The sequence below is a fragment of the Oncorhynchus gorbuscha genome, linkage group LG08 (genome assembly GCF_021184085.1).
Source record: "Oncorhynchus gorbuscha isolate QuinsamMale2020 ecotype Even-year linkage group LG08, OgorEven_v1.0, whole genome shotgun sequence".
Taxonomy (NCBI): Eukaryota; Metazoa; Chordata; class Actinopteri; order Salmoniformes; family Salmonidae; genus Oncorhynchus; species Oncorhynchus gorbuscha.
In genome coordinates this window covers 45,458,133-45,561,089 of record NC_060180.1, presented here as the reverse complement: position 1 = coordinate 45,561,089, position 102,957 = coordinate 45,458,133, and the positions used below count along the sequence as shown (strand labels likewise).

Sequence of the window (102,957 nt, the reverse complement as noted above, 5' to 3'; positions counted from 1 at the left end):
GTGTGTGCGTGCGTGCGTGCGTGCGTGCGTGTGTTATTATTGTTTTGGTCACATCAGTCTGCCCTTAAGCAAGGCAGTTAACCCCCAACAACAGCGCCAATGACATCGATTAAGGCAGCCCCCTGCACCTCTCTGATTCAAATATGTTTGGTTAAATGCGGAAGACACATTTTGGTTGAATGCATTCAGTTGTGCAACTGACTAGGTATCCCCTTTCCCTTTCAGTCTTCATCATATTATGTTGGAGCAGGGGAGAATGACTGCCCCCTCTCATTGAGGATTTCAGTTCAAGGCTAACTGGAGTTCTGCAATCTAAATCAATAATGGTACCAATCCTTGATTCTATTTCACCAGATGTATGTCCTTAAACCGATTATTTTAGAATCGCACACAGGAGAAGATATACGGATAATTTAGTGGCTACCGGCAGCCTGCAGTATCCCGGTCTGCCTTCAACTTGAGATTCTCAATGAGAGGGGGCAGCACTGACCTTGCCTGCAACATCACATCCGAGAGTAGCTCAAACTGCGCATGCAATGTTTCCAAAAACTCCTCCATGAAGCAAGATGGTGGCACGCTAAAATGAAATCTGTCTCTGTGTTTGCCAAGATGAGTGGAAAATATGTAGACAGAGTGTGTGCATTGTGCAAGTGTGTGCTCTAATTAGTAAGGAACCCCCCACCTGGTTGTCTAGGGCTTAATTGAAAGGGAAAAAAACAAAAACCTGCAGACACTAGGCCCTCCAAGGAATGAGTTTGGCCCTCCGTGGAATGAATGACACTAGGCCCTCCATGGAATGAGTTTGACACACCTGCTGTAAGCAGTCTATGGACAAGGTATGACAGCAATCCATGCTTTGGTTTAGTTTCCTTGGCACTATTTCCACATGCTAACGTTTTAGCATTTGTGCCACAAATCAATCCAGTTCAAGTCATGGGACCGATATTATCATTTTTCATGCATCATGTTCAAAATATGTAGAAGTGACTTTGTTGGGTTTCACAATCACTTTGAGATACTTTCGGATGATTTGGTCATGTATCGCGAAAAATGCTAATATTGGTCCCATGACTTGAATGGGTTTTGTGCCACATGCTAAACCATAAATGTACCACAATTCATAAACTTCATCTCCCCTGGAAAAAAAGCTTCTAGACAATATTTCCGTAATAGCATTTGGTTTGCAACAGTTGTTGTTTGTCTAAACCTTGCTGCCTGCCTCTCCAACCTGTGCAACAATGTTTCTGTGTCTTTTTTTGAAATCTCCAATGTGCCATGTGAGAAAGAACTTGACGAGACTGACAGCTTCTCTGAACCAGGCAAATTCATTTATCTGTGATTTTGCAACTACCAGCTTTTGTGTCTCTGTTTTGAGTTTAGAGTTTTATTTGACATATCTTTTTTCTTCAGCTCTCAATTGTCTGGGATTTCACTGTATTGCACTGTAGCCTTGTCTCACACCCAGACTTTTAATATTCTGCTATGTATTTTTCTGTATACATTTTGTTTTAGAAGCACTAAATATATTATTTTCTAGGAAATACAGTTGTCTCACTATTGTGCCATTACCATCACACTGAACAAAGTCATCAATTATAGTTGCTTTTTCAACATTAAATCATTGTATGGTGTGTATACCCTACTCCCTAGATATGAAAGATTAAAGAGGCATTGTTACATTTGTTTGATAGAATACACCTCTCTCTCTCAGCCAGGTAACATAATGTCTCATGGGCATGTCTCCCCTTTTCATGATGAAATTGGATTGATTATTATTATAACGGGTGGGTCTAATTCTGAATGCTGATTGGTTAAAATCGCATTCCAACCAGTGTCTATTCCACAAGTTACCACCGGTTAAAGGTTAAAATGCCTATTCACTCTGTTCAATCTGACTGCGCAATCCACTGTCTCATCAGCTCAGTCAAGCAATTTATAAACTTGATCTCCACAACGGCTATGAAAAGCATCTAGACATTATCTCACATTTCTTTTAGACTAACATTTCATTTTCAACAGCAAAGATTTGTATTAACCATGCTGTCTGTCTCTCTGACATTTTCAACATTGTTTCAATATTCAAATTCGATCTCCATATTAATGAACGTGCCATACGTAGAATGTATGCACACATGACTGTAAGTCGCTTTGGATAAAAGCGTCTGCTAAATGGCATATATTATTATTATTATAGGTGTCGGGACGAGAGAGACAGGCAGTGTTTCTCAGCCAGTCGAAATCATGAATCAGCTGGCATTTTTATGGATATATACAAAGAAATGTAATTTGAAAAAAGGTCAAACAAAACGAAGTGCAGCTAGTTTGCAGTTGTTCCAGCTTTAATTTGAAGTTATTGTGTTAGCTGTGTGTGTTGGCTAGATTCTCTGAACAACAGTGTCCTGACAAGTGAGCACATGTTCTATGCCAGGCAAAATCGTGCCTCATTAGCTCATTGTTATTGTCACAACTTCCACCGAAGTCGGTTCCTCTCCTTGTTCTGGCGGCGTACAGCGGTCGGCGTACGGCGGTCGGCGTCACCGGTCTTCTAGCCATCGTCGATCCAATTTTCATTTTCCATTTGTTTTGTCTTGTTTTCCTACACACCTGGTTCTCATTTCCCTCATTAAGTGTTGTGTATTTAACCCTCTGTTCCCCCCATGTCTTTGTGTGGAATTGTTTGTTGTAAGTGCTTGTGCACATGTTGACTGGTGCGCGTCGGGTTTTGCACCCATGTTGATTATTTCTTTATGCCGTTGGTTTTGAAATGAAACTGCTCCGGCTATTACCTAGTTCTGCTCTCCTGCATCTGACTTCACTGCCACTAGTTTCGCAACACTTACAGTTATGGATGTATCCAAATAAATGTAACTAGAAAACAACTTAAACAAATGCAAATGCAGCTACTTTGCTTTTCATTCTGACTGCACTCTTTGATGTGACTGTGAGCTAGCCGTAGTTGGCTAGCTACTGTAGCAGGCAAGGGATAAGAACATTTAGAACAAACAACTGGGTCGCGTCCATAGATACAGAACAAAAAGACAGAACGACTGGGTCTCGTTGCTGGCAACTGAACCGATAGAACGAACGACCAGCCGGCTTGGGTAGCAACCCAAGATTTGCGTCTCTATCTTGTGGAAGGATGAAATAGTATGAATAAATTCATCAAGCCAGCTGGTCATCAAGCCGGCTGACTTTGTCTCGTGCCAATATATCCTCCAAACACCGGCTTCTCAGGCATTATAACTTAAATGTACTGTACAATGCACACTCTGTACAATACTTTCCTTAAGGCTTAAAACAGGACAGGATGACTCGTCTGCCACTTGTGGAAAGATTCCTAATGGATTAAAGTAACCAGGTTCATTCATATATTCTGAGTGTTTACTGCATTACCCAATGGGCTGCTATGGAGACCACGTGTTCTGACAAGAACTGTATTGGCCAGGGGAGATTGTTGGGAAACGTTAAAACCATCACCATGCAATGAGAGAAGTTATGTTTCACTGTGTCAGCACAAAAATGTATGTATGTGTGTGTGTGTGTGTGTGTGTGTGTGTGTGTGTGTGTGTGTGTGTGTGTGTGTGTGTGTGTGTGTGTGTGTGTGTGTGTGTGTGTGTGTGTGTGTGTGTGTGTGTGTGTGTGTGTGTGTGTGTGTGTGTGTGTGTGTGTGTACATGCATGCGTTTGTGGATATGAGTTTCACTGTTTATACAGTACATATGCTATCTCATCCATCACAAAACAATGTTGTTGACATTAACAGTAGGGGAATCGACCAGTGAAAATATTGTCCATCTTGTGAAGTCCCCATTGCGCATTCAAATATTAGCTAGTTTTAGCTGTGTGAACAGAGTGAAAACTGCCTGGAGGAAAGCAGACGCTTTACAGATATCAGGTGGTGTTCTGTAATCTCTGCAGCTCTGCTAATTAACTCTTAATTAATTGGTGTTAGGCTGTTTGTTCACAGTGGCTGGAGCTTTCTTATATCACTGAACCGTTGACATAGCCTGGTTAATGCAGACTGAATGATGTGAACAAACCATTTCCAGGCTACCATTGACAATAGGATTCAGTTATCCCTTTCAACATTTCAAGTCTGATGTGTGTGTTCTCCACATTTTAGTGTTATCCTACAGTTCTGAAAGGGGGCCAAGTCTGTTGACCAGAACTAACAACTGTACTGAAAAACTGCTGGAGCAACAAAGCCTATAGGTAGGAACAAGAACTGCCATCTTCCTATAAAATGCTGATATACCAATGCAAAGCCATAACAGCACCTCTAATGGAGTGATGGGTCTCTCTGGCAGATGGTATATAGCCTCAAACTGACACAGGATCCTCCTATATGATATGCCATATGGTGTTTACAGTACTGTACAGTACCTCCCTCTCCTCCTCTGTGTGCCTGTCTCCACCCACCTCCAAGATACTTCTCTCTCTGAGGAGTATTGGGGAGGGGTCTCTCTGTGTATCATTTGGTTTCAAGTTTTTTCTTCTTCCTACGTTCAATTAATAACTTAGTTAAATGAGAGGACCCTGGTCCAGCTGGTGCCTCTCATGCAGATCAAACCAGAGCAGAGCCCTGAGACCTGGAGGGCACCTCCCTCACACCACAGTCACGGTAGCATCCCCCATCTCTCTGCTTCAATTAACCACTTAATTGGTTTGACTGCTTTGTCCAGTTGTTGTTGAATAATGATGGACATGTAGCCATCATAGTTGGGTTTCTTTTCTTTTAGTTACTATAGATGCTCCTAACACCTTCTTTGGTCAACTGTGAGTAGACTATACACCTGCTTCCTACCAATATTTTCCATCTTTGTATGAAGAGCGTGTTTTCTCCTATAATAGGTCTTTCCCTGAGGAACAGGTCTTAAATACACTAGGAGGGGCTAAATTGAAAGGTGATGAGGGAACGAAAGGAGGGATGACCAACCACTACATTCATTCAGCCACCACTCTCCCTTTTCAGAGGAATCCCCAGTAGGCTAGTTGGTCATTATGTTGTGTTTGTTTAGAGTTTCTGCTTGGCTGACAGCTGTGGTATGGGGCTGGGGCTCTGAGTAGGTTAGGGTCTACACAAACAGCCTGAGGGAGGGAGAGAGCAGTGGAGAGTACCAGATAGTCATGGCTGGTGCGTGCTCTGATACAGGGTTAAAGGGGAGTTATGAGGACAGGTTGATTAGCAGGGTGTGTCACAACAACATGTTTTTAATATGGCCATTCATTTATATTTGGGTCAACATCCTCATGGACCAAAACATGTCATTTCCTTTTCTTGTGTAAATGCAGATCTGAAATGCCATGCTGTTCTCTTGTTTTCAGAAGTGTTGTAAACCTTGAAGCAATAAGGCATGAGAACCTGGGATTTATTGTCTGAATAACTCCTGACTAAGGGCTGTTCTTAGGCCCTACGCGAAGCTAAGGGCCGGGAAACAGCCCTTAGGAGGTTGTTATTCACAATAATTCCTGGGTTCTCATGCCTTATTGCTTTTATAAAACTGTTGCCAACGTATTAAAAAAAGATTAACGACATGTTTTCACTAAAAACATTATTTGAATGAGTACATTTATTTTATTCCATCCTTCCACCATTCAATATGGTCCGGGAAAAAGACAGTTGTTAGTGCTGAGATTCTGAAGTTGTTAGCCAAAATGGGCTGGTCATCTATACCTATATATATATTATAGATATATATATATATCTATAATATATATTGGGCCTCTGTACTCTGTATTGAGCAGCTACTGAAAAATGAGCTCCTGTATATATTGAGGTGAATGCACCAATTTGTAAGTCGCTCTGGATAAGAGCGTCTGCTAAATGACTTAAATGTAAATGTAATTGAGATTTAAATGTTGGGTGCTGAGTGAAGTACATCAAAAAAATCAAGAGAAAACTGCAAGACTCAATAGAAGACAAAACAAGGAACAAACCAAAAAAGACAGGCTTTTGAAAAATTAACTATTTTTCATAAAATTGTACAGTTATCTTAACTAGCTGAATTGCTAGCAGAATTGTTTACTTGTTGCTAAGCAGTTGCTAGGGACTCTCCTGGAAGAAGCTAGCTAGCTTACAAAGAATAACAACAAAAAATATCTAGTTAACAGAAGAAAGGAAGACAAAATAAGGACAAAAGAAGGACAGAAGAAAAAGGAAAAGAAAGAGGACAACAAAGTGAAACAGTCAGCACTTCTATTGCAACTTCGTATTTCGTCGTCCTAACGTAGTCTACACTGCTATCTGCCCAGCAGCTAGCCAGCTAGCATACGTCCACCGTCTACCGAATAGCAGCACTGTAGAAACTATTACACTCAACTGAACGACTTGATTAGTGTAGTGTTAGCTAGCTACATAGTTGTCTTTGCTGTCTTCGTATCCAAGATAATTGTGTAGTTTAGAGCGTGTAGTCTTAGAGTGATTATCTTAATTTACCGAGGTTAGCTAGCCAGCTATTTGTCGTCCTTAACGTAGGAGACACTGCTAGCTAGCCAACAGCTAGCCAACGTCTACTGAATAGAACTTCCACACTCAACAACCCGGTCGCATTCCGCTTCGCTCCACAGGTAGTATCACATTTTTCATTTCATTTCATTACAGCACAACGGTTTGATTTGTTTGATCGTAGCTAGCTACATAGCTAGCTACATAGCCGTCTGTGTATCAAAGATAATTGTGTAGTCTAGAGCGATTTTCTAGGTTAGCTAGCCAGCTATTGTCGTTCTTTTAACGCAACGTAACGTAATCAACACTGCTAGCTAGCCAGCTAGCCCCCGAATAGCAGCACTGTAGAAACTATTACACTCAACGGAACGACTTGATTAGTGTAGTGTCAACAACGCAGCCACTGCCAGCTAGCCTACAAAGTCAACAACGCAGCCATTGCCAGCTAGCCTACTTCAGCAGTACTGTATCATTTTAATCATTTTAGTCAATAAGATTCTTGCTACGTAAGCTTAACTTTCTGAACATTTGAGACGTGTAGTCCACTTGTCATTCCAATCTCCTTGCATTAGCGTAGCCTCTTCTGTAGCCTGTCAACTATGTGTCTGTCTATCCCTGTTCTCTCCTCTCTGCACAGACCATACAAACGCTCCACACCGCGTGGCCGCTGCCACCCTAATCTGGTGGTCCCAGCGCGCACGACCCACGTGGAGTTCCAGGTCTCCGGTAGCCTCTGGAACTGCCGATCTGCAGCCAACAAGGCAGAGTTCATCTCAGCCTATGCCTCCCTCCAGTCCCTCGACTTCTTGGCACTGACAGAAACATGGATCACCACAGATAACACTGCTACTCCTACTGCTCTCTCTTCGTCCGCCCACGTGTTCTCGCACACCCCGAGAGCTTCTGGTCAGCGGGGTGGTGGCATCGGTATCCTTATCTCTCCCAAGTGGTCATTCTCTCTTTCTCCCCTTACCCATCTGTCTATCGCCTCCTTTGAATTTCATGCTGTCACAGTTACCAGCCCTTTCAAGCTTAACATCCTCATCATTTATCGCCCTCCAGGTCCCCTCGGCGAGTTCATCAATGAGCTTGATGCCTTGATAAGCTCCTTTCCTGAGGACGTCTCACCTCTCACAGTTCTGGGCGACTTTAAACTCCCCACGTCTACCTTTGACTCATTCCTCTCTGCCTCCTTCTTTCCACTCCTCTCCTCTTTTGACCTCACCCTCTCACCTTCCCCCCCTACTCACAAGGCAGGCAATACGCTCGACCTCATCTTTACTAGATGCTGTTTTTCCACTAACCTCATTGCAACTCCCCTCCAAGTCTCCGACCACTACCTTGTATCCTTTTCCCTCTCGCTCTCATCCAACACTTCCCACACTGCCCCTACTCGGATGGTATCGCGCCGTCCCAACCTTCGCTCTCTCTCCCCCGCTACTCTCTCCTCTTCCATCCTATCATCTCTTCCCTCTGCTCAAACCTTCTCCAACCTATCTCCTGATTCTGCCTCCTCAACCCTCCTCTCCTCCCTTTCTGCATCCTTTGACTCTCTATGTCCCCTATCTTCCAGGCCGGCTCGGTCCTCCCCTCCCGCTCCGTGGCTTGACGACTCATTGCGAGCTCACAGAACAGGGCTCCGGGCAGCCGAGCGGAAATGGAGGAAAACTCACCTCCCTGCAGACCTGGCATCCTTTCACTCCCTCCTCTCTACATTTTCCTCCTCTGTCTCTGCTGCTAAAGCCACTTTCTACCACTCTAAATTCCAAGCATCTGCCTCTAACCCTAGGAAGCTCTTTGCCACCTTCTCCTCCCTCCTGAATCCTCCTCCCCTCCCTCCCCCTCCTCCCTCTCTGCAGATGACTTCGTCAACCATTTTGAAAAGAAGGTCGACGACATCTGATCCTCGTTTGCTAAGTCAAACGACACCGCTGGTTCTGCTCACACTGCCCTACCCTGTGCTCTGACCTCTTTCTCCCCTCTCTCTCCAGATGAAATCTCGCGTCTTGTGACGGCCGGCCGCCCAACAACCTGCCCGCTCGACCCTATCCCCTTCTCTCTTCTCCAGACCATTTCCGGAGACCTTCTCCCTTACCTCACCTCGCTCATCAACTTATCCCTGACCGCTGGCTACGTCCCTTCCGTCTTCAAGAGAGCGAGAGTTGCACCCCTTCTGAAAAAACCTACACTCGATCCCTCCGATGTCAACAACTACAGACCAGTATCCCTTCTTTCTTTTCTCTCCAAAACTCTTGAACGTGCCGTCCTTGGTCAGCTCTCCCGCTATCTCTCTCAGAATGACCTTCTTGATCCAAATCAGTCAGGTTTCAAGACTAGTCATTCAACTGAGACTGCTCTTCTCTGTATCACGGAGGCGCTCCGCACCGCTAAAGCTAACTCTCTCCTCTGCTCTCATCCTTCTAGACCTATCGGCTGCCTTCGATACTGTGAACCATCAGATCCTCCTCTCCACCCTCTCCGAGTTGGGCATCTCCGGCGCGGCCCACGCTTGGATTGCGTCCTACCTGACAGGTCGCTCCTACCAGGTGGCGTGGCGAGAATCTGTCTCCTCACCACGCGCTCTCACCACTGGTGTCCCCCAGGGCTCTGTTCTAGGCCCTCTCCTATTCTCGCTATACACCAAGTCACTTGGCTCTGTCATAACCTCACATGGTCTCTCCTATCATTGCTATGCAGACGACACACAATTAATCTTCTCCTTTCCCCCTTCTGATGACCAGGTGGCGAATCGCATCTCTGCATGTCTGGCAGACATATCAGTGTGGATGACGGATCACCACCTCAAGCTGAACTTCGGCAAGACGGAGCTGCTCTTCCTCCCGGGGAAGGACTGCCCGTTCCATGATCTCGCCATCACGGTTGACAACTCCATTGTGTCCTCCTCCCAGAGCGCTAAGAACCTTGGCGTGATCCTGGACAACACCCTGTCGTTCTCAACTAACATCAAGGCGGTGGCCCGTTCCTGTAGGTTCATGCTCTACAACATCCGTAGAGTACGACCCTGCCTCACACAGGAAGCGGCGCAGGTCCTAATCCAGGCACTTGTCATCTCCCGTCTGGATTACTGCAACTCGCTGTTGGCTGGGCTCCCTGCCTGTGCCATTAAACCCCTACAACTCATCCAGAACGCCGCAGCCCGTCTAGTGTTCAACCTTCCCAAGTTCTCTCATGTCACCCCGCTCCTCCGCTCTCTCCACTGGCTTCCAGTTGAAGCTCGCATCCGCTACAAGACCATGGTGCTTGCCTACGGAGCTGTGAGGGGAACGGCACCTCAGTACCTCCAGGCTCTGATCAGGCCCTACACCCAAATAAGGGCACTGCGTTCATCCACCTCTGGCCTGCTCGCCTCCCTACCACTGAGGAAGTACAGTTCCCGCTCAGCCCAGTCAAAACTGTTCGCTGCTCTGGCTCCCCAATGGTGGAACAAACTCCCTCACGACGCCAGGACAGCGGAGTCAATCACCACCTTCCGGAGACACCTGAAACCCCACCTCTTTAAGGAATACCTAGGATAGGATAAAGTAATCCTTCTCACCCCCTCCCCCCTTAAAATATTTAGATGCACTATTGTAAAGTGGCTGTTCCACTGGATGTCATAAGGTGAATGCACCAATTTGTAAGTCGCTCTGGATAAGAGCGTCTGCTAAATGACTTAAATGTAAAATGTAAATAAAAATCTATTCTATTGGCATGGACTGATTAAGTAAATAAGGTTGCCATGGAGGCTAGCTAACACAATCACATCAATCACCAAATCTGCATTTTCCTTTGTTAAACCTTTGTTTCTATTGCCATTTCTTTACATATATCCATTAACTACGATGGATATACTACGGCATGTCCTATTTTGGAAAAAATACGTTTCTTGAAAAATACTTTCATCAACATAAATACTTTTCTCATTTTATCAGGAATAATAAACTGGTATTGGCTGTGACCATTTTATTGAATAAAAAATGTCCCCAATACATCTTGTCCCGCACATTACTTTCACATCATAAACATTACATTTTTGTTTAAAATTGAATAACAAACACAATGAGGTTTGGGATTTTGGGCTTTATCTGTCTGTAGGATTTGGTACTACCTCATTTATAAGTAATCATTTTTATTCCTTATTGCATAAATATGCAATTACGTGTTGAAATTGTTATGTATTTAGAATTTCTAAGTAGCTATATTGAGAACAAGTAGGTGCTTTACAGCTGAAGAAGACAGGAGTATGATATTTAATGTGTACTTATATTCTTTCTTAATTAACAAATATGTGTAGATTGTGGTGGTAATTACTGTGTGGCGGTAATGACTAGGGCAATCTCTCAAGAACGGGAAGTGACAACTTTTTTGAGAATATGACTTCTGGGTAACCAAGATTATGACTAGAGTAACGGTAAAATGCATTACTTGTTAAAAATAACTTGGTGGAAAAGTATATTGAAAATAGGAGTGATTGTTATAAAGACAGTGAAAGATGAAGTAATAAGCAGTATTGAGCAGGGGTATACCCTTTTTTATGCAAATGTTCTACATTTTGTTCTACTTCGTGATGGTAATAGTCAGTGTTGGTAATGACAATTTGCTCGTTTTGGGATTTAACTGCCAGGCCACAAGGTTTACTTCGTTAATAGGATCAGCTATCATTTGATAAACTCCAACCACAACAGAATGAGATTTATTTTTTCAAATAGAGGACAATCCAGACGAGTTATACTATAGCCATTGCAGTAATAACGCAGAATAAAAATAATGCTATATTTTTATGCATTCTTGGAGATTGAGATATAATTTCAAACACTGTCATAGCCATGTTCTCCACTTCCCAGTTCTTGTGTGACTTGATGTCTAAAATATTGAAAATGATTGATTACTTTGTTCAGTGTGATGGTAATGGCGCAATACTGTGAGACAACTGTATTTCTTAGAAAATAATATATTTAGTGCATAAAAAATGTATATAGCAAAACAATATTATTTTTCTGTCACAATCGTCGTAGTGAGTAGACCAAAGCGCAGCGTGATGTGAATACATCCTTTTAATGATAGACGAAAAAACACGAAGTACACTAAACAAACAAACAAAATAACAAGACGACCGTGACCGTTATCAATACTGAGTGCAAACATGCAACATCACATAGACATCAGGCCAAAGCACAGAGAAATAGACAAACTAGACATACAACATAGAATGCCCACTCCTATCACACCCTGACCAAACAAAACATAGAAACAAACAACGCAAATCATGGTCAGAGTATGACATTTCCTAACCAGGTGCATTAAATATAAAGTGTAATACATAGCAGAATGTGACAAGTCTGGGTGTGAGACATTGCTAAAACAGGGCAAAACATATTGAAAGCTGAAAAAAAACATGTTAGGTTATTTTAGTGTTTACTCAATATATGTCAAATAAAAATCACAATACATTTTTTTCTTAAAAATAGAACCCGAGACACAAAAAAGCTTGAAGTTGCAAAATTACGGAGAAATTAATTTGCCTGGCTCAGAGAAGCTGTCAGTCTCGTCACGTTGGTGATTTAAAAAAAGAAACAGCAACGTTGTTACACAGGTTGGAGGCAGGCAGCAAGGTTTAGACCAACAGCAACGTTGTTACACAGGTTGGAGGCAGGCAGCAAGGTTTAGACAAACAGCAACGTTGTTACACAGGTTGGAGGCAGGCAGCAAGGTTTAGACAAACAGCAACGTTGTTACACAGGTTGGAGGCAGGCAGCAAGGTTTAGACAAACAGCAACTGTTGTTACACAGGTTGGAGGCAGGCAGCAAGGTTTAGACAAACAGCAACTGTTGTTACACAGGTTGGAGGCAGGCAGCAAGGTTTAGACAAACAGCAACTGTTGCAAACCAAATGTTAGGCTAGTAGAAATATTGTGTAGATGCTTTTTTACCAGGGGAGATTACATTTATGAATTGTGGTACACTTGTGGGTTTTACCATGTGGCACAAATCCCATTCAAGCCATGGGACCGATATTAGCATTTTTCACGCATCGTGCCCAAATCATCCGAAAGTATCTTAAAGTGATTGTGAAACCCAACAAAGCCACTTCTACATATTTTGAACATGATGCATGAAAAATTATAATATCGGTCCCATGACTTGAACTGGATTTGTTGCACAAATGCTAAAACCTTAGCATGTGGAAATAGTGCCAAGGAAACTAAACCAAAGCATGGATTGCTGTCATACCTTGTCCATAAACTGCTTACAGCAGGTGTGTCAAACTCATTCCATGGAGGGCCTAGTGTCATTCATTCCACGGAGGGCCAAACTCATTCCATGGAGGGCCTAGTGTCTGCAGGTTTTTGTTTTTTCCCTTTCAATTAAGCCCAAGACAACCAGGTGTGGGGAGTTTCTTACTATTTGGTGCACACACTTGCACAATGCACACATATTTTCCCCTTACTTATTTTTGCAAACACCGAGACAGACATGCCCATTTTGGTAACAATTTACCTGACACTCAGTCATAACCAGGTCATAATATGTCATAACAGTTGACATAGCTTGTCATAACCTGTCATAATATAGTCATAACACTGTCATGACCCATCTATCTACACCTGTTGTGTTATTTTATGGTTGTTTATGACACCTACATAAGAGTGTCAAAACCAACATTTATTCATTTTTTTTCCCCTGCCAAGAAGTTTCCTTTCATTTGAAAGTTTGCTTTGTTGTTGTCATAATGAATTCATTACAGTCATGTTTTTTTTTTCTCATCCTATTTAAAATAACTTTCAGAAAATGCACTTTATGACACTGTCATGAAGCATTAGGACCATCCTGTGTCACTTTATTTGGACTACGAAAATACACTTTATGACATTGTCAAGAAGCATTATGACCATCCTAATCATGTAAGCCAGATAGGCCTATCAAGTACATGCCCTTATGTCAGTCATCAGTAAAAAAGAGGGTGTCTTGTCCTGCTCCTGAAATCTGCTCCTGCATTCATCCCGGTCATCAGCAACAGAGCATTGGGGTAGGTGCATGTCTGACATCAACTTGTGCGCAATTACAATTACAATGATAATTGAATATGGTAAATTTCAGAAAATGTCATGTAACATGAACATAATATTGACAAGTAGGCTATGGCGTAATGGAATGTGTTGCCTTGTGTGGTAGGTTTCGTGGGTTTTGACACTCTTATGAAGGTGTCATAACCAGCCATAAAATAGTACAATATGTCACAACGGGTCTAAATATATGTGTCAAGACAGTGTTATGACCACATTATGAAAGTTATGTCAGCTGTTAAGACATTATGATATGGTAATGACAGTGTCATAATGTGTTATTACACTGGGTGTCAAGTGTTACCTTAATCTTTTCTAAGACGGCAAACTAGTTGCAACACATGCACATGCTAAAAATAATTTGAAGATCAGAAAATGTCATTTTACTGTGTCACCATCTTGCTTCATGGAGGAGTTTATGGAAACATTGCAGGCGCAGTTTGAGCTACTCTAGGAAGTGACGTTGCAGGCAAGGTCAGTGCTGCCCCCTCTCACTGAGTAACTCAAGTTGAAATCTTTTTTTAAATATTCACGGATATTGACCACAAAGATCGCCATACTTTGATTGACTATAATGTGGTCTTCTGTTTTCTAAAAACATTGCCTGCAGTACTCCGGTCAGCCTTGAACGGAAATCCTCAATGAGAGGGGGCCGTCGTTCTCCCCTGCTCCAACATAATGTGATAACGACTGAAAGGGGAAGAGGATACATACAACGGAATGCATTCAAACGACATGTGTATTCTGCATTTCACCAAAACAATTTGAATTAGAGACATTTGTGGGGCTGTCTTAATCGATATCATCAGGGCCCGGGAGAAGTTGTTGTTGGGGGTTAACTGCCTTGTTCAAGGGCAGACTGATGTGACAAAAAAAACAATTATTTCAGTCCTGGCTGTCCCCATGTAGTCTGCTATGTGTACAGAAAAACAAAGAAACGCACACACATTTTTGTACTGACACAGTGAAACAGGACTTGTCTCATTGGTGATGGTTTACCGTTTCCCAATGATCTCCCCGGGGAAGTACAGTGCTTGTCAGAGCATGTGGTCTCCATAGCATCCCATTGGCTTATACAATAAACACGCAGAGTATATGAATGAACCTGGCTTTAATCCAAAAGGAATCTTTCCACAAGTGGCAGACTAGTCATCTTGTCCTATTTCAACCCTTAAGGAAAGTACAGTATCAGAATGTTCATTGTACAGTATATACAGTGACTTTTCCCACATTTTGTTACGTTACAGCCGTCATCTAAAATGTATTCAATTGTTTTTTCCCCACACATCAATCTACGAACAATAGCCCATAATGACAAAGCAAAAACAGGTTTTAGATTTTTTTGCAAAAAATAAGTAATTTAATATCACATTTACATAAGTATTCAGACCCTTTACTCAGTACTTTGTTGAAGCACCTTTGGCAGTGAATACAGCCTTGAATCTACAAGCTTGGGACACCTGTATTTGGGGAGTTTCTCCCATTCTTCACTGCAGATCCTCTCAAGCTCTGTCAGGTTGGAAGGGGAGTGATGCTGCACAGCTTTTTTCAGGTCTCTCCAGAGATGTTCGATCGGGTTCAAGTCCGGGCTCTGGCTGGGCCACTCAAGGCATTCAGAGACTTGCCCCGAAGCCACTCCTGCATTGTCTTGGCTGTGTGCTTAGGGTCAGTTTCCTTTTGGAAGGTCCTGACTAGTCTCCCAGTCCCACAGCATGATGCTGCGGGTGCCAGGTTTCCTCCAGACGTGATGCTTGGCATTCAGGCCAAATAGTTCAATTTTGGTTCTCCCCTCGATTGCTCAGTTTCGCCAGGTGGCGCGCTCTAGGAAGAGTCTTGGTGGTTCCAAACTTCTTCCATTAAAGAATGATGGAGACCACTGTGTTCTTGGGGACCTTCAATGCTGCAGAAATGTGTTGGTACCCTTCCCCCGATCTGTGCCTCGACACAATCCTGTCTCGGAGCTCTACGGAAAATTCCTTCAACCTCACGGCTTGGTTTTTGCTCTGACATGTGCTGTCAACTGTGGGACCTTATATAGACAGGTGTGTGCATTTCCAAATCATGTCCAATCAAATTTACCACAGGTGGACTCCAATCAAGTTGTAGAAACATCTCAAGATGATCGATGCACCAGAGTTAAATTTCAGGTCTCATAGCAAAGGGTCTGAATACTTATGTAAATAAGGTATTTAAATAAGGTATTGCTACAATTTCAAAAAGCCCGTTTTCGCTTCATCATTATGGGGTATTGTGCGTAGATTGATAAGGGGGAAAAAATATTACATTGATTTTTAGAAAAAAGGCTGTAACCACCAAACGTAGCGTTACAAAATGTGGGGAAAAGTCAAGGGGTCTGAATACTTTCCGAATGTACTGAGTAATCAATCATCATGAAAAGGTGAGACAGATCTGTGGCGATATTCCATGGAGTGTGTCGGTTTAAAATAGCCTCATTTTTGGCTCCCCCTGACTCCCTCCTACACTGCAGTGCACCCTAGGTCTGCTATCAAGAGCAAGACACTGAGAGACAGAGGCGTATTCTATCCAACAAATGCAACAATGTCTCTTTAATCTTTCATATCCATTGAGTAGGGTGTAGTGTACACCATATCATTATTTAATTCCGATCCATCTTGACCCCATTGAAGTAGTAGTAGGGAAACTGTTTCTCAACACAACACTGCCAGCTTGTGGTTCAAGTACAGTATCTGTGTCCTCGTGCAGATTCCTGACATTGGTACCCAGATGAGGTTTCTTGTCTCCATGCATTCATTCACCAATCACCATGAACCTGCTAATGGAGTATTTCCAAGAGTGGTGTTGGGATAGGCTTATCTGACTGAATGGTTATTGATATTAAAATGCTTGTCTTCACTGAATATCATATGTGTATCTTTGTACGTATCTCATCACGGAATAGGCCATATGATTAAAACTGTTAATATACCCTGTATTACATTACATTGTTATAACCGTGTAATAGTCTGTACTTGAATGATATCAGTGCATATTGAAGGATGATTGCTCCATCTGTCTCGGGCTATTTCTAATTCCCAGTATACATATTTCATACCAGGGTACATTACATTTGCCTGACGACTGAAAAGGAATTCTGCTCTATATTCACTGGGGAGAAGAAACTAGTTTACCCCCGCTGCAACCCCCAACCCTCCCTAAAAACGAAATATATCAAATAAAATGTAGGTTGGGGTCCACCCGGAGTTCGGGTCCACCAGATTGCATATATCACGTCATAAACCATGATATTATTTTTAAATTACAGGCAATTTGCTTTAAAACTGCAACATTTTCTCCCAGACTCGTGGAAAAATGTGTAGAATAGCAGGAAATTGGCTCAGGGATTAACATTGTGTTAATATTAAGATACATATTTTTGGGGAAAAAAAAGTTGAGATTGTCCTGTCTTTCAAGGATCCCTCTAAAACGGCGACATTTTGGCAAAATGTGTAAAATAGCATGAGATAAACTATAAAACCGCCGTGGGCGTACATCACGTTGCGTTTGGAAGCAAGGAGTTTGGGTAGCCAGGCAAACATTACATGACGCTGGTCTTTACGCCTTCATGGGGTGTGTTGCGCTGCTGGAAACATCAAAGCGCAGGCGTAGACTCTGGAGGTATGATTACTGTACATGGCCATCGATGCCGCTGGATAAACCAAACCAGCGATGTAAATAACAGCGACGGAGGCGGTGGATCTAACATGCCTAATTCTATCACAGCTTGACATGAGAAAATAATACATGGCATCTGGGTTTATCCCCTTGGCAAAACCACCGCGGCCGTCCTTTTATGCGCGTCTCCGAATTTGGCTTTGACAGCTCACCGGATGTTTTTCTTAATTTGACGCACGAACCTAATCACACGACGGGCGGTTTTATCTAATAACCCACTTGGGAAAAACGGGTCATTATGACCTTAGTATCCTCATCTAAAAGAAAACCATTGGATTGTTTTTCCGCAGCAGCGTTCTGCTTGCATTTCTTGCTGTGGATTGTATGCGCTGTGTCCAGAGAAGAGCATCATCAGTTCAGCGTTGAGGTAAGATAAATGGCCTGCTAGTGCTTCGCGGCTGCTCATCATAAATTACTGTGCACTCTCCTCTGCTCCGGTGGCAGCGCTTTGCGCGGAAAACAACATTAACTGTAGACGAGGGTTGTTATTTGTCTGCTACATCATCACTGAAGTCTGGTGGATGGCATGGCAAATGTATCTGATTCGGATGGATGTTTCAAGACGCGCGGAACATCGAAATTATTATGCGTTCTATTCTTTTTATTTTTACAATCACAAAAACAACATCGGATGCTGTTGGCATTGTTTTGAACGAGATGGTCCAGCGCCCTTCCGCTCAGTCAGCTCGTGAGCTGACACCGTCTGTAGTATTTGTTATCATACATCTGTAAATATATATGTAGTATACTGTATATACTAGTATTCTATAAATGACCTACGCAACTGGGTGGGTTTATGGTTGTGCAGATTAAGATGTGATCCAAGTTACGTAATAGGATAGATCGGGTTGAATATATTGTACCATATTAATTGCTTCTGTCATATTATCTGTATAGGCCTAGTCTACTGTAGGCTATTCTCTCTCATCCCTCAAGTCAAATGACACTGTTAAATGCCACGTTCTGGCATCGGATCCTCATTCATTCCTTTGTGCTGTGAACCAGAACCTGGGCCTTAGCTGTACACAGACAAAACAAACAAGCAAACAAACAAACAATTGGCTACATCTGATTGAGGGTTGGTGGAAAGATGGACAAACAACAACAAGGCATTTGGCTCAGTGAGCAGCGGAGAGCAAGCGATAGAGATACAGGGATAGAGGGAGGGATGAGGGAGAGACAGATGAAGGATTAGCGGGAGCGTCTCATAGGCTAGGTAATGATGGCGATTGCGCGGCGGCAGCAGTTGGTTGGCAGTGTGGACAGATGTGGCGGAGCGTGGCTGCCTGCCTAGCCGCCACCTCATGGCTCTTGGCTACGGTAAACGGGGGATTGGGTCTGACAATGACCCCTGGACGACACTGAATCTCTGCTTTACTCAGGAGTGCAGTGGTGGCAGTGTCACTCTGTGTGGGTGGCAGCTTTGACCAGTGGTGGTTAGAGGTAGAAACACCGAGTGAATGTTATTGGGAACTGATTCGGGTAACTGGGCATAGCCATGTGGGTTACAATGTTCAGCCTTGAATACTGGACTTCGGTCCATCCTAATATGCAGAAGATCTGAACCTGAACCAGGCATTTTCCCTGTCAGTGTCACTGTGTGTGGGGTGGAAGCTTTGAGCGGTGGTGGTGATAGACAGTCCTGAGTGTTCCTGTAACTCTGGAAGGCATGGAGGTATATTGTAGCCCGTAGGACGTGGCTTACAGGCTACACTTCCATCCCGAGTTATGAACCTGGACTGTTCGATCAGTTTGACTCACACTCGAGACGTTATGAACAAGGACAGACCTGCGTCCGTTTCACGCTGTCATTTATAACTCACGGAACAACAAAGTAATAGCAGCATTTGTCATGACTCTCTCTCCCTCTCTCTCTCTCTCCTGTAGGGATGGCTACAGAAGTACGGCTACCTGCCCCACACAGACCCCAGAATGGCTGTCCTGCGCTCAGCCCAGACCATGCAGCAAGCCATAGCAGCAATGCAGCGCGTCTACGGCCTCAATGTCACAGGGACACTGGATGAGAGGACCACATAGTGAGTAGATACACGCACACTTACACTCACTCACACACTCACACACTCACACACACACTCTCTCTCTCTCTCTCTCTCTCTCTCTCTCTCTCTCTCTCTCTCTCTCTCTCTCTCTCTCTCTCTCTCTCTCTCTCTCTCTCTCTCTCTCTCTCTCTCTCTCTCTCTCTCTCTCTCTCTCTCTCACACACACACACACACACACACACACACACACACACACACACACACACACACACACACACACACACACACACACACACACACACACACACACACACACACACACACACACACACACACACACACACACACACACACACACACACACACACATATACACATACACACACACACATACACATACACATACACACAGAGAATGGCACTGATGTATCAGTGAAAATAGGAACACAAAAAACAAAAATGTAATTATCACCAATGATAAATGTATGTAGCCTACATGGACTTATTATCTCCAGCATCTCTAACTAGCAGCCCATTGAGATCATAACACTTTTCATTCTTCTCTTTCTTGCTTAAATTGATGAAGTGATATCACACTAAGGTGAGTCTCTATCTTTTACATATTATCTCTGAGCACAGTATTCCATATGTGTTACATGGGTTTGAATGTAACTAGATCAGTCATTGAAGCTCTAACCTGGCCAACACAGTCTCACCACTTTTTCTCAGAATGGAAAGAACCATTTCAGTCAACTCGATGTCACATTTTTATGGTCATATATTTACTTTGTTTTGTACTATAATATTTGTTTCGCTCCCAGAAGCAATATACGGTGCTTTCGGAAAGTATTCAGACCCCTTGACTTTTTCCACGTTTTGTTACGTTACAGCCTTATTCTAAAATTGATATAAGAAAACATTTTCCTCAGCAATCTACACATAATACCCCATAATGTGTGAGAGCGAAATTACAAGATTATGTTATTATGCTGTTATTGCATCAAAATGTTGTTTTATGGAATAGGTTCTTAGAACACTGTCATCTGTGTGTGTTCTTCTGAGTTGGGCATTTGGGGCTTAATGCTGACAGTGGATTAACGATGCATTTGGAGATAAAATCTAAAGAAAGCATTCCATAGCATGAGTTAGTGTTTGTGTTCTGGGAGGTCCCAGGGTGGAGATGGCTCGGGTATGGATAATTATGAGAGGAACCTTGTTTTGGGGGTCAGACCCTGGTTTTCACACAATGAGAACAGTCTATACAGCAGATAATGTCTGCTGTGAATTATTAATTTATTTCATATAAAATCCTAACAAATCCTAACCCATTTCACACATCTGTTGTTTGTCATGAACATTCAGGAGGATGTACTTTGTTATAAAATGCTGTGGCTCAAATCTGCTCGTTGGGCTCTCAACGAATCATCTAAGGGTGGTTCGTCGACCAGCTTTATTATTGCAAAAATGAATCAATGTTATTAATACTTTTTGAATAAAGTAAAATCCTGATTGTTGATTGATATTGTCTATCCTCATTATTGATTCGAATTTCCACGACAAATGACAAGGTGAAAACTAAAAAAAAAACATTTTTGCAAAGGTATAAAAATACCTTATTTACATAAGTATTCAGACCCTGTCTGAACCACCAAGTCTCTTCCTAGAACTGGCCCCCCGGCCAAACTGAGCAATCGGCGGTGAAGGGCCTTGGTCAGGGAGGTGGCCAAGAACCCAATGGTCACTCTGACAGAGCTCTAGAGTTCCTCTGTGAAGATGGGAGAGCCTTCCAGACAACCATCTCTGCAGCACTCCACCAATCAGGCCTTTACGGTAGAGTGGCCAGACGGAAGCCACTCTTCAGTAAAAGGCACATGACAGCCAGCTTGGAGTTTGTCAAGAGGCACCATGAGAAACAAGATTCTCTGGTCTGATGAAACCAAGATTGAACTCTTTGGCCTGAATGCCAAGTGTCACGTCTGGAGGAAACCTGGCACCATCTCTACGGTGAAGCATGGTGGTGGCAAGATCATGCTGTGGGGATGTTTTTCAACAGTAGAGACTGGGAGACTAATCATGTTTGAGTGAAAGATGAACGGAAAGTACAGAGAGATCCTTGATGAAAACCTGCTCCAGAGTGCTCAGGACCTCAGACTGGGTTAAAGGTGCACCTTCCAACAGGACAATGACCCTAAGTACACAGCCAAGACGACGCAGGAGTGGCTTCAGGAGAAGTCTCTGAATGTCCTTGAATGGCCCAGCCAGAGCCTGGACTTGAACCGGATCGATACATCTCTGGAGAGACATGAAAATATCTGTGCAGCAACACTCCCCATCCAACCTGATAGAGCTTGAGAGGATCTGCAGAGAAGAATGGGAGAAACTCACCAACATTGTAATTGTTAATTTTTAAAAATGTAACCTTTATTTAGCTAGGCAAGTCAGTTAAGAACAAATTCTTATTTACAATGATGGCCTACCCCGGCCAAACCCGGACAAGGCTGGGCCAATTGTGTGCCGCCCTATGGAACTCCCCAATCACGGCTGGATGTGATACAGCCTGGATACAGGTGTGCCAAGCTTGTAGCACCATAACCAAGAAGACTCAAGGCTGTAATCGCCGCCAAAGGTGCTTCAACAAAGTACTGAATAAAGGGTGTGAATACTTGTGTAAATGTAATATTTCCTTTTAAAAATAAAATAAATGATCAAACATTTCTAAAAAACTGTTTTTGCTTTGTCATTATGGGGTATTGTGTGTAGATTGATGTAGGAAAAAAACAATTTCATACATTTTAGAATTAAGAATTAACAAAATGTGAGAAAAGTCAAGGGGTCTGAATACTTTCCGATTGACTGTATTTGAATAACTTTTTTTGTCACACCATCTCTGTGTAGTCTTGCAGTTACTGTTTTAAGGCTTATGATGATGTTTTTAGTTTGGGTTGATGTTTAAGGCCAGTGTTAGTAGGATTATTAGGGGATGTAAGAGGAAACTCTACAACGAGAGCACAAAACATTAGGAACTTTTCATGACACAGACTGACCAAGACTGACCAAGTGAATCCAGGTGAAAGTTATGAGCCCTTATTGATGTAACTTGTTCAATCCAGTTCAATCAGTGTAGATGAAGGGGAGGAGACAGGTTAAAGAAGGATTTTTATGCTTTGAGACAATTGAGACATGGATTGTGTATGTGTGCCATTCAGAAGGTGAATCGGCAAGAAAAATGTTTAAGTGCCTTTGAACAGGTATTGTAGTAGGTGTCAGGCACACCGGTTAGAGTGTGTGAAGAACTGCAACGCTGCTGGGTTTTTCACGCTCAACAGTTTCCCGTGTGTATCAAGAATGGTCCACCACCCATAGGACAATGCTTTCAACAACTTGTAGAGTCCATGCTCCGACGAATACAGGCTGTTCTGAGGGCAAAAGGGAGTGCAACTCAATATTAGGAAGGTGTTCCTAATGTTTTGTACACTCAGTGTATATTATAGTGGGAAGTACTAGTCCCATTGTCCACTTCACTGCAGTATGTAAGACCGTGTGTTTGGTATTCTAGTTCAGAGTAGTTCTTGATGTGGCATCAGATATAACCAGTCAAACATCCTGTAGGTTGACTACATGACTAAAAGTATGTGGTCACTTGCTCGTCGAAACATCTCATTCCAAAATCATGGGCATTAATATGGAGTTGGTCCCCCCTTTGTTGCTACAATGGCCTCCAATCTTACGGGAAGTATTTCCACTAGGGGACTTGCTTCCATTCAGCCACAAGAGCATTAGTGAGGTCGGGCACTGATGTTGGGCGATAAGACCTGGCTCGCCGTGGGCGTTCCAATTCATCCCAAAGGTTTTCGATGGGTTTGAGGTCAGGGCTCTGTGTAGGCCAGGCAAGTTCTTTCACAACGATCTCGACAAACCATTTCTGTATGGACCTCGCTTTGTGCATGGGGACATTGTCATGCTGAAACAGGAAAGGGCCTTCCACAAAAGTTGGAAGCACAGAATTGTCTAGAATGTCATTGTATTATTATTATTATTAGTGTTAAGATTTCCCTTCACTGGAACTAGCGGGCCTAGCCCGAATCATGCAAAACAACCCCAGACCATTATTCCTCCTCCACCAAACTTTACAGTTGGCACTAAGTATTGGGGCAATTAGTGTTCTCCTGGAATCCGCCAAACCCAAACTGTTGTCCTCCTCTTCCCTCCATTGTCCTCTTCTTCGACTTCCACTACTTCCTTTGTTCTTAGTTGGATGAAGAGACCAAGGTGTGGAAATCCAGACAAACTAAAGGGCATTTCAAGGTCGCGGAAGCGGAGGTACGCACTGACGGGGCAGAAGTGGCAGCGAACACACATCACTTACAGGTGAGAAATGTAGGCCGGCACATGCACGCACATACGCATCACCTACAGGTGAGAGACTCATTCCAGCAGCCTTGATGGTTACCATGACAACCAGCAGTTAGTCAATTTAGCTAAGGGTTATTATAGGGTTCTGTGTTTGTCAGTGTAGTTATTAATTTGTGCTCTCTCTACACACGCACACACACGCACACATGCACACACACAAACCCACACCCACCCACCCATACGCACACACACCCACACAGCCACCCACACGCGCACACACATGCACGCACACACACTCACTCACTCACACACACACACACACGCACGCACGCACGCACGCACGCACGCACGCACGCACGCACGCACGCACGCACGCACACACACACACACACACACACACACACACACACACACACACACACACACACACACACACACACACACACACACACACACACACACACACACATTGATATAAATAGAGGTAGAGTTGTTTGTGTGTGAAGTCAAGTCAGAGGACAGAATAAAGTGATGTAATGGTTTTCAACTTTCTTCTTCTTTGCATTCCATTGCATTCCTTTGCAGTTATCTTTCATTACTCCTTTTAAGAGTACCAGAAGACAAACTGCCAAATTTTAATAGCAAGGACTATCGAGGACGAGGACAACTTTTACTTCGTCCATTTCTCTCCAAATACCTCTATGTAAATCATCCAATAATCGCAACAAAAATATTCAAATTCCCCATCTTATCACGCGTGATTAAGTTTCCACTGTTAATGGGGTCTGAGAGAGCGGGATAAGGGGTGCTGCTCGGCGCTGTGGGAAATTGACAGGTTACAGCCGTAATAGACGATAACACTGTCAATTTATTTAAATCCTTCCTTCCTTCCTGCATGTGAATTGATGAGGCACCTCTTCTAATGGAATGTCAGTCAGCCTGGCTGTCGCTGCTGACTGCACTCTCTACATGAAAATGAGTTGGGGAGAGAAAACGGGGAAGAAAATTCCTCTCGTTCTCTCTCTCTCTCTCTCTCTCTCTCTCTCTCTCTCTCTCTCTCTCTCTCTCTCTCTCTCTCTCTCTCTCTCTCTCTCTCTCTCTCTCTCTCTCTCTCTCTCTCTCTCTCTCTCTCTCTCTCTGTGTCTGCAAGCGACTGATAACGACAGCTGTGTTAAAAGTGCAGTGAAAGCTGCCGGGTTTGTTGGAATAGTTTAACACTGAAACTTTTTCGAGCGTCTCGTCAACCATTTTAGAGAATATTCTCCCCAAGCAATAGTGGGAGGGGGGTTCAGATTTGGACTTACAGTATATGATATGTGGTGCTGTATGTGACGCTGTAGCTATCTGTTTCTTTCTTTATTTAAAATGCTCTGTTTGCGGGGCTGCCTTGTGTTAAAGCTTTGTTGTAGGCTCCCTTCCTGCAATTTAATGACCAAATCACCCTCTAGTGGCCTCATGGGTGGAATGTTATTCATATATTTTTGAATGTCATAATTAATCAACATTCTTTTTTTTAAATGCTGAAAATTCAGTGTTTCTATGTCAAATGGTTTGTTATGTTTTAGTGTTCTGTGATGTATATAAAGTGTAATATTGGGATGTAAACTCAACATTTAATACATATCTAACATGGTACAGGTGTCTTATTTTTTTAAAGCCCATAAGCATGTGTGTGAGGTGCATACTTTTGTTTCAAAGTAGATTTGTTTAAGACTGCGACCTTGATTTAGCCCACTGCAGTAACAATTATGAATGCATGTGTGTATAATAGTTCCGGTTAGATCAGAATAGGAGTTAGAAAGATTTAAGGAGTAAAATATTGTATTTATATTACTGTCAATGTCTTGTAAAAAAAATGGCTGGTAAAATGTTGCTCTCATCTAGCTGGTGGTACCATCCAACCTCCCAATAACCCCCCACCCAGGATGGATCACACAATCTGTTTTCCACTTTTATCATATCCCCTATCCCTTTCTCTCCTAACATCAGGTCTTTATTGTAAAACATGTTGTCATGTAAAGAAGAATATGTTCTTAATTGACTCACCCTCTCTTCCTCCCTCAGCATAAAGAACGTCACGCCCAAAGTGGGCTCCAGGGAGACCCACGATGCCATCCGGCGTGCGTTTGACGTGTGGCAGGGGGTGACGCCGCTTCACTTTGAGGCCGTCCCTTACAGCGCCCTGGAGAGCGGCAGGCGTGATGTGGACATCACCATCATCTTCGCCTCAGGTGAGAATTGTATTGAATGGTGCCTGGGAGAGGAAAACTGAAACTATGTCAATGTCGGCCTAATCCCGTTCTCCCCATGTAAACTTTGAAGTTAAATTAAATTGATCTCACCTCAGGTTTCCATGGCGACAGCTCACCCTTCGACGGTGAGGGCGGGTTCCTAGCTCACGCCTACTTTCCGGGCCCTGGGATCGGAGGGGACACCCACTTCGACTCAGACGAACCCTGGACCCTGGGGAACCCCAACCACGATGGTGAGAGATGGAAAGAGGGAGAGGGAGAGAAAGGGGGAAGGAGAAAGAGGGAGTGGAGAGGGGGTGGGGAGGTTCAGAGAGAAAGATTAAAGGAATATAGTTGTGAGAGAATCATATCAAAGACTAACAAGTCCAAAAATGGATACAGTCCAGTGATGTGCGGTGAGGTCGGTGGCTGGGTAGGCACTGGCTATTATCAATGCCAGATTTACTCACAAATAGACATCGATGAAGCCCAAATTCTCCATATAACAGATAGCTCCAAGAACCAGTGACATAAGCTATTAACCGAAATGAACAAAAAATATCACCAAATGTAAATACCAATGTAGCTAAGATACACAAGCGATAGCCTCCTATGGCAGCATATTTCATATAATCCAACAAAATGACACACTGTTCAACTCAGCCGTAGGCCGATGTAGCGTCCACAGTTACTGATGTCACTAAAATACCAATGTATGGACACATTTAATCCGAATAATTTGCAACACACACACACACACATAATACTATTATTAGGTGAAATATTATTACACACTAATACTGTATATAATAAATAAGGTGTTAACAAAATGTCCATATCAACAATCGAAATGACTGAAAAGTGTCTCATCAAAACGGAATTCTAGCTTGGTAAATCAAATGCATCAAAGGGATGTTGTCCGTTAATCAAAACCATAAACAAGCTAGACACCTTTAGGAAGTGAAATACATATTAAAGCCACTAAAGTATAGACAATGGTGAAAATGAGGAAGTAAGCTACAAAGGAAAATATTTTATATTAAAGGTATCTGAGGCTGTGGCCAGGATTCAGCACTGCTGAATGGACAGCGCCTTGTAGGCAACTAATGTGATAGCCTACAGGTGAACTCCTTTGTGCTGAATGGTAAGCAGCATTATTCTCATGTTCAGTCAACAGTAACCTAACTGGGGGGGGGGTGCATTTGACCTACCTTGGCTTGGAAATTAAGTCCATTCGTGTGTCCGTCAGGGTGAACCTCTCCATGGTAGTGTTGTGGAAGTCTTATTCATTCCTATTGAGTTTGAAAGTCAAAGTGAGTCCTTCCACTGTTTTGAAAATGATTTTACACTCTGGGCTGCATTTCACTGACTGTGAGATCACCAAGTTTAACAGTGAATAAATGGAACTTCGGGCACTTTTTCTCTCATCTTGGCCTGCACCCCATTAAGCTGGGATGCCATCACTGAGGACCCATTGTATGTTTGAGCTAACCAGCTTTTCAACTCAGTTGTACGTCCCCAACACTCCCAATACATAACCCGCCCGCCAAGGCCGCAGCTCGTTTTCCATCACTCACTAGTGCAGAATGATTAACCAAAATTTTGACCGATGCACCATTTCTCTGGAGAGAAATCAAATCATTCACGTGAGAAATAAAGTCAAGAACTATGTGGGACGCTGGGATGAATGGAATTGGAGTTTTCATGAAGCAAATATTCAACCTAGTTCAGCGCATAAACATGGTAATGAACTACAATGACCATAATCCATTGTGCCTGTTCTTTCTGGCTCAGACAGAGATAGATACACTTTTACACCTGCTACATTAGGTTAGATACACACAGACCACATAGACCACATGAAAGAGGAATGTACACAACAGTGACGAGAGGGATAGAGACAGTTTGTGAAAGTATGCCTTATCTACTTTGAAGAGCTAGTAAAATGATTTAGTCAAACAGCTCTGCAATCTACTTAGGCAGGTTAGCCTAGATAAATAGGATGACTGAAGACAGTACAGTATAAGGAGGACAGAGATAATGTTAGATGGTCTGGCTGGCTGGCTGCTATTGCTACTGAAATCATTTCTATGGGTGTTTACTAGAAGATACTGAACCTACCTTTACAGTTGTTTACACTGAGCTGCACTGGGGTCGGAACACAATCATGGTTACTTTAAGACACTGTGGAGCCAGCACGATATATGGGTCGGAAAATGTACCTCAATGTAGGGGTGTGATATGCCACTGTACTCCAAATTGTACCTTTATCCACACTGATACATTAAGAAGATTGAAATAATAATAATAACAAAGAAGCTAATTGGCTGAGAATGACATTCCAAAATGGCTGCTGTGGCTACTGCTAGCTAGCATAAGGACGAAAATGGTAGTTTTCCGAACTAATAATCGAGCTGAAACCGAAACGACCTCGAAAAAGCACTAATCGCTAGGCACTATCCCTCACATCATTCAATTCCCAAAACGCCTCCTTGATTTCGCTTTTAGCCACATAATGAAAAATCACAGAGGTCTGGGCTTTGTTTGTAACATCTGTGGTTTCATCTACTTCTACTGCAACAAATGGGGCTACATTAATCTCATCTTCAATGTCCTTTCGAATCATATCAAAAACTGCTTCAATCAAATCATTCTGTATTCTGTTTGATAACCGAAAACACAGTGGAAGTTTTTTTTAGCAAGCTTGTACTCAAATCAAATCAAATTTTACAACAGGTGTAGACCTTACAGTGAAATGCTTACTTACAAGCCCATATCCAACAATGCAGTTTTACGAAAAATATGTGTTAAGTATTACAAGAAATAAAAGTAACAAATAATCAAAGAGCAGCAATAAAATAACAATAGCGAGGCTATATACAGGGGGTACCGGTACAGAGTCAATGTGCGGGGGCACCGGTTAGTCGAGGTAATTGAGGTAATATGTACATACATGTATGTAGAGGTAAATTGACTATGCATAGATAATAAACAGAGAATAGCAGCAGTGTAAAAGAGGAGCCTTATGGCTTGGGGGTAGAAGCTGTTGAGAAGCCTTTTGGACCTAGACTTGGCGCTACGGTAATGCTTGTCGTGTGGTAACAGAGAGAACAGTCTATGACTAGGTTGGCTGGAGTCTTTGACAATTTTTCGAGCCTTCCTCTGACACCGCCTGGTATAGAGGTCATGGATGACAGGAAGCTTGGCCCCAGTGATGTACTTGGCCGTAAGCACTACCCTCTGTAGTGCCTTGCGGTCGGAGGCCGAGCAGTTGCCATACCAGGCAGTGATGCAACCAGTCAGGATGCTCTCGATGGTGCAGCTGTAGAACGTTTTGAGGATCTGAGGACCCATGCCAAATCTTTTCAGTCTCCCAAGGGGGAATAGGTTTTGTCATGCCCTCTTCACGACTGCCTCGGTGTGTTTGGACCATGATAGTTTGTTGGTGATGTGAACACCAAGGAACTTGAAGCTCTCCACGACAGCCACGTCGATGAGAATGGGGGTGTGCTCGGTCGTCCTTTTCCTGTAGTCCATAATCATCTCCTTTGTCTTGATCATATTGTGGGAGAGGTTGTCCTGGCACCACACGGCCAGGTCTTTGACCTCCTCCCTATATGTGATCAGGCACTGTTGTATCATCAGCAATCTTAATGATGGTGTTGGAGTCGTGCCTGGCCATGCAGTCATGAGTGAACAGGGAGTACAGGAGGGGACTGAGCATGCACATCTGAGGGGCCCCTGTGTTGAGGATCAGCGTGGCAAATGTGTTGTTACCTACCCTTACCACCTGGGGACGGCCCGTCAGGAAGTCCAGGATCCAGTTGCAGAGGGAGGTTTAAATCCCAGGTTCCTTAGCTTAGTGATGAGCTTTGAGGGCACTATGGTGTTGAACGCTGAGCTTTATTCAATGAAAAGCATTCTCACATAGGTATTCCTTTTGTACAGGTGGGAAAGGGCAGTGTGGAGTGCAATTTTGTTTTTTTGTTTTTGCTTGTCAGCCGGAATCAGGAGCATAGAATTATGGTCAGATTTGCCAAATGGAGGGCGAGGGAGAGGCTTTGTACGTGTGTCTGTGTGTGGAGTAAAGGTGGTCTATAGTTTTTTCCCCTCTGGTTGCACATTTAACATGCTGGTAGAAATGAGGTAAAACAGATTTAAGTTTCCCGGCCAATAGGAGCGCCGCCTCTGGATGAGCGGCTTATAGCCGTATACAGCTCATTGAGTGCGGTCTTAAAATATAATAATATATGCCATTTAGCAGACGCTTTCATCCAAAGCGACTTACAGTCATGTGTGCATACATTCTACGTATGGGTGGTCCCGGGGATCAAACCCACTACCCTGGCGTTACAAGCGCCATGCTCTACCAACTGAGCTACAGAAGGACCGGTCTTAGTGCCAGCATCGGTTTGTGGTGGTAAATAGACAGCTACGAAGAACATAGATGAAAACTCTCTTGGTAAATAGTGTGGTCTACAGCTTATCATGAGATACTCTACCTCAGGCGAGCAAAACCTTGAGACTTCCTTAGATATCGTGCACCAGCTGTTGTTTACAAATATACATAGACCGGCACCCCTTGTCTTTACCAGAGGCTACTGTTCTTTCCTGCTGATACAGTGTATAACCTGCCAGCTGTATGTTATTCATGTTGTCGTTCAGTCACGACTCGGTGAAACATAAGATATTACAGTTTTGAATGTCCCATTGGTAGGATATACATGCTTGTAGTTCGTCTATTTTATTACCCAATGATTGCATGTTGGCTAATAGGACCGAAGGTAAAGGCAAAATACACACTCGTGGTCGGACCTTCGTCCTCGATATCTCCGTCTCTTTCTCCTGGGAATGACGGAGATGAGGGCCTTCTCGGGTGTCTGGAGTAAATCCCTCTCTTCCAACTCATTGAAAAAAAAAAATCTTTCAATACAAGGTGAGTAAATGTTGTCCTGATTTCTTGAAGCTCTTTTCGGTCAGAAGAGATTGTGGTAGAAACATTATGTGCAAAATAAGTTACAAATAACGGGAGAAAACACACACAATAGCACAATTGGTTAGGAGACTGTAAAATGGCATCCATTCTCTCCGGCGCCATCATTACTGCAAAATGTTAACTCTTGTTTCCCTAGGTAGCATGTTGCTCTAATAAGGTCCTTCAAAATCTCACAGTTTTCCTTAACCTTAGCATTGTGGATTGTCACTTGTTGTTTTTGCCCATCATTTAACGCCAGATCGATCAAGTGTTCTCAAAAGTTTTTAGGGTGATCTGGTGTTGAATGTGCAGACTTTTCGTGTTTGTTGAGGGCATTGGCCAGGTTGTTGAGATTGCAGTAGCATGCCTTCCACCCAAATGTTGTCCCCGGTTGAGAAGAGCAGGCAGGAGAAAGAGTACAGGCAGCTTCTAGTAGCGCAGTCACACAGCCACTCTTTTATTTCACACCACTTTTGTTTAAACGGTCGTATGATTTTCTGTCCCTTCCTCTGATGAAATTCAGTAAGTGCAGGTGTTGGTCTCCCTCTCTGAATTTTATCAAGTTTTCTTTGGAAATATAAGTCTTTTCATAGTTCATAGAGACATTATTGCATGGAACTCCCTTCGATTTCATATTGCTCAAATGAACAGCAAACCTGGTTGAAAAAATGTTATAAACAACACACGGCACAACTCCTCTCCCCTTTTTCGCCTCAATATTTTGTGTGTACTGTATGTATTGATATATAGTTATGAGTGACATTTTTAAATGTATAGTATGTAGTTCTGTCCTTGAGTTGGTCTTGTCTGTATTAATGTTTGGCGTGGACGCCAGGAAGAGTAGCTGCTACTTTCGCAACAGCTAATGGGGATCCTAATAAAATACCTAGTACATACAGTAACTTTGATTTTTTTTAAAAAGTACAATAGTGTCCATTTCGTCATGTTGTTTTTGCTAGCAAGCTTCGTTCAGTTTAAGGGATGCACGCGTCAACATTATGTAGACATGCCCAAATGTGCAGAGCTTTCCCACAAAACATGTTTAGGCAACATGCAAAATATGAAATCCACTCAATGCAACACTCATCAACGTTTCTGCACATTTTGGGATTTTGAGCTTAAAAACCGCCAGAGTCACAGAGAAAAGACATTTGATAAAAATGAAATAAAAATAGAATGACCATTTTGTATATAATTGTATTTTTTATTAGGCTTTTCATAACAGCTTTAATTTTATTAGACTGCCTATCCTGACTGCACGTCACTGATACAGTCTGCATTTCAACAGGCTGCATTGTATTGCACCACACCCTGCTGTAATCAGATATAAACCCTCACATTTTTATTCTGTTATGCTCAGGGAGTGTATTGTACTGTAGCTGCAGGGCAGGGTGGAGTGGGGATCCAGCCTGCAGCCCTAGAGAGCTGCAGCTTGAAGAGGGTAATCAGATCCCTCTCTCAGCCCTGTCAGCCTCCATCCATCCACCGTCAGGCAGCACTTTACTTTAATTACCCTGCTGCCAGCCTGCTCTGCTCTGGCTGCCGTTAGTACTGCCTGCGGAACAGCACATCTAGAGGGCTGTCAGGCAGCATTAACTGGCACAACACTGCCACTTAGATAGGCAGTCCCCTCCTAGGCCGCCTGCCTGTCAGTGTGCAAAGGGCAATAGCAGCCAATGTTTTGTTTGTTTCTTGGTTCAGCTTTTTGTCCTGTAGCCCCCTATCACTTCTCCTCAGTTGCTTCTTGTTATTATCTCTGATTCAGATTTCTCTCTACATCTTGTTTAAAATCATGGCTACCCATACAGAATAAACTCTGGTTCAATCCTTTGCCTCAGCTTGTGTGTGTAAATCAATGACTGTAAAACAGAGCTGCCAACTAAGGGTTTAGCTGCATGTTAAGAATTGGTTAATGGGTTTTCACAGTGGTGTATGTAATCGTGAATGTTGTATGTTGATGTGTGCTAATGGTGGCCTGGTCTGTCCCTTGGGTATTATTATGGGCTGTAGTTAATGGAGGAGGATGAGGCCATGTCTTGTGGTGGCTAGTTCTGTAGGAGAGATGGAGTGGGTTGGGGGTGAAATGGGAGGAGGCAGAGTGTATGCCTGTAGGGTTGCTTATTTTACCCCCGAAAAATGCTTAATACAAATCATTTATCTTATTTCAATATATTTTTCTAGATATGTTATCTTAATCAGACGATTAGTGAAATATCTTGAAATAAGACTAATTACTTATATTAAGCCTTTTTTTGTTGTTGATTAAAATAAGCAAAATGATCTGTTTATGAAGTTACATAAATTAGCTTGGTAAAAAATATATAATTATCACTCAATATAAGATATTTAGTATTGCTTAAATTTCCGTTGTTGCCATGTTGTTCTGTAGCTATGATAGATGGAGTGTGTGGGGGGGGGTTAGGGTGGCTCGTTGTTTAGATAGGATAGATAGAGGGAGAGAGTGAGAGAGAACAGAACAGAACATTGTACAAATGGCAGCAACATGCTGAATTGTCTGTACAACTTACATTTTAATATTCAAATTGGCAATACAAACTAAAATACAATAAACAACAGTTATAGGCAAAAAAAGAATGTTCATCATCAACTGATCAGCAGGCGAATCATGGCTGGGATGGCGCTGCAACAGAAATGCTCAGTCCTGCAGTGGATCAGTTCCAGTTTAGCTGAGGAGCGGGTCTGGTATGACTACTTCTCCAGGTCAACCAGTTCTTCTGGTATCTAATAAATTAAGGTCATCCAAAAACTGCAGTTTGCCTGGGTGCACTGTTGATATATTCAATAACAATCAGCGGGCCTAGCAGAGTTCACTGAGGTACAGTAGGCCACAAGATATACTGACACTGTCCGACAGCACACCATGATACCTCACCACCTGGTGTCTATTCGAGAGGAAGTTGCCTATCCATCTGGCGGGTGATGGGCTAAGCCCAAGCTTACCCCTCCCTCAACGTCAACAAAACAATGGAGATGATTGTGGTTTTCAGGAAACAGCAGAGGGAGAACCCCCCTATCAACATCGACGGGACCGCAGTGGAGAAGTGGAACGTTTTAAGTTCCTCGGCGTACACATCACGGACAAACTGAAATGGTCCACTCACACAAACAGTACCGCAACAGCACCTCTTCAACCTCAGGAGGCTGAAGAAATTTGGCTTGTCACCTAAAACCCTCACAAACTTTTACAGATGCACAATTGAGAGCCACCTGTCGGGCTGCATCACCGCATGGTGCGACAACTGCACCACCCACAACCGCAAGGCTCTCCAGAGGGTGGTGCAGTCTGCACAACGCATCACAAGGGGGTAAACTACCTGCCCTCCAGGACCCCTACAGCACCCGATGTCACAGGAAGGAAAAAAAGATCATCAAGGACAATAACCATTCAAGCCACTGCCTGTTCACCCCACTACCATCCAGAAGTCGAGGTCAGTACAGCTGCATCAAAGAGACTGAATCAAAGAGACTGAAAAACAGCTTCTATCTCAAGGCACTCAGACTGTTAAATAGCCATCACTAACACAGAGAGGATGCTGCCTACATACAGACTTGAAATCATTGGCCACTTTAATAAATGGATCACTCGTCACTTTAATAATGGCACTTTAATAATGTTTACATATACTGCATTATTAATCTCATTTTACATTTTTTATTTTACCTATGTTTAACCAGGTAGGCAAGTTGAGAACAAGTTCTCATTTACAACTGCGACCTGGCCAAGATAAAGCAAAGCAGTTCGACACATACAACAACACAGAGTTACACATGGAGTAAAACAATCATACAGTCAAAAATACAGTACAGTCTATATACAATGTGAGCAATTGAGGTGAGATAAGGGAGGTAAAAGGCAATAAAAAAGGCCATGGTGGTGAAGTAAATACAATATAGCAATTAAAAGTAAAAGCACTGGAATTGTACATTTACAGTAGGTGAATGTGCAAAGTAGAAATAATGGGGTGCAAGGGAGCAAAATAAACAAATACAGTAGGGAATAAGGTAATTGTTTGGGCTATTTATAGATGAGCTATGTACAGGTGCAGTGATCTGTGAGCTGCTCTGACAGCTGGTGCTTAAAGCTGGTGAGGGAGATAAGTGTACACTACTGTTCAAAAGTTTGGGGTCACTTAGAAAAGCACGTTTTTTTGTCCATTAAAATAACATAAAATTGATCAGAAATAGAGTGTAGACATTGTTAATGTTGTAAATGACTATTGTAGCTGGAAAAAGCAGCTTTTTTATGGGATATCTACATAGGCGTACAGAGGCCCATTATCAGCAGCCATCACTCCTGTGTTTCAATGGCACGTTGTGTTAGCTAATCCAAGTTTATCATTTTAAAAGGCTAATTGATCATTAGAAAACCCTTTTGCAATGATGTTAGCACAGCTGAAAACTGTGAATTGAACATCCTTGGTGATCTCTACTGCCTCTGATCTGGTGTACTCACAAAACACAAATGCTTTATTTGTGTTGGAGTGTTGGAGGTAGCCCCTGGAAATGTGTTGGAGTGTTGGAGGTAGCCCCTGGAAATGGTGCCATCTGGTTTTCTTAATATGAGGAATTTGAAATGAGTTATACTTTTAGTTTTGATATTTAAGTATATTTTAGCAAATACATTTACTTTTGATACTTAAGTATATTTCAAACCAAATACTTTTAGACTTTTACACAAGTAGTATTTTACTGGGTAACTTTCACTTTAGTCATGTTCTATTAAGGTATCTTTACTTTGGGTACTTTTTCCAGCACTGGTTGGCAGTGCCCACTAATTGGTCACACCTGAGTGCGTGTTGATGCCGTGCCATAATAAAAAATAAAAAAATGTATCTATAGCATTAGTATAGCATTAGCATTAGTACCAGTCTCTTTAGCTAACATTCCACTCCTTGCCACTCCTTGTCATTGCCACAGAGACCGACCCTTTCGGTAATCTTCAAATATGAACATTCTATCATTAATGAGCTCGAGGAAATCAGAGGATTTGATCCTGATTCGATAACCGTCACAGCTATACTCCAATCACAATGTTTATGCAAATTAGATTGATAGGAAAACTTAATTCCTTGAATTTGATTGCAAACATTTTAGCATTGGGCATTCTGAGGTAATACATTTCATTGCAAACATAAACACAGGGCGTGGGGAGAACAGAGGATCTCCGTTTATTGCATTTTTACCACCAGCCAATGTGATCGTATCGCACCAGAGAAGCTCTAACCATTCAATCTTCCCCGCCAGTTTAGTGTGAACGCTGAAGCTTCTTTTATATCCATCATACAATAATAACCTTGCTTCCTGAATATACAGTTGAAGTCGGAAGTTTGCATACACATAGGTTGGAGACGACAACCACTCCACACATTTCTTGTTAACAAACTATAGTTTTGGCAAGTCGGTTAGGACATCTACTTTGTGCTTGACATAAGTAATTTTTCCAATAATTGGTTACAGACAGATTATTTCACTTATAGTTCATTGTATCACAATTCCAGTGTGTCAGAAGTTTACATACACTAAGTTGACTGTGCCTTTAAACAGCTTGGAAAATTCCAGAAAATTCTGTCATTAGAAGCTTCTGATAGGCTAATTGACATAATTTGAGTAAATTGGAGGAGTACCTGTGGATGTATTTCAAGTCCTACCTTCAAACTCAGTGCCTCTTTGCTTGACATCATGGAAAAATCAAAAGAAATCAGCCAAGACCTCAGAAAACAAATTGTAGACCTCCACAAGTCTGGTTCATCCTTGGGAGCAATTTCCAAATGCTTGAAGGTACCATGTTCATCTGTACAAACAATATACGCAAGTATAAACCCAATGGGACCATGGAGCCGTCATAACGCGTTCTGTCTCCTGGAGATGGACATACTTTGGTGTGAAAAGTTCAGTCAATCCCAGAACAACAGCAAAGGACCTTGTGAAGATGCTGAAGGAAACAGGTACAAAAGTATCTATATCCACAGTAAAATTAGTCCTATATCGATATAACCTGAAAGTCCGCTCAGCAAGGAAGAAGCCACTGCTCCAAAACCGCAATAAAAAAGCCAGACTACGGTTTGCAACTGCACATGGGGACAATGATCGTACTTTTTGGAGAAATGTCCTCTGGTCTGATGAAACAAAAATAGAACTGTTTGGCCATAATGACCATCATTATGTTTGGAGCCAAATCATTGCAAGCCGAAGAACACCATCCCAATCGTGAAGCACGGGGTTGGCAGCATCATGTTGTGGGGGTGCTTTGCTGCAGGAGGGACTGGTGCACTTCACAAAATAGATGGCAACATGAGGTAGGAAACTTATGTGGATCTATTGAAGCAATATCTCAAGACATCAGTCAAGAAGTTAAAGCTTGGTCGCAAATGGTTCTTCCAAATGGACATTGACCCCAAGAATAATTCCAAAGTTGTGGCAAAATGGCTTAAGGACAAAGAAGTCAAGGTATTGGAGTGGCCATCACATAGCTCTGACCTCAATCCCATAGAACATTTTTGGGCAGAACTGGAAAAGTGTTTAATGCATTTACCAGGTGTACCTTGTTATTTGAGCCAATCAGTTGTGTTGTGACAAGGTAGTGTCACGTTGGCATAAATGGTCAGGAGACAGGCGCAGAAATGCGTAATAGGTTTTTTTCTCCCCCAAATTACAGCATTCCGTGTAAAAACACGGGGACGAAGACCAAACAAACAAGTGTTAGAAAAGACAGTGTTGAAACCCAAACAGAAGAGTGAGGAGTACCTCTAATAAATAAACGGGACGAGACCCGAACATACACAAGCGCACAATGATTATTACACGGGACGAGACCCTTAATCATCTACGCAATACAAGTGGCATAAAAGCCAAAGCAACGCAGCACAGGTGCTCACACGACCAACGGACATTGTAACAATAATCGACAGGATAATGGTGAACAAAGCGCACAATTATACAATACTAATCACTGGAAATAGGGACCAGGTATGCGTCATGACAGTTCCGGAGGGATTCGTGACATGAAGGGGTGGTGTACAGAAGATAGCCCTATTTGGTAAAAGACCAAGTCCATATTATGGCAAGAACATCTCAAATAACCAAAGATAAATTACAGTCCATCATTACTTTAAGACATGAAGGTCAGTCAATCCGGAGAATTTCAAGAACTTTCTTCAAGTGCAGTCGCAAAAACCAACAAGCGCTATGATGAAACTGGCTCTCATGAGCTCACGAGGACCGCCACAGGAAAGGACGACCCAGTGTTACCTCTGCTGCAGAGGATAAGTTCATTAGAGTTACCAGCCTCAGAAACTGCAACCAAAATAAATGCTTCACAGAGTTCAAGTAACAGACACATCAACTGTTCAGATGAGACTGTGTGAATCAGGACTTCCTGGTTGAATTGCTGCAAAAAACCCATCGAAGAAGGAGAGTGGTGCCGCTCTAGCAGGTGGGGGAGGGGCCATACTGTGAACGAGTGAAACAGGGAGAAGGGAGGAAAGAGATGAGTGACAGCAACCAACCAACCAAGCCGACTCGCGCTATAGTAGATTAATAGCTTCCATAGTTAGGTTATTTATCCTCAAATGTGATAAATAACGGCAGGGTAGCCTAGTGGTTAGTGTTGGACTAGTAACCGAAAGGTTGCAAGTTCGAATCCCCGAGCTGACAAGGTACAAATCTGTCGTTCTGCCCCTGAACAAGGCAGTTAACCCACCGTTCCTAGGCCGTCATTGAAAATAAGAATTTGTTCTTAACTGACTTGCCTAGTTAAATAAAGGTTAAAAAATAAAAATAAAGTGGTACCTGTCTTGACTGCATCAAACCGGGAGAAGGCTAATTGACGCTGCTGTGCATGAGTTCTCATCCTACAGCTACAAATAACAACAACTCCGTTCAGAATATTAGCTAAATAGCAGGCTAGTTGTTGGCTTTTGGTGGTTGTAGCCTATCCTTCTCCTTAATTCCATCTTCCGTTGATTAAATATCCTAACTATTTCCACACGGAGGCAATTGCCTATTGTCACTTGTAATGACTTGTGATTGGCCAACAACAAGCTACACGCGTCACGCTCCACTCTTGTATAGAGCGAGTGCTACAGAATAAATTTGAGCATTTCTCTCTCTCTACTGCAGCAGTTGCGTTCGGATCTGTACGGGCCCTTCCGGACAAGTCAGTTAAAATTACACATACTCCAGATCCATGACGAGTAACGTGGACTCAAGCACCTGTGTGTGTGTGTGTGTGTGTGTGTGTGTGTGTGTGTGTGTGTGTGTGTGTGTGTGTGTGTGTGTGTGTGTGTGTGTGTGTGTGTGTGTGTGCGTGCGTGCGTGCGTGCGTGCGTGTGTGTGTGTGTGCGTGCGTGCGTGCACCAGTGTGTTGTGTAACAGGACATGAATGTTCCAATGCCTTGGGCAGGGACACTCTTTTCTCTGTAAGCTATGGCTCCCTATAGACACATAATATGCCCTTCACGTTTCCCAGCCTTAATAGCCTCATTCTAACCTTGCCGTTCATAATAGAGTTGAATCCCCAGGTGAAAAACACGAAACCGTATGAATTATAGCCCTATAGTAAATGTCAGCAGTGTGATTAACATGTTGATATACTTCTGTAGAATTCAACTGGATATGAGCCAGTTTTGTAGGTGTGTGTGTGTATCGTAGCTAGCACATAACGTTCTGAGAACCATATGTTTCAAAGAGCTTGGTGAGAATTTGGTTGTCCTATGGTTATTTTGCATGCAACTTTCCCACAAAGTTCTGAGAATGGTGCAGGATACCCAGCTTTTACATTTCTTTTTCAGTTTCTCAGGTGGGAATGTCAATATTTTCAACATAATGTTTTTGACAGGTTTCCTCACGGTTCAATTTAAAGTCATGCTCTCAGAACATTCAGAGAACGTTAAGAAACTACATTCTTCTGTGGGAATTTCAGTACTTCAGAAGAATGTTTTCTGCATAGTTCTATTTAATGTCATGTTCATTAAACTGTCTACTCCCCTTCAGTGCTCAGTTTGCACCGGGGCCTCCGTCTCCTCTTTCTATTCTGGTTAGAGGCAGTTTGCACTGTTCTGTGAAGGAAGTAGTACACAGCGTTGTACGAGATCTTCAGTTTCTTGGCAATGTCTTGCATGGAATAGCCTTCAATTCTCAGAACAGAAATAGACTTATGCGTTTCAGAAGAAAGTCTTTGTTTCTGGCCATTTTGAGCCTGTAATCGAACCCCAAAATGCTGATGCTCCAGATACTCAACTAGTCTAAAGAAGGACAATTGTATTGCTTCTTTAATCAGAACAACCGTTTTCAGCTGTGCTAACATAATTGCAAAATGGTTTTCTAATGATCAATTAGCCTTTCAAAATGATAAACTTGGATTAGCTAAAACAACGTGCCATTGGAACACAGGAGGGATGGTTGCTGATAATGGGCCTCTACATGCAGGTGAAAGAGGACTAAAACAGAGTCTTTAATCCAGTAAAGAAATACAATCAAAAAAAAACACAACTTTCACTCGAAATATCCCAGACAGACTCAGACACCTGCTCACCACGCAGCATTTAAAAAACACAAAGGAAGAAATCTAAATGATTGATTAGGGGAATAGGAACAGCTGGGAGCAGGAACGGAACGATAGAGAGAAGAGAGAGCGAGAGAGTGAGAGAGGGAGGGGGAGAGAGAGGGATAGAAAGAGGGAAAGAACCTAATAAGACCAGCAGAGGGAAACGAATAGAATGGGAAGCACAGGGACAAGACAAGATAATAAATGACAAAACATGACAGTAGATATCCCATTAAAAAAAATCTGCCGTTTCCAGCTACAATGGTCATTTACAACATTAACAATGTCTACACTGTATTTCTGATCAATTTGATGTTATTTTAATGGACAAAAAAAATGATTTTCTTTCAAAATCAAGGACATTTCTAAGTGACCCCAAACTTTTGAACGGTAGTGTACATTCCCACAACTTCTAAGGAACCAAATGTGCTAGCTGGGGTCTGTGTGTGTGCATGTGTGTGTGTAGTCACACTACGTGTGTGTTTCTGTGTGTGTGATTCTAATCCCTAGTCTCTCTTTCCCTTCCCAGGTAATGACCTGTTCCTGGTGGCAGTCCATGAGCTGGGCCACGCCCTGGGTCTGGAACACTCCAATGACCCCACAGCCATCATGGCTCCATTCTACCAGTACATGGACACAGAGAACTTCAAACTTCCTCACGACGACCTTCAGGGCATCCAGAAAATCTATGGTACTGTACCAACAGGTAACTGCCAAATTATAGGAAACACCAAAATAAAGTGTCTTAATAGGGAGTTGGGCCAACCACCACGAGCCACCAGAACAGCTTCAATGCACCTTGGCATAGATTCTACAAGTGTCTGAAACTCTACTGGAGGAATGCGACACGATTCTTCCACAACAAATTCCACAATTCAGTGTTTTGTTGATGGTGGTGGAAAACATAACGTTATGACTATAACTACTGTTCCCTGAATGAGGGCAACAAGGTACACCATATTATGGGGAGTCACACTCTTGCGACTTCAGTTGAAGGATCTACAATCACATCTTCCACAGGTGATAAGCATGCGGCTCGGATTCACTCCTTCAATTTAATACCACTCTTAACCGAGCCCAGGAATGGATGGTGCGTTTCCCTCCTTCAGGGAACTGTCATGTTTTGTCTTAGATTGTCTTGTCATTTTGCTTTTCCCTCTGTTAATTTTCCCCCTGCTGGTCTTTTTAGGTTCGTTCCCCTTTTTCTCTCTCCCTTCCTCTCTCTCTTCTCTCTATCGTTCCGTTCCTGCTCCCAGCTGTTCCTATTCCCCTAATCAATCATTTAGTCTTCCCACACCTGTTCCTTATCTTTTCCCCTGATTAGAGTCCCTATTTCTTCCCTTGTTTTCCGTTCCTGTCCTGTCGGATCCTTGTCTATTGTTCACCGTGCTGTGTCTGTGTATCGCCCTGTCGTGTCGTGTTTCCCTCAGATGCTGCGTGGAGAGCAGGTGTCTGAGTCTGCTAGGTTCAAGTGCCTTCCCGAGGCAACCTGCAGTTCTTGATCGAGTCTCCAGTCTGTTCTCGTCATTACGAGTGGAATTATGTCTTATGTTTGTAGAATTACTTTACTGGATTAAAGACTCTGTTTTCGCCAAGTCGCTTTTGGGTCCTCATTCACCTGCATGACAGGAACAGTAGTTATAGTCATAACGTTACATTCCCTTTCAGTCAGTCAACTTCGGTACAACATACAATGGGGAAATGTAATCACGCCCCAAGCTGACCCCAACGGATAGTAAATGAAACAGCCCATGGCAAACCACCCAGACCTGATCTCACCAGATGCGTCAGTCTGGGTATTGCACACACAACGTGTTGGCTAGTAACTTTCCCCTGTCCCAGCCATAAGTACTCTGTGTACTATACTGGGAGCAGTGACATCCAAGCAATAAAACCTCACAAAAGTGTGTGGTGATGCCCAACTCACCGCAGCACAAATATCTCCTATAGTCAACCCTTTAAACAACGCCCAAGAAGCCACCAGACTCCTGGTGGAGTGGACATGTACACCGCTAGGTGACCCTTGCCCCATACTGCTATATGCCAGGGAGAAAGCCTCCACAATCCAATGGGAGAAACGCTGCATAGAGAGCGCCCTGCCGCGAGCTGGATTAGCAAAACAGATAAAAAGTTGATCACATAACCAGATGTCTTGGGTACGTTTAATGTATGTGCGTATAGCCCGCACGGGGCACAGGGCATGTAACCTCTGTTTCTCTTCAGACGCAAAAAAAAGAGGACACAAAAAGGGAACTAGTTCAAAAGCTAAGCTAAGTACCTGTAGGACGTAGCCATGACTTTTGGAGCGAAGGCTGCATTTAGACACAATGTCACCTTAGAGCTGAATACAGGAAGGGTGTACGGATAACGCATGGAGGTCCCCAACATGTTTAGCTGAGGCCAAAGGGAGGTTTTGTAGGAGAGGATCTTCAGATTCACCGACTCCAGAGGCTCAGTGCCTCCAAAACCAGTGCCAATTTCCAACTCTCAATTCCTATCAATTCTGGGATTATGTCCTCCATTCTTTTGGTTATTAGTGATGCATACCATTTATGATCCATGTTAAGAATTGCGATATGTCTATAGGAACTGCATTCCTTCTTATCTTTACCCGCTTTTTGGAATTACAGATGTGATGGCTTCTCTCCATGGTGGTAGATCTCCCTCTCGTAGATTCCAGTTCAAAGAGGGCCGAAGTAGAGGTGTTAGTTGTTCTCTGAAGGCTTTGAACCACAACCAGATCTTTTTGCTTTTAGATTAAATATTGCATTATTCATTTCTTCAGTAGTTATTTCTGAAGTAAGTTTATCATTTTGCTCTGTTCCAATTGAAGGGAGATCAAGTGAGTAAAAAAAATGCCCTGTTGTCTGTGCATCTGCCTTCTCTGGTTGCTTGCACAGCTTTGTATAGTATGATTCAAACGCATTCTGTATTTCATCCAATTTGCATTTAATCTGCTTTGTTTTGCGGTCTTCATTTTTTAGAAAATTGTATTCTGTGCTTATTGTTTTCTGAGTCCCCATGCTAGTCATTTGAGTCTGCTTCGTTATATCGTTCTTTCAGGAACCTAAGCTTTTTTTCTCTACTTCTTCAATATAAATCTGGTCAATTTCCTGTCTTACCCTTTGAATCTCACGTAATATAAAAGGGTCTTTGAAATGACTATGAGATCGTTCTAAGCTTCCTAATGATTCCTGTAATTTCAGCAGTTTCTGTGCATTTATCTTTTTCTTGAGAGATGATGTGGCTAGGATCTTCCCTCTATTAACCAGCTTAGTGTATCCCACAATGTAGCTGGGGATACTTCCCCGTTATCATTATTCTCCAGATAGACGTTCAATTCTGTCTTTATTGACTCCTTAAATGCTGGATCATTCAGCATGCGTGTATTAAGCCTCCATAGAGTATTTCTTGGTTTGCTATCAAGATGTAGAGTTAGGTCAACTCCATTATGATCTAATAAGTCGTTCTGCCTAACCTTACAATCCTTAAGCCTGTGTCCATCTGCACTGTACATGAAAAAGTAGTCTAACCTGGAGTATTCAGTGTGGCGGGCTGAGTAAAAAGTGCATCCCCTATATGACCTATGGAAGTCGCGCCAAACATCAAACAGTCCTAAATCCTGTAAAATCCTATTGATCTTTTTAGCAACCGAGCTCATTTTCCTATTTTGATTTGTACTGTCCAATTGTGAGATTAAAATCATGTTAAAATCCCCTCCACTGATAAGCGTGCCAGAGGTTTCTGTGGCAGTTAAATTAAACACATTCTTAAAGAACACATTCCCTGGTGGAGCGGAAACATTAAATGGTGAAACTTCCTTGAGATCCAGTTTATGTTTAACAAAGATACATCTACCCTCCTTTCCTTTTATTTCCTTGTTCCCTCCTTTCCTTTTATTTCTGATATAAGCTCAAAATTGCAACGCCCCTTCTACCCATTTTATAAGAAGAGAAAATGGTATTCCTATATCCCATAATCTTGAGTTCTCGTGATCAGGATGGGATAAGTGAGTTTCCTGACAGAATAATATGTCAACTCTCTCCCGTTTCATCTTTGCTTTTACCTCACTTCTCTTGATGGCACTCCCCAATCTGTTTACATTGAGATTTATGACCTTAAATTCCCCATGATGCATCAATATAAACCAAAAAACCTGTGCACCATAACAGCCTGCTTAGCATCAACCTAAAAAGACAGAAAAAACAAGACCAATAAAAAAGTAAATTCAAGTGGGGAAAGAATTTGCAAGGCCAGAGGACTGAGGGGGATGCGCCTGACCGCTGGAGGGGCACCTCACTCAAATGTCAAAATGCGTGATGCAAACAAAACCTTTTTGTGACTTTCATTAATCTGATGACTGTTATTTATTTAATCCACTAACTATGTTTAATTGTTACCTGATTAAATTAATAATGTAACAATTAACTCATTAGGAATTTGGGGCACCACGGAAGAAGTTGTTTAACTTCTCTAGGATAGGGGGCAGCATTTGGAATTCTGGATGAAAAGCATGCCCAAATTCAACTGCCTGCTACTCATCCCGAGAAGATAAGATATGCATATTATTAGTAGATTTGGATAGACAACACTCTGAAGTTTCTAAAATGGTTTGAATCATAACTGTGTGTATAACAGAACTTATGTACCAGGCGAAACCCTGAGGACAAGCCATTCGGGCCCGAACATTCGTCACATTCAACCCGCGATGATTGTGTTTTCAGCCACCGTTAGCTTGTGGGTGCTTTACATTCACTACTGTCAATTATGATTGCATTTCTACTTACATTAAATATATAATTATTAATATACACCTACTGTATGATAGCTAGCGAATGAATTATCTAAATAACGTTAGCCTGCCTAGCTACTTCTGAAAAAGGAAAATGTTTTATTTCTGTCATTTCCAAAAGCTAACCTAACAAAAACATCATTCATTTTACGAGACGTGTTTGTGCCGTCATGTGCATTAGTAGCACCATTTCTAACTTATTTACATTCGTTTTTACTTATTTATGTTGACTCCATATTGATGTTGAGGTTTTAAGTTTTGGTGGACTTTTCTTAGTGGATGTACAATCATCGCGAATTGAATTATGAGGCGTTTCAGCCCCGAGGTGAACATAAATGTACACTCTCAAACTCGAAATCGAGGGTGGAGGTGCTTTCATTGCTAACTTCCCTTGCTTGGCTAATCATTTGGACCGATGACAAATATGGCTGTGGGGATTCTCCCAAGGGCATAAGGCAAGGGTAAGTGGACGAGTATGTGTCTTTTATGAGTTTGAAACGCAGCCAGTGATGTACCCCGATTGGCCATGCCACAATGAGCCTCACTCGGTTTTGGCGGTAAGACTGCGTGTGGGATAATAGCGTTGTCATGTCCAACCCTGCTGGTTCCCTCGACTCCGCTACCAACAATGAATTGCCTTTAGAGCCCATAACCTGTATCACTAGACACCTTAAAGGGACTAGTGAGCTTCAGGCAGGAATTAGCAATGGATCCCACCTATGGGGGAGGGACGCCCCCTTGCGGACAGTGACCCAACTTGTCACTCTCAACCTGGGGACACTGATATACCCCTTGAACCCTGTGAACAACGTGGAACGTGGGGTAACAGAAGGAGCAGCATTAAACATGGCCAAGCACAACATACGTTGTGCTTCCATGAGACTGTATAGCCTGCATGAAGCCCGGCCCCTTTACAGGCACTCTGGCAATGGCTGACGTAGTAACCGTTTTAGCTAAAGTAGGGGCACTGATTTCACAGACCCATGCCAAAGCCCCTCGCTCTGGGCGTTACCCCAGACAAGTGCCCAGGGGGCTGCTTCTTCATCAGCGGTGCACACAAAGTCCATTTCTTTCACTCCCTCCAAAACCAGGAACTGAAAATAGGAAGAGGGTTTCCATAACGCCAGGGGAAAGCTAGTCAGTTTTACTTGCCGGAGGTTAAGTATGCTAGCCAATGTTAACCGGGAGGCTTTTTAGCATAAGATAGTGTCGTGTCTCTATTATCCTTAATGTGATGACAGGCTATTTTCAAATCGATTACCTAACGTTTAATTTTTGAATAAATTAATCAGGCAATAACTAACTCATTAGGAAGAGGATGGCACCACGGAAGCATTAGTTTATATGGAGCGGCTATCTCCCAAATCCACTCTTAAAGATCTGAAGATCTTTTATATCAATAGCAGTCCATAATTAATGATTCTTTACCTTCTATTAGTCTCATCGGAACGTCTTACAAAATTCTGCACGAAACCTAGCATAAATTATGAATCAGCGTTATACAAATTGGCTTAATTATTTATTTATTAACTAATCAAATCACATAAATACATAACAAACAAACAGTAGATATTATATATTGGGTTGCTACATGATACAAAGAAAAGACTCCCTAGCTGGCAAAGCCGATATGATGGCTTGGTAGACAAAAGAAAGGGGGTGTGGACCGATAAAGAGCGGGAAACTCAGAGGATTACTACACTCATAGAAATTACTAGTACTTTACATGAATGACCACTCATTCAAAAATAAATTCCAATTCATATTTACGTATGTCGTTGTCTTCTCTGTTGGAATCTGGTCTGTCTGCTGGAGAGTTCATCAGAGTCTCTCTGGTTGCGTTTCCCCCAAAGATTAAAGTATTTTGATGTTGTTAGATGGATACTTCAGAATACCATTCGGAGATGTTGCCATAGAATAGGTGTTTCGGCGGTTGTCTGTATTCTTGTCCTAGGTTTTCGTAATTTCTAGCTGAAGACTAGTAATTTGTGTCGTTTAGAATTTGTCACTTATTCTGTGGAGATTGATAGTTTCAGAGTTTAACTCCAGCCATGTAGCCAATGCTCCATTAAATTCTGTAGTTTAATTTCCAGCCGTGTGGCCAATGCTCCACGTAGTATAGTATTGTCCTTTGGTAGAGTTGTAGTTTTAATCCACTTCACAGACCAGCGTCACACGTCATGTTTTGGTCTTAGAAATTCATCCATTTGCAACCTTAGTTTACACTGGGTTTTACGTGGTCTGGTGTGAATTTCATCAGTAGTGGGTTTTATACGTTTCAGACAGCTGGGAAACGTACACATTAAGAGATACCGTTCAGTGGAAAAGGGTCGTGACGTCTAATGTGATGTCTGGGCTCACGGGAGTGTGGCCACTGACTAGTTAATCTTTATATGAAAATCCATACTCTCATTTAGAAGGTTAATATCACGTTACATCATTTCACAAACAGCTGGGAAATGTCCACTTTAAGAGATAACATTATGTGTGTTTCCTGTCCTTCATGAGATCACCAAATGAAACACACTCATCATAACTGTCCCTTTAGTGTCCATGGACCATTCCCACATTCTCAAAAGTAGAAATGGTTTAATTCTCCCATTTTTGGGATTTAGGAGTTTGGCCCGGTGAAGCCCTTTGTTCTCTCTCTGTACTCTCTCCCTCTCTTTCTGCATGACCAGGGGGAGAGAGCCTCTGCCAATAATGTATGACCTGAGATAACAAAATGTGGGTTTAGGAGAGAGTGAGGAACGAGGAACAAGGGGGGGGGGACGATCCACACCCAGGAAGGGCCACGTCATGACACATGACACTTTGACCGCAGCCCGGTCCGTTTAGAATAACCAAGCGACTTAATGATACATATACTAAACAAGAGAGCTACTCCAGAAACTCCATCATGAGGAGGCGGGAATAGCTAGTAATACCTAGCTCGCATTAGTCAGTTAGCCAACCTGGCTAGCACGCTATGCAGCACTTGTTTAGCTAGCCCGGTCTCGAAAGTCCACATAGGAACGGATCACTGGGGTGGGACCGGACCCTTCATCAACAAGTCTGGGAAGAGAGGCAAGCAGTGCTTGCCCGAGGCAGCCTGTGAGGTACCTACCGAACCAGGATGCCCCTTCTCTTCGAGTAGCCTCCCTTAACCGATGACAGAGTGCACAGGAGCCGAGTTGGGCACAGGCAGCCATTACATACCCCACGCCCAGGCAGACCACCCAATCGATCTCCGCTTCCAGCATTCGGGAAAGGAAAGTCACCATCAGTAATTCCAAGCTTCCTCAAGAGTGCTACACGTCTTTCCAGGGACTCTGTACACAGTACGTGGAAATGCGTACCCAAACTGGTTTGATTGAGGGCCGCCTAAGCATGCTCCAAACCCGAGACAAACAATAATAGATTGTGAGTATATTTCAGAGAAATGCTATAACCTCATGACTGGGGGCATGATCTCGACCCCAAACCAAACGCACACTTATGCATCGTCGTCTCAGTCGTTTTGTTGACCATCAAACTCATTGCACCAGCAAATTGAAGAATAACTAATAACTTTGTTTGTGATTAGAAAACATATGATAACTAGTACAGCGTACAGGTGGTGAGCCCACTCTATCACAGTTTAGTTAGCGCAACGTAAGACAGTCTCCTTTTCTAATTGTTTGTGTTAGTAGCGTGAATCGTTCCTGTTTTGACATTTTAGTCATTTAGCAGACGCTCTTATCCAGAGCAACTTACAGTAGTGAGAGCATACATTTCCATACTGGTCCCCCGTGGGAATCATACCATGCTCTACCAACTGAGCCACACGGGACCACATGAGGTGAAGAGTGGAATAATTGAAAGAATCCGAGCCTCACACTGGGCTTCTAGTGAGGCGTGGATTTAATTTGCCTTGTCAGGCGTGATTGTAGATCCTTCAACTAGAGTGCGACTACCCATAGTAGGTTGTACTGAAGTTGACTGACTGAAAGGGAACGCTCCAGAATCTCCCACAAGTGTTCAATTGGGTTGTGATCTTATAACTGACACACACACACCCTTTAAACCCCATATGCTCATTTGAGGCCTCTCTTTCAAAGTCACTGAGATATTTTCTTCTTGCCATGGTAGCCAAAATAATGGGCAACTGGGCATTTTTATACATGACCCTAAGCATAATGGGATGTTAATTGCTTAATTAACTCAGGAACCACTCCTGTGTGGAGCACCTGCTTTCAATATACTTTGTATCCTTCATTTACTCAAGTGTTTCCTTTATTTGGGCATTTACCTGTATCTATTGTACTGCATTTAATTTCCCACATAATATTATATTATAGTAATGCCCTCAATCTGTTTAGTACACTAAATCTACGCAAAGTAGTATAGTAATAGTATTGTGTGTATAATTTTAAAAACATTTGTTTTATTGTTTTAATAAATACATGTTCAATGATAATGTTCAATGACAATATGTATATTTTTTATGCCCTTAGCTAGTTAGTTGGTTTGGCTAATGTTTCCCATTCATCTCCAGGTCCACCAGACAGGGCTCTCCAGCCCACCAGGGCCCCACCCACGGCCCCTCCCCCACGCTTCCACTCCCCCTCGGAGCCCCGCAAGCACGACCGCCAGGTACGGCCCCACCGCCCGCCTCAGGGCGCCAAACCCTCCAACCCCTACGCCACGCCCAACATCTGCGACGGAGGCTTCAACACTCTGGCCATCCTCAGACAGGAGCTGTTCGTATTCAAGGTAGGTCGGCATGCACAGATACTGTGTAATGTACACTTGTCTACCCTATAAAATCTACAAAGTGTTAAAAGGTAATAGATTTTTCCTTCCGGTTAAGGTGGCATTAATTGCAACATGTGGCTTTTCGCTGCTTTCTTTTGCAAATTACTATAAATTGATGGACTTATTTCCTCAAACCTGTCAATAATTAACACCATATTAAGGTGTGGAACATTCATTGTGTGACAAGGAACAACTAGTAGGTCTATTGCGCTCCAGCAGCTAGAATTTGTTTGTCCACAATTCGACTGTGGGAATATGGCGTCTCTCAATATCAGATTGTTCGTGAGGGAGGGAACATGAGTGGTTTTTCCTGTGGCTCCTGCTTTTTGTTTTACAGCCATGGGCTTATTAACACCAAATATAATAATTACATCTGTAATAAGGGGGGGTACAATGGCAACGCTAGCTATTCTCTCATGTGAGAGGCCTAAACTCACCAATCAAACGTTCCAACTGTCTTGATATTCTAGCAAGAAACCATATTGATATAGCAATGTCCCAAGGAGAACACCTGCTCCAAAAGGACACACACAGAATAGAGAACTACTTGTACAAACTGGCTGCTTTTTCACCAGCCCCAAACAAAACTAAAGGTGCACGCACACAAGCGAAAAATAATATTTAAATATCCTTAAATCATACTCCATTAACATATTTTAAGTATATGTATTTAAGTATATTTAAAATTATCTAAATTGGAACAATTTTAAATACATTTAATGTCAATTTATTTGTATTTTATAACCATTTAAGTGTATTAAATACATACAAAATGATCTAAATTGGGGCATGTTCTTAGTATATTAGATACTAATGTGTATTCTAATATACTTTGAATACACCTTAAATACATTTATATGTATTTCTCAAAAGTGGAATATTTTTCTTCTGTATATTTGTATTATTCTTTTCACTCTGTCATTTACATCATTATTGTGGAGTCACTGCAACGTTGTTGATCTATCCTCCGCTTTCTCCCATCACAGCCATTGAACTCTGTAATTGTTTTTACAATCAATCACCAATGGCCTCATGGTAACATCACTTAGCAGTTTCACTCCTGTCCTGCAGCTCAGTTCAGAAGAACGACTGTTACCTTTACTATGTCTGGGTGGTTTAATTCATAATCCACAGCATAATTATTAACTTGAACATGCTTAAAGAGATATTCGATGTCTGATTTTTGTATTGTTATCGATCTATCAATCATTGCCCTTTTTATGAGACTTTCTAAAGGCTCCCTCGTCTTTGTAGTTGAATCTGTGCTTGATATTCAATACCTGACTGAGGGACCTTATGTTGTATGGGGGACAGAGGAAGGGTTGGTCACAAAAAAAATATATGTCGACCCCTGTTACTTCATTCACACAGATCCATGAAACATATTCTGTGATTTGTTAAGCCAAATTCTACTCCTGAACTAATTTAGGCTTGCCTAAACAAAGGGGCTGAATATTTATGCAATGGCTATATTTGAGCTATTGCATTTGGCTATATTTGAGTGATCTTGTTATGCTGGTGAATGAGGACCCAAAAGCGACTTAACAGAAACAGAGTCTTTATTCCAGTCTTTAACAAAAATGATAATCCTGGAAATTATCTCAGGAAAATGCAAACAGGAAAACTGAAATCCTCTCGTCAGTAGAGAGGAACGACTGGAGACGCGACCACAGACTGCAGGTCGCTTCGGGAAGGCACAGGCCGTAGCTGACATAGACACCTGCTCACACGCAGCATCTGAAGAAGGCAAAAACACGACGGAACAAGAACACAGCACAGCAAACATCAAACAAGGATCCGACCAGGACAGAAGCGGAAACAGAGGGAGAAATAGGGACTCTAATCAGAGGGCAAAATAGGGGACAGGTGTGAAAGACTAAATGAGGTAGTTAAGAGAATGAGGAACAGCTGGGAGCAGGAACGGAACGATAGAGAGAGAGAGAGAGAGAGGGAGAGAGGGAGGGGGAGAGAGAGGGATAGAAAGAGGGAAAGAACCTAATAAGACCAGCAGGGGGAAACGAATAGAAGAGGAAGCACAGGGACAAGACATGACAATCAATGACAAAACATGACAGTACCCCCCCACTCACCGAGCGCCTCCTGGCGCACTCGAGGAGGAACCCTGGCGGCAACGGAGGAAATCATAGATCAACAAACGGTCCAGCACGTCCCGAGAAAGAACCCAACTCCTCTCCTCAGGACCGTAACGGGAGACGATGAAGAGGGAATCTAGGGCTATTACTCTTATAAAAATGAGACACGGGTAGAGAACTGTAAGCGTTCAAGCAATCAGGACCAAACAGGCCAGGAGAGTAACAACTAGGGACAGACTGAGACACAGCAAGGCTAAGACCAGGAACAGGAGAGAGGCGGTGGCTGTGGACAGACTGAGACACAGCAAGGGCAGGAGAGATGCGGTGGCTGGGGACAGACTGAGACCCAGCAAGACCAGGAGCAGAAGCAGAAAAAATTTTTACGGACTTATTCTGCGCGCAGTCCGAACAAGCAGCCACGAAACGGCGCGTGTCACGCTCCTGAGTAGGCCACCAAAACCGCTGGCGAATAGAAGCAAGCGTACCCCGAACGCCGGGGTGGCCAGCTAACTTAGCAGAGTGAGCCCACTGAAGAACAGCCAGAGGAGTAGAGACAGGAACTAAAAGAAGGTTACTAGGACAAGCGCGCGGCGACGGAGTGTGAGTGAGTGCTTGCTTGACCTGTCTCTCAATTCCCCAGATATTCAACCCAACAACACGCCCCTCAGGGAGAATCCCCTCGGGATCGGTAGACGCTACCGAAGAACTGAAGAGACGGGATAAAGCATGAGGCTTCGTGTTCTTAGTACCCGGGCGATAAGAAATCACGAACTCGAAACGAGCGAAAAACAACGCCCAACGAGCTTGACGCGCATTGAGTTGTTTGGCAGAACGGATGTACTCAAGGTTCTTTTGGTCAGTCCAAACGACAAAAGGGACGGTCGCCCCCTCCAACCACTGTCGCCATTCGCCTAAGGCTAAACGGATGGCGAGCAGTTCGCGGTTAGCCACATCATAGTTACGTTCCGACGGCGACTGGCGATGAGAAAAATACGCGCAAGGGTGGACCCCATCGTCAGTATGGGAGCGCTGGGACAGAATGGCTCCCACGCCCACCCCGACGCGTCTACCTCGACAATGAACTGTTTAGTGACGTCAGGTGCAACAAGGACAGGAGCGGATGCAAAACGCTTCTTGAGGAGATCAGTACAACAATCATACGACCGGTGAGGAGAAAGGGAGTTGGCTCTGGACCGACTGAAGACCGTGCGCAGATCATGATATTCCTCCGGCACTCCTGTCAAATCACCAGGTTCCTCCTGTGAAGAGGGAGCAGAAGAAACAGGAGGAATAGCAGACATTAAACATTTCACATGACAAGAAACATTCCAGGAAAGGATAGAATTACTAGACCAATCAAAAGAAGGATTATGACACACTAGCCAGGGATGACCCAAAACAACAGGTGTAAAAGATGAACAAAAAATCAAAAAAGAAATGGTCTCACTATGGTTACCAGATACTGTGAGGGTTAAAGGTAGTGTTTCACATAATATACTGGGGAGAGGACTACCATCCAAGGCGAACATGACCGTGGGCTCCCCTAACTGTCTGAGAGGAATGTCATGTTCCCGAGCCCAGGCTTCGTCCATAAAACAGCCCTCCGCCCCAGAGTCTATTAATGCACTGCAGGAAGCTGCCGATCCGGTCCAGCGTAGATGGACCGGCAAGGTAGTACAGGTACTTGACGGAGAGGACAGTGTAGTAGCGCTTATCAGTCGCCCTCCGCTTACTGATGAGCTCTGGCCTTTAACTGGACATGAAATGACAAAATGACCAGCGGAACCGCAATAGAGACAGAGGCGGTTGGTGATTCTCCGTTCTCTCTCCTTAGTCGAGATGCGAATACCCCCAGCTGCATGGGCTCAACACCTGAGTCAGTGGGGAAAGATGGTAGTGTCGGGGAGAGGGGGACACAGTTAACGCGAGCTCTCTTCTATGAGCTCGGTGACGAAGATCTACCCGTCGTTCAATGCGAATAGCGAGTTCAATAAAAGAATCCACGCTGGATGGAACCTCCCGGGAGAGAATCTCATCCTTAACCTTAGCGTGGAGTCCCTCCAGAAAACGAGCGAGCAACGCCTGCTCGTTCCAGTTACTGGAGGCAGCAAGAGTGCGAAACTCTATAGAGTAATCCGTTATGGATCGATTACCTTGACATAGGGAAGACAGGGACCAGGAAGCTTCTTTCCCAAAAACAGAACGATCAAAAACCTGTATCATCTCCTCTTTAAAGTTCAGATTATCGTTAGTACACTCAGCCCTTGCCTCCCAGATAGCTGGGCTGGAGAGAGAACACAATATCACACTGGGTGAGAAAGGAGCGGCACTCAGTGGGCTGCCCAGAGTAACATGGTGGGTTATTAACCCTAGGTTCCGGAGACTCGGAAGACCAGGAAGTAGCTGGTGGCACGAGACGAAGACTCTGAAACTGTCCTGAGAGGTCGGAGACCTGAGCGACCAGGGTCTCAACGGCATGACGAGCAGCAGACAATTCCTGCTCTTGTCTGCCGAGCATCGCTCCCTGGAACTCGACAGTAGAGTAGAGAGAATCCGTAGTCGCTGGGTCCATTCTTGGTCGGATCATTCTGTTATGCTGGTGAATGAGGACCCAAAAGCGACTTAACAGAAACAGAGTCTTTATTCCAGTCTTTAAGAAAAACGATAATCCTGGAAATTATCTCAGGAAAATACAAACAGGAAAACTGAAATCCTCTCGTCAGTAGAGAGGAACGACTGGAGACGCGACCACAGACTGCAGGTCGCTTCGGGAAGGCACAGGCCGTAGCTGACATAGACACCTGCTCACACGCAGCATCTGAAGAAGGCAAAAACACGACGGAACAAGAACACAGCACAGCAAACATCAAACAAGGATCCGACCAGGACAGAAGCGGAAACAGAGGGAGAAATAGGGACTTTAATCAGAGGGCAAAATAGGGGACAGGTGTGAAAGACTAAATGAGGTAGTTAAGAGAATGAGGAACAGCTGGGAGCAGGAACGGAACGATAGAGAGAGAGAGAGAGAGGGAGAGAGGGAGGGGGAGAGAGAGGGATAGAAAGAGGGAAAGAACCTAATAAGACCAGCAGGGGGAAACGAATAGAAGGGGAAGCACAGGGACAAGACATGACAGATCTAATTTGTAATATAACACAATCAAATGTGAATACAAGAGGTAAGAATACTTTTGCAAGGCACTGTATACTTATAGTGCACTTGATCACTCACAAGAGTTTTATTTTAAAAAATAAAGAATTATGCTTCAACTTATTAAAAACAACTCCTGTATTTTGAATGAATATACTAAATTGCAATTCAAGCGATTGAAATTGAAGTACAGTTTTCATGTGTTTAAGTTTAATGATAGTAAGCATATTTTTATTTTACCTTTATTTAACTAGGCAAGTCGGTTAAGAACAAATTCTTATTTTCAATGACAGCCTAGGAACAGTGGATAAACTGCCTTGTTCAGGGGCAGAATGACAGATGTGTACCTTGTCAGCTAGGGGATTTGATCTTGCAACCTTTTAGGTTACTAGTCCAACACAACACAACTAGGCTACGCTGCCGCCCCAATATAGTATACTTAAAGACTGAAAAATGATTCATTTAAAGTGTACTCTTAATAAGTGTATTGAAGGTTGATAGCATATGTATATTATACTACAAGACTGAATAACAATGAATATAATATATTATAGTCTACTTAATATATACTAGAAAAATACATCTCAAATTTGAAGTATATTATTTTATTATTTTGTATATTTCTGTATACTTGTAATATATTCAAATATACTTTTTTTTGTTTGGGTAATCATTGCGACACATAAGAAATAAAAAAAGTACCATCTTGGGTAAAGGCAAAGACCAAGAAGGCAGAATCACTTTCCTTAAATGTATCCATAATGGAAAGAAAATTGCCTTTATTAATGTGTATGCTCCAAATTCATATAATCCTATGTTTTTTGATTCTCTGAGCAGCATATTGTTAGAATTAAGTGAATTCCAACTGGTTATTGGGACAAACATGAATGCCATTTTGGACATGCGGGACAAAACTAATGAGACCAACTACAATCCAGAGGCAGTCAAGGCTCTCCAACATATACTCTCTGATTACAACCTTATTGATGCCTGACTAGCTCATAACCCTAAAGCAAAGAAGTACACTATCTATTAAAACAGGCACAAAACATTCTCCCATATTGATTTCGTGCCATTATCTACTCCTCTATTTTCTTTAATCATGAAAATAGAAATTCGGCATATGAGCATATCTGATCACCATGCTTATTATTGCCAGATACAAATGCCAGAACCTCCTAAAAGAACCACACGTTTTAATGATTCCTTACTACAAAATCATACTTTCTGTGAACAATTTCAAACTGAATTAAGTTAATTGATAATGATTAACAAAAATTAAGTCGATGATCATCCGATTTTATGGGATGTCAATGAAGGTTTTATTAAAAACAATGCAACTGCATTTGCATCTGGGCTGAATGAATCACAATGAATGAAGATATCAGAATTGGAAAAGTTGTTAACGACGTTAGAGCGGTTTCAACAAACACTTTTAACAGACTAGGTAGCGAGTACTCTTTTCAAAGTCAAGACAGATCTAAATCTATACGACAGAGAGCAGAATTTGACATCCATCAAGTTAGACTCAACCTTTACTTCCGTGGTAATCGATCCAGTCGTCTACTGTCTAACAGGCTTTGTAGTAATGATCGATTAGAGTATATTGCAACTATAGAATCTGAATCAGGTGAATTGCTAATGACTCCCCGTTTCTATAAAATAACTGTACACCTCTGATTATACATCCACACAAAGCCAGATTGAATCATTTTTAAAAGCTATAAGAACTCGTCTTTTTTCAACTGAAGAAGCCAGCTTCCAGGGAGCCCACATCTCCCTTCATGACCTCAAATGGACATTGGATAACATGAATAAAGACAAATCACCTGGTTGTGATGGTATTCCTCCTGAGGTCTATCATTTATTGGGGAACCAATAAGGTCCACTGCTACTTGAAATGATTAACAAAGCCGCTCACAAAGGTTTGTTTTGAAGGGATGTAAATACAGCGCTAATTTCACTTTTATTTTTAAAAAGATAAGGACTCCACCCAGTGCTCTCACTACCTTCTATCTTCGATAAACACAGATATTCAATTATTTTCCAAAAATGTAACATTTCTTTAAATGTAAAATTCTGTGAACTGTCTTGTGCAAGTTTTAAATTGACACAATACCTGTTAGCCATGCTAACTAGCATTTTCGAATTTGAGAGTAAATAAAACCTACTAATATTGATAAAAGTCACCTTGTCCGAAAGGTTATCAAAACATCACGCCAGGTAAGCCTACACGAAACGCAGCCCTTATTGTAAGTGCTTCTAACATTTCCTATGGGGAAAATGAATGGTGGGGAAATGATTGGAACCATGTCTGTTTGACCGCTAGATTTGATGGTTATTACTTCCACTGTTGACCATGTCCCCTGACTTTGGATGGAGAGATGTTAAAAGATATGTTTACATGTGGAGGTGTTCACTGAAGGCTTTCAGTGGAATCGATCACTGCTGCTTTTAGGGAATGCGACGGAGCAGGTTTCAGAGTTTGGGTTTATGCTACCACAGAGAAGGAGGTGAAGATCATGTGTTTTTGTCTGCACCGTGTGTAGGACCAGTGGTTCTGGAGGGTGAGGGACAACTCAGTGGTCCCTGGCTACCCCATGCAGATCAACTACTTCTGGAAAGGCCTGCCTGCCAAGATCGACGCCGTCTATGAAAACAGCGAAGGGAAGTTTGTCTTCTTCAAAGGTGAGAGAAAGAGAGGAATGAGAGATAGAGAGGAAAAAAGGACAGGATGGGAGAGAGATGGAGGAGATGAAATGGAGCTTACTTTACTCTTGTATCAGCAGAAGGTAGCATTACGTTTGAAGGGTAGTTTGAGGAGAGCAATTGAGGGAAAAAGACAGAGCAAAGCAGTTTGTGGTCATCATAATGTCATATTGATAAGTACAAGAGAATGCCAATGCAATTAGTAGAAATATGTTCTAAATAGCATCAATTTTGTACTGTATGATAACGGGTGAGAGTTCAGCCACTCCTCCATCCCTGCATCCCTCCATCAGGCAGATTAACATGACATCTGTCACCCAGCAGGATCACAGAGAGCATCATGCTTTATTTATTCCCTCGTGGAGGAGCTACTTACTGGACTGGACTCCCAACACGTTAGCAGCCCGTTATTGTCCTGCGTTCACAATAAAACAACACTTCAGTAGCGCCTTATTGTACTGCATTCACAATAAAAATAAACACTTTAATAGCCCCTTATTGTACTGTGTTCACAATAAACAACACGTCAGTAGCTCCTTATTGTACTGTGTTCACAATAAAACAACACGTCAGTAGCCCCTTATTGTACTGCATTCACAATAAAAATAAACACTTTAATAGCCCATTATTGTACTGCGTTCACAATAAAACAACACGTAAGTAGCCCCTTATTGTACTGCATTCACAATAAAACAACACGTCAGTAGCCCCTTATTGTACTGCATTCACAATAAAACAACACGTCAGTAGCCCCTTATTGTACTGCATTCACAGTAAAACAACACGTCAGTAGCCCCTTATTGTACTGCGTTCACAATAAACAACACTTCAGTAGCATCTTATTGTACTGCGTTCACAATAAAACAACACGTCAGTAGCCCCTTATTGTACTGCGTTCACAATAAAACAACACGTCAGTAGCCCCTTCTTGTACTGTGTTCACAATAAACAACACGTCAGTAGCTCCTTATTGTACTGCGTTCACAATAAAACAACACGTAAGTAGCCCCTTATTGTACTGCATTCACAATAAAACAACACGTCAGTAGCCCCTTATTGTACTGCGTTCACAATAAAACAACACGTCAGTGTCATGTTTGTCATTTATTGTCATGTCTTGTCCCTGTGCTCCCCATGCTATTCGTTTCCCTCTGCTGGTCTTGTTTGGTTCTTTCCCTCCTTCTATCCCTCTCTCTCCCCCTCCCTCTCTCACTCTCTCGCTCTCTCTTCTCTCTGTCGTTCCGTTCCTGCTCCCAGCTGTTCCTATTCCCCTAATCATCATTTAGTCTTCCCACACCTGTTCCCGATCCTTTCCCCTGATTAGAGTCCCTATTTATTCCTTTGTGATCCGTTCCTGTCCCGTCGGTTCCTTGTATTGTATTCACCATGCTGTGATTGCGTTTCGCCCTGTCCTGTCGTGTTTTTGCCGTGATTGTGTATCACCCTGTCCTGTCGTGTTTTGTGCCTTCATCAGATGCTGCGTGTGAGCAGGTGTCTCAGTCGACTACGGCCTGCGCCTACCCGGGCGACCTGCAGTCTGTGGCCGCTTCTCCAGTTGTTTCCCCTCTACAAGTCTAGAGGATTTCTGTTATTCCGTTTTGGACTTTAATAAACTCTGTTTCTGTTAAGTCGCTTTTGGGTCCTCTTTCACCTGCATGACAGAAGGAACCGACCAAGGAATGGACCCAGCGACTTCAGACGCTCGTTACACTGCCGTCGAGATCCAAGGAGCCATGCTCGGCAGACACGAGCAGGAATTGTCTGCTGCTCGCCATGCCGTGGAGAACCTGGCTGCTCAGGTTTCCGACCTCTCTGGACAGTTCCAGAGTCTACGTCTCGTGCCACCTGTTACTCCCTGGCCTGCCGAGCCTCCAGAACCTAGGGTTAATAACCCACCTTGCTACTCCGGGCAGCCCACTGAGTGCCGCTCCTTTCTCACGCAGTGTGAGATTGTGTTCTCTCTCCAACCCCACACATACTCTAGAGAGAGAGCTCGGGTTGCTTACGTCATTTCACTCCTTACTGGCCGGGCTCGAGAATGGGGCACAGCTATCTGGGAGGCAAGGGCTGATTGCTCTAACAGATTCCAGAACTTTAAAGAGGAGATGATTCGGGTTTTTGACCGTTCAGTTTTTGGTGGGAGGCTTCTAGGGCCCTGGCTTCCTTATGCCAAGGTGAACGGTCCATAACGGATTATTCCATTGAGTTTCGCACTCTTGCTGCCTCTAGTGAGTGGAACGAGCCGGCGCTGCTCGCTCGTTTTCTGGAGGGACTCCACGCAGTGGTTAAGGATGAGATTCTCTCCCGGGAGGTTCCTTCAGATGTGGACTCTTTGATTGCTCTCGCCATCCGCATAGAACGACGGGTAGATCTTCGTCACCGGGCTCGTGGAAGAGAGCTCGCATCAACGGTGTTTCCCTGCTCCGCATCGCAACCATCTCCCTCCTCTGGCTTTGAGACTGAGCCCATGCAGCTGGGAGGGATTCGCATCTCGAATAAGGAGAGGGAACGGAGGATCACCAACCGCCTGTGCCTCTATTGCGGAGTTGCTGGACATTTTGTTAATTCATGTCCAGTAAGAGGCCAGAGCCCATCAGTAAGCGGAGGGCTACTGGTGAGCGCTACTACTCAGGTCCCTTCATCTAGATCTTGTACTACTATGTCGGTCCATCTACGCTGGACCGGTTCGGTGCTACATGCAGTGCTTTGATTGACTCTGGGGCTGAGGGTTGTTTCATGGACGAAGCATGGGCTCGGAAACATAACATTCCTTTCGGACCGTTAGACAGGCCTACGCCCATGTTTGCCTTAGATGGTAGTCATCTTCCCAGTATCAAATTTGAGACACTACCTTTAACTCTCACAGTATCTGGTAACCACAGTGAGACTATTTCTTTTTTGATTTTCCGTTCACCGTTTACACCTGTTGTTTTGGGTCATCCCTGGCTTGTATGTCATAATCCTTCTATTAATTGGTCTAGTAATTCTATCCTATCCTGGAACGTTTCTTGTCATGTGAAGTGTTTAATGTCTGCCATCCCTCCCATTTCTTCTGTCCCTACTTCTCAGGAGGAACCTGGCGATTTGACAGGAGTGCCGGAGGAATATCATGATCTGCGCACGGTCTTCAGTCGGTCCCGAGCCAACTCCCTTCCTCCTCACCGGTCGTATGATTGTAGTATTGATCTCCTTCCGGGGACCACTCCTCCTCGAGGTAGACTATACTCTCTGTCGGCTCCCGAACGTAAGGCTCTCGAGGATTATTTGTCTGTGTCTCTTGACGCCGGTACCATAGTGCCTTCTTCTTCTCCGGCCGGGGCGGGGTTCTTTTTGTTAAAAAGAAGGACGGTACTCTGCGCCCCTGCGTGGATTATCGAGGCTGAATGACATAACGGTTAAGAATCGTTATCCGCTTCCCCCTTATGTCATCAGCCTTCGAGATTCTGCAGGGAGCCAGGTGCTTTACTAAGTTGGACCTTCGTAACGCTTACCATCTCGTGCGCATCAGAGAGGGGGACGAGTGGAAAACGGCGTTTAACACTCCGTTAGGGCATTTTGAGTACCGGGTTCTGCCGTTCGGTCTCGCCAATGCGCCAGCTGTTTTTCAGGCATTAGTTAATGATGTTCTGAGAGACATGCTGAACATTTTTGTTTTTGTCTATCTTGACGATATCCTGATTTTTTTCTCCGTCACTCGAGATTCATGTTCAGCACGTTCGACGTGTTCTACAGCGCCTTTTAGAGAATTGTCTCTACGTAAAGGCTGAGAAGTGCTCTTTTCATGTCTCCTCCGTTACTTTTCTCGGTTCCGTTATTTCCGCTGAAGGCATTCAGATGGATTCCGCTAAGGTCCAAGCTGTCAGTGATTGGCCCGTTCCAAGGTCACGTGTCGAGTTGCAGCGCTTTTTAGGTTTCGCTAATTTCTATCGGCGTTTCATTCGTAATTTCGGTCAAGTTGCTGCCCCTCTCACAGCTCTTACTTCTGTCAAGACGTGTTTTAAGTGGTCCGGTTCCGCCCAGGAGCTTTTGATCTTCTTAAAGAACGTTTTACGTCCGCTCCTATCCTCGTTACTCCTGACGTCACTAGACAATTCATTGTCGAGGTTGACGCTTCAGAGGTAGGCGTGGGAGCCATCCTATCCCAGCGCTTCCAGTCTGACGATAAGGTTCATCCTTGCGCTTATTTTTCTCATCGCCTGTCGCCATCTGAGCGCAACTATGATGTGGGTAACCGTGAACTGCTCGCCATCCGCTTAGCCCTAGGCGAATGGCGACAGTGGTTGGAGGGGGCGACCGTTCCTTTTGTCGTTTGGACAGACCATAAGAACCTTGAGTACATCCGTTCTGCCAAACGACTTAATGCCCGTCAAGCTCGTTGGGCGTTGTTTTTCGCTCGTTTCGAGTTTGTGATTTCTTACCGTCCGGGTAGCAAGAACACCAAGCCTGATGCCTTATCCCGTCTGTTTAGTTCTTCTGTGGCTTCTACTGATCCCGAGGGGATTCTTCCTTATGGGCGTGTTGTCGGGTTAACAGTCTGGGGAATTGAAAGACAGGTTAAGCAAGCACTCACGCACACTGCGTCGCCGCGCGCTTGTCCTAGTAACTTCCTTTTCGTTCCTGTTTCCACTCGTCTGGCTGTTCTTCAGTGGGCTCACTCTGCCAAGTTAGCTGGTCATCCCGGTGTTCGAGGCACTCTTGCGTCTATTCGCCAGCGCTTTTGGTGGCCGACTCAGGAGCGTGACACGCGCCGTTTCGTGGCTGCTTGTTCGGACTGCGCGCAGACTAAGTCGGGTAACTCTCCTCCTGCCGGTCGTCTCAGACCGCTCCCCATTCCTTCTCGACCATGGTCTCACATTGCCTTAGACTTCATTACCGGTCTGCCTTTGTCTGCGGGGAAGACTGTGATTCTGACGGTTGTCGATAGGTTCTCTAAGGCGGCACATTTCATTCCCCTCGCTAAACTTCCTTCCGCTAAGGAGACGGCACAAATCATTATTGAGAATGTATTCAGAATTCATGGCCTCCCGTTAGACGCCGTTTCAGACAGAGGCCCGCAATTCACGTCACAGTTTTGGAGGGAGTTCTGTCGTTTGATTGGTGCGTCCGTCAGTCTCTCTTCCGGGTTTCATCCCCAGTCTAACGGTCAAGCAGAGAGGGCCAATCAGACGATTGGTCGCATACTACGCAGCCTTTCTTTCAGAAACCCTGCGTCTTGGGCAGAACAGCTCCCCTGGGCAGAATACGCTCACAATTCGCTTCCTTCGTCTGCTACCGGGTTATCTCCGTTTCAGAGTAGTCTGGGTTACCAGCCTCCTCTGTTCTCATCCCAGCTTGCCGAGTCCAGCGTTCCCTCCGCTCAAGCGTTTGTCCAACGTTGTGAGCGCACCTGGAGGAGGGTGAGGTCTGCACTTTGCCGTTACAGGGCACAGACGGTGAGAGCCGCCAATAAACGCAGGATTAAGAGTCCAAGGTATTGTTGCGGCCAGAGAGTGTGGCTTTCCACTCGCAACCTTCCTCTTACGACAGCTTCTCGTAAGTTGACTCCGCGGTTCATTGGTCCGTTCCGTGTCTCCCAGGTCGTCAATCCTGTCGCTGTGCGACTGCTTCTTCCGCGACATCTTCGTCGCGTCCATCCTGTCTTCCATGTCTCCTGTGTTAAGCCCTTTCTTCGCACCCCGTTCGTCTTCCCTCCCCCTCCCGTCCTTGTCGAGAGCGCACCTATTTACAAGGTACATAAGATTATGGACATGCGTTCTCGGGGACGGGGTCACCAATACCTAGTGGATTGGGAGGGTTACGGTCCTGAGGAGAGGAGTTGGGTTCCGTCTCGGGACGTGCTGGACCGTTCGCTCATCGATGATTTCCTCCGTTGCCGCCAGGATTCCTCCTCGAGTGCGCCAGGAGGCGCTCGGTGAGTGGGGGTACTGTCATGTTTGTCATTTATTGTCATGTCTTGTCCCTGTGCTCCCCATGCTATTCGTTTCCCTCTGCTGGTCTTGTTTGGTTCTTTCCTCCTTCTATCCCTCTCTCTCCCCCTCCCTCTCTCACTCTCTCGCTCTCTCTTCTCTCTGTCGTTCCGTTCCTGCTCCCAGCTGTTCCTATTCCCCTAATCATCATTTAGTCTTCCCACACCTGTTCCCGATCCTTTCCCCTGATTAGAGTCCCTATTTATTCCTTTGTGATCCGTTCCTGTCCCGTCGGTTCCTTGTATTGTATTCACCATGCTGTGATTGCGTTTCGCCCTGTCCTGTCGTGTTTTTGCCGTGATTGTGTATCACCCTGTCCTGTCGTGTTTTGTGCCTTCATCAGATGCTGCGTGTGAGCAGGTGTCTCAGTCGACTACGGCCTGCGCCTACCCGAAGCGACCTGCAGTCTGTGGCCGCTTCTCCAGTTGTTTCCCCTCTACAAGTCTAGAGGATTTCTGTTATTCCGTTTTGGACTTTAATAAACTCTGTTTCTGTTAAGTCGCTTTTGGGTCCTCTTTCACCTGCATGACAGTCAGTAGCCCCTTATTGTACTGCATTCACAATAAAAATAAACACTTTAGTAGCCCCTTATTGTACTGCGTTCACAATAAACAACATGTCAGCAGCCCCTTATTGTACTGTATTCACAATAAAACAACACTTCAGTAGCCCCTTATTGTACTGCATTCACAATAAAAATAAACACTTTAGTAGCCCCTTATTGTACTGCGTTCACAATAAACAACACGTCAGCAGCCCCTTATTGTACTGCATTCACAATAAAAATAAACACTTTAGTAGCCCCTTATTGTACTGCATTCACAATAAAACAACACGTCAGTAGCTCCTTATTGTACTGCGTTCACAATAAAACAACACGTAAGTAGCCCCTTATTGTACTGCATTCACAATAAAACAACACGTCAGTAGCCCCTTATTGTACTGCGTTCACAATAAAACAACACGTCAGTAGCCCCTTATTGTACTGCATTCACAATAAAAATAAACACTTTAGTAGCCCCTTATTGTACTGCGTTCACAATAAACAACATGTCAGCAGCCCCTTATTGTACTGTATTCACAATAAAACAACACTTCAGTAGCCCCTTATTGTACTGCATTCACAATAAAAATAAACACTTTAGTAGCCCCTTATTGTACTGCGTTCACAATAAACAACACGTCAGCAGCCCCTTATTGTACTGCATTCACAATAAAAATAAACACTTTAGTAGCCCCTTATTGTACTGCATTCACAATAAAACAACACTTCAGTAGCCCCTTGTTGTACTGCATTCACAATAAAACAACAATTCAGTAGCCCCTTGTTGTACTGCATTCACAATAAAACAACAATTCAGTAGCCCCTTATTGTACTGCGTTCACAATAAAACAACAATTCAGTAGCCCCTTATTGTACTGCGTTCACAATAAAACAACAATTCAGTAGCCCCTTATTGTACTGCGTTCACAATAAAACAACAATTCAGTAGCCCCTTGTTGTCCTGCATTCACAATAAAACAACAATTCAGTAGCCCCTTGTTGTCCTGCATTCACAATAAAACAACAATTCAGTAGCCCCTTGTTGTCCTGCATTCACAATAAAACAACACTCCAGTAGCCCCTTATTGTACTGCGTTCACAATAAAACAACACTTCAGTTGCCCCTTATTGTACTCATTATAATTACACTCGTTTTCAAAAGCTCTTAAATAAACTCACAACACTATAGTAGCTCTTTACCTCTTCCTGAACTATGCAAATAAGTCACTGGTGTAATGCAGTGTCCCCCCCCTTCATGTCTGTGTGGCTGTTTATAGAACCGATGATGCCAGGGCATGTAGCCTGTAGCCTGTAGCTTTGCTTTAGCTAATGGTTTGGATAAATGTTTATTACTAGGCCTATTTGGTCGTCCTTTTCTCATGTTAATCCTAACATTTCACGAAGCTATGCACAGTGTCTGCTGGCTGGCAGCAATAATGTAATTACTTGTTCGGTAATTAAAGTAGGAGATTCAAACATTGCAGATTGTAAAATTAATTTTCGATGCAGCAGCATACTAATCAGCTCCCAATTGATTATTTTTTTGAATATACAGAGGTCCTGCGTAGCCTACCTGAACCTCCATGACATGAGCTCTCACTCTTTCTCCCAGCTTGGATAGAAAGTTGTTGTGCGTAAAACCAATCTATTAAATGCCATATTTATTGACTGTCCAGTATCTAGACGACCCTTCCCCAGAGCTTCCTATACAGTTCCTCTCTTTCCGTAACGTGTTGAGGCCAGCAAATAAGAAGAATGAGAGGTTTAATTAAATATGTTACAGAACTACTGTATTTAAAGCACCATTCCCTTCTTCCCAGTTTCCTTGATGTTGCTACGGCAATCAAGCTTCTTCTTCTTTTTTTAACCACCCCTGTAACTGTCGCTTCTGCGGAGAGATCGTTTTCTGAACAAAAACTCTCTCGGTCTGATAAGCTCCTCTCATTGCACTAGCGGCGTCGTAGCCTGGACCATGGCCTTTGTTCACTGATATCCCGTTTCTTTCAATCAGTTTCTTTTTTTCAAGGCATGAGGCACTTCTTCAGACACATTCCTGAAGCTCAAGAAACAAACACTTAACTTCCTAGTACGTATTGAAATGAAAAAAAGTTTTTTTTTAAATATATATATTTTTTAAATGACTTTTTGGAGGGTTTCTGTAAAAATGATTAAATAAGTAAATAAAATAGACATCGAGGACTTGCGGATGGGCCTCCAGAGGTGTGGGCCTTCCGCCTTCCGGGGGCTGCGTGGGTGCCCGGTACGCCAGTGTAATAAGCCCTCGTTATTGGAATCAATTAAAAGTCATAATACTGCTCACAGTGTTACATAGCAACAGTGTAAAACATCATGTTTGGACCCAGGCTCTGTTTGTGATTACTGGATAATTATGACCACTGATCCATTTGTATCTATTTTTTCTTTTTAGGGAACCGCTTCTGGGTGGTCAAGGACACTACTCTGCAGCCCACCTACCCTCAGGATATCTCTCTGTTTGGGAGCGGGATGCCCACCCAGAGTATAGAGACCGCCGTGTGGTGGGAGGATGTGGCCAAGACATACTTCTTCAAGGGAGACAGGTCTGTTTTACCTTTTCCTTTCTCCATGACACCACATTGGTTTGATTCATAGTGACGATAGATTGTAGCTGATGATAGAATTGACTGGCAGGCATTGATGACAATGGGGCCTGCATGTTATGGAGGCTTTGAGACCGTCTGTGCGTTACACTAGATTTGTTAGATTGTGAATTAGGTTATACCTTATATTGTATTAGTTTTTATCAATGACAATGATACAGGCTAGCTGATATAGAATTGACTGATATTGGCAAGAATGTTTTTATTATATTATTATAATTTATTTATTTTTACCTTTATTTAACTAGGCAAGTCAGTTAAGAACAAATTCTTATTTCCAATGACGGCCTAGGAACAGTGGGTTAACTACCTGTTCAGGGGCAGAACGACAGATTTGTACCTTGTCAGCTCAAGGATTTGAAACTTGCAACCTTTCGGTTACTAGTCCAACTCTCTAAACACTAGGCTACCCTGCCGCCCCATGTTGAGGGACTTGTCTCGTAAGGAGACCATCTATGTATGTGGACTATAAGAGAATAAGATGCTATACTTAGTACATGGTGTTTACCAATATGACTCAGATATTTTGTGAAGCTGTCATGATAGATTAAATCATATGAAGGCGCTGACCCGGGTGCGAGAGCAGATCAAATTACTTGTCATGGCGCTGTCATCATGCCGCAGCACCCTGTTCACTAGGAGGTTTTGTTTTTAAGACCACAACATCATCCCTCTATGTATGACAGCGTAACGTTATCCTGAGCCTTAAAGGTTGTGTGTGCGTGTAGAAGATCATGAGATTATAATGCTGGTGTGTGAGTGTGTGAGTGAGTGTGCAAGGAAATGCAAACTTGTAGTGTATTTGGGTTTTCAAAAAAGCTTCTAAAGTTTGGAATTTCCACTTTGAAATGTCCGACTTAAGTTGCCCTAACAATCTTTTTTTATCAACCCCTATAAAAACGTCATTAAATATAATCCACATAATAATTCTAATTAACTATTGCTGCAGGATGATTTCCCTCCTTTAGCAAACTGGCTCAAATGAAGATCCTACATCTGCATTTCTGGATATTGACCGTCCTGTTTCCTTCCTACCCGGCTTTAGATACTGGAGGTACAACGAAGACATGAGGAACATGGACCCTGGTTACCCCAAACCCATCACGGTTTGGAAGGGCATCCCTGACTCCCCTCAGGGGGCGTTTGTGGACAAGGCCAACGGTAGGCCATCCCATTCCTCCCTCTATATCATCCTCTATCTCTGCATCGCATCTCTTTCTAATGACTCAAATTGGCCTCTTTGCACTATATAGCCTATTTATGCCTTGCTTCTCAGTACAGGACGTTTTTGATTGTGTTCTAAAACAAATTTTAGGATCAACTTTTTTGGCACAAGTCATTTTATTAACTTGTATGAATGTTTAAATCTTGAGTTTTGTCCTCCTGTGAACAGGATTCACCTACTTCTACAAGGGGAAGGAGTACTGGAAGTTCAACAACCAGCGGTTGCGTGTGGAGCCGGGCTACCCCCGCTCCATCCTGAGGGACTTCATGGGCTGCGACGGCCCGCCGGCCGACCCCGACTGGGACTGGAGCCCCCCGGAGGTGGAGGAGCGCCACTCCGACAGCAGCAACGGTGATGTGGACGTCGTCATCAAGCTGGACAGCACAGGGGGCACAGAGAATGCCGTGGCTATCGCCATCCCCTGCGTCCTGGCGCTGTGCATGATGGTCCTGCTTTACACCGTGTTCCAGTTCAGGAGGAAGAGCACGCAGAGACACATACTGTACTGCAAGCGCTCCATGCAGGAGTGGGTCTGAGCCAAACCTGAGAGGGGACTGGAACTGTAGGGGAGGTGTATGGAACTTCCACTAGGGACTGTGGGAAGAGCTATCAAACTCCTATTGCTCTCTAGTTGTTAAACTAACTCCCTCTGTGGATGGACTGTATATGCAGTACAGTAGAGGAGTCCTCCTAACATGTTCCAAACTGTGCTTTGCCCTCTTTGTGACATGCAAGGTGGAGCGAAGCGAGACGTCTTCATTCAAGACTATAATGGACTGTGGCTGCCAATTCCAACGAAGATGTGTCTGATTTAACTCTTGACTATCATTGGGTGCACTCAGTAGTTATTGGAGAAAAAGGAAAGCTGTGTGGGACCCATGTCTTTCTCTGTCTCTGCACGCCCCTAACAAGCCCTTACTACCTACAGTACAGTGGACCATTTAGTAATAGGCTACTACTTTTTATTTTCATGTCCTAGTAAAGTTCAAGTTGCCCAGACTCTGTGCTTTTTGATTTAATTCTCTTTCAAATATTAGTACTTGTGAGGTGGACTGTCTGATACCCAAACCAAATATGACCTTTGACCTATCTTCCCTTCCTAGTGCGGATTACGACTCCGAGAGTCTTTGTTGGGATGTTTAATTCTAATCTATGGATCTAACATCATCATGACATGATATCACGCTTACGTTTTCTTTGGCCATGTCTTTTCCATATCTGCCCATGGTCATCCGTCTGGTCTGGTGTGCTCTCTGTCTGTCTGTGGTCTACGGGAAGCAGCAGCAGCTAGGAACAGAGCTGAGAACCGAATAAGACTGTTGTGGCAGTCTGTCTCTAACACAGGGGGCCAAAACCATCTCTGCAATATTTTGGAGACTGCCTTAATCATAGCTTACTTTTGTTATGTTTCTTTGTGTGTGTGTGTGTGTGTGTGTGTGTGTGTGTGTGTGTGTGTGTGTGTGTGTGTGTGTGTGTGTGTGTGTGTGTGTGTGTGTGTGTGTGTGTGTGTGTGTGTGTGTGTGTGTGTGTGTGTGTGTGTGTGTGTGTGTGTGTGTGTGTTAACATATCTACTGTATGTAGGCTCCACAGATCTGTATGAAGATAGTGGTAGTGGGGTTTACTGTGTCCATTTCTTATTAACATCTTTTGACATGTTGTTCTTCTGACTGGCAGTGACAGCAGTTGGTTTTTCATGTATTCTTTTACATGGTGTGATAAAAAAAAAGTGAAAGAAAAAAGTGGCAAAATCCTGGCTGTGATCTGAAGTCATATACAGTAGGTACAGTCAATGTGAATAAAATATACAGTAGGTCCCAAGAAACATGTTACAGTATATTGTCTCTGAATTGCCCATGGTTGCCCTCCATGATATTAAAATCAATGTGGTTGTGTAATGTCACGTTCCTCTCGACGTGTGTGAGATGACTCAGTATGTGAGATTCCCGGTGAACGTGAAGAAACATATTTTTACATTTTTAGGGATTTGAGTTGCCCACATTTGTGGTACTTCTTTTTTTGTTTTTACTTAAAAATATTTGATAGAATCAGGATAATGAACTCCATATCAACAGCTATATCAATACCATACAGTGCCTTGTGAAAGTCTACACACCCTTGTAAAAGTTTAACATTTCGTGTTAAAAAGAGGTTAAATTGGGATTTTTTTTTGTGTACACAATCTACTCCACAGCGAAATAACATGGCAAAGAAATACACTTTTTGGCCTCAATGAAAAAAAGAAGGTTTGGGGCAAATCCAACACATCACAGAGTGAAAAAGTGTTTTTCCAAGTATTGTGGGGGCAATATCATGTTGGGTATGCATGTCATCGGCAAGAACTGGGGAGTTGGTCCAGATCCCAAAAATATGAAAGGAACAAAGCCAATGTAAAAATGTTGAGGAAAATCTGCCTCAGTCCTCTGAAGACCTAACACTGCAATATAATTGTATTTTTCAGTGGGACAAATAAACACATTTTAAGGCGAAATACACTCCAGAATGGCTTTCGAAGACGTGTTTAGTATTCCTTAGTGGTCCAGTCTCAGTCCTGACTTAAATCTCCTTGAAAAACAGAGACACGGTTTGAATATTTCTACTAATCAATCATTTCGAACAAAATTCACTGAGTTTGAGCAGTTTTGACAAAAACAATGGATATACAGAACATTAAGGACACCTGCTCTCTCCATGACATAGACTGACCAGGTGAATCCAGGTGAAAGCTATAATCCTTCATTGATGTCACTTGTTGAATTCCCTTCAATCAGTGTAGATGAAGGGGAGAAGACAGGTTAAATAATGATTTTTAAGCCTTGAGACAATTGAGACATGGATTGTGTATGTGTGCCATTCAGAGGATGAATGGTTAAGACAAAAGAGCCTTTGAACGGGGCATGGTAGCAGGTGCCAGGCGCACTGATTTGTGTTAAGAACTGCAACGCGGCTGGGTTTTACACACTCAAAAGTTTCCCATGTGTATCAAGAATTGTCCACCACCCAAAGGACATCAAGCCAATTTGACACAACTGTGGGAAGCTTTGGAGTGAACATGGGCCGTCATCCCTGTCGAATGCTTTCGACACCTTGTAGAGTCCATTCCCCGGTGAATTGGAAGCTGTCCTTAATGTTTTGTACACTCAGTGTATGTTGCCCTAAAAAAGAGATTCCCAAATATTTTTGCCCCACGACACCATTTTTATATCTGACAATTAAAAGCCAATGTAAACGCTTTTATTTGGGGCTATGGCAGTCAATAGAAAAACATTCTAACATTATTTCTGATTGTCACATAATTTTAATGTGGGGCTATGACAATCAATTGCAAATTAGTCAGACATAATTGACCTAATCTCGTCACCACTAATGAGATGGGGGTGCTTGATTCATGTTGCGTCGGAGGATCTTAAATTCAGGGGGCGTGGTCGACAGTGCACACCTCATCTCTGCTGTCACTTCCAACCTCGATCGACATTTGGTTTTAATGCAGATGAGAGCACTGAAACCAGCTTCACACAGATATGATCTGGCGAAAGGTACCATGAGATTTATGGTGCTTTCAAGACAACTGTTCCCACGTTCAAAACATCTGGGAACTCGGAACTGGAAACTCAGAAATCTCAGACTTCCGACCTCAGTGCTTTCAAAACAAAAAATATGATTTAAATTCAAGGCGGAAAAATGTGAAAACTGTGCTAGGGGTATGTAGACTTTCACTAGACACTGTATCGTAACCCTTAGAAATCATATAACAAAAGGGTTCTCATCAAGCCATTCATTTCTCATTGTTGTTCATTTAATCTAGAGTCGATGTCCTTGCCCCCGTAGAAATCGAATGTCGCACTTCCGCATCTGCGCTGAAAGGTAACAGAGCTAGAGCGGTTTTTGGCATACCATGGACACATCCCGAAAATCGGTCCTCACAAAATCATCTGTAACATCGAACAGTTTGGCCTACAAAACTCTATGGAAATGTGAGACTCTCACAAACAGGTACATGTCGGTTGTTGCTCTAGGATGCCCACAGGCCTCACAAGACTCGTCTGAAGGTCCCCAGGTACCAGTTCGAAAAAAAATAATGGAAGTGTACCTGCCAAAAACAGGGGTTAAATACATAACAAAAAATAACAAATGTTATCTGATCTTTTTTATATCTCTCCAATATCAGACAGATGCTTCAGAACAAACTTCCTTTAGATTTTTTGGGGGGGGGACTTGGTTGTTCAATGTGAATCTGTTATTCATAGCAGTAAGACCAAATAAAAATGGTCATAAAATATATATATATTATTTATACAAGGGGTCTTAAAGTTCAAAATCAAATAGCAAAATGATGTTTCTTATAACAATTCCATATGGCTTAGTAGCTTAGTATTCCATGTCAATTCGTGAAGTATGCTGAAAGTCAAATTTTCCCTAACGAGGATTTGGAATTCAGTTGGTGTACTTCCTGAATTGACTGAATTGAATTGAAATGGAACCCAACTCTGAAGCAGAGCTAGTTCAGTTCAGTCAGTACTGTATTGCTGCATTTATTCCCCTGTGCTCATCAGCACCTCGGTCTCGTTGCACTGTTCTGAGGGCAAGATAAAGTCTGTCAATAAAGTGTATTTTAAAATGCAGTGCAGCTTTTTTGGGCATCCTGATGCTTTGTTTGTTGCTGATTGCTTTTTGTCATTGTACATTCGTGTAAATGTGATTTTCCTTTCAAGTGTTTAAATCTAAGAAATTCTATAAGTTATCATCAAATTAAATACAGTGGTAGTAGTATCGTCGCCATCAGAAGTGATGATTGAAGTTTGAAAGCAAAGAGATGGAAAGAGAAAATGAGAAAAGAGGCTACACACCAAAAGGATGAATACGCTTAAAAAAGACTTTACCATTTCGTCATTTTGGGTTGTATAGAGAATTCCACCTGTGTGTACAAAGGATCAGCATCAACGCCATAACAAGCCAAAACCCTATAATTCTATAGTCAACTAACATGAGATCTTCTCCACTAAGGGCAAAAGGGAACGTCATAAATACCAGGAGCATTAAATGTTCAAATTGTCTGGCATAGTAACCAGCTCTGTCTGTCCTCTGGAAGTAGATAAGTGTTGCCTTTACCAGGCTCTTGAGTGCCTCTCTCTCTGATGCTTTGACACATGCTGTTAAGCCATTAGAGATCATTTGGAGTGCTATTAATGGAAGTGGGAAGAGGCCATTACACAGCAGTCGATACGGGAGACGTGACATTTTTGGAGAGAGAGAGAGAGATAGAAAGAGAGAAAGAGAAGAAAGAGAAGGGGGGGGGCGCACACTCCCACAGCACAGACCCATATATTCATATCCATCTGTTTTGTCCTCGGCAATTAATGACATTCAACAAATCAAAAATACTAAAAACACACTGTGAAAGCAGTGTGTCGTGTGATGGGATGATTACAGAAACAACATATGCTAATGAAGATAAAGTCAAAGATGGTGAAGGTTTGAAATATGTACTTTCCAGGAGAGCTACAGCAGTACGGCAGCACCACGGTAGGTACTACATCTTTGATTAACAGTGACAGGGAGGAGATTAATCAAATCAAATGAAATTGTGTTTGTCACATGCGCCAAATACAACAAATGTAGACCTTACAGTGAAATGCTTGCTTACAAGCCCTTAGCCCTTAACCAACAATGTAGTTTTAAGAAAAAAACAAGTGTTAATAAAGTATTTACTAAATAAAGTAAACAATAAACAAATACAAAGAAAAAAGAAAAGAAAAGGAAAATAGAAAAATAACAAATAATTAAAGAGCAACAATAAAAAACAGTAACGAGGCTTTATACAGGGGGTACCGGTACAGAGTCAATGTGCAGGGGCACCGGTTAGTCGAGGTGATTCAGGTAGTATGTGCATGTAGGGTAGCCATTTAGTTAATTAGGCTTTTAAGAAGCCTTTTGGAACTAGACCTGGTGCTCCGGTACCGCTTGTGTAAAATGTAGACCAAGGTGCAGCGTGGTAGGCGTACATTTTCTTTCATTTGAAATGTTCCACCAAAAAACAATCAACTCAGCGAACGTAAAGCTAGGAGTGCAACACATGCAATACACAAAGACAAGATCCCACAACTGAAGGTGGGAAAAAGGGCTGCCTAAGTATGATCTTCAATCAGAGACAACGATGCCTCTGATTGGGAACCATACTCTGCCAACAAAGAAATATAAACATAGATTTCCCACCCTAACCCTGACCTAAAAAATAAAGAATTTAAAGGATATCTAAGGTCAGGGCGTGACAGCTTGCTGTGCGGTAGCAGAGAGAACAGTCTATGACTAAGGTCACTGGAGTCTTTGGCAATTTGTAGGGCCTTCCTCTGACACCGCCTGGTATATAGGTCCTGGATGGCAGGAACCTTGGCCCCAGTGATTTACTGGGCCGTATGCACTACCCTCTGTAGTGCCTTGCAGTCGGAGGGCGTGCAGTTGCCATACCAGTCAGTGATGCAACCAGTGCTCTCAATGGTGCAGCTGTAGAACTTTTTGATTTTGGGCCCATGCCAAATCTTCAGTCTTCTGAGGGTGAATAGTCATTGTCGTGCCCTCGTCACGACTGTCTTGGTGTGTTTGAACCATGACAGTTCGTTGGTGATGAGGACACCAAGGAACTTGAAGCTCTCATCCCGAGCTTCCCAGAACAGCTGGGGTAACTTGACATGCATCATGGGACAGAGACTTACAAGAGGATAATAACATTCTCACAGAAACAATTAATTATTGTTCTGCATGGGACACATTATTAATGTCACAGATGTTTCTTCCCTTGACCACACAACATAATGCATGATAATACTCCATGGAAATGGTCATACCAGGTGAGACATGCAGACTCCTCAATTGGCATATCATCCAATTTGTGAATGATTATTTACTTTATGTATGAATGGAGAATATCCTGACCACTTCAGAGAGGTGGATCAGTAAAATAAACTTTCTGTAGGGATCTACAGCTATCTAAGAGCCATCAGAGAATCATTCAGGATGAAACGGTCTGAGAAATCTACAGTATTTTCTGAAATAATTATAGACAATACATAGTAGGTTAATATAGCTTTCCTGATAAAAAATAATAAAAGTATTTTATGGTATTGCTTTGAGGAAAATGTTAAATATTTATTCAGAAAATATCCAAATTGCCCATCTCTCTTTCTCAACAGACAATTATCAGGTACATGTCAGCCCCACAATGTCATTGGTCAAACATTTACAGGTGACCAATGAGTATCCAAGACAGGACCAATCATTGGACCAATCAAGTGGCACATCGGTCTAAGGCACTGCATCTCAGTGCAAGAAGCGTCACTACAGTCCCTGGTTAAAATCCAGGCTGAATCACATCTGGCCATGATTGGGAGTCCCATATGGCGGTGCACAATTGGCCCAGCGTCACCAGGGTAAATCAAATCACATTTGTCACATACACATGGTTAGCAGATGTTAGTGCGAGTGTCACGAAATGCTTGTGCTTCTAGTTCCGATCATGCAGTAATATCTAACAAGTAATCTAACCTAACAATTTCACAACAACTACCTTATACACACACAAGTGTAAAGGAATGAATAAGAATATGTACGTAAAAATATATTAATGAGCGATGGCAGGATGCAGTAGATGGTATAGAGTACAGTATATACATATGAGACGAGTAATAATATATGCCATTTAGCAGACGCTTTTATCCAAAGCGACTTACAGTCATGTGTGCATACATTCTACGTATGGGTGGTCCCAGGAATCGAACCCACTACCCTGGCGTTACAAGCGCCATGCTCTACCAACTGAGCTACAGAAGGACCAATAATGTAGGGTATGTAAACATTATATAAAGTGGCATTGTTTAATGTGGCTAGTGATACATTTATTACATCAATATTTCATTTTTAAAGTGGCTAGAGATGAGTCAGTATGTTGGCAGCAGCCACTCAATGTTAGTGATGGCTGTTTAACAGTCTGATTGCCTTGAGATAGAAGATGTTTTTCAGTCTCTCGGTCCCCGCTTAGGCAGTCATTGTAAATAAGAATTTGTTCTTAACTGACTTGCCTAGTTAATTTATTATTTAAAAAGAAATCTCAACATACAGTAGTCTGGACAAAGAGGAGTCCACTTCATTAAAGACAGGAAACAGACATGAAAATAGTTAACCTGTTAAACTCTGATGCCCTCTGGTGGCATTTTCTAAGCGATACATAATATTGTATACTACCCTCTAAAGTACATTTAGGTTTCAAAACTCTAAGCCCGACAAACACATGCTACTCACCGTTAGAAAGGTAAGAAATGTGGATAAAAGTGTCAGAAACAATGTGACAATTACAGAGCCTGAGATACAGCAGGCCCCACAATGTTTAAATGTTGGGGGGGGGAAATGTCACCAATTACTGTTCCAAAAGGATTTTTACCTAATTGTGACGCTCCAAGCATGGACAAATTTCCATGGGAACACAGCCATTTTAAATGTGCAGGGATTGTGCAATGTAATTTCTGGTCTTACAGGAACATTCTTTGCCTGCAGTAAGATTTGAGTTTGATTTCCAAAAAGACAAGGGCTGTAGCCTTCAAATGATATGTCACTTTCTATTTTCTGACCCTAAAAATTGTGGGGGGAGGTACCTCCCAAACACGTCAGACCCGGTACCGGTTATAAGACTTAATGAGCAATAGCATGTAATAATAATGTAGAGAACTACTCTACAATAGAAAACTGGGCCTTACCCTGCAGCAGGTTGTAGAGGTTGCAGTAGTTGGTTCCATTGTCCAGAAGAGTGAACCAAGAGATGAGTATTTGACGAACCCTGTTGAAAATCACAACAAAAAGCACTAATAACTCTTTTTTTAATAGATTAATGAGAAAAAATATATATTACCGTAATTTCCGGACTATAAGCCGCTACTTTTTTCCCACGGTTTGAACCTCGCGGTTTATACAGTGACGCGGCTAATTTATAGATTTTTCCCGCTTTCACAAGATTCATGCCGCCAAAAAACTGAGCACCGTCACATAATGTGACGTAAATCGAGCGCGCTCAAACTTCCCATCATTCTGATTATGGTAGTCATTTTGTCACCCTCATCATGGCAAAGACATGGAGAAATGCATATGATGCAGCTTTCAAGTTGAAGGCGATCGATCTGGCTGTTGGAAAAGGAAATAGAGCTGTTGCACGGGAGCTTGGCCTTAATGAGTCGATGATAAGACGATGGAAACAGCAGCGTGAGGAACTGACTCAGTGCAAAAAGACAACAAAAGCTTTCAGAGGGAAGAAAAGCAGATGGCCCGAACTAGAAAATGAGCTTGAAGACTGGGTCAACACACAGAGAGCAGACGGCCGAGGTGGTTCAACTGTGCAGATCCGATTGAAAGCCAAAACAATCGCCACCGCAATGAAGTTTGAGGATTTTAGAGGTGGACCATCGGGGTGTCTAAGATTTATGAGACGTAAAGGCCTGTCCATCAGGGTACGGACGAGTCTGTGTCAGCAGCTCCCTCCCGACTACGAGGAAAAAGTTACAAACTTCCTCAAATTCACTGATGCAAAGATAGAGGAGCATTCCATCGGCCCGCACGACATCATAAATATGGATGAGGTTCCTCTGACGTTTGACCTGCCTCTCACTCCTGACTGTCAACAGGAAAGGCAAATCATCCGTCATGCTGAAAACAACTGGGCATGAAAAAAGGCACTTCACCTGTGTTCTGAGCTGCACGGCATCGGGAGAAAAGCTTCCACCGATGTTGATTTTTAAATGCATGACGATGCCAAAAGAAACATTCCCAGAGAGGAATTGTTATGAAAGTCAACAAGAAAGGATGGATGACGGAAGGCCTAATGCATGAATGGCATACGGAGTGTTACGGCAAGCGACCGGGAGGATTCTTTCACAAGAACAAGGCATTGCTCGTGTTGGACAGCATGAGGGCCCACATAACAGATTCTGTGAAAGAAGCCATCAAGAGGACAAACTCAATTCCAGCTGTGATTCCTGGGGGCACAACAAAGTATTTGCAGCCACTCGACATCAGTGTAAATCGTGCATTTAAGGTGGCGCTCTGTGTTCAGTGGTAGGCTTGGATGACAAGCCTAAAACGGGCCGCATGCGAAGAGCCACTTATGGTCAAGTCTGCCAGTGGGTCCTGACAGCGTGGAGCATTGTCAAAAAATCCACGATCATCAACAGGTTTCGAAAGGCTGGACTGCTGCATGTTGTTGAGGGCAGTTCAGCGGGGAATTTGCCTCCGGATGAAAGTGACGAGAGCGACAATGAAACCGATCCAACATCGGATGAAGCTATTCTGAGGCTATTCAACTCTGACACTGAAGGAGATGACTTCAGTGGTTTCAGTGCACAGGAGGAGGAAGATAGTGACCAATGACTTTCTTGGTAGGCTACTGTTTAATTTTTGTTACAAGCCGTGTTTCGTTAAAGCCTATTTATTTTAGTTACAAGCCGTGTTTCGTTTAAAGGCTGTGTAAAGTTCATTTGTACCGGTAGGCACCTGCGGCTTATAGACATGTGCGGCTTATTTATGTACAAAATACTTTTTTTTTTCTTTATCAGTTGGTGCGGTTTATATTCAGGTGCGCTTAATAGTCCAGAAATTACAGTATATTAAAATGGAGCCAGTGTCAATAGCGTGACTCTGCGGTACTATGATGGAGCCAAGGTTTGTCCTGGTTTAGAATAAAAATGTGGGCTGCTGTTGATGATGTGATATTTTTCCTTTTACATTGACTGAACCATAATTGTCTGACTCACTGACACCGAGCAGCCCATAGCTACCCCGATAGAGGGCATGGGAAAGCTAAGGTTCTCAACCTGGGGGTTATCTGGAGACGTGTGGTTGGATGTTATCTCTGCTGGAGAGGCTGATGTCAGCTAGAACAGGGAAAGACCAGCAATGTTTAAGTGTGTATTACCTTTCTTGTAATGCTAATTGTGTAGTTTAGAGTGTGTAGTCTTAGAGTGATTATCTTAATTTACCGAGGTTAGCTAGCCAGCTATTTGTCGCCCTTAACGTAGGAGACTCTGCTAGCTAGCCAACAGCTAGCCAACGTCTTCTGAATAGAACTCAACAACCCGGTCGCATTCACAGGTAGTATCACATTTTCATTTCATTTCATTACAGTACAATGGTTTGATTTGTTTGATCGTAGCTAGCTACATAGCTAGCTACATAGCCGTCTTTGTATCAAAGATAATTGTGTTGTCTAGAGTGATTTTCTAGGTTAGCTAGCCAGCTATTGTCGTTCTTTTAACGCAACGTAACGTAATCAACACTGCTAGCTAGCCTGCTAGACCCGAATAGCAGCACTACCGAAACTATTACACTCAACGGAACGACTTGATTAGTGTAGTGTCAACAACGCAGCCACTGCCAGCTAGCCTACAAAGTCAACAACGCAGCCACTGCCAGCTAGCCTACTTCATCAGTACTGTATCATTTTAATCATTTTAGTCAATAAGATTCTTCCTACGTAAGCTTAACTTTCTGAACATTTGAGACGTGTAGTCCACTTGTCATTCCAATCTCCTTTGCATTAGCGTAGCCTCTTCTGTAGCCTGTCAACTATGTGTCTGTCTATCCCTGTTCTCTCCTCTCTGCACAGACCATACAAACGCTCCACACCGCGTGGCCGCGGCCACCCTAATCTGGTGGTCCCAGCGCGCACGACCCACGTGGAGTTCCAGGTCTCCGGTAGCCTCTGGAACTGCCGATCTGCGGCCAACAAGGCAGAGTTCATCTCAGCCTATGCCTCCCTCCAGTCCCTCGACTTCTTGGCACTGACGGAAACATGGATCACCACAGACAACACTGCTACTCCTACTGCTCTCTCTTCGTCCGCCCATGTGTTCTCGCACACCCCGAGAGCTTCTGGTCAGCGGGGTGGTGGCACCGGGATCCTCATCTCTCCCAAGTGGTCATTCTCTCTTTCTCCCCTTACCCATCTGTCTATCGCCTCCTTTGAATTCCATGCTGTCACAGTTACCAGCCCTTTCAAGCTTAACATCCTTATCATTTATCGCCCTCCAGGTTCCCTCGGAGAGTTCATCAATGAGCTTGATGCCTTGATAAGCTCCTTTCCTGAGGACGGCTCACCTCTCACAGTTCTGGGCGACTTTAACCTCCCCACGTCTACCTTTGACTCATTCCTCTCTGCCTCCTTCTTTCCACTCCTCTCCTCTTTTGACCTCACCCTCTCACCTTCCCCCTACTCACAAGGCAGGCAATACGCTCGACCTCATCTTTACTAGATGCTGTTCTTCCACTAACCTCATTGCAACTCCCCTCCAAGTCTCCGACCACTACCTTGTATCCTTTTCCCTCTCGCTCTCATCCAACACCTCCCACACTGCCCCTACTCGGATGGTATCGCGCCGTCCCAACCTTCGCTCTCTCTCCCCCGCTACTCTCTCTCCTCTTCCATCCTATCATCTCTTCCCTCTGCTCAAACCTTCTCCAACCTATCTCCTGATTCTGCCTCCTCAACCCTCCTCTCCTCCCTCTCTGCATCCTTTGACTCTCTATGTCCCCTATCCTCCAGGCCGGCTCGGTCCTCCCTCCCGCTCCGTGGCTCGACGACTCATTGCGAGCTCACAGAACAGGGCTCCGGGCAGCCGAGCGGAAATGGAGGAAAACTCGCCTCCCTGCGGACCTGGCATCCTTTCACTCCCTCCTCTCTACATTTTCCTCCTCTGTCTCTGCTGCTAAAGCCACTTTCTACCACTCTAAATTCCAAGCATCTGCCTCTAACCCTAGGAAGCTCTTTGCCACCTTCTCCTCCCTCCTGAATCCTCCTCCCCTCCCCCTCCTCCCTCTCTGCAGATGACTTCGTCAACCATTTTGAAAAGAAGGTCGACGACATCCGATCCTCGTTTGCTAAGTCAAACGACACCGCTGGTGCTGCTCACACTGCCCTACCCTGTGCTCTGACCTCTTTCTCCCTCTCTCTCCAGATGAAATCTCGCGTCTTGTGACGGCCGGCCGCCCAACAACCTGCCCGCTTGACCCTATCCCCTCCTCTCTTCTCCAGACCATTTCCGGAGACCTTCTCCCTTTCCTCACCTCGCTCATCAACTCATCCCTGACCGCTGGCTACGTCCCTTCCGTCTTCAAGAGAGCGAGAGTTGCACCCCTTCTGAAAAACCTACACTCGATCCCTCCGATGTCAACAACTACAGACCAGTATCCCTTCTTTCTTTTCTCTCCAAAACTCTTGAACGTGCCGTCCTTGGCCAGCTCTCCCGCTATCTCTCTCTGAATGACCTTCTTGATCCAAATCAGTCAGGTTTCAAGACTAGTCATTCAACTGAGACTGCTCTCCTCTGTATCACGGAGGCGCTCCGCACTGCTAAAGCTAACTCTCTCTCCTCTGCTCTCATCCTTCTAGACCTATCGGCTGCCTTCGATACTGTGAACCATCAGATGCTCCTCTCCACCCTCTCCGAGTTGGGCATCTCCGGCGCGGCCCACGCTTGGATTGCGTCCTACCTGACAGGTCGCTCCTACCAGGTGGCGTGGCGAGAATCTGTCTCCTCACCACGCGCTCTCACCACTGGTGTCCCCCAGGGCTCTGTTCTAGGCCCTCTCCTATTCTCGCTATACACCAAATCACTTGGCTCTGTCATAACCTCACATGGTCTCTCCTATCATTGCTATGCAGACGACACACAATTAATCTTCTCCTTTCCCCCTTCTGATGACCAGGTGGCGAATCGCATCTCTGCATGTCTGGCAGACATATCAGTGTGGATGACGGATCACCACCTCAAGCTGAACCTCGGCAAGACGGAGCTGCTCTTCCTCCCGGGGAAGGACTGCCCGTTCCATGATCTCGCCATCACGGTTGACAACTCCATTGTGTCCTCCTCCCAGAGCGCTAAGAACCTTGGCGTGATCATGGACAACACCCTGTCGTTCTCAACTAACATCAAGGCGGTGGCCCGTTCCTATAGGTTCATGCTCTACAACATCCGCAGAGTACGACCCTGCCTCACACAGGAAGCGGCGCAGGTCCTAATCCAGGCACTTGTCATCTCCCGTCTGGATTACTGCAACTCGCTGTTGGCTGGGCTCCCTGCCTGTGCCATTAAACCCCTACAACTCATCCAGAACACCGCAGCCCGTCTGGTGTTCAACCTTCCCATGTTCTCTCACGTCACCCCGCTCCTCCGCTCTCTCCACTGGCTTCCAGTTGAAGCTCGCATCCGCTACAAGACCATGGTGCTTGCCTACGGAGCTGTGAGGGGAACGGCACCTCAGTACCTCCAGGCTCTGATCAGGCCCTACACCCAAACAAGGGCACTGCGTTCATCCACCTCTGGCCTGCTCGCCTCCCTACCACTGAGGAAGTACAGTTCCCGCTCAGCCCAGTCAAAACTGTTCGCTGCTCTGGCCCCCCAATGGTGGAACAAACTCCCTCACGACGCCAGGACAGCGGAGTCACCACCTTCCGGAGACACCTGAAACCCCACCTCTTTAAGGAATACCTAGGATAGGATAAGTAATCCCTCTCACCCCCCCCCTTTAAGATTTAGATGCACTATTGTAAAGTGACTGCTCCACTGGATGTCATAAGGTGAATGCACCAATTTGTAAGTCGCTCTGGATAAGAGCGTCTGCTAAATGACTTACATGTAAATGTAAATGTAAATGCTACAGTACAGTGTTTTAAATTGTTATAAACTGCACCAGTTGGGGAATTGTGAGCTATGATTTTAGAGCATATACTTTACTATACTTTACTATGCCTACACCACTAGCAAGGAAGGATATTACAAAGTGTCTGAGGTGATAAAACAGGTTCACGTTTTGGAGAAAGCTCCTTTGACATATCAGTCAGAGCACACAGACCCTCTATCTCTCTATTTCCAAATGTAAATTTTTTTTAAACGAAAACTGATCTTCCACAGTGAAGTTAAGTTTGATTTACACAGAAGCAGGGTTCTTACCTCAGCCGGCCATGCGGCTCCAGGCTTTAATCTGACTCACCAGAACCATGTTGACCTCAACACATGGCTGCCCAAACAGCCTGGAGAAAGACAAGAGACAAGAAAGACAGGCAGGTTAATAAAAAGACAGAGCGAGACTTAGAGTGTGAGTGACAGACATACAGACAGACACAGACAGATTTTGGCATCACTAGGACTAACTTAATTTATGACAGGCTATATAGATAGATATACAACTGCTGCAGTCACGTGGATATATTGGTTGGAAATCTATGATTTCAAAAAACGATTTACTGTCCTGCTCGTTTTTAATTGATTTCCCAACAGCATCATCAGCATCTTAGTTAGTAACACAATTCCAAACTACTCAAAATGCTATCATGACAGAGACCGGAAAACGCACATGGAAATGTTAGTTGAAAGGAATCAGAGATCAGATTTACCAGATCACGTTTCAGAATGCATGGACGGGTGAAGCATTTGAGATCATGGACATCCCCAAGATCAGAGCAGATGTTTAACAGGCATGGTGGAGCTGGTTTGGTTTTTTCTTCAGTAGCTGTTTGCTTACATGGGAAGAGTGTTGGTGTGTGCCGTAGCAGTGCAAACCCAGGTTTTATAAAGGATTCTTCCCAAACATCTTCAACACCATAGGACTGTCATGTGTAAAAGAAAAGAGAGCAGTGCGACATGGATTTGTAAGACAATGGCACAACGTCTTGGTACATATTCGGGAAGGTTTTGTTTGATCTTTGACAGTTTTGCAAATGATCTTTGACTCTAGATGACCATAATAGGCCTGTCATATCCGGTCGGCCTAAAGAAGGAAGCAGCACAGCACATTATTTAGTCAGACCAGGCACCAGGAACCAAAGCGTGACTTCCTGATTTTTGGACAACATGACCTTTAAAGGCGCTGCATGGTCAAATCCGACATCTGCATTGGGCGTGCAGCATTTATGGGGATACGGCCTCTGCATAAGTCAGAGCATTCATATTTCATGCACTTCACAGAGCAGCGCAGAACTGTTGTGAAGGAAGTTGTCAAGGATGTGAGTTTGTGTTTATACTGGACCTCCCGCCCCCACCTACCATCAACCAATCATGTCAATGCGGAGCTATACGGAGCCCTCCCTTGTTACAAAATGGGCTCGAACCAGGGACCCTTTCCACACAACGACAACAGTCACCTATGAAACCTCGTTACCTATCGCTCCACTTGCAGAGCAAGGGAAACAACTACTTCAAGGTCTCAGAGTGAGTGATGTCACCGATTGAAATGTAACTAGCCCGCACCGCTAACTAGCTAGCCATTTCAGAATGGTTACATACAGTGCCTTCAGAATGTATTCATACTCCTTTACCTTTTTCATATTTTGTTGTATTACAAAGCGGGATTAAAAATGTATTTAATTGTCGTTTTTTTGTCAACGATCTACACAAAATACGTCCTGTAAACACAAATGTAGCCAATGTCTTATTTTTTATTGGATTTACCATGGGAAAATTCCTCTACACACATTGCATTAGCACATTGAGAATGCACTGCATGCTCACGACATGGACAATTACAGATTACCCAAACATTATAATAAGATTAGCCAACCATCGTTGTTGATATGGCCTGTTAGTGACTTTGCCATGTGAAAGGTAAACAAATGAGCAGGGAAATAGCCTAAACTACAATCGATTTGACAGTTAGGTCCAACAAATGAAAGTCAAAGATGCCATTTTTTAACAGAATTCTAAAGGAAAAACAATAACCAGTCTATTCTATTGTATGAACCTGATGTTCCTAAACAGACTCCCTACAGTTCATTCAATGTGCATCGCATATAGGCGAAACTTTTCACAGAAGCTGCATGGACAAAATAATTGACAATATAAAGAAAAAGTTAACTTGAATGTCTGTTGACTGTTTTGCTGCTCTGATATGGCAATAAAACATTGGTTATAGGTTACTAATTAGGCTACTGTGTGATGCCATAACCAATGGATGGCATAACCAATTGCATTACCGCTAAGACCAGCTTTAAGGTTATAGGTTACTAATTAGGCTACTGTGTGATGCCATAACCAATCGATGGCATAACCAATTGCATTACCGCTAAGACCAGCTTTAAATAACAATAATGAGAATAATGAAATACCAGCTTTTGGTGAATCACTAGCGCTGCTTGAAATAGGCACACTGGCACACATTTTTAACGAACACACCTCAAATATTTCCGCCCCTCAGCACAAGGGGCTGATATAAGATGGTGCCTGGATTGGGTTGGAAAATACTAGAGTGCTGGCTTTTACATGTCGAAATTGCCAAAAAGCATGCGTTTTGACACTAGCGATGCCTTCCATCAATTTAAGTACCATAATAAATCAATAACATCAAAATCCATTGTTGCATGGGCTGAGTCTCAATTCACTGCATCCGCCTATGTCGGACTTTCACATCTGCGGTGGAAGGTGGCCAAGCTACAGCAGTGTTTGTCAGACCATGAGACATCCAGAAATTTGGTCTTGTCACAAAAATGTCTGTAGCGTCCGAACGGTTTGGCCCACAAACTATTATGGAAAAGAGAGACTGTGGTGTTGTCCGTTTTGACTCCCACAAGTGTCATGGGACTCATCTGAAGGTACCCTATACAAACGAGTGGAAGTATGGAGGTAGTTCTGTGCCAACTAAAATAAGAGGTTAAATATGTCTCCAAAAAAACAGAATATATTTCCTGAGCTTTCTTATATCTCCTAGATGTAGGACAGACACTTTAAAAATATTCCTTACGATTTATTTTTGACTGTCTTTTTTGACATTCATGCGATTCTACGGGCTATTGTAGTAAAGGCCAAATTCAATATTTTATCAAATATTTTTCGGGGGATTTATTTTTATACCTAAAATTCAAAATAAAATAGCTAAATGATCCATAGTATGATCATCTTAAAACAATTCCATATGTTAGCTTCGCACTCCAGTGACATGATCCACCTGAAAGCCCAAGGGAATTGAATTGGAATTTGTGGCATTGTTGGGGATAATAATGAAGTGGGAATTGAATGATTGGAATTAACCTAACATTTGAATTGAGAGGAATTTAATTATCTCTGAATTCAAAGACCTGATCAGGTATTTGAATTTAATTAAATGGAATGTACAGGGAGAGGGAATTGAATTATAATTTAATTTGTGGAATTAACTGCAACCCTGTAACGTAATGTTTCTCCACTGATCAGCTACAGCAACACTAATCATTGGCCGGAGCATGACTATTGATTATCATGATGATCTTTATAAGATGTTTAAACCTCTTAGATGGATCAGTGGACTGGTCCACTATTACAGTGCTTCCTTTGTTCTAAAAAAAAATCCACAACTAACCGGCAGCTTCTGTACTAATCTGGAAAAGAAATGTGGGATTGGTGCGAATGGGGGTGGGGGGGTGGGAGATATGCGGGAATCAAAGTGATATTCATATCATCCTGTCTAGGATCATCCTTGCAGTCTATTCATTGCCAATTGGATAATTGAATAGTCAGTTTGCATGCAGCTCTCATTTTCCACCCACAGAGGGCCTTGTGATCTAATGGTAAACACAGTAACCTCCCTTAAAGCATGACAGGAGAGCCTTCAAAACGTTATGTAGTAGTAATTGATTGCCGATTGTGATTTAATTTACTGATTTATAAATTCAGGAATAAAATCCCAATGTTATATAAAGTGATAGTAAAACATTAACATGAGTTTATATTTTTTGCCCTCTTTTTGTTTGTGAAAACCAAGACACCGTGGGTAGCAACAGCCTACCCCTAACTCACAATGATTAACAAATGGCAATAAACAACGACCACTATCAAAGAACAGCAGAACCATGCATGAAATCACCTCCCACCCTCGACTCTCTATCCCACTGATATTCATCCTAAATAAATTAGTTGTATCCTCAGAGGTCTCTGTGGACATCAGGCCTTGCTTCAGTCTTATCTCTTTGCCACACTCCCCCCATGCCATGCCTCTGTGTGTGTGTGTGTGTGTGTGTGTGTGTGTGTGTGTGTGTGTGTGTGTGTGTGTGTGTGTGTGTGTGTGTGTGTGTGTGTGTGTGTGTGTGTGTGTGTGTGTGTGTGTGTGTGTGTGTGTGTGTGTGTGTGTGTGTGTGTGTGTGTGTGTGTGCAACAGAGTCAGGGTGACTGATGACAGTGCACAAATGTTTTTATGTGTTTTATGGTAAAGATGGAATTGAACTGTAAAAAAAGTATTGCCTTTTAATGTCCCATGAACAAACTGTCATGATGTTTTCATCTGATTGTCAAACGAATCACTTCAAAAAGTTTTCACGGTTTATCCAAAATAATTCCAGCATCCGAACAGTGCACTGTGCACATGCCAACATTTTATCAATTTGTAAGGTGCTAAATGGACATGTATCTCACCTGGAGAAAGCATCAGAGCGAGCGAAACCGGGCCTCTCTGTCTTACTATATGTAGCCCATGTATTTGATGCTGTCTGGATGATGAAGGAATTATCACCACAACAGTACCTGTCTTTTTACTAAAGAAATGTGTTAACTAAGGACATTTTTTCTGTAAAAATTCAATCATCCTTTCTTTTTTTCCTTTTCTCTGCCCCACTTTTAAAGCAAATCGTTGTTGCAGCTTTATTTCATTGAATTGCCATCATGTCGCGTGAAACAATGCATGGGAACTCTGTCAGGGTGGATTAGTCCATTATTATGAACCAGTCCATGGGTGATGAAAGACACTTGTTTCTAATATTATGAGAAAAATGTGGATTATATTGATATTGATATTAAATATATGTATACTCTGTGTGGAAATGATTGATATATTATGAATAATTATGCGGCTGTATAGACGGGATGGTTGTTTAGCAACAAAACAGACACATGCGCAACGATGGGGCAAAAGATGATAACATGTAAACTAGATTTAGTCTCAAAATGTTTATTGAAAACATAAACACATTTGCACAATAAACACTTGTTGTCTCTTAAATACATTGTTACAGTTGTTGGTTAGCTAGCTAGGTATTTTTTTGTTGCCATATTAGCATTGACATTAAATCAGCAAAAGCACCTCAAAACAGGAGATGATATCAAGAACAAGATAAAACTAGCTGAAACATCAAGAACAAGATAAAACTAGCTGAAACGAGCCACCAACAATTCCCCGCATGACAGTTTCTTGTCATTACTGCGAGCTACTGGTTCTAACCGTTCAGAATCATAACAAAGCACAGCTTCCGGCCACATTGATGCACGCTAATTCTTTTCGTGAAGTTTTCAAACAACAGATCTATGAATTCTTTTTTTTTTTGCACACTGGCCAGGCAAACACACCCTCCCTCCCCATGTCCTTTGCAAATTTGAAGCTTCCTGATGATTTTGCTGCTGCTGAACCAACTTGCTGAACCAACCTGTTGAACCAAGGGTTATGATAGCGATGAGCTAAGCAGCCCATGACAACGGCTCGTTTGTCCTGGGAGGAGGGGTTGGGGGGGGGCTCAAGTGGATAATTTTTTACATTTTTTATGTATTACTAGTATTTTTTTCTTATGCCCAACTCACGAGCCCTCTTGATGATGTGAGGTCTGAGGCAAGTGCCTTTTCTGCTTAATGGTAAGTCCATCACTGAGGGCAGTGAACTCTAGTTTTATGCTTCAGTCATCTTTAGGGGCTTGAGTTTTTTTCTGATCATACGATCTGAGCTGGAAAAGCTCTGGGCCCCAGTTAAAGACAATATCTAGGGAAAAAACATTGTTTACATTTTTTTGTCATTGCCTCCCTCTTTCTTTCTGTCCCACGTGACACTGTTGAGAGGTCATGCTCTTGCTTACAGATGGAGAACAGCCGTAGTCTGTCATTCACTCAACCATTGGCAGAGATGGTTTACTTCACTCTGAACTCATTTCTCATAACTGAATGCTGGAGAACATAAAATGTAACAGATTCTGCTCAAACTTGCTCGAAGAGAGCACATACGTTGGCCCTAACTCAAACTGTAGCCTATATCAGGCTCTCTGCAATGATCTCACATGCTGTATGAGTTCTGTATCCACTGGGCCGGTCACCGGGCCGGTCACTGAGTGAGAATGATACACTGAGGTTACCTGATCCTTCTGTCACCATCAGTGAACCTGGTCAAGGAATGGGAGCTATGCAAAGGAAATAGAAAATATGGAATTTAGAGAGAATAGAGGATGACTGAGAAAGATAGAGATGAACAAAGGGGATGTGATAACATGTCCAAATTGCAATCAATCCTGTTATACAGTGCCTTCAGAAAGTACATACCCCTCGACTTATTCCACATTTTGTTGTGTCAAAGCCTGAATTTAAAATGGATTAAATCATTGTTGTTGTTTTTTTTACACACAATACCCAATAATGACAAATTGAAAACATGTTTTTAGACATTTTTGCAAATGTATTTAAAATGAAATACAGACATATACAATTTACATAAGTATTTACACCCCTGAATCAATTCTTTGTAGAAGCAGCTTTGGCATCTATTACAGCTGTGAGTCTTTAAGAGCTTTCCACACCTGGATTGTGCAACATTTGCCAATTATTCGTTAAGACACTCATCAAACCCTGTCAAATTGGTTGTTGATTATTGTTGGACAACCATTTTCAGATCTTACCATAGATTTTCAAGTAGTTTTAAGTCAAAACTGGTACTCGGTCACTCAGGTAAGCAACTCCAGTGTTTTAGGTTATTGTCCTGCTATTTGTTATTCTGTACAGGCTTCCTTCTTTTCACTCTGTCAATTATGTTAGTTTGTATTGTGGCATTACTACAATGTTGTCGATCCATCATCAGTTCTCTCAGAACACAGCCATTAATTAAACTGTCACCAATGGCCTCGATACCTTCCGGCAGGTTACAGTAGCATACTTTGTATCAGTCAAATTCTCGCGATAGTTAGGACTTCCTAATCGCACAACTTGTTGCTTCCTGGGTCTTCCTCTTGTTTTCAAGTTAAGACGATTAAGAAGAACGTTTGGACTACTGAATCGAAGCAAGATTTCCAGGTCTTATATAATTTTTGCTACATCGTAGTGTCATGAACAATGCATGTATATTTTTTCACTAATGAAATGAAAAGCAGTTGCATTTGCAGAAATCGCAGTTGCATGTTTCAGCCCGCTGTATTTGCTAGGCTCAGTTACTGCATCCAGTTGATTGCATGTTAAATTATTCGAGATCACAAGTGTGATACAAAATCTAAAACTAACGGTGCAAGAATGCATTATTTTTGTGAGAAAATAACACTGGGAACAATTAAATGATATTTATTCTATAGTTAGCAGGTCATGTGAGTTAAATGGGGGCACTTGACCTCTCGTATACAACCATAGGTCTAAAGGGCTCTTCAGTGCAGGTTTGCCAGGTCTAACTAAAATCTGCCCGCCAGGTGTGAAAACTAGCCCAATATTTTTTCACGGGAAGAGAGTTACCAGATTTATCCAATAAACCCTTTTTCCATAATGTTATTGAGCGAATTAAGAACAAATATCGACGTCATTTAACGACAGGCTAAGAAGCAACATTTGGTTTTCTATCAAAATAATAATTATTGCAAGTTTAATTAAGAATGTCGCAAGAGAATATAAATCACCCTTATTAAACTTGCCAGGTAATTTTCCATCAATGGATGTTGATTTAACTTGTTTTGACTGCTATGATTAAGCAATACGAACCCAATGAGGTGTGGTATATGGCCAATTTACCACAGCTAAGAGTTGTTCTTAGGACTTTATTTTTTGTCATTCCCGTGCTACACGGCCTGATATACAAAGTGCTTTTACACCTGCATTGTTTGCTGTTTGGGGTTTTAGGCTGGGTTTCTGTACAGCACTTTGAGATATCAGCTGATGTACGAAGGGCTATATAAATAAATTTGATTTGATTTGATTTGATATACCACGGCTTTCAACCAATCAGCATTCAGGGCTCAAACCACCAAGTTTATAATTATTAATAAATCCTGTTTGCGCATGTGCATAACTATAGATAAATATGATAGGAGAGTTTGAATGATCTAAGTTGTACAGAGGATCTCAAAACCTCTGGTCAAGAAACACTTGGACAAACTTCAAAAAAGTATTTTGGGCTCATTTCTGTCAAAAGGTGCTGTTATTATGTGCCAGATGTTAAGACAACAAACCATTATAAAAACCCTCTTAGGCCTCGCTCCCCCTCTTAGGCCTCGCTCCCCCTATCTGAGATATCTACTGCAGCCCTCATCCTCCACATAAAACACCCGTTCTGTTAAATATATAATAATAATAATATATGCCATTTAGCAGACGCTTTTATCCAAAGCGACTTACAGTCATGTGTGCATACATTCTACGTATGGGTGGTCCCGGGGATCGAAACCACTACCCTGGCGTTACAAGCGCCATGCTCTGTTAAATGTCCTCAAAGCATACATATCCCTGGGTCGCTCGTCTTTTCAGTTCGCTGCAGCTAGCGACAGGAACAAGCTGCATCAAACACTCAAACTGGACAGTTTTATCTCCATCTCTTCATTCCAAGACTCAATCATGGACACTCTTACTTACAGTTGTGGCTGCTTTGTGTGATGTGTTGTCTCTACCTTCTTTCCCGTTGTGCTGTTGTCTGTGCCCAATAATGTTTGTACCCTGTTTTGTGCTGCTACAATGCTGTGTTGTCATGTGTTGCTGCCATGCTATGTTGTCTTAGGTCTTGTTTTATGTAATGTTGTCTCTCTTGTCATGTGTGTTTTGTCCTATATTTTAATTGAATTTATTTTTAATCACCTGTCCCCGTAGGAGGCCTTTTGGTAGGCCGTCATTGTAAATAATAATTTGTTCTTAACTGACTTGCCTAGTTAAATAAAGGTTAAATACAAAATATCCTATTTGCAAGATGTACTTGTCATTTCAATAGGGTAGGCTACTGACTAAAATCTGGGTTAATAATTGTAATTAATCTTTGCCATGTTTTGCTGAGCTAGATGCAGGTAGCCTATAGGCCCTGATTGGCCAACATGCCGAAGTCCACAATGAAACTGACATTAAATGAAGAGGATGATATATTAAGGACAGAGCTGTGACCATGATCACAATTGATCACTTCCAATTTATTTAACTAAACATGGCCATTACTAATTGCATAGATACAACAAGGCTACAACAGCAAACTGAAATAATAGGCTATTTATTAAATATGTTTTCCAGCTCCAGGTAGGCTACACAAGTGGCACATTGATTTGCATTGACTCCAGTGATATCTTAATTTCAACATGTTTATTGTATCAAATGGTAGGCTACAGTAGCCTACAATGGCATATACACGAATAGCCTATTTGATGGCCAGCAGATGCAAATGTATCATTCTACACATTTTAATGTCAGTTTCACGCGAGGGAGTTCCGTAACTACCATTTCAAATATCCACTCGCTCAGTGCTCCAGACCCTAGAACTGAGCATGCGTAAAAACCTTCGCTTTCCCAAAGGAAAAGTCGACATTAGAATGCGGTTTACTTTAAACCACCTCTGAACGAATTTATCTAAAGAGCTCTAGTTTTCCAATGCTTTGTCGACGCTATGTCAGTTTTAGCGCGTTAATATGAAATAGGTGTCTCCGTAATGGCCAATCTAAATAGCCTACCAACAACTGGTAAAAAGTTGTCACGATGTGCGCGCATACTGCTCTGTCTCAGTGACTGCACCGCTCTAACAGCCAATCCCCTTAACGCACACACCCCTCCGGCTCTTCCCCTCCTCACTCAGTAACAGCCTGCTCACTGCCTGATAGTCAGCAACAGCAGGTCACAGTGAAATATATATATATATTTTTTTTTAAGAGAGAGAAATGCCATGGCGGCCGCGGTGCAATTTAGAAGTAGGACAAAAACTTGAAACCCACGAACAATACATTTTTCAAAGTAGCCCAATTTTACCGGAAAACCACAAACATGGCAGCCCTGCTTGAGTGGGCACCTGGCTAGTCATATCTATTCATGTGAAATAAGTATGTCCAGTTGCTTTCTATCTCTGTGTTTTGCTGCTGGTCTCAATCAATCCAGTAATCCATGGAACTATCCATCAACCAAATAGTTTTCCCTTTAAAAAAAAGATTGCCGTTTTGAAACTGCAAATACGGTCATTTCAGAATAACTGCAGTTACTCTGCAAAATTACTGCAGTAAAAAACAAAACGGTTATTCTGGATGCAGTATTTGCAGCATAATGCAGTTATACTGCACTCTGGCTACCATCTTTTTTACTAAGGAATGTATTTCTAGTACTGGAATATCTCATAACTAATAAGTTAAGTGTAATGTAGTAATTATAAAATATTCTATTCTGCAGGATTAAAACCCCCAGAGACCCAACCATTTCACCATGTCAGCCCTGAGCGGTAAGGTCCAGACGGTGTTGGGTCCGATAGAACCCGACCAGCTGGGTAGAACCATGACCCACGAGCACCTGACCATGACCTTTGAGTGCTGCTACTTCTCTCCGGCCCCAGGGGACGAGACGGTTGCCCAGGCCCCCATCCAGATGAAGAATCTATTCTGGCTGAAACAGAACCCTTACAGCAGGTAGACTCCCCTCCATATGTATTTCGACAGTGCACATTTTTATTTAAATTGGGTCTATACTCCAGCATTTTAGATTTGAGAAAGAATGTTTTATATTAGGCTAAAGTACATAATGTCAGCTTTTATTTGAGGGTATTTTCATACATATCTGTTTTACTGTTTAGATGCATAAAGTCCTTTAATTTCTACTCTCACCATTTGAAGAAGTCATCATTATTTGGACAAATTTACTTAGTTTAAAAATGTAGTCAAAAGTTTAGTATTTGGTCCCATATTCCTTGCACACAATAACTACATCTACAAACTTGTTGGATGCATTTGCGGTTTGTTATGGTTGTGTTTTGGATTATGTTTTGCCCAATAGGAACTGAATAATGACTTCTGCCATTTGGGAGTCACTTCTATTGTAAGGAGAGATGTTTCTGAACACTTCTACATTCATGTGGATGCTACCTTGATTATGGATAGTCATGAATGATGAGTGAGAAGGTTACAGAGGCACAAAGATTATACCACCCCCCAAAATGCTTACCTTGCCTGTTATTGATAATGGTGAGAGGTTAGCATGTTATGTTGTAGCCTCTGAACGACATCTCACTCATTATTCATGATTTGTGAAAGATGGTGCCGAAGAACATGGCTGACGTTTTACATTCTCCCAACCAATTGTTATAAAAAAAAAATTGTGTTTTGTGTAATTATGTTTTTAAAACTTATTTGTGTACATAATGTTGCTGCTACTGTCTCTTACGACCGAAAATAACTTCTGGACATCAGAAAAGAGATTACTCACCGTGGACTGGAAGAAACTATTTCCTTTAACAAGTCCGACGAGAAGGATATCCTGCTTTCACTGGAACAGGCCCAGATCCACGGCTTTTGCGTGAAGAGGGGACGCAGATCAGGGATCCTTCTGAGAATCCAAAGGCGAGCGAGTAAACTCCGAATGCCTTCCATTCTTCTTGCTAACGTGCAATCATTAGAAAATGAAATTGATGACCTACTATTAAGATTATCCTACCAACGGGACATAAAAAACTGTAACATCTTATGTTTCACCAAGACGTGGCTGAACGAAGATACGGACAACATAGAGCTAGCGGGATTTTCCATGCACTGGCAGAACAGAGACGCTACCTCAGGTAAGACGAGGGGTGGGGGTGTGTTTCTTTTTGTCAATAACAGCTGGTGCGCAATGTCTAATATTAAAGAAATCTCGAGGTATTGCTCACCTGAGGTAGAGTACCTTATGATAAGCTGCAGACCACATTATCTACTAAGAGAGTTCTCATCTGTATTATTTGTAGCCTATATCTATTTACCATCACAAAACGAAGCTGGCGCTTAGACCGCTCTCAACCAACTCTATAAGGCCATAAGCAAAGAAGAAAATGCTCACCCAGAAGTGGTGCTCCTTGTGGCCGCGGACTTTAATGCAGGCGAACTTAAATCAGTTTTACCAAATTTTTACCAGCATATCACGTGCAACCAGGAAAAATAAATCCTAGACCAACTTTACTCCACACACAGAGATGCATACACAGCTCTCCCCTGCCCTCCATTTGGCAAATCTGACCATAATTATATACTCCTGATTCCAGTTTACAAGGAAAAACGTATATGATTACGCCGATGTTACGCTACAGGACTGTTTTGGTAGCACAGACTGGAATATGTTCCGGGATTCATCCAATGTCATTGAGGAATACACCACCTCAGGCATCGGCTTCATCAATAAGTGCATCTATGACGTAGTCCCCACATTGATTGTACATACATGTCCCAACCAGAAGCCATGGATTACAGGCAACATCCGCATCGAGCTAAATGCTAGAGCTGCCGCTTTCAAGGAGCTGGATACTAAACGCATTTAAGAAATCCCGCTATGCCCTCCGACGAACCATCAAACAAGCAAAGCGTCAATACAGGATTAAGATTGAATCCTACTACACCGGCTCTGACGCTCGTTGGACGTGGCAGGGCTTGAAAACTATTACGGACTGCAAAGGGAAACCCATACACGAGCTGCCCAGTGATGCGAGCCTACCAGATGAGCTAAATGCCATTTTATGCTCGCTTCGAGGCAAGCAACACTGAAGCATGCATGAGAGCACCAGCTCTTCTGCATAAATGTGTGATTACGCTCTTGGTAGCCGACGTGAACAAAACCTATAAACAGGTCAACATTCACAAAGCCGCTGGGCCAGACGTATAACCAGGATGTGTACTCAAAGCATGCACGGACCAACTGTCATGTTTTCACTGACATTTTCAACCTCTGTAATATCTACCTGTTTCAAGCAGACCACCATAGTTCCTGTGCCCAAGCGAAGGTAACCTGCATAAATGATTACCGCCCCGTGGCAATCATGCCGGTAGTCATGAATTGCTTTGAAAGGCTGGTCATGGCTCACATCAACAGCATCCTCCCGGACACCCTAGACCCACTCCAATTTGCATACCGCCCCAACAGATCCACAGATGACGCAATCTCAATCGCGTTCCACACTTCCCTTTCTCACCTGGACAAAAGGAACACCTATTTGAGAATGCTGTTAATTGACTACAGCCCAGCGTTCAACACCATAGTGCCCATGAAGCTCATCACTAAGCTAATGACTCTGGGACTTAACACCTCTCTCTGCAACTAGATCCTGGACTTCCTGACGTTCCGCCCCCAGGTGGTAAGAGTAGGCAACAATAGGTCTGCCACGTTGATCCTTAACACTGGGGCCCCTCAGGGGTGTGTACTTAGTCCTCTTCTGTATTCCCTGTTCACCCACAACTATGTGACCAAACACGACTCCAACGCCATCATTATGTTTGCTGACGACACAACAGTGGTATGCCTGATCACCGACAACGATGAGACTGCCTATAGGGAGGTTAGAGAACTTGAAGTCGTGAAGAGTGCACGACAACACTTTTCCCCCCTCAGGAGACTGAAAAGATTTGGCATATGGGTCCCCAGATCCTCAAAGGTTCTACAGCTGCACCACATCTTGACCGGTTGCATTACCGCCTGGTATGGCCACTGCTCGGCATCTGACCATAAGGCGCTACAGAGGGTAGTGCGAACATCCCAGTACATCACTGGGGCCAAGCTTGCTGCCATCCAGGATCTATATAATAGGCGGTGTCAGAGAAAAGCCCATAAAAGAGACTCCAGTCACCCAGGTTATAGACTGTTTTCTCTGCTACCGCACGGCAAGCGGTACCGGAGCACAAAGTCTAGTACCAAAAGCCTTCTTAACAGCTTCTACCCCCAAGCCATTAGACTGCTGAACAACTCATAAAAATCGCCACAGGACAATTGACATTGATCCCCCCCCCCCTTTTTGAACACTGCTGCTTCTCGCTGTTTGTTTGTTACCTATGCATAATCACTTCGCCTCCACCTACATGTACAGATTACCTCAACTAGTCTGTACCCCTGCACACTGACTCGGTACTGGTGCACCCTGTATATAGTCTCGTTATTCTTATTGTGTTACTTTTTTATTTTAGCCTACTTGGTAAATTATTGTCTTCTTCTTGAACTGCACTGTTGGTTAATGGTTTGTAGTTTGTAAGTAAGCATTTCACGGTAAAGTCTACTCTTGTTGTATTCAGCATTTCACGGTAAAGTCTACTCTTGTTGTATTCAGCATTTCACGGTAAAGTCTACTCTTGTTGTATTCAGCGCATGTGGCAAAATAAAGTTTGATTTGATTTTGATTTATTCATGATTTTTCTTAACCATGGCATTATCAGGATTAATTTAAAGTTTTCAGAAACATCTCATCTTCTCATTTAGAAAGAAAATTACTTCAGTCACAGGGCTCTATAAAATTTGTTTTATTTTTGCCCGATTCTGATTTTCCCCAAATTCTGTTTTCTCCATTGAGATTTTCCAGGTTTCCGTTCATCAGATTTTTAGGTTTTCTAACTTTTATGAAGAAAAAAAATAACATAATCGAAAACCAGATGTCTTTAGTTATAGTGAAACAAGTCAATTCTGGTCTTCATTTTGACTGTTCGTTACAAAAGTGATAGATTTGGGTCTTTCAGTAATAAATCTAGCTCTTTTTGCACCTAGCGGTTCAACTCTACCATTGACATCATGATGTGTAGGCGCCTTGAGAAGGTGCAAGGTGCCTCTACGTCATCTTAAGGGAGGGGTTCGGTATGAAATACACTCCCTTCTAGATGTGCTGGGTGGTACCACCTCAAGCCTTACTATAAAAGTAGGCGACAGCACGCCCTATTTGGCAATGGTCTTGGTAAGTATAGTGTGCCAATATATTTTGCATGATGCTTTCTTGAATAGACAATTGAAGTTACACAAAATTCGAAAGGCAGTAAGGCACATTTCCTTATATGACCAAATTCAACGTTTCATACACGTTATGTGCTTTTCCGAAATAGAAAACATGTCGGCTGAGGATTATAAATTTATATTTGTAGCTACATAATCTTAACAAGAAATAGATGACAATGGTGGTCATGACAACTTGGCTCATAGTTCAATGGTTGTGAGTTATTTAAAATGTAATTTTTTTTTAAATAAAGGTTAACTAGGCAAGTCAGTTAAGAACAAATTCTTATTTACAATGACAGCCTAGGAACAGTGGGTTAACTGCCTTATTCAGGGGCAGAACGAAAGATGTTTGTCAGCTCGGGGATTTGATCTAGCATCCTTTTGGTTATGGGCCCAACGCTCTAACCACTACCTGCCTCCCCCTGCCGCCCTAATCCCACATGGGGCAGATATCTTTTTTTTTTATTCTGAAAACTGAAAGCATACCTTTGAGCAGGGCTGGATTAAGAAATCATAGGTACTTCGTTTATTTTTTTTAATAGCTTTAATAATACCACACAAATGACCAAAATGAGTGGCTACTCTGACTGACAAACTGAGATCAATCTGGTCTTGAATTTTGTTTTAAACAATAGCCTAGGCCAAAGAAGCGACACACAGATTGTACAAATACACTACCGTTCAAAAGTTTGGGGTCACTTAGAAATGTCCTTGTTTTTGAAAGAAAAGCTAATTTTGTCCATTTTTAAAAGAACATCAACTTGATCAGAAATACAGTGTAGACATTGTTAATGTTGTAAATGACTATTGTAGCTGGAAATGGCTGATATTTAATGGAATATTTACATAGGCGTACAGAGGCCCATTATCAGCAACCATCACTCCTAGCTAATCCAAGTTTATAATTTTAAAAGGCTAAATGATCATTAGAAATCCCTTTTGCAATTATGTTAACACAGCTGAAAACTGTTGTTGTGATTAAAGAAGCAATAAAACTGGCCTTCTTTAGACTAGTTGAGTATCTGGAGCATCAGCCTTTGTGGGTTCCATTACAGGCTCAAAATAGCAGAAACAAATAACTTTCTTCTGAAACTTGTCAGTCTATTTTTGTTCTGATAAATGAAGGCTATTCCATGTGAGAAATTGCCAAGAAACTGAAGATCTTGTACAACGCTGTGTACTACTTCCTTCACAGAACAGCGCAAACAGGCTCTAATTAGAATAGAGAGAGGAGTGGGAGGCCCCGTGCACAACTGGGCAAGAGGACAAGTACATAAGTGTTTCTAGTTTGAGAAGCAGACGCCTCACAAGTCCTCAACTGGCAGCTTCATTAAATATTACCAGCAAAACACCTGTCTCAACATCGACAGTGAAGAGGCGACTCCAGGATGTTGGCCTTCTCAGCAGAGTTCCTCTGTCCAGTGTCTGTGTTCTTTTGCCCATCTTAATCTTTTCTTTTTATTGGACTGTCTGAGATATGGCTTTTGTTTTGCAACTCTGCCTAGAAAGCCAGCATCCTAGAGTCGCCTCTTCATTGTTGACGTTGAGACTGGTGTTTTGCGGGTTTCCAGCTACAATAGTTATTTACAACATTAACAATGTCTACACTATATTTCTGATCAATTTGATGTTATTTTAAATGGACACAATGTGCTTTTCTTTCAAAAACAAGGACATTTCTAAGTGACCCCAAACTTTTAAACAGTAGTGCATTTACATTTATATATTCTTATTCCATTCCTTTACTTAGATTTGTGTGTTAGGTATTGGTTGTGGAATTGTTAGATATTACTTGTTAGATATTGCGGCACTGTCGGAAGTAGAAGTACAAGCATTTCGCTACACTCTCAATAACATCTGCTAACCATGTGTATGTGGAGCAGGTGTTTTTTAATGTTTTGTACGCTCAGTGTGGTCTAGCACCCTAACAGCAAGTAGTCTATATAGCCCGTACAGCAGGCAGATTTCTAGAACCATACAGCAGGTAGTCTAGCGCCTTTACAGCAGGCAGTCTAGAATGTGTTCAGGCTGAAGCCAATAGACAAATCTCTGTGTCCCTGTAACAATCTTCTTCAGCCATGAAAACCTGCTGCTGCTGCAGGAGACCAATGCTGTGCGGGAAGAGCTGCATGAGTACCGAAAGGCAGGAGGGGGTACCATCGTAGAAAACACTACCCAGGGTATCGCCCGGGATCTGCCCTGCCTCAAACAGCTGGCCAAGAATACGGGCGTCCACATCATAGGAGGCGCGGGGTACTATGTGGACGCCACCCACTCTGAGGCCACCAGGAAGATGACCGTGGAGAAGGTGGGGGAGGTTTATGGTAGTCTGTGTCTGTGTGAAGGTATACTGGCCCATTTGTAGAAGCCCCCTCTCGGTCAAATGTATCCAAGTGGCTTTGGTCAGCTGTCTCCCACCTGAGGGAGCTATGGCCAGTTTGTGTCCCTTGTCTGCCGCTACTTCCCCTGACTAACACTCGACTTCTCTCTCCAGCTCACAGACATCATCATCAGTGAGGTTCTCCATGGGGCGGATGGGACCGAGATCCGCTGCGGTGTGATTGGAGAGATCGGCTGCAGCTGGCCAATCACGGACAGTGAGAAGAAAGTGCTGCAGGCCACTGCACATGCTCAGACCGAGCTGGGCTGCCCAGTCATCATCCACCCAGGACGGAACCCTGGTGCACCGGCTGAGATAGTGCGTCTCCTGCAAGAAGCTGGAGGTGACATCAGCAAGACCGTTATGTCACACCTGGATAGGTGAGAGCTTTCATTCAGGGCCCAGAGTGGAATGGAGGGGTGGCAGGACTTTTTTTCCTGGTCAGTCACATAGTCAGGAAAAGGTCAGAGGCCTACATGGGTTTATAATACAGTATGAACAATTATACTTATAAAGCAAGCTTCTACAGTGCATTCTGAAAGTATTCAGACCTATTGACTTTTTCCACATTTTGTTACATTAAAAGCAACAACACAAAAGTACCACATTTTCATAAGTATTGAGATACTTTACTCAGTTCTTTATTGAAGCACCTTTGGCAGCAATTACAGCCTCGAACCTTCTTGGTTATGACACTACAAGCTTGGCACACCTGTATTTGGAGAGTTTCTCCCATTCTTCTCTGCAGGTCCTCTCAAGCTCTTGTCCCGAAGCCACTCCTGCGTCGTCTTGGCTGTGTGCTTAGGGTGTGACTTCCGTCTGGCCACTCTACCATGAAGGCCTAATTGGTGGAGTGTCCTTTTGGAAGGTTCTCCCATCTCTACAGAGAAACTCGGGATCTCTGTCACAGTGATCATCGGGTTCTTGGTCACCTCCCTGACCAAGGTCCTTCTCCCCCGATTGCTCAGTTTGGCTGGGAGGCTAGCTCTAGGGAGAGTCTTGGTGGTTCCAAACTTATTCCATTTAAGAATGATGGAGGCACTGTATTCTTAGGGAGCTTCAATGCTACAGAAATGTTTTGGTACCCTTCCCTAAACCTGTTGCCTCGACACAATCCTGTCTCGGAGCTCTATGGACAATTCCTTGGATCTCACGGCTTGGTTTTTGCTCTGACATGCGCTGTCAACTGTGGGATCTTATATAGACGTGTGTGTCTCTCCAAATCATGTCCAATCAATTTAATTTACCACAGGTGGACACTAATGAAGTTGTAGAAACATCTCAAGGATGATCAATGGAAACAAGATGCTCCCGAGTTAAATTTCAAGTCTCATAGCAAAGTGTCTGAATAATTCTAAGGTATTTCTGTTTCTATTTTTTAATACATTTGTGAACATTTCTAAACCTGTTTTCGCTTTGTCATTTTGGGGTATTGTGTGTAGATTAGATTATTTTTTAAATACTCTAAAATTGATTTTTTTTATATAAGGCTGTAACAAAATGTGGAAAAGGTGAAGGTGTCTGAATACCTTCGGAATACACTGTAATTGTTCAGGAATGGGTTAAGGCGTATTGTGGAGCATTTTAATCTGCTGATGCCTCAAAGATCGCTTCAGTGATGAGTGACTAAATTATTCATGGTTTGTTTTCCTAACACAGGACCATATTTGACAATGGAGAGCTGCTGGAGTTTGCAAAGATGGGGAGTTACCTGGAATACGACCTGTTTGGAACAGAGATGCTGAACTATGCCTATAACATGGAGGTGGACATGCCCAGTGACAGCCAGAGAGTCAAGACGTGAGTGCTCTTTGCTACCGAACTACCTACTACACAAATGCAGCTAAACTAGATCAATTTGGTTGTGTGTATCTACTTCACAATACTTTACTAAACCTAAAAAGTGAAATAACGCCCATGGATCTCTTTTGATGTGTGTGCGTGCATCAAATCAAACTTTATTTCTCACATGCGCCGAATACAACAGGTGAAATACAACCGTGAAATGCTTACTTACAAGCCCTTAACCAGGAATGCAGTTCAACAAAGAGTTAAGACAATATTTTCCAAATAAACTAAAGTTTAAAAAATTCTAAAAAGTAACACAATAAAATAACAATAACCCGGCCATATACACAGGGTACCGGTACCGAGTCAATTTTCCGGGGGTACAGGTTAGTCGAGGTAATTTGTACATGTAGGTAGGGGTCAAGTGACTATGCATAGATAGTAAACAGCGAATAGCAGCAGTGTAAAAACAAACTGGGGGGGAGCAATCTAAATAGTCAGGGATGCCATTTGATTAATTGTTCATCAGTCTTATGGCATGGGGGTAGAAGCTGGACCTAGACTTGGCGCTCCGGTACTGCTTGCCGTGTGGTAGCAGAGAGAACAGTCTATGACTTAGGTGACTGAATACTTTGGCAATTTATTTTACTTTCCTCTGACACTGCCTAGTAAATAGGTCCTGTATGGCAGGAAGCTTGG

At 43.0% G+C, this 102,957-nt stretch overlaps 2 protein-coding genes across 6 annotated transcripts in view; both read left to right on the top strand.

Annotated features, from left to right (window-relative positions):
* The first annotated feature begins 17,131 nt into the window (after positions 1-17,131).
* LOC124041722 (matrix metalloproteinase-16-like) lies at positions 17,132-70,705 on the top strand. Of its 4 annotated transcripts, none has more exons than XM_046359639.1 (12): positions 17,132-17,568; positions 19,089-19,237; positions 19,788-19,802; positions 23,453-23,569; positions 25,619-25,785; positions 25,902-26,039; positions 40,855-41,016; positions 49,634-49,851; positions 57,684-57,822; positions 66,782-66,932; positions 68,038-68,153; positions 68,386-70,705. In XM_046359639.1, the coding sequence occupies exons 1-12, from the start codon at positions 17,440-17,442 to the stop codon at positions 68,751-68,753; spliced, it is 1,869 nt and encodes a 622-aa protein (XP_046215595.1). In that variant the 5' UTR covers positions 17,132-17,439; the 3' UTR covers positions 68,754-70,705. The 4 variants fall into 4 exon arrangements, with proteins under 4 accessions (XP_046215595.1, XP_046215593.1, XP_046215597.1 ...); XM_046359637.1 differs by having other exon boundaries at positions 40,855-41,031; XM_046359641.1 differs by lacking the exon at positions 19,788-19,802.
* A 19,386-nt stretch (positions 70,706-90,091) lies between these two features.
* LOC124041720 (phosphotriesterase-related protein) overlaps positions 90,092-102,957 on the top strand; it is a 16,664-nt gene continuing 3,798 nt past the window's right edge. The window contains exons 1-5 of one of the 2 annotated variants that reach the window (XM_046359634.1): positions 90,092-90,245; positions 93,558-93,790; positions 100,167-100,398; positions 100,585-100,850; positions 102,130-102,270. In XM_046359634.1, coding sequence (XP_046215590.1) covers positions 93,591-93,790; positions 100,167-100,398; positions 100,585-100,850; positions 102,130-102,270 — 839 coding nt within the window. In that variant the 5' untranslated portion in view covers positions 90,092-90,245; positions 93,558-93,590. Of the gene's footprint in view, positions 90,246-93,557; positions 93,791-100,069; positions 100,075-100,166; positions 100,399-100,584; positions 100,851-102,129; positions 102,271-102,957 lie in introns of those variants that run through there. The other variant, XM_046359635.1, reaches the window with a different exon arrangement.

Excerpts from the sequence above, each read along its gene's own strand:
- LOC124041722 (XM_046359637.1), top strand. The coding sequence starts at position 17,440 with ATGACCTTAGTATCCTCATCTAAAAGAAAACCATTGGATTGTTTTTCC. Across the intron at positions 23,570-25,618 it reads CGAACACACATCACTTACAG|CATAAAGAACGTCACGCCCA; the intron begins GTGAGAAATGTA and ends TTCCTCCCTCAG. Across the intron at positions 57,823-66,781 it reads GAAGTTTGTCTTCTTCAAAG|GGAACCGCTTCTGGGTGGTC; the intron begins GTGAGAGAAAGA and ends TTTTCTTTTTAG.